Below are 144,179 nucleotides of genomic sequence, written 5' to 3'. Positions count from 1 at the left end.
CAGGTACTCCCCAACCCTAGGGGTGGGGATTGGGATAAAATCCTATTGCAAAAAGAAAACAAGTGGATCTATACCTTGAAGGCCACTACCTTTCCCAGGTTACATGATTTTTTTTTTTTTATGAAGACGTCTTCTCTGTTTTATCAGTCTCTTTTCTAGGAATATAGAACATTTTTACATTACATTTCTAAGTGGTAGAAACTATAAGAACAGTACAAACAACCAAGAGTTTCCCGAATGAGTTTCCCCCTTTACTTAAAAAAATGTTATCTTGCGCTTTCCAAACACAAGATATAATACACACAAATCATTAGATTAATTTGTCCTGTTTATTGTACAATGCTGTAAAATATGCCAGTACTATAGGAATAATTCAGAAACTTTTGTTCATAATGCTGAATGCACACAGTTAAATAAAACAAGAAAATAGATGTCAGGCTCCATTTAGCATTCTATTAAAGATGTTAAATTCATTTTGTGCAGTCCGTTCTTTGATATTAATGATAAGTTACATTGCTCTGATTTTACTAGCAGCCAAATTTATAACAGAAAGAATTTTTCCTGGTGACAGCTAATTAACATCTAATTAAGTGTGACAGGGTGGAGATGTTTTTCTTAAGAAAATTACCATTTTACATTTCTAAATTACAAGATAACATCCTGCGTTCTCTGACAGCAAGAAAAGCGACATACAAACATCAGATAGTGGGTGTTTGACCCACCTGGCTGTCAAATCATTTTTCTAATGGAAGATTATTCTATAGATATGTGCTACAGGTGTGTTTAGGGCAAACTTGTGTTCCAATATTATAGGGTGAGCAAAGGACACCGGATGTCTCTCGAGCGGAGCAACAGCAATAAGCTGAATTTCCCTAAGGCATTGGCATTGAAATAAGGATTGCAGAGGTCACAATTGCCATTGAGCCTCCTGCTGTAGAAGGTTGTGGTTCCTTGTGACCATTGTCTGCCACCGCTCTAAGATAGTACTGGGAAATTGGGTGTCTGTTGAGACCCCTGACAGTTCATCCACAAGTGTAAAGAGAGTTGGTATTCTACTACGTCTGCTCTCTTTTTGGGCCTGATTTATTAAAGCTCTCCAAGGCTGGAGTATATAGACTTTTATCTGTGAACCTTGGTGATCACCAAACCTGGAGTGGATTTCTTAAAAACTCATTTGCTGTTTGTTAGCAAATGTTTTCAATCGTTGACTAGATACAGTTTTGGAGGCTTTAAAAAAAGGCTCATTGATTCTGATAGAAGACATCTGATGTATAGTCAGAAAGAGGAATTGTGCAAAAGAAGATCTCTTCTTTAACATCAGCTTTGCTTACCACAATGAACAACTGTGGGTCCACCTGACTCCTGATATAAAAGCAGACTCTGATGCAGGGGTGGGCAAACTTTTTCACTCAGGGGCCACAATCTGAAATAAAATTTGACAGAGGGGCCGGGCCGATGGGAGAGTGGGCAGGGTTATGCCATCATGATGCCACTGAAAGCGATGTCATGATGGCATAACACCACCCACTCTCCCATCACAGATCTGAGCCTGCGATGGGAGAGTGGGCGGGTTGTGTGCAGTGACACAGCTTGCCCACTTCTCTCCCATGGCAATCTCAGAGCTTGCAATGGGAGAGTGGGAGGGCTGTGTCACTGCACAAAACCCGCCCACTCTCCCATCGCAGGCTCAGATCTGTGGCTCTGGCCAGTGCGCCCCCCCCCCCCAGCGGGGTCCTTCTTCTGACCCTGCTCGGGGTGGCACTGGCCAGAGCCGCGATTCACCCAAAGGGCCGGAGAAACATCCCTATTGGGCCGTATACGGCCCGCAGGCCATAGTTTACCCATGCCTGCTCTAATGTTAAAGTACATGTCCAAAATGGTTGGTCTTGCCACAAGTGTGCACTTGAGTCTATATTTCTGTAGCTAGAAACAGCGATTGCAGAAGGCTGGCCCAGGTCAAAGTTTCACATCTTGGTCCAAAGGTTCATGCCATGCAATCTAGAAGTAAATCAACAACTGCTGAGGGTTTAATTTCAAGAATCTCATGGGTGCAATATACCACTGAGATATGACTTTAAACTTAGCATTGACTAAGAAGTTGTTAATTAAGTATTTTTATTTTCTGCACCCAGTCTTTAGCTGTTTCCCCAATTCCAACAGCCATCCGTCGCTTGAGCTGGGAAAGTGAGCTTAGATGGAGATGTGAGATGCAGTGAGAAAATGTACAAGTCAATGAAGATAGAAGATATGAGAGAAGGAAACCTCATTACTGTAGTCTTAGGCAGACCGTCTCAACTAGATGAGGTCTTCAAAACTTTCACTGAATGTCTGTATGGTTCAGTCAGTTTAGTTGCTACCAATAAGGGTGATCGTTATATGTAGCAAAACAGGGTTTTTCACCTAACTAGTAGGCATTGATGCTTATTCCCTTTACCGACCCCACTGATCTCGCTGTGTACCACCAAACAGCCTTCACAACATATCAGAGGAATGGACAATGGCTGGTGCACTTAACCTTCAGCCAATTCACGGCACATCCATAGTTTATATTGGTGTGAAGCAACACTCACTTAAGGTAATCCAACCCTTTGAGGGGCATTACTTTTGTGGCCTTAAAACAGACTGGGCACTAAATAAAAAAACACATCACTAGCCTCTTAGGTTGATCTATTAATTGTTGACACTACCAATTCTTGCTCTACATTGAATATGTGGACATTCATCATATTATTATTACTTTTATTATTCAAAATAATATAATAATAATAATAATAATAATAATAATAATAAAAAAATAGAATTTTTATATGACCAACATAATATGCAGGGCTGTACAATAAATAGGGGTTGCAAATGACAGACAAATACAGACAGTGAGGAGAAGGCCCTGCCCTGAAGAGCTTACAATCTAGGAGGTGGGGGAATTTACACACAATAGGAGGAGAGATATGCAGTGGTGGGAAGTAGTGATGGTTTCAAAAGACAGAAGAAGATGGGTAGGCAAGTTTGAAATAATGGATTTTGAGTGTTTTTTAAAATGAGCAGAAAGTAGGAGCAAGCTGAATAGGACAAGGAAGACCATTCCAGAGAGTTGAAGCAGCTCTAGAGAAGTCTTGTATCCATGCGTGTGATGAGGTTATGAGAGGGGAAGTCAATAGACTCCTTCATGTATCAATTCAAAAAATATATATAGAATTTTAGTGGGACTTTTAAGGCCAGGATGAATTTACATTATCACACAGTTCTTAGTATAAAACAATTTTTAGACTTTATTGCTTAAACCTAAAAACACAATATTAAAACTTGTTACATTTAAAATACATGCAAACAAAGGATATTCCTGTAGGGGTTCCCCCTGAAAGGATGGGGTACACCCACAATACTTTTACGCGTTTCACAGACTAATGCCGCTTCTTCAGGAAACAATACAGGTATATCTGTTACTTGCAGCATGTAAGCCCCACTCAATTAGGAGGGTAGCACACGGATACAGCAATATTTTCCCATAAACATTTATTTGTTGCCATAGATCCTGTCTTTATTCATTCAGAATGGGTACATATTTGGATAGAACAAGTAGTGCTTTTATCCAGCATTCATTGTCAGAAAAGGGCTTCTTTAAATAATCCTAGTTCATTATGATGACGTACTGCTGACCCGCAAATTCAATAAAGGGGAAGTCAGTAGTCTCCGTCATGTAAATTAATCCAAGTTATGATCAAACAGAGCTTTTTGCAGCTTAAAAAAGCAAAGGAGCTGGATTTTGTATCTTTCTATTGACTTGGAGGGAGGGTGGCCTGGGACCATAATTCTTTTAATGATTACATAAACCTTTAAATTCCCTGCTGCAGGATAACCTAAATAAAAATAAAAAGTGGCATAAATTCATAAGTGAAATGTAAAATATTAAAGTAATTTATTATGATTACATATTATTATTACTTTTATTTGTTAAAAATTAATAAAGCTCCTCAGTTTTACTGTGCAAGCATCCTCTGAAGTTGTTGATGAAATGCTTTAATTTGCTTATTTCTTCAGTTGAGTTTATGTTATATCTCTGTTTATCATTTCTTTTGCATAGCTAATATTTTTCACCCAGCAGCAGGCTCCCCAGCAGAGTGAATTGTGTCCAACGTATATATAGGTCTGTGTACAGCTGAGACTAATACAGAGGTCTGACTACAAATAAGTTGTTGGTCTAGAAATGGGGGCTTTAACCCTTCCAAAGCCCTAGAAAGGCCGGACGTAGCCAACAGTGGTGCTGTTTGAAGAACTGACTAAGAGCCCCACCGCCAAACTGGCTTGAGGCCCTTGTATAGGCTTCTGTTGGCTGAGGACGGTCAGGGGCCCTCATACAGCAAGCTTTGTACCTTTCTGATTGGAATATTGTGTTATATGGACCATTGTTGTGTAAAGTCCTAAACAGATACCTTTAAATCAGCAGAAAAGTTGTTGTGAAAAGGATTTAAATAAAATAAAACAAGTAGGCCCTGAAAGCCAAATCAAAGCCTGATTCATAACTTCGGGTATGTGGGCTGCATCAGCCTGGCAACAAAAAGGCTAAATAGAGAGATAAACATCTAAAACTTCTTTATGTGACATTGGCCTAATTGTAAACTATAAGTGGTATTGCACTTTATTGCACTTTAAAAAATTGGTATCATAATTGCATCATAAAGCACAACTCCTTGGAAAATGGATGATTCCATTTGGTGTGGAATAACATGCAGTTAAATTGCCAGATAAGTCATTTAGTAATGCCACATTTCCCAACAGAATGAGCACAGGCTGGCGGGATTGTGGATGGTGTATTTGTATTATGTGTGTAACCTACACAGGATGAGAGGTTCTGAAGGGTCTCAGACTCTTTCTAGAGCTTCAAAAGGGATAAAGCATCCATTCCTATATGATACCATCACTGATACCATTGGTTGCCACTTTATGTATAGGGAGCCCTGGCTGTGGCCCCTGAAAGCACCGAAGGACCACATATAATATTCAGAATATGCAGTGGTAGAGAAGACTGTAGGAACTTATAGACACGGTAAGAGATTCAAAACATCTTACAAGTGTTGTTTGGTCTTGGACACATTTTATATGAAACAGAGATCATGGTCACTTCAAATCAGTGCTACAACTACTAGGGCCAAGGACTGCTTTTGGCGATGAGACCACAGAAGTGCTATAAATGAACAATTGAATAATATTCATACAGTGTTCTTTATCTCGGCTTTACATTGATAGATGCATAAATTATAAACTTGTTTTATTTACTGTAAGTACATTTATTGCCCCAGATATTCTGATGTAATTATCACCATAAAAAGAAAGCTATCAAAAAATTGAAAGCATGGGCAAAATAATAATCTTCTTTCTGCTGCCAATAGACACAGAAGTTGACCTTTTACTATGTAAATATAAAATTTTGGTGTCAAGCTGGTCTTTTATTTTGCCTATAAAGTTTATTATGTTGCATGCTGAGAGCGGAATAATAGACGTGAATGAGATAGCAGATTTGCTGACCCGGAGACAGGCTCTGGAAAAAGGAGTTTTGTGAATGTTGATTGTGTCTTGAAAGGCAACATATGTTACTGTCAGTGTGCTAAAGGAAAAGTGACAAGGATAGCGGGAACTTGTACAGCAATATTGTACTGTCTGACATTGCATTAGTTTGTTCTATAGTCTACCTTTGTGGATCAACATCCAATCATTAAAATCTCCTATAAGCTTTAACAAAGGTCATTTTAAAGTTCAGTCTTCTGCAGATTTTCAACAAAAGGATAGCCAGTAATCTTGCCATGAACGTGCTTGTTCAGACATTTCCTAATAATATTAAGGAGACAATTGTCTATCAAATTTGTTCTGGAGTTGTCGCCCTATCACATGTTGCCCTGGCAAAGGCTACAAATGGCTGTGCCAATACACCATCGTAAGCTGGTCCGGAGCAATGAGGTGCCACTGATGATGGAAGGAGTGCATGTTTATGATTCTCAGTGCCAGCGACAGAAATCATGACAGCTGATAATTATACACAGTGCTTTAGTGAACACTTTGTTATCTACCAAGGGTTTAGCCCTTTCTGCAATAAAATAAATGTACTCCACATACCTCCTATGAAGTCACATTTATCCCCCTGTCCCATGTACAGTTTAGCCAATCACAGACTATTAAGGTCTCCACCTTACCAGGTAAGATAAGTGATTTCTAAATATAGATTCATGCTATTGAATTTGTACAGGTAGTCCCCGGGTTACATACAAGATAGGGACTGTAGGTTTGTTCTTTGTATGTAAGTCAGAACAGGTACATTATTTTAATAAATGTAATTAGGACAGATGTTTGTCTCAACATATTATTAAGCAGCGTAGTGTCAGTTACTGTATAAAATCACAAAGCAAAAAAAAAAAGCTTTATGGAGCCTAGACATTTATTAACTTCTGGAGCAAGCTGTGCTTTGATATGCAAAAAGAAACAACTGCACAGTTTGTCTTGGTAAGAATTAAAGAGTTACAAGAACTTGCAGAACAGTAAAATATTTATTCTGCAAGTCATGCAAGCCGCCCCCTCCCCCTATCAAGCCTCTGTCCTGCACACGAAGGAGCAGGGAAGAGCAGAGAAAGCCATGTTCCTATCTGGGAGTCGTCCATATGTGGGATGTCCCTAACTCAGGGTCTTCCTGTATCTATTTGTTCACAGCATTTAAGTTCCCATACCTTCCTCATTCCGATGTGGGCACCATTATCTTCACCTAGTCTTCTTTCCAGTTCAGAATCTTTCACCATGTTGATTGACCAGACTGGAATGACATAACTTCTATGTATGCACACTGAACTTTAACTATTCCTAATACCCCGCCAAATGTGCAGCTCAGTGTACATCACAGTAAAGGTTGCATGCAGGTAAGTATTTTTTATTGCAGAGGGACAGCTAATGGACCTTCTGCAATACAGATCCTGCCTACTTGCAATTTTTGAATTTTAAAGTTTAGTTTCCTTTTAACTCAATATTGCAGACAAACAGCTAAATACACAGAAGAAACACATGGAGACAGTTCAGATTCCCATGTCATCTCTGTGCCAACTCAGTGGTTGATAAGCCAACATCATCACCGGTGAACATGGAGCTGACCAAAGAACCAACAGGCGCTTAATGATCGTAATGACTTCCAGAGGTGTGAGCATTGAATGGCTGGCCACATGTCTAAATCTTTTGGCAGTAAAAATTGTGAACATTTATGTTTTTAATGTGTATTTGGCCTGGTGCTCCACTTCAATCAGCATTCAAAAAGCATATAAAATACATACAGGCTTGTGGGCATATCTTGAATGTGTGGACTTCACATAGCCAGGGCAAGATGAGACACCAGGACTGTGGTTTGAAGATAACACTTTTTATTAAAGACTTCACAGTAACATTTTAAGGTTCATGCACACAAAAAACCTTATCACCTGCCAGATAAAGCTCAGTTTCTACTTTAAACTACATTAGAACCAATGCCGAGACAAGATTTAGAGTAAAGCTTTCCCAGAGCTTCCCAATCCTCCAAGAAGAATGTGGTCCAGCTCCAGACTCCATGTGTACAAAGAGAATATTTACTAATGTATTAGTCAATTTGCAGCCAGTGAAAAGTGTCGCTAAAGTCAGAAACCAAACAATTATAATTATTTTATGTCTTTATAATTCATCCCTTATCCTGTTCTAAAAATATGTGGTTATAAAAATCTTATATCTTTTGCAGGGAATTGTATATCCCTAACGCCTGTGGGTACAATTCATGCTCCATTTATTTGTAGCCACCCCATTGTGGTGTAGAGAGCTGAGACTACAGATGTAACCACCCCTATCCATGATACACAATGCAAAGAATCTTAGTTACATAGTATATTTACATAAGTAATATCTTACATCAGCCTTACTTAAAGCTACGTACACACGGCAGATTTTTATCGCCCGATAATCGGCATCGGCCAATTATCGGGCGAAAATCTTATGTGTGTACAGTCGGTGTCGTCCATCGTCTGGACGACCGACCTGCCGGATCCACGGACGATGGACGACAGCCAATCGTAACGAAAGGGAAGGGGAGAGCGCGCAGCAGGGTGCCGCTCCGTCGCTCTCCCCCTCCCCTCTCCATAGAGCATGAACGGTGCTGTATGTACAGCATCGTTCATGCATCTTGCAGCCCCTTGTCGTTGGAAAGGATCGTGAAAGATCCTTTCCAACGACAAAAATTGCAAGTGTGTACGCAGCTTAACTCTTGTAAGTGGTGGACCCTATATAATTTTAAGTCTTCAGGGGATCCCTTCTATAATTACTATATCCACAGCTCAGTATATTAGTGTGGTGGTTGGTGAGAAGAATGACTGTTATGTTGCTCTCCAATGGGAAGAACGTCATCCTTACAAAAATCATTGGTGTTAGTTGAACTGATTTGACAAGTGCAATTTGTGTCAATAAACCCCTAACAACTTCTGGAGGAACCCTGGATGAGAAACACTATCTTATATCCTTTGCAGAGATTTGCATTTCTTTAATGCCTGTGGCTACAATTCATGCTCCATTTATTTGTAGCCACCCCATTGTGGTGTAGAGAGCTGAGACTACAAGTGTAACCAGCCCCATCTGTAATACACAATGCAAGGAATCATAGGACATGTAGCTTTCTTATAGGCTGACTTTATATTTGTTTATTAGCCCAGTAATGCCTATTATTATTTTTAATAATAATAATAAACAGGATTTATATAGCGCCAACATATTATGCAGCGCTGTACATTAAAAAGCCAGAAATAATGAAAACTAGCAGCAACTTCAACACATATTGACTCCAATAATGAACATAAGTAAGAGCAATTCAAAATAAAATATAATTTATATGTAATTGTGTGCTTGTTGCTCTTTTTTTTTTTTTGATGCGAGGGCTTTGGATGTGCTTTAATCTTCTGTATCTGATGTCTTTTCTTGCAGCCATAGGGTCCTTATATTGATCGGTGATAAGTGATTTCCAGGCCTTCAGCTCTTATAACCTAGATGGGGTCAGAGCGCTACTTGCTTGTGTCCAGGGAACAATGGCAAAGCAGTGTTGTTGATCTTCTCTGGCCACTGCCATTTACTTCTTGTCTACATTCACTCAGGGCTTTGTTTTTTCTATGTATAGCACCCTCCAATCAGCCACAATCTGCCTGCATTGCACAGGGAAGCACAGAGTCCTAATGACTGGGTATAAAATATGTTTTTATGTAATAATTCTATTATCATTTTGATGGGGGGAGGAGAGGAACTAAAAAAATGTAAAACATAAGCAGAATAAACTTAAATAAATAAATACAGTATCAATAAATACATAATCATAATATATCTAATAAATACAGAATCAAAAAAGTTTCAAATTTTACAAATGCTGCACTGCATGCAAATATGCATGAGCTGTATGTACAGCAATGTATAAAAGAACTTATCTCTGCAAGCACAATTTACAGCCCTGCATGCACATAAATTTCATTTCAGGACTTTGACTTTTAAAACCGTGCCATTTAATATTGCTCAGGCTCATTTCCATGCAGACGGTACCATAAGCAGATATAGAACAGGTTTTTCTGTGGCACATTTCACACGCGGTAGTGAAGTAATGGGGTGTGGACAGTCTTCCTTGATTCAAAACGTTTAATGACCCTGCATGTAGTTGAGTCAATGGGCCAGACACGTTTACCCTGAGACTGCCTCTTTTAACCCTTAATGGGCCGGACGCTCCTCTGCCTGCTTAGACCCCACTAATAATTGCAAAATATTTCCTCCACAGCCCACTGGATCTGAGCTGCAACAACATGTGCTTCCCTCTGAGGGACATTCGGCCCTTTCCTCCCAGCTGTTGTTTTTGTCTTGGTGTTTATTATGTTTCTCATAATAAGTCAGAAATATCTGCTGAGTATTTAAACCTCTGTTCGGACTTGGTAATCATCTGCAGTCAGACATGCATGAAAAAAACGTGCGGACAGAAACATTCCGTGATCTCACAGCTATCAATGACATGGGCCAAAATGTGTTTTCACAGCTGATGGCCAAATATCAATACCACTGTGCAGTAATAGCATTTAGTGGAAGTATATAAGATTAAAAACTGAATATAAGATTGCATTGATGTAAATCAGGTATGCAAAGTTTTTAAAAGATGGTACTTATGACCAATGTATGATTTGTTCTCATATAAGATAAGATAAGATATATTTGTATATTAAATATGCAGGTTCTTCTACCTTCTTCATAGTGCTACACAATGGTTTACTGCTCCTCACAATGCACAAAGATTATAAACCAACCATTGTATTGAAAAAAATGCACACTGTGGGCCTGATTTATTAAAGCTCTCCAAGGCTGGATGGGATACACTTTCATCAGTGAAGCTGGGCGATCCAGCAAACCTGGAATGGATATGGTTCTGGATTGGAAACATTTGCTAACAAATAGCAAATGACAGTCAAGAAACCCATTCCACATTTGCTGAATCACTCAGCTTCACTGATGAAAGTGTATCGTCTCCACCCTTGGAGGGTGAATGGACAAGAAGCACAGCTTTTTTCAAAACTTTCTCAATCTTTGTACTCTTAAAATGACTTTTAGGTCCTGGGGCACTTTTGCTAAAACCCATTATTTGTGCAGGATTCAAAACATTTGCCAGCAAATAAAAAATGACCATTCCAGGTTTGCTGGATAACCCAGCTTCACCGATGAAAGTGTTTTCTCTCCAGCCTTGGAGAGCTTTAATAAATCAGGCCCAATGTGACTGTGTTCATAGCAGTTGTTAAAGTGGACCTGATTTCTAATATACATTTAATGCTATGTAGGTTGCTAAACAATTAGAGAGATGACTGCTTTATTTTCCCATGGAGAGACGCAGCGGGGTGCCTCCTGCTCATCCTCTCCTTTCCATCAAACTAAACAAAGTTGTCAATATCACAAAATATTGTTTCCAGCAACAGAAATCTATTGTGTGTATGCAGCTTTATTGACAAAAGTAGATTTGAGGCTTCTAAAATAATAAAGGGAGAAGAGGGGTTCCTTTAAAGTGGAGAAAGGCTTTAATACTGCATGTCTACAGATATCTGGAAAATAAGTCCATATGTGTATTGTCCTTTTAAACTCTGCTTTTCTCATCTATGAATTTCTACTAAGTCACTTTATCAGAGCAGTTCAGACATAAGATTAAGGCAATGAATTATTAGATTTATCCAACGTAGATCTATCATCCGTATCATGCATTAGAAGTGCATTTGATTCCTAAACCCTGAACCCACCTGACTGCTTCATTCTGTATTCAGCCCCCGGCTTATTAAGACTTACCGTCTATCCAGTCCACCTCTGCTCTGCTCCGATAAATAAATCTATGAGACAACTTCCCTGCTGATCCATTACAAATCTTGTTATGTGCGAGTATATTAGCTGCGGGAGAAAGTAAATAGCTATTCTTCACAAAGATCTCTGGAGTTTGCATGTTCTTCAGGGCGGACGTGAAGGTAGATCCATCTCACGACGAATTAGATTGTCTTGTGCACATCTATAAAAAAAAATGGAACTGGAGAGACAATTAGAAACATTCACCAATGAGCTGAGACAAATAAAAAGGAATTACAGTGTTTTTATGGCAAACAGAGTTTCGCTGACCTCTACCCACAAAACCGACAAAACCCCCCACACCTTTACCCACCTTCAACCAAATCCCACCCAATAAACACACCAAAATTTTTGTTGGTTAAATTGCCCGTAGGCCTTTTGTTATAACAATTTTCAAAATACTTTTCTTTATATATATATATATATATATATATATATAAAAAAATACAAAACATACATATAATATAATACAAATAAAAAAAAAATAATTTAACCATAAATTCCCCATAGATAACAATCAAACGTCAACCAACTGCCCCAACGTAGACTTTATTGGTTGCTGGTCCTCGAAATCACCTCATTACACTTTTAGTGTACACTTTTTGCACCCACATAATAATATTTGCTCCAAGCTGCCAATTCTCCCAGCTGGGGAATGATACATCCTTTCCATTTTGTGCGGACCACCAACATATTTCTCCAAACACAATTTTCTAAACCACGGAGACTCCACACCATAGATGGGTCCATAGACATTTTTGAACCAATCAACACACCCCCCTCAAGAATCTCAACCGCTCAACCCAGCCTTTCTATCGCCACATTCCTTATTACTAACTAATAAATGGCTCAACAACCAAAAAAGGGACGGGAGAGCAGGAAACATTCTCCTGCACCTTGTCTGCTCAAAATTACCCCTCCACTTCTTGACCTTTTAACTCCTTAACCCCTCACCTCCACCTCCTTAAACCCTACGTCGCTTACTTGCGAACTAGTTTCTTAACTTATCCTATCTGCCCAGTCTTGTCGGCCTTCCTTGCCTTGCACGCTCCAGACCTAACTGGGCTAGCAGTTTTTAAAAAATTGGTGACTTTTTTGTATTTTGGTTTTAGTACCACTTCCAAAGTTTTTCATCAAATATTATATTTTATTCAATTCCATTGTTGTTGATTTTTATTATTTTAAGCAGATTTTAGTAGCAGGAGCTCAAACTATACACACACTTTAAAACCACCAAACCAAAGATTTGAATCCTAAATCACTCTGAAACAATTTAACATTAAAAGGAACTAAAGCCAAAAATGTAAAATTGTGACCAGGCAGGTCCTTTATTGCAGAAGATAAAGGCTATGTCCCTCCTGCAATAAAATAACTTCCTGCCTGATCAATTGATTAATTGTACTCACTTGATGGGTACCAAAATCTTTTACCTGATTCTGGAGTCGGGTCTTTGACCATCTTGATTTGCCAGGCCAGGATGACATCCTGTCTTCATGCTCACCTGTCCTTTTCTGTAATACTGACCCCTACTTGATCTTTCACCTTCAATGCAGTACTTTAGTTCCACTTTAGGCAGGCGGTGCTGATTGCCAGTGTGAAGACATGATTTTTATTTTTTTGTAAGATTTATATTCATCTAATACTGAAACAATATAAACAATACTGATACCTTCAATCTGGGGCAGGTGGAAAGGACAAATATCAGCTAAAATCATTCTGTAGGTTGGAAGTGAGCTATATCCATAGTAGGCTGATCATCGCTTACATCAACAATCCACCACCTAAAAACAGCAAAAATTAAAAAAGATCAGGGTCAGTGGCTGTAACTTTCACTTTATTATAAATAGGGTCTGGTGGAGAATCTTCCAGGTTTATGTGCTTCAATGGCAATAAGTGATTCTTCATCAGAGAATGTCACAGTAAATGTCAGATTTATATCTTCATGAATAGACACCAAAAAATTAAACTTTGCATAAATGATAGGATTTTCAGATGTCTGATAAGCTCACCAGGAAGAACACATGGGCTAGTATGGCCAATAAACACTCTTTATAAGTAATGTGGCAGATTACCTGGGGTCCTGGGGGCAAAGATGCAGAAAATGATCCACATGCTGGTTCTCTCTTTTTTTTAATTTATATTGTTCAGAATATAGCATGGGATGTTTTATATTTGTCTGCTGTTTTATATGTATTTCATACTTTTCATGTATGTCCTGATGAAGGTTGACCCTTTAAACTCTTGATACATGTTGGGCTATTATTGTACAAAACTTCTAATGAAGGTTACTTTTTTGTGTTGCTTCCCATGTCACATTATAAATATGCCAGGAGTTCCAATACTTCCCCCCCCCCCCCAAAAAAAAAAAAACATAATAATTTTGTCACAATTTTATTCTAACAGAAAAGTTAAAAAAATATGTAATTCTTTTGCACTATTCAGATATTTCTATGCTCTGTTCTCCATCCAAATATCTTACTGTTCATTTAAATTCATTCTGCTATTTCATCTTGTCCTAGTTACAAAATCTTCATTAAATGTAAAGTCAGTGACCGCTGTTGCTGGAGGAGAAAAAATATTTGCATGCTTGAAATGGTTTATAGTCATCTATTACTTCCAATCTCATTTCTCACATCAATGTCTCATTTTTCTATACAGTCTCCAGCACAGTGGAAAATCTCTGCCGTGTATCGTCTTTAGTGCATGATTCATAATTTAAAACCAGTCCCAGAGGTTTTAGGATTGTTTCAGACTGCTGAAAAAAGGCAATAAAACACTGCTAGTTTATTGGTTTGACAGTGTTTATGGGTAAGACAAGAGGTACATGTTGTTGTCTTGGGTTTATTTTTCTGATGAAGAATAAGAAAAGAAAAAAAAATGTTTTTTGTATTATTATTACTTTGCTGTTTTTATTTTAGTGGCAATGTTGTATTATGTTGTGTTCTGTTCCCTCTATATGTGTTTGGGTTTCTCTCGTGCTGCTAATTCCTCCAACATAGCAAAAACATACAGGTAGAGGATTTGTTTTCCTTAAAGTTTTACTGTTCTTAGTAGTGTATTTGCATATAATGTTTACATGGTGACATTGAATGTTTTTGTGTTAAATTTAAGTGTTTATGCTAGGTATATATAACAAATGTTCACATTTTGCATTACCTAAAATGTGCAGATGGGCACATGAAGAGTTCGGCAGATGGCCTATGAAGGATTCGGCTAACATTCTGTAATGTAAGTGCTGTACACCAGTGCAGTATTTCTCACCCTGCTTATCCCGTCTAACGGCATTGACTGCTGCAGCAAGGGAGATCAAAAAGTTTGTTGTTTACCCTCTGATCAGCAGCATCCCCAGCTTCCCTTTAGCCATGCACTTTCCATCTGAGCCATGTACTTTCCATCCCACGCCCAGCTGAAGGAAATTTTAGAGCAGCTGTGTCATCGAACATTTTGGTGGTCTGCAGCTTTGGCCAGTGTGTGCCCCCCCCCAATGGGGTCAGGAGAAGGACCCCACTGGGAGAGCGCACTGGCAGACCCGATTACCATGTCTCCTGTATGGATCACAGGCTCAGGGTGGTAGTCTGAGCCTGCAATGGGAGAATGGACTGGTTGTGGCATCATAATGTCGCTATGGGGAAGTTTCTTCCCCCTTGAGTGACATCCAGCTCCCCGCACATGCGCAGTCCAGAGTCAGTAAATTTAGTGGTCCGTGGGTTTGAAAAGGTTGGTGACCATGGTATGTGCTGCAACCAGTGATTAGTTCCTGGTCTCACTCATTCCCTGCCAACAATTATTTAGCCTCTCTGCTTCCAGTTACCTATTGTAGCGCTTAGTTTGGCTAGCCTGCTGTTGGTGTGTTTATCTGTTGGATTTCCTGTTGCGGACTGTTTCCTGACCCTGTGACTGTTTACTGCCTGCACCAACCTTAGCCTGCGATCCTGACTCTGCTTTATCATCTACCTTTGGATACCTTGTGTGATGGACTGACTACCTGTGTATGACCTCTGGCTCTGTTCCGTATACTGCTTCATCTGTGAATCACCTGATTACTGACCCTGGATTGTCTGGCCTTCCATTGTGTCCACCTGTCCTGTTCTTGTGATCTTCTGATCCTCTGTTAGTCTTTCTCAGACACCATTTTATGCACACAGAGGTACTAGGTGCAACCCTGTGCTGGGGCGGCACATCTAGCCTCCCAAGGCCGTTTGCTATAGGTGAGAAACATGAAGTTAGATTGGGGATTTGGCATCTATTGAACACTGGTGCTGGACCAGGGTCTTACAGTGAATTAAATCTTCTTAGGAAACTGTTTCTTAAATTGAATACTCCATGAACATTTACCTAACTTCATTGAATGTTTGCTAAACTTTAAATTTTAAACCATTTTTAAAGAAATTCAACCCAATTTCAAAGAATATTTAATTGAATTTCAAAGAATGTTAACCCAGCTACAAAGAAGGTTTGTTGAATGTCAAAGAAGGTTCATAAAACTTCAAGAAACATTTACCCAACCTGTAAAATTGGTAAAACCTGTGAAGTACATTCAGTCTGACATTTAGGAATGTTATATTCAGTGGTAAAAGAATGTTACACTTACCAGGGAATGAGGAACAAAGGAAAAGATGTTATTTGAGGCTTAGGTAATGCTGCAACATTCACAAAGTGAACTGCTTATAAATATATCTCTGTGTTTGATAAGTAGTAGTAAAGAATAACAGTAGATATCACCATGCACCCAGCAAGTAGTAAGTTTCTTTATTTTGCCCTGACATACACATGGGGTGCACTGTGTACGCTGGCAATAAGAGACATGGGGAGAGATAGATGGCTGCCTGCAGGTGGAATCATTAGGGCTCTAGAAAACCTCTTTTACAGTTCACAAAGCACAGATTGCTTTGTCTGGGTGAGATATGGATCTGAGGAGCAATACTGGGTTGCCATAAAACATTTTAATATAATATTTTTCATTTTATCAAACAATGAGCAAAGATGAAAAATTCACTTTTCAGCAATCTGTCATTGAATCTAACAAATGCTGTGTTCAGCTTCATCCTTATACCTTTTATTTTTGTTTTTTACTGTTCAGAAGGTCTGGGTATTGGAATTCCTGCAGCAGGAAGTCTTTCAGCTATGCCCCCTCCTCAATACTGATACCAGCCTGTATACCTTCCAGTATATTGCTTATCCTTCTTAAAAAAAAGAGCTTTAAGGTCAACTAAATTCTAGGTATAGATATTAAAAGTCCTACTACCAGCGTGCTGCAGAAAGGACCTGTGCTTTCTGCAGGGAAACAGTGGTCTCATTGCAGAGGTCTGACATGTTTCCAGATATGTTAAACCTTTAGCTCTCTAACCAGCAACCAGGCTCTCTGCTGATTGGGCAGTGGACATCAGGGGGTGTGTGGACTTCTAAAAAGAACCTCCATGCCCAACCTCCATTGACCTTAGAACAGATAAATGACATATTATCATGATAGGGACATTGTGAGCACCTTTGAGGGACAGTTATCACACAACTTTGTACAGCGCTGCATAATACGATGGCACTATACGAAATACTGTGTAATAATAATAACCTTTTTTGACCCATAGTTTTCAAAACAATTGTACAACTGTGTCCAGAATCAAAGCATGGATGTGTTCAAGACAAGAACTACTTATATAGTAATCTCCATACTGTTGTCCCCAGTTAGAACATGAACCGAAGCTCTTTATTCATGGGCCCCTGCAGGGATGGTGAGTTTAAATTTGACAGTATATCTTTTTTTTCTATTCAGAAATGGCTTCATTTGGGAAAGAGCAGCAAGAAATGTTTTTTTTCCACTGTTAGGTCAAGCAGCAGATAAAAGCTCTTAAATTTAATAGAGCTGTATATTCTTTCCCTGCAGAATAAACAGGGAATCGGGAGCTGATTAAACCCTGAAGCTTCCTGAGATATTTTTGTTCCAGAGTTTAAACATGTCGTCATCTGTGGCTACGAGTCTATAAAAGAGAATGAAGACTTAAAATAGCAATTACAAGTGATCTCACTGTGTATGTGTTTTCTTTGTTTAAGTTTAGTGTATTATATACAAGTGTTTTATATATTTGACTACTGTTGTTTATTAACCCCCCTGGCATTCTAATTCTGTCCGTTTTTTTACGCAAAAAGTGTTACATTGTTTTGCATGGAAATGTATTTTACATTGTAGGGCATAACTCACTGAAATATGTCCAATATTTAATAAATTTAATAATAAACTTTAAGTACTCTAAAGTACTATAAAATAATAAACTTTTAAGTTTTAAACACAAAAATCTGTTAAAACAAGGGTGCATAAAAATAGTGAAACCTGTAATATAACTGTACAGTAGCGTATATAATATGTATATAATATAATTATATATACTAATGAATCCAATACAAAATTATTAAAATTTTCTTGCACGCCTCCCGCACACTCTGGGGCATACACCAACGTAATGGGAAACATCACTGCACTCGCCGGCTGAAGATCGGAGGAAGAGGACACGGCACGAGGAGTAGATCTGACGGGCAGGACACCGGGGGACGCCGATGGGACAAGGTAAGTGGAGTTTTTTTTAATGTTTTTTGCTACCACGAGTGTGGCTCGGGGTTACCACTTTCTGCATGTTTTTTTTATCCCAAGCGACACTTGGGAATAGCACCAGGGGGGTTAATCAAATTCTAGCATAGGATGTTGTCGCTTTGGCCAGTCCACTAGAACACTACTAAGACTCAATATGATAAACAGGCCAACAAACCAACACAAGATTGGGAGACAAAGGGGAAAGACTTTTTGCACATCTTTTGATTAGATGCATCTAAAACCAGGCATGGGCAAACTACGGCGCGCGGGCCGTATACCGCCCAATGGGAATGTTTCCCCGGCCCTTTGGGTGTTCCGCGGCTCTGGCTGGTGCCACCCCGAGCAGGGTCAGGAGAAGGACCCCGCCAGGGGGGCGCACCAGAGAGCTGCAGAACACATCCCCAGGTCTGAGCTTGCGATGGGAGAGTGGGCTGGGTTATGCCATCATGACATCCCGTTCAGGGGCGTCATGATGGCATAACCCTGCACACTCTACCATCAACCTGGCCCCTCTGGCAAATTTTTTTTCAGATTGTGGCCCCTGACTAAAAAAGTTTGCCCACCCCTGATCAAGCTGACCAATGTTTCTGAACCAGAATTCCTCCAGAGGTTGCTAGAGGTTTTTTGAGCAGGGTTCCACCAATGATGTTTTTAGCTACATGTAAGGGTGACATTTCCCCCAACGACCAGCAATGTAAGATTCATTCTTTCCACTAGTCAGCTGTGAATATAGTAATTCTACAGGGGTTCCCTGAAGGCCTGAATGTTATTTCAAGGGTTCCCCCAATAATGTTGAGAAACACTGATCTGAAATATATTTAGCCAAAAGTTTTGTTGATCTTTAAATGAATAAACACCAAAACTTTTTTACTGAAGAACCCCACTATAAATTGGCAGTTTTTTTAATCCCACCATACAGCATGTGTACGGCTCTCTCACTTTTAGATTTAGCTTAGGGCAGTGTACATATAATCACAGACATTTGCACTGCTACAATTCCTAATACACACTGGGAACCATCAATCAATGCCGTAGTTGTTTCCTGGTGGATTAAGGAAGAATAAAGCTGCGTACACACGGCAAATTTTTCTCGCCCGATAATCGGTATCGGCCAATTATCGGGCGAAAATCTGCCGTGTGTACAGTCGGTACAGCATCGTTCATGCATCGTGCAGTCTTTTCTCGTTGGAAAGGATCGTGAAAGATCCTTTCCAACGAGAAAAATTGCAGGTGTGTACACAGCTTAAGTCCCCAGGCAAGGTTGCAGCTCTACCCCTCAGTCTTTAAAATGACATTGATAAGGATTGCAGTAGACAGAAAAGAAGCCTCCCTCTTTGAAATGTTTATACTGGTGGGGTCCATCCATTCCTATAAAGAGCCTGGGAGGTACACAAATGTAATCACTTGAGCTATTCCTCTGATTTACTGCAGGAGTATGAAAGCTGTAGCTCAGGGGTGTCAAACTCAAATACACAGTGGGCCAAAATGATTAATGATTAATTGAAAAAATATCTACAATTGAGGAAGGTTGCTAATGAATGTCAACAGAGGAGGGGGCGCTTGTGGCTCCTGATTGACGCGGATCTGTAGTATTAGCGGTGCATGCACTGTCTACTGGCAGGCCAGCTCTAGTAGACATGTGGTATTTTATTGTGGGACAAATATAATTAGTCCAATATTTCATATAGGTAAAATGTCTTGCGTTTCGCCTATTTTGGTATCCCCGGGAGAATATGGAGACTTGGATGGAGAAATGAATTGTTAAGTGTTGTGAGTGTTGGCTGTGTGAAATAGTAGATGATATATTCACATTACGGGAATCCAATAGCCAAAGATAGGCTATTTCAATGATTTTTGAAGGGCTTATTGAGTGTTTTTGCTTGGTTTGGAATGTCCATGTAATATATGGGGGATAGGGATAATTGTTGGTCACCAATTAGGTGAATAGGAAAGATATATTGAGGGGGTGGTTAGGATGTTAAAATGTATCAAAAGAACAAAGCGTCCGCAACCAGCCAGCAAAGCTTTGTCACATATATTACATGGACATTCCATATATTTTACATATATGAAATATTAGACACCTCTATATCTAGCAGAACTATATGACGGATTCCCTGTCTTGCAGAATGAAATAGTTTGTAATTATATACATGATGAGTAAATTTGAATATGCCAAAAAGCCTCTTAGGAGATCTAAGATCACCTAAAACCTTGAATTTTTAATAAGTCAGCCAATAAAAGGCATCACTTAATCTTTAAACTCTTTGCATTAATCAGTAACTAACATTCTACTATTGTATTGTTGTCTGTGCAATGTTGTTACACCTTCAAAGGCACAGATAAAAAATAGCAGAGAAAGGAGAAAGATTGATATATGGAAAATGTAATCACTGTGAACCTAAAAAAACATTCTATAAATAACTTTAGTTGTGGAATTTTTTTTAACCATTAGGAAAGATTTAGGTTATTTTCATCCTGCAACATGGTTTGATCCAAGGCAGACAATACTCAGACTATGCACTGACAATTATTTCTTCCATTCTCATGATGGGGTTCAGTTTTTTAAAAAAAAATCTCTAAAGGCGTTTTTCCTTTTACAGCATATTTCAACGCTGGAGATACTTTGTACCCAAGCAGTTCCTCCAAGTGGCAATATAAAGTAAAATGAAACCCACCAGCTGATTTAAAATCTCATCATAACATGTGGCTTATGAAGAAAGATGATGTGTATGAAGAGGAAATGTATTTATTATTTTGTATGGCATACCAAGTGTAAACCTGGATCTAGCAAAAAAAAAAAAAGTTTTTCTTACCAGGTCTATCACAGAATAAAGTTCCCTTGTATTGAATTTGTATGTATTTTTGTTGTGAGAATATTGTGATTTATTATTTGTAATTTCTTTTACTACATTAACTATTTTTGCTTGTTTGCCGGCCATATTTTTGCTATTTTATTAAACATATAGATGTATAGAATAGCAACTAGAAGTGAATATATGATATCAGCCATACACAGAGTGCATTGTTTTCAGTGCAAAAAGCACAACCTTCGTGTGTCAGCAAGCAGAAAGTCAATGCAATAAGGAAATATGACTGCCCTTAATTTTAAACTATACATAGAAACACTCAAACTTTCAATAAGACATGACAATAGAATTATTTTTACATTTCCTTAAAATTGAATTTTCTGATTTTGCTACCATTGAAATGAAAACAGGTCGTATAGAAAATGGCCAGATCCAGATCCAGGTACATTCACCATGCAGTTTTATGAGGTTTTGTATTATTTAACTAGAAGAAGCTTGTAGAAGATTGTTTGCTTTGTCATAAAAAAGTCATAAAGGATCGGATGATGGCAACCCCCATCCAGCAGTGGGCCAGTTAGTATTGGTATCCCCCATATGAAGTAACCTTCATATTTCACTTGGTAACTGACTTCCTTCTATGATTCATATTTGTCCTCCAATATTTTTTGCTTTTCAGTTAATTGATTTTATTCTTCTAGATCACAGCCAAGGGATTTCAGTGTTGGAACAAAGTACATGTTATTCCATCCTTTCAGCTCGCATTATCTAAAAATGTGAAAAATAAACTGATTTGAAAAAGCCCCGGAGTTCCATTGTAATGAACTCTATATCTGGATGCTGTTACTGCTGTGGCCAAGAAATACAAATTATGCTGCTTGGTCAGAGGGTTTTTTTTTTCAAACAAGAGTTAGCTTGTATTTGTCTAAATGTATTTATGCAAGCAGAAATTTTCATTTGACATTTCCATCTCATTTCATGTAAGGCAGAAGATGGTTCACTTATTTAGTGATAACCCTAGGACCAAAGTAGATGATGATTTCAGTACCAGTGGGATTTGGCTGTGTTTGTCAGTGTTGCGGTCCTGTTCTGATGCCTTGCTAAGCGCTTCACAAAAACACATGTGCACATAGCAGATTTGATACTCATGGGCTTGTGGAACCCAATAGCTGGTGGTCAGGTTGTCTGGAGATAAGTCCAATGCCTGCACAGTGGATACAGCCTACTAATAAGACCTTTCCCATGGAGGTCACCCCAACCTCCTAATACTCAGCTTACTTGTGTCCATCAATGGGATAGGAAAGCACTTCTGGTTATGTGACCTGCTGTGTGTGATGGTACCTGGGCATAGCAAGCATTTTCTAGGGTCCAAGCACTGTCACTTGACCAGGGGACCAACATCACTTCTCTTGCAAGTCAATCTCCATACTGTAACAAGGAGTTGTAAGGAAGCATAGTTCTTTCTTTTCCTTTTATATAGTATTATTACACATTATACCCTATCTGTGAAGGTTCTCTTTAATCCAGATCATGGAGGGACTTGTTGTAGTCGGTCACACTTATCTGGACTTTTTCAATGAAGACGTTTCTGTGCCCTTCCAGGCATCTTCTTCATTTCTTCTTCATCCAGCTGATTGGATTAGAGAATATGTAAACCCAACAACAAACACTTTATATTGTAGTTTACTAGCCCTTAGATGTGGGGGCTGCATTACCTTTCATTTTTTATGCTAGTAAAATCTTCAGGAAGTACATAAATCAAGCTGTAACAATCAAGTAAAAGGCCTAGAACCACCACATTCAAGGTATATTTCACTCATGGACCAGTGTGCTGTGTTTCATGAACTTTTTAACATGGGGGAACCCCTTGAAATAACTTTCAGGTCTTCAGGGAATCCCTCCTATGATTGCTATATCCACAGCTCACAGTAAATCCTTGTAATGGCCAGTAGAAGAATACCCTCTACCTCGCTGGGCAGTGGGCAGAATGTCCCTTACAGGTAGATATCAATGATTTTTTGGTGGTTAAACTGACCTGGGAGTGACAAACTTCTTATAGCTCAAAAAAAACCCCTTGAAACCTCTGGAAGAACCCTGGGGTCACACAGGACCCTGGTAACACTGGTCTAGGTTGTGGCAGGGTGTGTGCCCTGTTGTGCAAGTACCGACTTTGGATCATTGGATATAATTCTGGTGGCAAGCAGGCAATAAAAAGGTTTGATATGACAAAATATGTGAAAAAATCTTTCTCAACAGACGTAGTGCCTGGTATTGTTTTAAAGCAGATTTCATAATAATTATTAAGTTCTGGATGGGAATAGGCAGTATTTGACCCTCCACCCTACACTGCTACCTCCAAAATGATGGCTGATGTTTGTCCGTGTCAGGGTCACAAAATTAAATTTCTGCTCAAACATTACCCATTTACAAAGTACCTCTCTGGGCTGTCTGCAGCTGTGGCCTTCTCTCCCTTAGGTTGAAATTTTCTGTTACAAAATCACATAAGTAAATAAATGGGCCCATAATTGGACTTCATTTTCATATTCTAGATTTTAGGAGTTCAAAAGAGTTGGGACAATAGAAGATTAGTCTGAAGTTATTGCCTTTTGCACATTGTTGTGTATTTTACACCAACAGTCCCCACCCTTTTGCAGCTCACGGACCACTGAATCTACAGACTCCGGACCATGTGTGCGCGGTGCAGGGTCCTGTGTCACTGAAAGGGGAAGAAACTTCCCCCTGAGTAACGTCATAATGCCAGGACCCGTACACTCTCCCATTGCAGGTCTGAGACTACGATGGGAGATTGGGTGGGTTTTGTCCAGAGAGACAACCCGGCCACCACCCTGAGCCTGCGATCTGTACGGAAGACATGGTCCACGGCTCTGCCCGGTGCACCCCCCAAAACGGGATCCTTCTCCTGACCCCGCTGGGGGTGCACCGGCCAGAGCCGTGGATCAGGGGGTTGGGGACTTTATTATACACCAACAGATGGTAGATAGATAGATAGATAGATAGATAGATAGATAGATAGATAGATAGATACAACATGTGACAAAATACAAAGGATGGTTTAAATCAAACTTTATTACATCACAATAAATACAGAATATTCACACATTTGGACCAGATACATTTTTTATATTTCCATTATTAGCTAGTAATATTCAATACTTTCTTTGTAGGGCACTAAATCATATTATGTTTATGTCAATGCTAATAAAAACAATAGGATACCTTTACATACTGTCCATTTCATTGAAATCCCTGTGCTTTTCTCCGAAAACCAATTGGTTGTGGTTTACTTTACTTTACAGATTTCAGCATACAATAAAAAACAGCTGGTGAATAAAACATTTCAAAAGTAGCAGGTCACCTGTAGGGAATTTTGTTGAAAATGCCCATTGTAGGTATGAAAAAATAAATACCATATATACATGAATATACATCAATCTACATAAATCAATGTACTTGTTTTTACTTGAAAATACAGGAAAATGTGTCCGTCATGGCTAATATTCGAAACAGTAGTCAAAAGAAGTGGCAATAAAATTACCAATACATCCATCGTGCATTATTTGTTAAAACATTTATTTGAAAAGGGTTTTTTTTTAGCTTACATGGGCTTAGTTGGTAAATCTTTCCCCCCTTTTGTACTTTTGAGTTGGTTTTGATGGATCACTTGCTCTTAAATGATCATTTGTGCATTATTGTTGTCTACCAGTAAATGGAGCTGTGTAAAATAATGTGTCTGACAGCAAAAGTTTGTTACACGCTGTATATGAGGACACAGTACCATCTAGTGGTGTGACCTGAGTATTAATCAAGATTTTTTTCTAATTGCATTGTAATTGAGAAAAAAAAATTGGTTTATACCAAAGTATATACAGTATTTATTTTTTTATATTAACTATTGATTTATTTCATTTAAGGAACTATTCAGCAGCATTGCCACTTAAAGCTGAATTATGTGCCACAATTGTTGCTCTATTCTTGGATTGTGCTTGTGGGATATAAAACCAATCTGTTGTGCCATGAGAGCAATATTTACTCAGTATCATAAAAAATTTTAAGGTAGATAATATTTTTTACATCAGGTATTAATACCTTAAGGATCTGTATGTCAGATCTGATTTTAGTTTAAAAATGTAATGTAGTACTATTGTGCTTAAAATAAAAAAAAGGGGACTATGCCAACAGCAAATGTTTAAAGGTCCATTTCATTGCATTTAACTTCAATTTGACATGCATCTGAATTTACTGTCAGGGGCATTTGATCTGCAACTGCATTAAAGAGGAACTAAAGCTTGCGCAGGAGTAATGTCATCCCTGCACAGGCAATCAAGATCGTCTTTAGGAGAAAGAGGAGAAAGAAGATGGCAGTACCCTGCCATGGAATACAGATAGGTGAATTACACAGGTTTTGTTCTTCTTTAACTTACTCCTAGATGCTTTTGCATTTCCATTGACTTTTATAGGGAGAGAAGCAGTTCTATGCTATGGATGTAAAACCACATAAAGTATTTATTTTTATAAATATTATGCAAGAAACATGCTTAATGTTCCAGCAGTTAAATTGTTTACACATGACAACATGTTTTCTATAAGCAAACTAGATAAACTGGTAAACATGTTTTACTATATATGTATATATAGTGCAGTACATAAATATGTTAGGCAGTGTTTGGGTTAGAAACAAATTCCAATGTTACAATTCACTAAGTTGATCAAATTTAGTCCATCACGTAGGAAGCTGTTGGTCTGAAATAATGAGGCACAGAAAACAGCAGTAATGGATGGTCATAAATGGCTTCCTACAGATTTAAAGTGTCCACACAAAACATATATTCCAAAGAATTCTTCGGTTCCAAAGAATTTAACCATCAGACAATTTCTTATAATGGGCCTTATTTATTAAAACTCTCCAAAGCTGGAAAGGATACAATTTCATCAGTGAATCTGGGTGATCCAGCAAACCTGGAATGGATTTCTTCAAATGTTTTGAATCCTGGAGCAGATCCATTCCAGGTTTTCTGGATCACCCAGCTTCACTGATGAAAGTGTATATTCTCCAGCCTTGGAGAGCTTTAATAAATCAGGCCCATTATATATGCTAAGGACACTTTTGATCTATTGGTGAGTTCCCAACTCATACATACTTTCTTTGGCCATTTTAAGGGGTGCACAACTTTGTTGAAATTTTTTTTATTTTATGTAATAGAAAACAAAGACTGAATCTAGATCTCTAGAAAAATAGGGTCTGATTTAGGTTGTGTACTGATGCTGTGATGATCACAAATGCTTGCCTTGGTGATAAAAATAAAGTGCCTGTAGTGAAGTCACAAATGTGTCCCTGGACTAATATACAAAGCATATTACCAATGAGATCTCCTCCTTTACTAATTTTGGTCCATGTACATAAACGCCGATTCATGTTTTCAGATGTTAGAGTACTTGTTTTATTTATTTTGTTGTTTTAGGCCTTATATATATGGTAATTACAAAATCCATCAAGTTGCATAAATTATATGCCATTATAAGCAAATCTGAATGACTCCAAGGCCCTCCCCTGCTGATAAGCCCCACCCACCTCACTAAATGAACCTGTACATTGTGTACACCAACAAGCTTTGCTTATCCTTTTATTTTACTATATACAGGACACGGGTAGAAAGAATTGTGGAGCAAGAATGTGGAACTGTACTACAACTGCTACCTTTGGTATGCCCACTGGGAACTGCACACAAAAATAAATGTAATTTTCCATAGTAATGCCAAAATAAATTCTATATAAGAAATATTCTTACCAGTCTTTTAGAGGAAACTCATCAAGCAGAAGTATTTTTCTAATAGTAATGGAGCACTTCATTCACCCTTTTTATCTATTAATGTATGAAAGATATCTTTCAATTGTGCAGTGAATATAAATTCATTGGCTACTTTATTTCATTCATAATCTAAGATTTGCATTCATACTTGTGAATGGTATTATTATCTCTTTAGAAGGTCATTTATATTATAGTTTTATTGTAAGTACTGCATTTGAATTTAATCATTACAAATCCACTGTGGAAAAAGAAGGATAGCCAGGCATATCCAAGCCAACATTAAATGCCTTCAATTTTTTATGTGACTTTGGAGTGCACTATATTGCTTTGTGCTAGTAGTCATTTTAGAGTCAGTGAGGCATATACATGACATTTGGCAGCCTTACTGGGCAGGGAGTCAGATCTATAATGAAAAATATCTCCGTCCAGCAACATCATAATAATTATTGAAGGTCTACATTCATGATGAAATCTGTCAATGTTACAGTCCTTCCACTATTGTGAAAAGCTGCTTTATGTGAACCTAATAGAAAGTTTTGTTTAAAGGTCCTTTGAAGCAAGCTTGTGGTTTAAAGGACTGGTGAATGCCAACTTTACAGTCAAACTGAGCTCTGCACAACTACATAAAGTCAAATATAACGAGAATGGATCTGAATAGGACCAGTTCTATCCCAATAAACACACAAAGGGTTTAACGCAGCTACAGAACTGTCATCTACAGTAAATAGAAATCTGCAGACTTGCATTGAATGCGCATTAGGTAAATGAGTCCCTAAGAATGATAACTAAGCCTTCCTGGACTGTGGGAACTTTAAATTCCATGTTCCTATATTGATATTAATGCCACGTGCTGCTGGAAATCTAAGATTGAAAGCACAACTGAACTTTAGGGTAATATATGCTAAAATATATCAGTTGCATCAAATTGAAAAGTGTAAATTTTTTAGGTTTGATTATACAAGGCTTGTCCCTACCTCTACAAATGTCTGCCATCAGCAAAGCATATGCTCATGTAACAGAGGACTACAGATGACAAACTCCAGCTCTCCCAAGATAAAAGGTTTTTGTCAAGGTTAGAGTAGGTTTTAGGTAAAAGTTTTCATGCTGGTCATATACTGGTTGATCGATGTACTATCATTCACTTGGTTTCCACCGTTTACTCATTGACCACCTCTGAGAAATTCTGCTCTATCGACCAATAGTGGGGGGAGTTCCTCCAGTTGAGTTACATTACGGGTTTGAGTTACATTAAGGATGAAAGGGGCAGGGTCCTCCCCCAAAAAAACAAACATTTGTACATCATATAGTTAGCCAGCCATTTATATAAAAGAATAATGTGGTACTAGCAGGGGTGTAGTGCCCTCGCTGTGCCCTCACTTTTTTCTGGAATGGGCACGCGTCTTTGGTGGTCTGCAACTCTGGCCGGTCCGCCGCCCCCCCTGCGAGGTAAGGAAAAGGACCTTGCTGGAGGGGCACACTGGGCAGAGCCGCGGGCCACGTCTCCCGTAGGAAATTGCAGGAGTGGTGGGCGGGTTGTGTCTCTGAAAACTGAAAGAGTGGGCAGGTTCTGGTATCATGACATCACTTTAAGGGAAGATTCTTCCCCTTTGAGTAATACTTTGGTAGGGGTGTAGTGGAGCGGGCCATGGATAGTACTATGCCCCCTCTTCTTCTTTTTTTTTTAGGACTACACCCCTGGGTACTAGGTCCTCTTTAAGATCAATGGGGTGACCTACATTGGACAAAGAGTGGGAATTTTAATTTGCAATCAATGTTTAATCACTATATCATCCAAACATCTATCAGGAATGCTCTACTTTCCTATAGATTTGCATTAGATTCAATGTTTATATTAAATCTAATTCACGCAACATATGGCCAACATTATGCTGATTCTTAAATATCAGACAGTTAGTAGAAAATACATTTTCCAAATTCCACTCTTTTCTGATTGCCAAGGGGCTCTAGCTCAGAATTTCTGCTTATCAGCAACAAGGCTGCGCAGCACCACTAAAATATCTGATCAATATAGGTTTCTGAGCTGGATTATCTCCTCTGTCAGGAGGATAAAACTGTCCCACTAAAATGTTTCAATGCTCAAAAGCTTTTTTAAGTGCTAAAAGTTAATGATCAGCAACTAGAGCAGAAATCTGTGAACTGCCAGGATTGACAACTTGCCATTTTAGTCTATTTTTGTGCTCTGATTTGTCCTTGACGAAATGCGAGGTGAATGGAAAAAAGGAATTACTACTTCACTGTAGCAAGGACCTGCTATTTCCAGGTTCAGAGTATTGTAGTAGTACGTTTGTATCTTCAGTTTTATTACGAACACATTTTATAGTTGTGAATAGTTGTGTGACCTAGGATCATCAATGCATTTCCATTTCTATTGTTAGGTTTTTAATGGTTATTACTGAAGAGAGAAACCTCAGCTAGGAGAATGAGATCTAAATAGCAACAGTGAAAGATAATAGATCCACCTTTATAGAAAAAATAATGGTTTTAATATATACTCTTATTATTCTTTAGTGAATTCTGCACAAGGTCTTTTGAACAGGCACTTAACTATCACCCCTATGACCCCCATAGTTGCAGAGGAGTTTGAGGAGGAGGGAAATGGGTCCCACGGGCTACAACGGCTCTGGTGTTTTGATATTTGGAGCTGCTCATCCATATGGGCTACTGGTGCTCACTGTGCATGCAAACACATCTCATGTATGTACAGGTCAATCTGGAATGATGTGAGATGAGGAAGGTAGCCAATTTCAATGACATGGGGCTTCCTAGGGCCAGCAGTGCAGTAAGTAGTCTAATAGCACTTGAAGAAAGTAGGATTCATGATCATTCAACAGACACAATGGTCTTTACTTTTTGCCTCCGGTACGGGGATCATCAAAACTTTTGCTGGAGGACCCAATAATTTTTAGTAAAGTCTCTGTTTTTGAAATTCCAATTCATCATTTTTACAATTAAAGTATTACATTACAAGAAATTGAAACCTTGCATAAGATTGAAGATGCTCTACTAAGTGCTTTTAAAGTGCAAAGGATTTTCCTTCGACTCCCATTTATGGTGCTAGTCCAAGCACAAACATGCCACCTGTTACCCCATACCCAGGGTTGAGAACACAAGTGGTGTTTATATGCTGCTAGATAGGGAGGCATCGGTTGTAATTTTTAACTTACTGTTGTAAAAAATGAGAGAGGGTTTCAAAGGATCAGACAATGGGATCAAACCATTGAGCAATACCATGCTATTTTCCATATCAATTGATTTTTTCAGGCACGGGCATGTGATTTTCCATATTCATTGACTCTCTTTGCTAGGAATAATAGTTATTATGACAAATAATAGTCATTAAAGGTTAGTGAATTGAGCCTAATGTCTTCTGGTTCCATGTACTTTCACAGTTATAACGTCACTAATTCACTATGGTATAGAAATCATTGTTTTTTTGTAGCCTAGCTGAAGATAATTTTTTTCAGCAAATAACACATAGATTATCATTTAAAGTGAACATTTCAAAGGAAGGTCCAAGTCAATTGCAGGCAAATCCAACAAAAAGGTAGATTAATATGCCTTTATGTATATATACATAAGCAAATCTAAAAATGATCCCCCATATCTCCCTTCTTCAAACGATCTAAACAGATTATTGGTAGTATTTTAGTGCCAGTTTATTCTTGCTGAGAGTCACTACAAAACTATGACAAGACACCAACTTTTAGTAAAAATGTAATCACTAGATTAATGTTAAATTTAGATTTTTGATTTGTATAATAAATCAATGGACATGCAAAATCTGCTTGAAGCTGCTCAAATGCAGGTCAAAACAAGGTCAACTGCAGGTCAAATGCCCCTGCCATACATGAATAATCTGAGACCATTAACATAGGCCAAAATCTGCTAATAGATATGAAGTCCAAACACCTTGAAGTGTGTATACCGAAGCAACTTCTCAAATACCAGGCTTTCCTGAACCTGCAAAGCTCCAAAATATCATAGTAGTTATGGAGCTTGATTTCCCTATGTCCCTCACATCCATATTGGGCACTGAAACAACTCATCAAAGTAAAGGACCAAAAAGGAATTTGAAGGGAGTTGTAGGAGGGAGAACTTCTTTCAAAGCTTTCAGGAACAGTCTGACATTCAGGAGCATGGAAAACAAAGTCAGAACCATTTGTTTTATGCTTGTTTCGGCTCATTTGCTTGGAAAACAAAATCACCAGTATTAATATTTACTAATGGCAGCTAATGTATTTTCCTTAGTACGGCTTTAAGATGTCTGATGCCACCTTTTGGTCCCTACCATCTGAATGGTCCCCATTTCTGTTCTAGCAATTCGAATATGTTACAACAAGTCGTTACAAGAAATCATGGTACACATTAAATAAGGCGGAATCACCAGCCGGAGAAAGCAAATGTCTTTAGGATATATGAACTGGGATGCCAGCGGGCTCAGGTTCATATGATGCTGTTTAATTAGGGATGCAGCTTACTATGGCACTTCTGCATGGCCGCCAAAATAGAAGCTCCTAGGAACAGTCCCTGGATCTGGCTATACCCAAGCCTTCACATGATTATTCCATTCCTTGACACAACTACATATACCTCCTTCGTCATACCACCTCCATCGTACACCCTTGTAGAGAGCTCGTGTATAGGGTTGGAAGAGCATGAAGAGACGTAACCGACGTGCCAGACCGCAGTACAATGCCATTGCCAGGACAATGAGAGGGGACATCATGACGAAACCCAGGATTATGAGAGCAGAAGAGCTGTTGTCATCTAGGAGGGTCTTGCAGTACGAGGCATCCGAGTGAAGAACCTGCGAAACAAGCACAAATAATATTTTATTGGGACTGCTGGGAATAAAGAGTTTGCAATGACCTTCATTAAAAGTACAACTCATTTTTCTATAACACGTATGTGGTATTAGAACTGCAAGAGCTGCACTTTGCCAGCAGCACACTTGGAGAGCCGAATGTGCAATGTTGACTGAAGATCAATGCTGAGGGCGGAGGTCAAGCTCTCCATTGGGCTCTTACAATTCCTGTTATGCAGCCCGACTATATAGAGAGTAAAAAACCCAAGACAAAGGTTGTACTGATTATATATTGCCAATTACCAGTCCTTACATTTGGTGACTGCATATTTTTTTCAGAATTGTACCCCTTTACTTTCCCCTGTAAATTACCCACTTATTCAGTAAATAACCCTAAGGTGGCAATACTCACTCATTTCACTGTGGGTATAAAAGTTCCAGTATTATTACTGTAGGTTACTCTTATGATTTGGCCTTTAAGCACATCCTCCTCTATTAATGCCCTTGGATGGGGGGGGGGGGGGGGTTAACAAAAGATCATAAAAGGGCAATGTACATATTCTAGATCAGCGGTCGCCAACTTTTCTGACCTCACGGACCACTAAATTCATAATTTTAAATCCTGCGGACCAATAATCTGAAATTCTTTTAAAAATATAATTACATTTGTAAAATATTGATCTTCCTAATGGTGCTGACAAGGACTGTGGAGGCTCAGATTCATTGATCAGCTCACGGTTAAGTGAAGTATTACTATTGTTACTATTATCATTAGCTGCATTATCTTTGCTACTATTGAAATGCAAAATATTTGTTTACTTTTCCTCCCTCAATATGGGTTTATTTCATTCGACTCTAAGACCAAACAAGTAATGATAGTTATAAAAGTCAAAGTATTTGATGCCATTAAATATAACAGTTAAAGAAAAAACACAGTTAAAGTCATACTTACCTAAAAGAGGATCTGAGAAATAAAAAAACAAATAAAATAAAACAATCGGATGAGAATCAGTATTTGCGGAGCTAGGAATGACTACTTTATTTTTTTATGGGAAGGATGCTATTGTTGCTGTAAATAGACAAAAGATCATTTCCAGCCACATAAAATTAATGCATGGATGTAGTCTAAGATTCCATTTCAATTCACAGAGTAACCAGGGCACCACATTTCTGCCATGGTTAACAGTTAGTTTCTGTGCTTTTGAATGAAGTCTTCTGTACAAAAAATGAAGCCACCAAATCTGAGCACTATTTGGGTAGAATATATTATATTCTTCTTAGGTTTAAATATTTTTTTAGGTAAATTAAGTAGACTTTATTATAGCACAGGTGCGGTTCGTAGCTTACCCATTCTTTGAGATCAAATAGCAAAGTCCAAAGTAATGTGACAACACCTTTGTTTGCTTTACCCTTTAGTTAAACTAAAGACCAATATTATTTCTAGTAGTAATAAAAATAAAGAATTCTAAGGGGGTGGAGGGGCATCACTAGGACCAGCAATAAAGTTAATATTAGGAGCCAAGCAAGCGGAGTGTCTGTCATCTTGTTTTACACTTTATTAGGCTTCTCCCCTGTGCCGTCCTCTATAGCTACCTTATAAACAATGGTTTGGCACGCTGCTGGATTTTACTATCGGGAAATCAAACAACAGATATTTCTTTTTGTTGTTTGCGAACAATACTAAAATTTCCAGTAATTAAATGGGTAATAATCTGTCACTGAGGAATAGGCAGTCTGAGAGTAGCTTGTTTGTGATGGTTCAAAAGAGATGACCTTTGAAAAGCACTTAGTGGCTTAGATATTAAACCTTTGCTGGATGTGTAATTTCTCGCTTGGCTGCCTGCAAAACTTGTTTAGCTATTGCCTCCTCCATGCTGGAAGACCTATCATACAACACTCCCATCTGCTGACCTTGGGAGATTACCTGAAAATGTGCTACTATTGTACCAAGATCCATCCTTCCAGCACCACGATACAGAAATCATTAAAACATCATCAGATTGCAAATTAATGTGTGGTTTGAAAACCACACAAGGAGAACAGAAGAGAACTATTCAGCATTTCTGCATTAACTTAGATCTGGAAATTTAGGCAATCAGCAGTCTAACTTTGGGAAGAGTATTGCAGAGAAGCCCTCAAGTTTACAAGATATTCTTCTTCACTTAACTCCACGTAACATGATCAGTATAGTTCTAATTATTGGTGACAATAAAATCAGAACTCCAGATACACTGCTAAATATACAATTCAAATACACCTAGGTTTAACCTAAACGTGCACCTATATTAGCCCACACTGAGCCGGGTAGGGGATAGCTTTAGAGGATATCTACACCCAAGTCCATGAAAAGTGTCATATAGTGCAGCATACCGATCCTTCAGTGTAATGTCTGCATTGGTTTTCTCAGTTTGTTTCCTTTATTTTAACCTGGTGATCCTACCAGTAACACACATAATGTCATAAGTTGGCAACACTTACTCAGCTTTCTGCTACCATCAATTTAGCAATAGTTGTCACAAAATGAAAACTGTTATTTCAGTGCAATTCATAGGAAGTGACAAGTGCATTGCATTTCCAAAAGACTCATAATGTATTTCGGTACTTAATGAATTATTGTTGCCACCACATCTAATGACTGGTACGCTGCAATATATTACATTTTTGTTCTTGGGTTTAGATTTCTTTTAAAGTTTTTCCCCACTCAGCTTAGTGTAAGTCACTTCCCTAAAAACATATTTCAGCCTTACTCTAGATTTCTTGACTTTGCCTGGTGCCACTTGGCCCAGCCCTGGCGTAAAAAGTTTCAGCTGCATTGTGCGCCTACTGCACATTGCTCACATTTTTAATTCATATGGCTCTGGACATAATAATACCATGCACACTGCTTTTATCCTTAATCACCATGCTTCTCTGTATAGACATTTATCCTAACCAAAGGAATCCATGGAGTAGTGGGCTGCAGCTAGGATTTTCTTGTACAAAGTGGTAGAGAGGCCAGGCAGAGATACAGTAAAGATACCTGGAGAGGGTCTGTAAGTAATGTAAGTAGGGTAAGATTTTTTTTAAGTATGGCTTAAAATTAAGGGAGAAGGGGAAGTTATAAATGACAACTTAACTAACTGTCTTGAGAACTAGTGGTTTGTGTATGCATGGCAATAGATTAACTTTATTGTGTACTTTCCCTTCCCTACTTTCCCTATGTCCACCAACTGTTTTATTGAACTGCCTTACAGGAACAAACATACCAAGTGTTTGTGAGCATAGAAAGCAGCCAATCTGGGCATTAGGGGAATGAAATATAATATATAAAGCATTTCTACAACCATTCAATTTACAGTGACAGCCATCACTAAACACGAATTGGTTGATATACCCCTCGGGGGTGGGCCAATAATGGTCAGGAAGTGAGTCAAACATTATCCAACCCAAGAGAGGATTGGTGCTTTGGGGGACAACACTAGTGGGGTATTTTATTTTTATTACATATATAAATTTTAACCTTACTGAAACAATTTATTTATTTTTTTATCTAAAAGTGGAATTGGGGTTTTATAGTTTGTATTGCATTAATAAGTCTTTTTTCAAATAATCTTTTAATTTGTTTCCTTGAATAATGGGAAACAAAATGAACCAGCATTCTCTGAAGAGAAGCCAGACAGGTTTTTTAACAGCAGAACATTTACATCAGCTATAGCTCGCGGCAAGCGGAAGCTTCTCTCCTAAATATACTTGCTTTTCCCCTGAAGCTACAAATTTGTAACGTCTCTAGATGCTGATATCCACTTTCATTTTTCTCAGTCGGGGTGGGAATCATCTATCATTGAAAACATGCATATAAAAGTTAATTATTCCTCTAATGTGAAAAATGTCAAAGCTGTCATTAATACATACTGTCAGTGACACAACTAATGTTTCCTTCTCTAATATTATTTGAACAGCAGTGAGCACTTAATGGCAAAGAACCCAGGAGTAATTGAATTATAACAAAAGGACAAAAAAGAAAAAAAAAGTTTGGATGAGTGAACCTTCTTTTGATTAAAAAGCCTATTCCATATTTTTATTGCCTCTTGACAACAGGTCACTATAAAATCAGTGACCTAAAAATATCCTCCTCCAGCTTCTGGTTGGCATGCATGTATATGAAGCCAGTCCTGCCCGATGCCATTGTGCTCTGAGTTCAGTTCTTGCAGCTTCTGTAGATTAAAGGAAATTGAGTGTTTTCATATTTTTTGTTTAAAATCTTTCTGAGCATTTTTGCAACTAATTTTATAGCAAATATGGCCAATATATTTTATATTATTATTATTATTATTTTATATTATTATATTATTTTCTAGCAGTAGGTATTTAATGCTCAGACAACAGTTATGCTGTAAAATAACTTAAATGGCAAATATAATCAGGACTGACATAGATATGCTCCATATTTTGTAATAAAAAAACAAAAGAAAAAAACTCAATATCTGGGAATTTAGAGGCCAACCATAATCAATTTAAACATGTAGCTTAACAAAACAAATCTTTATTAGAACAACATTAAAAACATAAATGTTAAAACCATATAAAATGTGCGATAGATATAACTAAACACTCCTGTCTAGGTTGCCCACATATATGGGGGAAAACCTTGCTGATTTCAACGCGTTTCATGGAATAAATCCGCTTCTTCAGGAAAAGGAGGAGACAGAATTATCTGGTTCCTTTGGCACATATAGCCCCATCTATACAGATGAGATCAGGAGGGGCAGCAGTGCAGAACCTAAATTTCAAGCCGTTTTCTGTTTTACTTATCCTTTCTCTTATTATCTTTATTAATGTGATACTGTGATTCACCTCACTATCCATGATTCTCAATCAATTTTATCTTACTTGAATCCCCTCTTGTAGTGTTCATACCAATCAGCTTGTGTTGTACTCTGATTCTGAATGGATCCTGTTACTGCTCTGGTGTGCCTGCATGTAGCGTCCCCACAAACATTTTTTTATTGAGAGATTTTCAATTATAGGGGTATGCAAAGGTAAGTTTATCTATATGAGTAACCTACCCAGTACATGTACAATCATGACATAGATATCTCTCATTACTTATTGTGACAGTGTGTCCCTAAAAAATGCAGGGAAAGTGTTAAAAGCTCCAGGGAAAGAGAGTATTAATAGGTTTGGATAGGTTTCCTAGAAAAGAAACCAGGTTCTATAGGGCCCTGGAGCTGGCCAAGGGAGTGAAAGGGTTGGTTCTTTGGCCCAACCCAAGCCTGATTTGGCTTATATTCACCTGCACTCAGGTGAAAGGGGGGATGATCAGCTAGTGTGTCAGAGGCTGGAGTGTGATGAGAAGGCAGCCACAGGGTTCCAGGCTGAGAAGGCAGCCAGAGGGTCCCAGGCTGGGAAGGCAGCCACAGGGTTCCAGGTTGAGAGGAAGTGTGTTCCAGGCTGGGAAAGGAGCCAGAGTATGTTCCAGGCTGCAGTTTTTCCCTGTGACTTTGGTGACCCCCGAGTCACTGGTGTCTATTTTCTGCATTTTTGGCTCTTGATTCCTGGCTTTGTCCCTGACCTCTCCTGTTTGCTGCCTGCCTTGAACCCGGCCTTCTTTGACTATTCTCCTGCCTGGTGATTCAGTACCACACACTGTTATGCCACCCTAGCATGCCCAAGGACTGCAACCTGGTAGCAGCCTGGAGTACAACATCCTCACCTCTACAGGCTCTGGAGAAAAACAGGCTGCTGCTTAGATTCTGCACCTTGGCCCTTCTCAGGGCTCACAGCGCTATTGAGCAAGCCATAGCGCCCCCTAAAGGCTCCATCAGACTCTGTTCTGAAGAAATAGTAGTTTGTTTTACCATGTTTTTTCCAGACTGATCTCTAAACAGAAGGGTCATCCTTCATTATTACTAACCAATCAAAGGTCAGTGTTCTAATAAGGAAAGCTGCAGTGTTTGCATTCTTTTTGAAGAGGAGAAAACATAACTTTCATTCAGAAAATTGCAATCTAAAACAATTGTTAGTGATAGTTTCATGTGCCTGTTTTATGAATGATCAGTGTACAGACAGGCTGTTTTATAGAGAGCTTTAAGTAGAATCTTAACAAAAATGAAAACCTTTTTTAGCAAAAGCCTGAATTGTGACTTTTATCAAAGACCAGATATCTGAGACATTCAATATGACAATCACACAAGCTGGAAATGACAATTCTAGAAAAATTACATACACAAACGGTTTACAGATCACATCCAGGCTGCCATATTGGAAGTTATGAAATAATAAAGAAAATGACAACAGCAGCAGATTAAATAGAAGGGTAATTTATATAAAAATATACATTAAAAGTGACTGTAGCAAATATATATTATACTATAATATATATATATATAATACTTTATTATTAGTTTCATGAAAGTGCAGTATACCATAAAGGAAATAGTACAGCCATTCTCCTCTCTATGACGATAAAAGAACAAAATTGCAGCAACAAATATCTATAGAATTTTGCTGGAAGTTTCCAGCGAGTGTCCAGCTTCCAAGTGTCCAGCTGCCAGGGTCATTTTTTCTAAATCTTACATCTTATTTTAATTAAAGTACATTTCTTAGATAAATGGGGTGATGATATAATAATGCCTGATAATCTAAAATTTGTCAACAGAAATAATACGTTTTTTCATCTCAGTGGGAATAAGTCTCCACAAACAACAATGTCCTTTCTTCTAGGCTGACTCCATCACAAATAGTCTATAATGGCTCCACGGCTTCCAAATGACTGGGCTCCGTATGATCCAGGTGACACAAATGCAGCAGCACCGTCTGATCATAGAATCAGGTTTGATGATGCTGTATTTTTGTCATTACATCTAAAAGCACCGGAGATAAAAGCATCTGGGAAGCAGAAAGCAGGTTGTGTCTGGAAAGTGTGCAACGACTGCCTAATCTGATCAGTATCAACAAGCTGAGGTCAACGGCTTTTCCCTGTTAACAGGTTGTAAGTGTTCTGTTTTAGCTTCCGCTTTGGATATTCTGCAGAAATTCTGCAATAAAACCTTAAAATTTAGGAATAAAGATCCCACTTCTACGATCAATTACTATGGGCAACCTCATGAGATGAAAAAAGGAGACACCCGTAAAAAAGACGCTGCTTCTTTGTTCTTAATTGGCAAATTTACAGTGCCCATTTAAAGGTGCCCCCAAACCAAATGATACCCTTTCAGTTATGCTCCTACTCTCCTTCTTCCATCGTAGTCACCACTAAAATAACTTGTATTGTCTAAGTCTTGTAATTGTGCTACACACCATTGGTATTCCTATACCATACATAGATCAACTAGCTAATGATATACAAACAATCAAAGTCTGTGATTACATACACTTATTTTCACATTTCAAGTAAAAATATCAACTTCCGTTTTTGAAAAGGTCTCAAGTTCCCGACGCGTTTCGCCCTTAGGCTTCTTCAGGGGAGGATTGAGATTGAAGTTTAACTTGAATATTAAATAATTATATAGTCACAGTGATACGGAGTTGATAAAAACATTTGCGAGACTTCCACACCAAATGATCTCAATGAGGGAAAAAGGGGAGATTGCATATGGTAATGTAATGTGGAATCCTACTAACTACCCATCCCCCTATTTAGGTTTTTAATGATTACAGAGTTGCATTTTTGTACCTATCATATCTCTATAGAGATTTGCTCAAAAAAAAACTATCTAGTGTGTGGGCTTTCTGGGTTTTTTAGGGTATTTGAGTTAATTTCTTTAATCATATTTGATCATTTGTGTTTTGTTGCTTTAATTGCTACAGTATTCAATGTTTTTTTTTTTTTTTGAACACAAGAAGGCTAATAGGGGGGTCTTTTTTGGAGAGCCAGTCCAAGATAGTTTAACAGGGCACTCATAACCCCTGTTTGCAGCCTTCCACTATTTCTCCTTAAAGCGTACCTAAACTCATAATTTTCACTTTACACAAAAGGGTAGAGAACCCTTTTATGTAACGTAAAAATTCAGTTTTTGGGGTTTTTTTAGGTCCAATACCCTTTTTTAAAAAAAAAAAAAAAAAAAAGAGGGTGCAGCACCTCCCTCTATTCTCACCACCTAAGTGGTCAAGAATGAATGGGAGCGTAAAGGTTCTTAAGCGCTCCTCCTGCGCATGCCCAAACATTTCAGGCATGTGCAGAAGGAGCCTTTTTGCTCAAAGAGAGACAATTGCTGATGCACATGCGTGAGATCGGCAAACTTTTTTCAGGCACGAGATCGGGTGACGTAAGATGAAGAACTCGCCGGCTCCGGGACTGATGCCGAGATGACGCAGGACCCGATGCCGGACAGCCCCGGAGTGATCGGACTCTCCTGCAGGATTAAGGTAGGTGTGTTTTTGTTTTTTTGAGTATAGTCCCTCTTTAAAGACTTTAAACTTTAAATGGTTGGCTGCTTTGTTTTGTGCAGTAATAAAGTATGAAACTTATGAAAGCTCACCAGGACTGGAGTTGATAGTCTATCATGGGTGATTCTGGGTGATCCAGCAAACCTTAAATGGATCTAGTCCAAGACTGAAAATATTTTACAAAAAATAGCAAATGATTTTAGATAATCAATTCCAGGTTTGCTGGATCACCCAAGTTATCCATGAAAGTCGATCTTCTTCAGTTTTGGAGAACTTGAGTAAATCAGACCCAATGCCTCTGTGCTAGGGTGTAATAAAGACCATTAGCTGCTGGTCTCTGACCTTATGCATCATAGCTGGTCTTGTATCCGCTCCCTCCTGTAGTTTTCTACAGGTAGCCCTTAATACATGGGCCTGAGGGGTCCCTTATATAGCTCTATAGGTTATGTACAGCAGATTAATATTGTCACCACTTATTTACAAGGTAATAACCAAGCTTGCAAAGGCATTTGCTGCTCAAAAGTGGATTTATAGCCTGTGAGGCTACTGAGGAATATAATAAAAATAATGTTTTTGTGTTTAGCCTGTAAGATTTCAGTAGTGTTACAGCTGACTTCTCAAACATTTATTCAGACTATCAACAGTTGAAGGTCTCCCGGGGATAGGATAAATAAAGCGCTGTTTTACTGAGAGAAATGTGTCTGCATGTGTGGCTCCAGCTGACTTCTTTGCATTTAGCAGATGTTAATGTGTTTGTCTGTTTAGTCAGTGATGGGGCACCATGATGCAAATCTACCTTCCCAGCTTTTTCTGCAGATCATAAACATCTTTCTTCTGATTAGAAAAGGTCAAGGTCGTAGCTCTTCATGCTCAAAGAACTTTCCTTTTCAAAGCCAACTAGGAGATGTTTGCTTGAAGATTTATTAGCTAAAAGTCACCCGCTGAGTTTCAGCCTCACTAATGATAATCACAGCTCTATCTGCTAAATGGCATTTAATTCTCCTGAAAACTTTAAAAAATCCCCATTTCTCCTACTTTCCAATACATTTTTTAAGCCCTTTGCTGGGCTTTTTACTTACCTGAATCTTCTATCATATGACCTTGCTTGACACTTTTTGAAGGAATGAAGACCAAAGATTTGGTGTTGTCCAAGCTCGATGTTGGCTGCTCTTCACTTCTCCACTTCTCATTACCACACCACTACAACAAGGGTTTTTTGAACCATGTGAGGGCCTTTATAATGGATCCAATGGGAGAATCCATGTCATCAACCAGTGACACAGCCATCCAAAGGGGATCATTTCCTTTTGCCATGGAAGCAAGAAGATTTGGTACCTGGTGTGTCCCACAAGCAGTAATTAGGGTAAGCATTTGAGCAAAGCTGGTAGATTGAATTATCTTTTTGACAGCAAGGTAATTACTGCCCTTGCTGTGTTTAGGCAGTGAAAAAACAGGAGCAGTTCACACCTTCCACCACCACTTTGCTTACGCTTTACCCCCAATTTCTCTCATTCCCCTTTTTTAGTCTTAGATTTTAGTGAAGAGTTGCAAAGTTATACTGTACCTGACCCTTGTAATAAGGAGAGTGCTTTAAATGACCACAAAGATCCGATTATAAAGTACAAAGACAACAGCTCTCCAATGTCTTCAGTTCAGTAATATATTATCAAATCAATATGCCACATTGGTCAGAAAGCCAAAATTTCAGGGCATTGTGGGGTCTCTTCATAAAGATGACAATTGATCAGCAGTGTGTAAAACATTGGATATGGCCAACACAAAATGTTATCATTCTAACCTCAAATAGAAAGAATAAATGTGTTTATTATACATCTCAAACCCTTGGTCTGTCCCTTACAATTTTATAGCTGTCAAAGAAGGGAATGCAAAGGTCTTGGTCTTGGTTAACAATGGAAGCCAAGGCCAATTCATCTAGGAAAACCACAAGGCTCCACCAATCAATGCTCAGAACCAATGCATCCTCAATGGCATAGGCATAGGCCACAGTTGGCGAGCATCCATAAACACATTCCTGACAGGATATTACAGAAAGAAATAATGCCACTGGATGAATCAGAGAGTAAGGATTAAATAAGAACATTTTATGTGAAGAAAAAATAAGGGAACAAGGGAGGAAACTGGTAGAAAAACAAAAGCAGAGGACAATAAATGAGAGTTTATCCATCAAACATGAATAAATCAATGCCTGATTAACAATATCTGAAACATCAATAAAAGAATAACATAATCAATTAAACTATTGGCATATGGTATTGGTTATCTGTCATCATAAAAACAATTTTAGGTAAATGCTGTTTTGAGGGCCCTAGGGCCAACCATGTCATGAGTGTAAACTAAAAATGTTGAATGTCTTAGTAGCAGGTTGACCCAGTTTCACCCCTGGCTGGTTTTATCACCTTTTCAATGGCTAGGGCACATAGTCCATAAACTTGATGGTGATGAACTGCAAAGTGCACAGCCAATGGGTATTGTAAACTTAACGGATATTTTTTTTCTAACTTAGACCTGCGAGCAAGGGCATTTCAAAACATAAACACCATGATATCTGTTGCATTTAAAATCCTCATTTATTTTATCCCTTTCTGGTATGAGGATCAGTATTGGGGTTGTGAAATCATTTTTTTGTGATTAATGATAATACAATTGTTACAATTAGGACATTTATACCATCCTTTCATTTCTGAAAGTTGGTCGCTTTGAATGTCATTTTTGATTGTCGCATCTGCTTGTACCTAGAAATCAGATAGTGACTTGTTTATGGAATAAACCACCCATGGGAGCAGTTTCACAAACTGTGACAAGATCTTGTCAGCTTGTTTGCTTAGGATGCTCCTATTGTGGTGCATGACTTTCCTGATAACGGAGTATATCTTTCTATGAAATGGACGTTGTCTGCATAGTAGGTATCCATGTCTTTTTCTGGCTTGTGTGTGAACCAAAAATGCTTCCAAGTGTAAAATGTATTGTACATAAGTAGTAGGTGGTGTTCACAGTCACCAGGACCAGAAAAAATGTGTATAACCCCAGAGATGGGTAAGCTATCCTTCAAGTTGTGGGGATGTGCAAAAGTATAATGGTCAGTAGTTTTACACCATAACATCCCAACACCTAAGATAGGGTTCTGGTTTGTAATAGTTCAGGGTTAAGGACAATACTCTAAACAACAGGGTTGAGAAAATCAACAAGGTATTTAGGGTCCACTATGTGTTCTACCCAAATGGTAAAGATATCATTTATTTATCTAGACCAAATCTGGTTTTGAAGGATGGGGAGAAAATGTAGTTTTCTTCCAGGTAGCCAAAATGGGTTGGCAAGTTATGGTGCCACTAAACTATCCATACATTCCCCTTGGTCTAATAAACTGATATCACCCCTTCTCTCAAAAAAGACCTAAGGTGCGTACACACTTCCAATTTTTATCGTTCCAATCGAACGACGAACGATCGATTGGGCAAAAAATAGTTCGTAAAAAAGTAACCAACGACGCCGACGAACGAGGAAAGTCGCTGGAAACGAACGACCGGACCGACGGATCGGATTGGGCGACGATCGTTGAACATCGTTCGTGTGTACGGTCGTTCATTGATCGTTCATGCTCTGAGCATGCGTAATGAACGAACGTCCGTTCACTTTCCTGTCGTGCACATAGTTCCTCTATCGCTCAAACGATCGTATCTATTGTGTGTACAATATCTACGAACGATCGTGTCGTTAACTCTATGTGCAGGATCGGTGCTATACGATCGTTCATATATATCGTGCATGAACGTTCGTCGTTCGTTTTCCAACGATAATAATTGGAAGTGTGTATGTAGCTCTAGACCTTTGGTGGTTGGAGTAAACATGTATAGGACAATGGCCCTGATTTATCAAAGTTCTCCAAGGCTGGAGAGAATATACTTTCATCAGCATTTGCTAACAAAAAGCTAATGACTTTTAGGAAATCCATTCCAAGTTTGGTGGATTACCCAGTCTCACTGATGAAAGTGTATTCTCTCCAGCCTTGGAGAACTTTAGTAATTCAGGATCAATATGTCTATTGTCAGTAGAGTTCAATATATCTCAAATGTTGTCATTTCTGAGAGTTTCTGTAAGACATCAATATCGCCTAGCATAAGGGCATCAAATTTAACAAGACTTGGTCCCAGATTAGTTGGGGAAATGATAGACCTAATGAAGTTTTTGAAGTCAGTGCTCAAGTTTAAACACCTTCACTTCAAATTGATTTTTATCAAATTGGGGCAAAAATGATAGGCCATCTGTCAAAACATTCAATTCACTATCCCCCAATGGTCTTGATTAAAAATTCTTTAATAGACCCCCCTCATCCCCCTACATCAAGAATAGAAAAATATTTTAACCATACCTTGACCTTGACTTGAGGTATGATACCTTAGTAGGCAGATGGTTAACAGTGGGATATTCCCATGCTATACACATAAAAAAAAGTTATTTATATTTGATTGAGCCATTACTTTCCATAATAAAACAATTGTTTAGTCTTTCTACTCCATGCAGCTGCAGCTGCCCACAATGCATCACATTTCTTGGAAAGCACCGATGACAGGAAGTGGACTTTGGAATTTGTGACGCACTATGGATCAGTTATTATGGATGTGACCTGCTGAGACTTTTTTTGTATTGTTCATGATAAAACTATAGGCTTTGGAAATGATAATAGTCTTTGCTTTGTTCTGTATAATTACCGGTTATGAATTTTCTCTTTGATGTATTTTTGAATATACCAATATTCATAACCTTCAGGACAAACGGTAACAGCCTCAATATCGGGGTATTCAAAATGAACAAACAAAATTAAATACCCTTAGACAGTGTCTTTTTATAAAACAATTAAATGTGTATTCTTTCTAAAATGTAAAAAACGTATTATTTATCATCCTAGCCTCCACTAGTTCCATTGTTCATTTTGTTTGATTTCCTTCCAGTTCTTTCAGTCTGGGGGTTTTGTCTTTAACAGACTTTTCCCGGCTTCCTGTCCTAGGGTGACCAAGTGTCCTAAAAAGCTCCTCAACCCCCCTGGTGTTCTAATTCTGTCCGCATTTTCATGCAAAATGTGTTATATTTTTCTGCATGGAAAAATGTTTTACATTGTAGGCCTATAATTCTTAGGCATAACTCACCAAAATATGTCCAATATTTATTAAATTTAAAACATTTAATAATAAACTTTAAACAAAAAAAATCTGTTAAAACAAAGGTGCTTAAAAATACTAAAACCTGTAATATTACTATACAGTAGAATGTGTAATAAATCACTGGCTGAAGATTGGAGGAAGAAGACCTACAGAGACAGACAGGACACCGGGGGTCGCCAAAGGAACAAGTGTGACTGGGGATTACCGCTTTTTGCTAGTAAGATCCACCCCGAGTCACACTCGGGAATACCACTGGAGAAGCTGGAGAAGTGTTTTCATTCTCAGTGTACATCCTGCTGAAGACCTCACTTGAACTTTCAGTTTAAATCAGCTCAATACAATCCAGGTGCAAAATCAGAAAGTTTGCAAAAACAAAATTACAGGGTAGAAAACCCTGTCCCTTGTCATTGTTAAGTAGAGCTAGACCTTTGCTTTCTGTGTTAAAGGTGGTCTTGATGTAAAGTTCTGACTTGCTGTTAGAAGACAATTATCTGGACGGCGATCCTATGCGGTAAGCCACCACAGGTCAATGCTTATATATATGTTTATTCGCTTACAGTGACAGGGGAGATTAGGCAAATAATCCTTTGCTCTGCAGTTTGTAGCATCCCTAGTATCCCTTTGGCTGTGAATGGTCTTTTGGCATCCTTTGGTGAAAAGATTTTGAGTTATACTGCAGCTAATGAGCAGATAGGTTCCTGATCTCAGTCCTGCACTGCCATTGGCTGCTGGGACTTTATAGCCTTTCTGCTTGCAGTCTCCAGTTGCCTTTTATAGCATTAAGCTGGGCTGACCTGCTGGTGGAGTGTTCTTCCATTAAACTTACTGCTGCTGATGTTGCCTGTTCCTAACCCTTGAATTGTATGGTGCCTGGGTTGACTTCTTGCCTGTGACCCTCAACGCTTTATCCCTTGAATACCCCATCTGGTGGACTGATTACCTGTGTACTGACCTCTGGTTTCGAATTTTGGACTTGTCTCTGCTGCAATCCTGGTACTGCATTATCTGTAGCCCCTTCCTTGAGCACAGAAGTCCTGGGGGCAACACCTTTGTTTCACTCTGGCTGAAATGTATTACGCTGATTTGGGGTCCATTAACACCATTGTGCTGCACTGCTAATAATACTGATTGGCATCCCAACACACCTTGGCAAGTGAATAAAGTGCATTATGGTGCACTACCAAAAACTCTATACATACCTTTATTGTCATGTTTTTGGTGTATTAGGCAGACCATTTAAATAATGGGGTTGCTAAATGCTACGGACATTGCTGCACTCCATAACTTGCACATGCTCACGTCGGTGTGAACCGGCCCTTAAGCTGAAAGAGGCTATAAATTAAATGAAGTGTTTCTGACTTCTAACTCTTCAGACCAAGCATGTCCATAAAAGAAATTCACTAACAGCCTAAAAATAGTCATTCTGCTCATACTTTGTCAAATGTGTGAATGTTTGGTGCTAAAAGCTAATACAATTTTCTCAGCATATCATAAGTGAGATCGTTGAATAAACACAAAGGTGGCAATGTTCATAATGAAGAATTAAAGTGATCTTTAAGCTGACTGCCAACATTGCATGCTGAATCGATTGCCTTAGTATATTTTCATCCCCTGTTGTCTTTTTTAACCTAAACTAGGGGTCAGCAACCTTTTGAGTCGGAAGAGTCAAAAATTACAATTTACAAAATTTCAAAGTTTTTAAAGAGCCACAAAATTTTTTTCTTGCCAACAATAAATAGTACTCGCATAAATAAAGTTTTTTGATAAAAAAAACTAATCTATTTATTCATATATAAGTAGTGTTTTTCACAACAAATTAGATAATATATATATGGCATTATTAGATAATTACTTATTATTTAAGTAAAAAATTAAAACAATTAAACATTTACTTACAACACTAACTTGTCGTCAAAAGCGAATTAAAACCTACATAGAAACATCTGACGACGGCGTCATTCGAGAGCTTCCGACGGACTGACAACAGTGACGACGCGTGTCACGGGGGAGGGGTGCGGTGAAAAGCGAGTACAAGTGGCTGAGAGATAGAATCGGTGCCTAATCCTCGTTAATCGATTCAGAACGATTTTGAAACTAAAGAGGGAACTAAAGAGCTGCAGCTTCACATCCAAAGAGCCGCATGTGGCTCGCGAGCCGCAGGTTGCCGACCCCTGGCCTAAACTGTATTGAAGATCTGGATTTTTAATGTAATGTATTTCTTCCACCAATTCAAATATAAATGTGTTTGCAAGTACATCCAGGACAAGCGGTGAGTGTGAGCTGATTATCTGCCAAACATACGAAGAGCGTGCATGGTTCATGTAAATATTAGCCTGCTAGGTATTCAATCCATGTTACTAATGATACAAACTCACCCTAACCCACTAGGCCTCTCACTTAGTCCTTTTACTATTTTGTAACCAGAGATCATTGATTCTTAGGACAATATTAGCAGCATCAATATGCGTCAGTTACCTTCAATATGTTCCTTTAACTTATTTTTCTACCTAACCAATATTTGATTTTTAAGGACATATGCAGCTTTTTTTTTCAAACACCAATATAACATATTCCCTGCCTATATTTTGCTAATATAGCTGCAATATTGGACAAGTGTAATATATATGACTTTATACAATTCAACTTTTTAAATTATCCGTGATTACTTTTATAACTACAATTGCAATACAAACTGTCTAGCAACTACAATAAAAAAAAACATCTTTAGGCTATAGTGGCATCTGCAAGATGAAGGATTATTTTTTTGGGGAAAAGATTAGAACCAGACAGGTAATAATATTTAAAACAAATTTGTGATCAAGCAGGTAAGGAAGTTTTATTGCAGAAGAAACATTAAGTCCCCCTTTTGCAACAAAGAACTTGCCTGGCTGCATTTTTTAGGGGTCAGGGTTTAGTTCCATTTTAGATTCGGGCCTGCTATATCAGATTTTTTGCAAAATGAAGAATTTGATGGATTGTTATTGGACACCGGAACTATCAATACCAGCCATTACTTGCATCCAAAAGCAGGAACAGTGTTGGCCACTAGCTGTTCATATTTTTTTATCTACTGATTAGAAGAAATGAAAAGATTTGGGTGTCCACATACATGACAGGTTTACTTTATGACTTTCACAGGTATTCAAGTATTTTTTTAGATAACCAAGTGGACCGTTAAAAAGAAAATAAAAGTTGATGTTGCCTATTTTCTTTTTATCAAACTGGCTGTCATGCCATCCACTTTATTAGTCCAGCCATGGAAAAACCTGTGCAGATAAGGACACCTGTCTTTCCTTTAATCTTCCTTGTTTTATATTTCTTTTGAATTAGCTTCCTAGAATTTTTAGAAGGTCAGAGGTTTCAGAATCAGCACTGGCAGCCCCTGTAATTCTGTTATGAAAGAATAATTTAAGAAGTAATAACAGCGTCTATATAAACACTCTATAATGATCTTTTTGGTTTGTCCGCTAGAACGGCATTATGTCATGCTCTTAAGCCAAACAATGCTTCGGCTGTAGATGGATGAGGCCTCTGGGTAATTTCCGAGTAACAGGCTAAAATTGTTTTTGTTAAACATGCTCATACAATGGATTGGTTCCATTACCCACAGCCTGAGGCGAGCCTTATGGCAAATACACTTGCAGTGTGAATATGGAACACTCACTAACTTCTCTCTCATTTCTGCTTGATGTAGCCCAAATGTTGGTTTGTGATTATGGCTTAGTGTATAACGAACATAAGAATGCATGATGTGTATTTTAAGGTATTTCTGAGTCATTTTTACAGATTTAGTTATCATATTAAATAAACTAAATGTCAGAAGAGATTCACTGGAATGGGAGGAATCCTTCACTGAGCAATAAATTAAATGAATTTACATTACCAAGCATTAAGTCATGTTTTACTCAAGCCATACTCCCTTGGCATGTCATAATACTCAATAACCTTCAAATGTTGCTCTTTCAAAAATATCATTTTGTTGACTGCCACTTAAAGTTTTTGGCATTCATAATTTAGTTTCAAAAACAAGTAAAAACTGCTTTCCACCAATTACCTATTTTTTTGGCTAACTCCAACACTTTATTCCCCCCTTTGATGGGTTACCTTGGAGACAAATACATCCAACTAGCTCAGGCATGGGCAAACTATGAATATATGGCCCATTAGGCTTTTTTATCCAGCCTGTTGAACTCTCTCTCTACTTCAGCGACTCCGTTGAATTAGATCCATGGTCCGTGGCTCTGGCCGGGGCCCCCTGAGCGGGGTCAGGAGATAGACACTGCACCCACCAGAACTGAGGACCATGTCCCCTGTATAAATCCTCGGCTCGGGAAGTGGGAGGAACAACCCGCCCACTCTCTCATTGCAGGCTCAGATCTGCGATGGGAGAGTGGACAATATAATGTCATCATTATGTCACGTTCAGTGACACCAGTCTCGTGTCTCCTTGGAGTCTCCTTTCATCTGATCCTGTCCCGGCCCCTCTGTCAAATTTTAGAACCCATTGTGGCCCGAGTCAAAAAGTTTGCCCACCCCTGCACTAGCCCATTCAAGGTAAACCCAGGCTTTTGTAGGCTAAAGAAAGTGTTCCACACAAAGTGACTGGTGGGCATGGTAAAAGGTAGGTGGTCCTACAGTACATGGTTTATTGTAATGTATCTTCATCTGTTATAGCATCAACTTCCTTTCCAGCTTTCAATATTTGAAGATGTCAAAGAGATGGTACTGGAAGATATCTAATGTGATCAAAAGTCGGAGCTTGAAGCAGCTAGCTGTATTATGTTCAGTATGTGCCAGTGATTGTTCAGCTCTGTTTATTGTCCTAATTAGTCTTTCTCAACATTTTACCCTGAGGAAACCTTAGAATGATTTTGAGGTTTTGTTAACAAATCTTTTTAGGAGTCAGTGGGGAAAAAATTTGTGGCTATAGGGAAGAATGCCTCCTTACAGAGGTGGCTACAATATCCTCTTTTAGACAACTAAATTCTCATTAGGAGTTATGCAGATTGTTCCACCTAGTGGTGTTGGCCACAAAACTATGTGGGCATCATCAACTGGGAGGTCAGTCAGCCAAGGTTCGAGCAACCCCTGGCATCCTCTAAAGGAACCCTGGAGGTGCACTGAACCCTGGTACCAAGCTCAGACCTCTCCAGGAAATTTAGTACAAATAATTTTAAAGTAACTATTCAAAAACACATTACATGGCAACATAATTATAACTGGCTCTACCACTGGCATGATTTGTTACTGATTACCTACAACTAGACTTTCTAACTGGCAGCTATGTGGACTTTTATCGATGTAAAATGCCAGATCACTATACTAATTTTGAATACCTCAAACAAGTCTAATATATTCTGATTTTCCAGAGACCTGATGCTAAAAATGTTATATTTTAACAAAATATACTAAATTTAGCCAAAATTTTTCAGAAGAGTTTTAACTCTCTATGTATCCTTTATATGTGAATATTTGTTAAAGGGATCAGGAACAAAAAAATATATATTTTTTTATTTTTCTAAAAGAATTATTATAACTATCAATGCCAATGCCCTGCTGTCTCTATAAGGGCAGAGCACCACCAAGAGGTACCTCTGTCTGGACGATGACACGTCTATAGTGTAGCATCCGACCAGATGGTACCTACTAGTTGCTTACTGGATTAATTCCTCATATACCTTTTCTTTTCCTATCCCATGTTTATGCTTACAACTTCACATGCTTGTGGTCCACAAGTTCCCTGAAGAAGCCAATACAGGCGAAACGGGTCAGGACTCGACATTGCATCACTTTTACTCATTTTATTTAGTTTTCTGCATAATGACAGGAAGGAGCTATGTAAAGATATATAGTCCCCCCCCCCCCCAAACAATTTGGAGAGGGTGGGACTTTGTTTCTAATCTGAATTTTGTATTAACTGTGTGTTGTATGAAACTAATATAACTCACTATACAATACAGAATATACAATTGCATACAAACCCCAGTCTTCCCATCTCTTTCTTTACTCAATACTTTAACAATGCCAATGGCCTTCTGATAATGTTAGTTGCTTGCCTGTCATGCTTTCTAGCTCATGTCTTGAGGAAACTCATTCATTTGGAGGGGTTGCTTAAAGAAGTGGTCGCCAACCATTTCGGACCCATGGACCGCTAAAATTACCTTCTCCAGACCGTGCATGTGCCGGGAGCCAGGTGTCACTCAAAGGGGAAGAAACTTCCCCCATAGTGACATCATGATGCCAGAACCTGCCCACCCTCCCACGGTTCTGGCTCTGGCCAGTGCGACCCCAGCAGGGTCCTTCACCTGACTTCGCTGGGGGCTCATCAGCCAGTGGCGTGGACCACCAAAATTTTTCACGGACCACTAGTGGACCACCGGTTGGCGACCGCTGGCCTAAAGCATGGTAGTGCAGAAAAAAACATGTATGCCCTTTTTTTAATAACTCATCACACCAGAACGCATGATGGTGCACTGCAACTCAGGTCTGTTAACAAGGTGCATTGGAGAGCCATTCAGAATGGCACTGCAGCGCACCAACATTTGCGCATTTATTACTATGCACCCTGCAGAAATGTAAAACAAGCTTTAGGTATATTATTAACATTTTTTTGACATCCTTTTTACACATACATACAATATACTACTTAAACATCTTAAAAAAAAAAAAACTGTACATTCCCTTTAACACTCCAAAATCTAGCCACGACCCTCTGTTATATGCAGAAAGGGATTTTATGCACACTGCAGCATACTTTGGTAATAATGCCCCATTTTCCTGTAATAACATTCAGCTGAAAGTACTTATCTTCTCTCTGCTATTGCTGTAAAATAGGATTCCATGCACTTAAAGATGATATAACATTATTTCATTACAGCAGAGCTGGTCTGTAGTCGCTGCTCAGCACAAGACAATATACAGAATTCTATAATATCAGAGGCTTCAGAAAATGGATAGGCAGCAGTCCCGATCATACCTGCATATTGTGCCGTTTACATCGTAATTATAATTTTTATAAGGCAGATGATAACAGTCTGCAAACCTAAGTCTGTGAAGCCTGTTTTTGTGAAATTATAGAAAAAATATCCCCTTTTATAGTTTTCTGGGTATGTAAAACTCTTTTCTGAGTTTGATATAAATCCATGAACATCTGAAGCTTCCAAAGCTGTCGGATAAGCGCGGCTCCGTGCGCGAGCTTTTCCGGTTGTTGAATAGCGCGATCGCGCGCGCGATTCCGGATCGCTAATACGAATGCGCGACCGATAATCCGATTTTGTTTGATGAATCAGGGGCACAGTCTCTGCATTCTGTATATGACTGTCAGAATTTTTAAACTCCATAGATATTCTGGGTCAGCTGAAAGCCCAAAGCCAAATCACTGAAATGACAGCCAGGGAACTAGCAAGTGGGAATTCAGCAAATACAGACTTCAAAAAGTTTCGGTTAATTGATCAGTCTTGGACACTTTAGGTGTTTCAGAAAGTAAAACTGAAAATGGGTGAACAGGCACAGAAAGTTGCCAGTAGATTTGGCCTAGTATTTCATGTACTGAGCACATTGTACATTCTTCTTCTATGACAACGACCCAAGTGCTTCCTGTGATGCAATTGTGAACTTCAGTCTGCTAGGTTTTACAAGGATGAATTTGGCCCAGAGTCTCGGGGACAAAGAGATCCTCAAAGACCATTTCCATAGCAAGTGGGAGACCATCTCTATTTAATAGGCCTCTTAAAAAATGTCCAATTACAGCGAATGGAACACAAATGCATCGAGTGCCACACAAATGTTTCTCCAAGGCAACATAACAATGATGCAGTGACAGCACATGGAGATTACTATGGATACTTCATTTTTTTTCTGCCATCCAAACTATTCTTTAGCTAAATCAGTGTCCAAATGCTGAGGCATATTCAGCAAATATAGACTGCCTTTTTTGTCTACCCATTGTACATACATTGACTAATGTCCACTTCACCTTTAAAAAACAAAGATGATTAAGTAGCTTGAAGGGTTTGTGATGGACATTTTAGTAATTGATTTTAGTATTATTTTGTATTCAGATGGTGTAACCTTGACTTCACCTGCTTCTAGTAAAAACACAACTGGAGAAAGCACAGCATGGCTGAACCAGCATGCAATCCACTTTGTCACACTTACCTCTTCCTCACTAAAGGGCAGGCATCTCTCTCCTGCGCATGCTTGAAGTTCTGTTGCTGAGCATGCCTCTGTTTCCAAGCTTTAGCATTTCCATCTAATCCACTGGCCAATCAGAAAATAGCCTCTTGACTAGCCCTATCTATTTAGCTAGCTCACAGACTGCACTCTGTGTTCGTGCAACAAGTCTCCATTGTGCTGAGTCCATAGTTCTGTGTGCTAGTTTCTGTACACCTGTTAGCTAAGACACCTGTTTCTGTGTTTCCTCTGTTCAGCTCCTGCGTTAACCCCTCATTGTCCAGTCTGTTGGTTCCCAGCCAAGTTCCCTGTGCTGTTCCAGTGTTCCTCTCTGTCTGTGGATATTCTGGTGTCACCTGTGCCTCCTGTTGCTTCCATTGTCTCCTGTGCTCCCTGTGCCCGCAGTGGCCCCTGTGTCACTGGTGTTTGTCTCCTGGATCCCTGGCTGTTGAACCCTGGCGTGTGACCTGACCTCTCTTGTTTGCTGCCTGCCTCGGCCCCGGCTTTCCTCGACTATCCTTCTGCTTTCTGATTTGGTACCGTGTTTTGCCCACCTTGGTGTGCCCAAGGACTGCAACCTGGTAGTAACCAGCAGCACAACATCCTCACCATCAGAGGCTCTGGAGAAAACCTATTTACTGCTCTTAGACTCTGTGCCTTGGCCCTTCTCAGGGCTCACACCACCTTCGTGAAAGCCGTAGGGCCCCCTAGTGGTCCTGTCTCTCCTTGCATGACACACTTCAATCATTGGGAAGATTCCCAACCCCACCTGGGATCTCCTCTCTCTGAAGTGTTAAACCCACTAAGGGCTTAATTATAAAAGTAAAATCCTTAGTGGGTAATTACATCAAACAGAGTGTACTGATAAGTATAGACCATCCAATTGAATAAATTGGACTTTATGTTTAAAAATCAAAGGGTCACAGGGTAGGCACCAGGGTTCCAAGGCAATTTAGGGAACTGCTTTATTTTCCCCTGAAGGCACAGCGGTGGTTATATCTCCAAAAATCCCTCTGCTTATATATGAACATATTCCTGAAAATGTAGCTTATCTCATAATAGGGTTCATCCCATTTAGCAGGGTGTGGTTTCTTTACCAGACATTAGGAAGGAAGTGGAAGGCCTGCATGAGTGCGGGAGACAGGACGCAGGCAGTAAAAAGGTTATTTGTAAAAGGTGGGGGTTAGCTCAAGTATAGAAGAGGTAGAAGTAGGGTGGAGAAAAAGGGTTAAAAGGGCATAAAATTGAAAGGGAGAGATCAAGTGGTCAAAGTGACAGAGTGAGGGAAGAAGTTTTTCCCACCCCTTTGGGTTTAGAGTACAGTGAGTGTGCTGCGGTGAGGTCCTCGAGGGAAGTTGGTTTGAGTATTGGTTTCAGTGGGGGGTGGGAGATCCGTCTTTGGTGTGGATTCTCCAAAATGTTGTGTTTGAATGATCATGGTTGTAGTGGTTATGGGATGGGACTGCGATTTGTGGTTCAATATCGTTCCCAAGCTTGGTCTGATGCAATTCGGAGCATATATCTCATGGTGGCGCAGATCCCAAAAGAGGTTTATGGGAAGGGGAGAACTTTGAGGACAGGTAACCATAGGAGAATGTTTGGAAATGGGTTATTTAACTGTGGTTGGGTTATTGTTATTAATTTGTCCTATTTTGTTTATTTTTGGGGTTTTTGTTATTGTAATAATAGGCCTATTTAAACACTTATTTATTAGTGTAATAAAAGGCCTACAGGCCATTTAACCTAAATTGGTGTGGTGTCTTTATGTTGGGGGGACTGACTGTGGTACTATGTCTGTCCTCAAGTCATGTGAAGGGCCTTTTATTCTATTCTAAGCCAATGAGCGCTCTTCTAGATTTAAGTTCATGCTGGATTAGGGGAACGCAGGAGTACAGTAATTATTAACACTTCAGATAAATATTTTCCTAACTCCAAAACCTTCAGGGAAATATCATATTCAGCTTTGGTACATTTCAAACGCTACAATGCTATATGGTGTAATTAGCAAAATAGGCATATTGTTTCAGATCTGCGGTTTCGCTAATTGTCATTCTCTCTGCCCCACTTCTATGGCCAGATAATAAAATCCATAAAGTAATATTGTGCTATGAAAATGTATTACAAAGGGTGAGACTTATCCTGTAGTCAGGAACACATGCTATTTATGACCTAGATAAAGGGCTGTCCAACTCCAGTGCTTGAGGGCCACACACACAGGAGGATTTTCATTAAACAGAGCCAATGGGCTTGATTTGCCAAATGGGTTTGACCTGTTCACTAAGGAAATAGAATTATTCCTTTACAAGTCGTATTTCTTTTACCTTAAGTGAATGTGGTAAAAACTGGTGTTATTGATGTGAATTGTAGTAAAGAATGCCCAATAACGCTAAACATTCTGATATTGGCATCTACATGATTGGAGTGAAGTCAGCAACTTCTTAATCACATTCACAAAGCTAAGTGAACAATCCCTTGGAAAGTATCTGTATTAATTGGGTAAATCCTTCCTATAGGTATTATACCCTAATTCCATTGTGTCATGCCAGTCCAATGATATTCCAGGTTCCTGCCCGTAGCAGTGGTGGGAAATCCTAAAGCACTGATTGGCGCACACATGGACTGTGAACCCATTTTGGCAATATAAGCCCCCCCAGGAGGTCTGCCCATGACAGCATGAACTTACAGAAAGCAGATGAATGACCCTGAATATTATTTAACCCTCAAGTATGCATCAATAAGCAGCAGAAGACAGAGCTGCTGGGTGGTACTAAGGCAGTAATAGGGAGTCCTGCTATATATTATCCTAATGCTATATTGTCAACAGTTAAATGTAATTAATTTTCCTGCAAAATCTTGCATAGATGATGGAAGAGATGGACAGCTACGTAAAGTCTACTCCAAAGATGCTCGATGGGCTTAAGGTCCGGACTCTGTGATGGCCAGTCCATCTGTAAAATGTCTTGTGCTCCTTGATGCAGGCTTAAAAAATTTAAACTGATGAATCCTGAAATTGTCGTTACGAAATATGCTCATGGCATCTGCAAAGAAAAGAATCTATTGAAAGAAAAACCTGGTCATTCAGTATATTCAGGTAGGCAGCTGACCTAATTTGTTGGGCACATAATGTTGCTGAACCTAGACCTTACCAACTGAAGCCACCCCAGCATTTTGCTTAGTTCTTATTATTATTATTATTATTATTATTAAACAGGATTTATATAGCGCCAACATATTACGCAGAGCTGTACATTAAATAGGGATTGCAAATGACAGACTAATACAGACAGTGATACAGGAGGAGAGGACCCTGCCCCGAAGAGCTTACAATCTTGAAAGAAACTTGAAAGGAGCGGTCAGACAGATAGGAAGCAAACCAAGAGAGTGCAGTGTCATTGATACCAATGGAGTGCATGATTTGTATTAGAAGGGGGTGATCAACAGTGTCGAAACCAGAGGAAAGATTGAGGAGAAGGAGCAGGGAAAAGTTGCCTTGAGACTTAGCTCTGATGAGGTCATTGGCCACTTTAGTAAGGGCTGTTTCAGTGAAGTGGGCAGCTCTAAAACCAACCCAAGTGGGAAATTTATTTTGGCCAGACTGTATTTCCTTTAAGGAATAAATTACAGAAATCACCAATCAGAACACCATAATGGTATTCGGAGTTACTAGCAGTGGAGGACCCAATCAACTGTGATCAGCAATGGATGATGGCAATACGGACACCGCATGCTCCAGTCCATGTGTGTAGGAGGCGTTTCATGTGACAGTTAGCGACATGCTGTGTGTACCAAACCACCTTTTCAGCAAGCAAACAAGACACCGCGGCCTCCAAATCCTGGCATCAAGAGCACAAAAATACCAATCAATACCTAAACTATTTGTGGAAACCCCATACAGAGTTAAATGAAAAGGCATGGCGGAGATACAAGAATGTCACACCACATGAAATCCACAGGGACCAATTCTGAATTATTACAACTATTAATTCCAAAAAATATGGCCAATTTGTGTATAGCATTTATAATGTGCAATCTATGATTTCTGCTATTAGGCTCCTGGATATCTGCACTTTTCACCTCCATTTCTATTGTTTGCTTGCGTGGAATAACCAATGCTCTCATCAAGTGGACACTATAGTACATCTATCCAATAAAACATGGCTCCCTGCAGCCCTTCAATAGCAGAACGAAGCAAGGAAACTGGAAAACAAACTGGACCAACAAACAATTTCAAAGGAATCACTGAGCTGGGTGTTCAGTCCGTACATTTAGCTTTATGTTTTATTATACAGGTATATAGGTAATAATGTTACTTTTATACGTACACTTGCTTGCTGACCCAATTTTTATTAAAATTCATAGAAAATTACGATGTTCTTCTGTAAATTACACAATGTAATAGCAATCCTGCTTAAGGTCAACATGAACATATGCCTCACGTCACAATATATCATTAAAAATTTTGTCTTGTCATCAGTCTGCTGCGGGCTGAAGGAAGCTTTTCCTTATTCTCTTCTCAGCCACTGATTAGATTGTGCGGTTTATCTATTTAGGAAAGAAATAGTTACGATTTAACAGATCACCACACTTTTGTAAATTTGCTTGCTACATTTATGTAGCTGTCTTTAGAAAAAGTTAATCAGGTTTATGCAGTGGCTTTCAGGCTATCAAGTGCCAAATATAAGTGTAATGGGAATTTATCTAGGGAATAACATCATCATCATCATCATCAACAAATATCACTGATGGACCTCCTCCATCACCTTCCACCTCCTTCATATGCCTGCATCTAATCTGCATTTTTCTTCTTTCCAACAGGTATGTCACTCATTCTGACTGCCTTCATGAACTGTTTTCATTTCTGTTGCAATACAATTTCGAATCTGAAATTGATATTTATTTTACTGCTAACCCCTCCCCAGGTTCAACTGATATTCCAAATTCCTTGTTACTTCCATCAGTCCATCCATATTCAGGGCCCAAAGCAATTCTTTTTGAACATCAGGCAGGGTTACGTGGGACTCTGGTCACGTGCTCAAAATTTCAAGTGCCAAAGTATAAGTGCAATGGGAATTAAATGTGGGGATTGGACACATCATTACACTCTGCAATACTTATCTCATGCCTTTGGACAGATTCATCATTAAATTACCCCCCATATTCAGAGTATTTCCCGGTCTCGTCACTTTCACCTGAGCAACATCTCCAAAATCCGCCCCAACCTGTCCCCAGGGACCACCAAACTCCTTGTACACACCCTTATCATTTCTCGTCTGGACTACTGTAACCTCCTCCTCTCTGGTATTCCACTAACCCGACTCTCTCCTCTTCCGCTGCATCTCTTTGTAGTTCTCTCCATTGGCTTCCATTTCACCTTAGAATCAAATTCAAGCTCCTGTGCTTTGCCTTCAAATCCCTCCACAGTTTTTGTCCTTCTTACCTTTCTGACCAGATAGAAAAATACCCCCCTAGCTGCTTTCTTTGCTCCTCTAATGACCCACTTATGACTTCCTCACTCATAACCTCATCACATGTACGGCTCCAAGACTTTTCTAGAGCTGCCCCCACTCTCTGGAATGGTCTTCCTCGTCCTATTTGGCTTGCTCCTACTTTCTGCTCATTTCAAAGAGCACTAAAAACCCATCTCTTTAAACTTGCCTACCCTTCTGTCTCCTAAAACCCTCACTACTTCCCACCACTACATACTGTATCTCTCTTCCTATTGTGTAATAAGATAATTGTGAGATTTTCATAAAATATATGTTATAGACTTACTTCCTCAGTTAGGGGTAATGGTTTCTTGGAACTGACATTTGTATGAATTTAGCAGTTATGTACTTTGTATTAATTTTATATTATTTTGTATTGGATTGGATACGGGAGTTTGTATTCAATCCAATACAAAATGAGCGTTTGAATTTAGCAGTTATGTACAGAATAGTGTATTATAGTCTCTGGGACTATATGAGGATAAAGTGAAGTGAAGATAAATACCCCTAGTGGTACATAAACAGTAAAGGAAACATTGACAGGGCTTTTAACTTTTCCCTACTTTATCCACAACTCTATTTAAAAACTTGGGCTGGCGTTACACTTTTTGTCCTAAATCTCTTAAAAGTCTTATCTTCGAGAAGCTAGTAATAATCCGGACATGATTTATTTGTGATGGCTGGATAATTTTAGTAGCATAAATCTGACTTCCTTCCATAGAACATTGTCCGTAGGTGTTTCCTGCTTTTGTGTCTGGTAAGGGATAAACACGTTTATCTGTACACCTTTAATCAGAGCATTACCAAATCTCACATAAACACATGGTGCGGGGGAAGAGACGTCAACGTATTATTTTAATATAAAGAAAAACTCTAAACAATTATTTTGTAATGGAAGCTCGTTATAACTGTCTATGTTTGGGTGATCGTCTCATTTATTCATATTAGGGGGACCGAAGGTGCTGGTTTATACTGGAGACAAGGGCTGGCACCACCTGCAGCTTTATACATGAGATTGATGTGAGGTTGACACACTATACAGCCACAGTTGACACATTTGAGCAGGTTTGTTGCATATATTGAACTTGGGATATGTAAAATATTCTTTTTTTTCATGCACATTTATCAGTCAAATTTTAACAATAACAGAAGTCTGTGTATGAAATAAATGACCCAAACCTAAACTTAGAAGCATTAAAAGAAAATAAAAAAGGTTTACAGGTCAGGCTGGTTCACATCTACACGGCCGTGCTTGTGATATGTGTTATGTGGTGGATAAGGGGAACCTATTTATTTGAATGGACAGCTTACCACACTTCTTTTTTCGAACATTGCACTGCAATGCTTTGTACATGTGGTTCAGTGGATTGTGCTGATTCGCTGGCAAGGTGCACCATTCACCAATACGTATTACATGCCATGTACCATAGCATGTGCAGACCATATCGCCCGGCCTATAATGAGAACAAAACCCCTTTCATATTAATATAATTTAAATAATATAGAATTAGGCTATGCTCAGACTGTCAGTGAGGTTGTGGTGCAGTTGCCGCTTACTTGTACTAGTGAACCACAGCCTTGGTGGAAGCACTACATGTTTTATTATTATTATTATTATTATTATTATTATTATTATTAATATTAAAAAACAGAATTTATATAGCGCCAACATATTAGGCAGCGATGTACATTAAATAGGGGTTGCAAATGACTGACGAATACAGACAGTGACACAGGAGAAGAGAACCCAGCCCCAAAGAGCTTACAATCTAGGAGGTGGGGGAAGTATCAAACAATAGGAGGGGAGATATGCAGTGGTGGATAAGTAGTGAAGCTTTTAAGAGACAGAAAAAGATGGATAGGCAAGTTTGAAAAGATGGGTTTTTAATGCACTTGTGAATGTGAAATAGGAGCAAGCCAAATAGGACGAGGAAGACCATTCCAGAGAGTCGGGGCAGCTCTAGAAAAGTCTTGGAGCCATGCATGTGATGAGGTTATGAGTGGGGAAGTCAGTAGTAGGTCATTGGAGGAGCAAAGAGAGGTATTTTTCAGGTCAGAAAGTGGGCCAAGAACTGTGGAGGGACTTAAAGGCAAAGCATAGGAGCTTAAATTTCATTCTAAGGTGAAATGGAAGCCAGTGAAGAGAACATGTAGCATCTACTCATGGCAGTCCAATAGAAAATGAATAGAGATGGCAGTAAGTAATTCAGTACTGCGCACTGTTGACTGTTTCCCATTGTGCGGGTAAATGTGCAAGGTGCCAGGAACAGGATCACTTCAACCTGTTGCAGATCTGAACCTGAAAAAGGTAGCATAATGTCCTACACTCAGTGCTTCGTGTATTCCCCAGTAAACCCCAATAGTAAATCTTTGAAATAGAAGAACATTTATCAAAAAATAATTGATCAGAAGATTCTTCTAAAAACCTGAATTCGCCACCAAATAAAAATGTTTTGTCCAGAAGGTACGTTCCTTTTCAAATGCAGATGAGTTATTTATAGGCACTATTCCTGCATTTAATTCTGTTGATAATGATTAACGATCAGCAACATTCTTAACTGCTGTCAACACAGAAATCAAATGAGTTCTTGAAACCACTTAGTGTGCCATTATCATGATGTTATTTGACCTTCAAATCTCCTTTTGTTTTCTCTTCTATATAGTATTACCAGTGTCATCAGAAGGGTTTGATTTACTAAATAAGTTTAGGCTGTTCACTTAGCACAATGTATTATTACTCTGCAAGGGATATTTCACTTGAGTTACTGAATCAGATGAAAATTTTTTGGTCAGTTGTAATTGCTTTAGGTTGATATGTGTTTGTATGTTTAAATAATACCTTATCATTTTACAAGTCTCTTTTTTTTTACATAAAGAATATTTATCCTACTTAAAAAAGGTTTACCGTCCCCTACCGGTGAGTTCTAGTTTTCTCCAACAGGTGGTGCTAGAATTGAGTTTTGGAGTTCCATCTACAGATGTGCACCCTTACACCTGTCCCTGTTCCAAAGGGTTTAGATGCAGGTGGAGGGTTTTAAAATTGAAATACTAGGCAATGTCTGCAAAAAAAAAAAAGCACATCAAACTCATCTACATATTCTTGAGAGTTAAGCTTTATGCTTACAGAAGCTTCCCATCTGTCTACAATGATGTTTTATTGTCTCTCTGAGACTTTTCCATTTTTTCGCCAGCAATTGTGATGCTAATTTACACATGCAGGCTGCTGTTCGATCACAGGGGGCCACGATTTTACATAGATGAAGAAAGAGAATTAGAAAAAAATTGAAAAGCGCTCCTGCTGTTAGTATTTAGTCTATAAGAGCTGCTGACAAGCTCAGAAGAGATGCACAAAAGCCAGCCGTCATCTTAGCGCTCAGACGTGCACATCAGACTTGCCTGAGTGTAGCTGCTGTGGTGAGAAATGCTGTCATTGTGTAATTGTTAGGTAGAGATTGCTGTCATCCAAAAGTAGGGGAGTTATTCCTATAATTAAAGATAACAACTGACAAGACCTCTTCAAAAATGCCTATTCGTGATGTTATCTTTTCATTCCTCTTCCTCCTCCTTGTTTCTCCCTGGAATTGGGTCTACCAGGGGAGGAAGAATTAGTTAACCACACAAAAAGATAGAAAAGATAGAAAGGAAAAAGGAAAACAATTATTTGTTGGCTGAAGAAAGTTCTTGAGGACAGAACTATGGGGGATCAAGTCCAGGGGCATTGCTTTCTTGCTCCTAAGAAGCCTATGGAACGCAAATCAAGAAAAATCAGATATTCTAAGGAGCTGGTTTGCATTTGGGAACACAACCTGCTCTATATGAATCAGTTCACTAGGATCAGTCCACTCCACAAGGCCAAGTAGTGGACCCAATGTGGGTGGAGACATGCACAGGGTGCAGGGTCTAAGCAGTAGCTTGGTCTACTCCAGAACCTCCAGAGGTGAGGATGTTGTGCGGCAAGCAACCGCCAGGTTGCGGCCCCCGTGCCTGCCAAGGCAGGTGACTGCTCACAAGCTGGAACCAGAACGTAGAGCAAAAGGGAAATCCAAGAGAGTAGTCAGATGAGCCAAAAGGTCAGGGCAGGCAGCGAACAACAGTGGTCAGGAAACAAGCCAGGGTCGGTACATGGAGAATTTGGAACAGGAGAAACAAACAACAGGAACCTGGAAGCAGAGCCAAAGGAACTCCTTGTTCAGGCAACTTCCTGTTGCTAGGTCAATTTTCATAAGAAGAGAATGTCAGGTGATGGCCGTGGATCAAGTGAGCCGCAGACATCAATCCCACCAGCAGAGGGAGTGCTGTTGCTGAGATAATCTCAGGTGTTATTCAGAACAGAGGGAGTGCATCTGTGGAATACTCTGGTTCTCTGAGGCAAGGGAGCAGCTGACAGATAATCACCTGACCTGGACCTGGACCAGGAAGTGTGCAAAGAGTTGGATCCAGAGGCAGAGATGGTGCTGGCAGCAGGGGACTGCAAGGAGGGTGAGCAAGAAGGAGGCACAGATCCCCTGGACCTGCAGGGATCTGTGACAGAGAGGTGGGGTTAAGGGGGGGCGGATGTGAAGAAGGGGTCAAGTTGTTAAAAGGTCAGGATCAGGAAATGGGAGGCCATTAGCTTTTAGAGGGGCAGGAAGAAAATGTTTCCTCCCTCCCACTCACCTTCTTTTGTGATTGTTGGATTGGGTTTAAAGTTAGCTTGGAGCTAAGGGAATTAGCGGTTGAGGTCCTCAGGGTTATCGGTTATTTGGGTAAATGTTGCAGTGTTTTGGGGACCCATCTTTGGTGTAAAGTCCCCACTGGTTTGGTGAAATTGGTGGTTCAGTAACATTTGGTGGAGGTCTGTGGTTAAAGAAAGGTTATGTAGTTCCCGAGTTGGGAGGTCTGGCGGCTGGGAGCAATAATATATACCTTTAATTTGGTGAAGCAGACCACCTATGTTATTGGGTACCTACGAGGACCAGCAACCTGTAAGGCTAAATTTGGTAATTGTTTGTAATAATGGTAATCAATGTTTATTAAGGTAAAATGTACATTTTTGGTTTGGTATTTATGCTATATATATTAAGTTATGGTTTATATTGAAGACTTGTTAAAATGTTATACAGTGATACCTCTACTAAATTGCCCTGCTAACAAATTTTTCGGCTAACAATTTTTTTTTCACTGTTTAAGAGACTCGGCTAGAGAATATGGACTCAGCTAAGTGTAAAAAAAAAAAAAAAGCAGGAAGTAAGACGCCTGATAACATACTGCATGACGAATCTACAGTACTTCCTGTATACTGTATAAGAAGTGAGGGAGAGACATTGCTTTACATAGGACTTGGGCTTCCCTGCTGCTCGTGTGCAGGATGGAGGCTTGATGGGGGGAGGGGTGCAGTTTACATAACTTGCAGAAGAAACCTTTTGCTAAACACAGCTGAGGTCGGCTGACAAATGTGATTCTGGATCAAATTATCTTTGCTAGCCAAGTTATCACTGTATTTATTTGAATACTATTTAATATTTTTTTTTATTTTTTATAAAAATAATATTTAAATTGTTGTAATAAAAGGTCTTTGGGCCATAAATTTTATGGTATGATTATTTATAAAAGTATAGGGTTGGTATTGGTTTGGTGGATTATGGGATTTGTTGTTTGGATAGGCTGCTAGATCTGTTTTGGTACAGTCAAGGAAAGAACCCTTTCCACGTGCAAAGAACAAAATTTCCTCTGGTCCAAAAAAATGCCCTTCTGTCTTTCTGACATAGCGCAGTCAGAGATCTTGATTGGTAAAAGATTCACACTGCAGGATTAAAAGCAGAAGTAAATTCATTTAGTAAAGGCCGTCTGACAGGTGGGCCGTGGCTCTGACTGGTGCACCCTCAAGTGGGGTCAGGAGATGGACCCTGCTTGGGGGGGCGCACCAGCCAGAGCTGCGGACCATGTGTCTTGTCGGATTGCAGGCTCAGGACGGTGGGCCCACTCCCCCATCGCACGTCTGAGATTGGGCGAGTTCTAGCATCATGATGTCACTCCGGGAGGAAGTGTCTTCCCCTTTGAGTGACACACGGCTCCTCGTGCATGCTTGGTCCATAGTATGTGCGTTTAGTGGTCCGTGGGCTCCAAAATGTTGAGGACCACTGCTGTAAAGGATTTTTTGTTTAACTATAATGTGTAACACTGCTCCACACTTAATTGCCACAAACATGCACAAGAGCTACAGTACATCATCCCCGCCTGGCCAGTGCAGATGGTGGAAGACTTCAACCCCAAAAGAAGGTTAGGTCAAAATGATGGAGGCCATGCCAGAGCAATTGGAAAATTTACAGCCCTTGCAGTGAGTAGGAGGCTACTTTGGCCATGTGCAAAAAATAAACAAAACCCTAAGTGGATTTATTTCCTCTTTAAGCCTACTCTGTATTTATTGTTCAACCACACTTTGGTTACTTTGAAGGTCACACCACCCACCAAAAGAGCTTTACAAGAATTATCCATTAACATTTTTTGTTCTGATAAAAAATTACTTTTAGATTCTGGATGTTCTCATTATAGACACACAAAAATGCTTAATAGAGCATTTTCATTATTACTAGCTATATATCAGGAACTTTCAAAGGAGTTGCTCATGTCCACCTCTGCCTTCGTTGAGAAAACACATGGTCTGCTTGAATTAGTGTTTCCTAATTTAGATTAATGTTCATTTTCATCCAAAGGGAAAGCAAGTCAAAGCTCATCCATACATGCTATCAATAGAAGCCAATCAGGGCCTATTAACGGAATCCATAACTAACCTCCACTCTGGGTTTTCACCTTGAAATTGCTATGTGAATCCCTCCACCACAACCTCCCACATGGCTGCCTTCATAATACAGTGTTTATCAAGGTCACAGGGAGAGAAAGCAGAATAGAATAATCCTATTTTCAAAAGTAATCATAATTATTACTTTTCTAATTATTATACATTCAAGCTACCTATAGAGAAAATATTCTGGATGCATTATAGTCAAAGTTGAAATAGGCAACCAAGTTCATACCAAGCATCAGAATGGGAAAGAAAGGTGACAGAAATGATTTTAAACAAAGCTACTGTGAATATTTCAGAAACTGCTGAACTTCTGGGATTTTGACAAACAACCACGATAAATGATTTAATACAAAGTGAAAATATCCAGTGAGGTCTGGTTGAAATTTCCTTGTAGATGCCTAAGGTCAGAGGAGAATGGGCAGACTGGTTTGTGCTGATAGGAAACAATAACTTTAATAACCACAACCAAGGTGTGTTCTGTAAAAGAGCATTTCTGACCACATAACACGAACCTTGAAGCAGATGGGCTACAGCAGCAGGATTTCACATCATCATTCCTTTCAGCTAAGAACAGGCATCTGAAGCTACAATTTTGCACAGATTCTGCAAAACTAGACATAGGAAAAATAGAAAAGTGTTGCCTGGTCTAATGGGTTTCAAATAGTACCAACTGAGCATCGTTGAAATGCCACAGCCTACCTAAGTTTTAATGCTGACCACGTCCACCTCTTTATGACTGCAATGTACTCATCTTCCGATGACTATTTATAGCAGTATAATGTGCTATGTTACAAAGCTTAAATCATCCCAAACAGGTTTTGTGAACATGACAAAGAGTCCCCTGTACTAAAATAGCCTCCATACTCACCAGACCTAAATCCAATAGAGCAGTGGTCGCCAGCCTTTTTGGACCCACGGACCACTAAATTTACTGGCTCCGGACCACATATGCGTGGGGGAGCCAGGTGTCACTCAAATAGGAAGAAACTTCCCCCAGAGTGATATCATGATGCCAGAACCTGCCCACTCCAAAGACTCAACCTGCCCACTTTCCTGAGCCTGCAATCTGTACAGGAGACATGGTCCGCGGCTCTGGTGCGCCTTCCCAACGGGGTCCTTCTCCTGACCCCACTCAGGGACGCACCGGCCAGAGCTGCAGACCACCAAAATTTTGACTGCGACCTGCATTAGAGCACCTTGGGGATGTGGTAGAACAGGAGAAACTTACATCATGGAGTATCTCCTGTTTCTCCTGCAGCCAACAAATCTGCAACAACGGTGTGATGGTTCCATGTCAATATAGACCAAAATCCTTGAGGAATTTTTCCAGCACTTTGTTGAATCTTTGCCACAAAGAATTGTGAAGGCAAATTGGGTCCCAACCATATACTAGCAAGGTATACCTGTTGAATCAAGTCACTAAAATCTATCAATAGGAATGCAATATGGCTTTGTCAATTGCCATTATACCCGATGGTTACTAAAATTTAAACAATACCATTGTTTCATTTATTGGACAATTTTGGGCATCCCTGAACTTTCTTGAATTGTCAATACCTAGTTTGATATAGGGACGGGACAGCCAATCTTTGTTACTAATGAATTTATAATAAACTAGTATTTATAGTAAAGACAAAGTGATGCTGCATCTCAATTGTTGAATGATCAGATAACAGTCAGAACGAGGAGAAGGAAGAGAAAGAGTCATTACCACTACCATATTTAACACCGTTACCCTCTGTGTAAATGTGGTGCCAATAGGGTCACCATGAAATCTGTGTACATATATTCACCCTAATACTCATGTGTGCTGTAACATCAGCACGTTGGTTATTAGCTTATTGTTTTGGGTGTTGAGTTTTCCTTATCTTTAAATAAATACTTCACATTCTATTACATTTTCATTTACCTGCAGACTTTCACGGCTTGGATATTGAATACAGGAATAAATTTCACCCATTGAAGGGCTGTATAATGACACACATTGCCAAGTGCTTTTGGCGGTAAGAAGGGGAAACACCAATTCATAAAATGTTGAAATTCAGATAATTCATTTTTTATTTTGCCTCCCCCTTTTGGCCACATCTAAACATAAATACATAAATTTTGCCAATGAACTACAGGTAGGTGTGAATGCAGAGTGAGTTGAGAAGTCCGAAGAACCATAGAACTATCTATACTCTTATTGGCTGTTGGTCTGTGTAGATGATGGCTATGGATTTGGCTGTGAAAATTAGAAGATAACATGCTTCCTCCAATTGTATGCTGTATTATAAGACTTTAAAATTATTCACATGACATATGGGGCGGAATTTGTACAAAAGAGTGCCATCATTCCAATGAGCCTTGTGCAGCCTTCATGTGACTAAAGACCCTTGTGGACTTTACTGTACTGTGCAACTCCAAAAATCATCATCCTTAACAAAGTTCCAAGACCACTGGAATGTTTACATCAGCACAATTATCGCCATGTAATGTTCCCCCATGTAACATAACTGAGTTGACAACATGTCCTCAATGACACATTTTGATTGATTGGATCTTAAACAGACCTTACAGCGCCAATAAGCTTCTCTGCCACCCCCTGCTCCACCAACATGAATGATGTAAAAAGCAATGTGTAAGTAAAACAATCCAACCTCAGTATCCAATGATTCTAGATGATGCTTTTGATCATACAGTTTATTTTAGAAGACTCGGCGATATAACCCATGTCATAAAAAGAAATAAATGTTTATTATATGGGGCAAAATTTTTGTTGTTTTGTGTTGGGGTGCTCCAAGATATCCATGAGAAAGGCAGACTTTACATTTTTCATGATGGATGTGATTTAACACATAAGGTAATAACAGAAGACGAAGGATTAGTTACCAGAAGAGGTGCTCATTACAGTAAAACCCTGACTTGGATCAAAACCAGTTGTACCGGTCAATAAACTCAACTGGATTTGGAAATTCTGAACCAGAATTGAATTTTGAATTTAGCGGTACTATACATGTCAAGGATGAGGAAGCAATGCCCTGCCAGCAGTCACTGACAGGTATAATTGGGCTCCAATCTAGTAATCAGACAGCTGTCATCTTCAGGTGGACAGATTGGCAGAGCTATCTGGCTGCCTCACAATCACAGCTGGCAATTGGGCCCAATTGTACCAATTTGGCCATCAGATTCTGACAGCTGTCGTCATCTGGTGGCCAGACTAGCTGGGCCCTACTGTGCCTGTCAATGACAGATATAGTATGGTCATGGACAGATACAGTAGGGATCAGGCAATCTGGTCACCAGATGATGACAGCTATCATGGTTTGGTGGCCAGATTTGTTGAGCCCTATTGCACTTGCCAGTAACTGTTAGAAGCACGGCTTTGCTCCCTCCCATTAAAGCTCCCCTATTGCTGACTGGTAACCTAAATACTGGTGGAGGGGTAAATGAAGCACAGATCCATAGAATAAATAAAGCAGAATCAAGGAAATTGTTCTGCACTGTAGGTTCTCAGGTATAGTTTTCTTTCCAGTAAGGTGAACAAGAGAGGTACACAGCAGCAACATAAATGATACTATAATGTATTTTATTATTAATACCATATTCATTGGAATTACAGTTTACCTCTGTTATGCTTGGATTAGAAAAGTCTGCTATGTTTGAACAGTAAAGGAAAAGTTAATCTGCCAGTCTGTGTACTCCCTAAAATCCTGAAGCCATAAACCCCTTTTTCCTTGCCTTTACATAAAACTGAGCCCAGACGAAAATAATTTTATTATAAATATATTGCAATGGGAAATTTTTATTAAAGGGTTTTTGTACAGCACAGGTATTACTGTATTTAATATAGTTTATATCCTGAGCGATCAATCTACAGTAGGATCCAGTGCTTTCTATCGAGGCAATTTAACGGGCTGCACAATTTTCAAGTAAACTAGCCCTCTAGTGCCTCATATTTCTATTTATCTCCATTAGCAAATGCAGATTTGAAAAAAAAAAAAAACATAAATAAGCCAAGAGATAATTGCAGTAGCATAAAATATTAAAAGATATAAAATATTAAATGTAAATGCTTACTCTTCCAAATATCTTCTGCAGAGGGATGTCAATAAGCAGTGGCGTTCTTCTGTGTTATCAGGGAATAAAAGACAACGCCATGGCCTTACAGTTAACTCATATCTTTAAATATTGATATGCTGGCGGTCCATCCACTAATTAGGTATTTGCCATGGACCTTGATGTAGCTCCATGACAGACAAACAGTGAAAGAATTGCATTCTTTATAATTAGATGTGGGGCTACTTTCTCCCCTGACTAATAAATATTATCATGAATTTGCTGAGAAAGGTCCGTAAGGCAATCTTGGTCAGATTAGTGCATTCCTTAAAGGATCACCTTCAATTTGATATACAGTCATGGCGGCTTTGGTGCAGCACGCAAGAGTTTTACAGTATTGGGAAATCGGTTGTTTTTCTACGGATTTCTAGGTAACAAAGTATCTGTTAAAACATATTAACATAAGCTATGTTTCTGGGTTTTGCTAGTGTATTAAAAAATCCCCTTGGACAATCACTGCCAAGCTTGGAATCAGTGATGCATATTGCCTGACAGTATTGGATTATAATAGGGATGTATTAGACTAGAACTTCCCAGATATGTTAGTATTAAATCACGTTTATAAAACTCCAGCACATGAAACCATAGAAATTCACATTCAGTTTCTGTTCTTAAAAGCTCTCCAAAGCAAGCAATGGAAGAATGATTTTCAGTTTTACCCAATGATTTTCTGCTTATTTTAAGGGCTTTCTATATTTAACCCAAATAGCTGTGCAACTTTTTATCTCCATACACAGAACTTTCTGCTTTAGAAAGGAACCATAAAAAAGGTTTGTTTTCTTTTGGCTCTTTCTGTTTTTGGTTTATGTTAAGGGTGTTGTAGAAGCTCCCAACATGAATTGAAAAAATACCGCTATAATCCATTTCCAACAGGTTTTATTGCTTCTTGTATCGGAGAGCGGAACAGATTTTTATAAGCTCAATTCCAGTTCTTGGCATTTCTAGTAAAGATGTTAAAGTGTCCATTCCATGGTTTACATTATATGAGCTGCAGGGCACAAAGGTAATATTGTCTGGATTTTCTATACCCAGGACTGTGCCGTACATTCTGAAAATGGCTTAGTGATCACAGTCACTATGTACATGTATATATGTCCTCATTTCTGCCAAATGGACCTCAAACTCAACTGTAACAAGTTTTAGTAACATTAGTGACCACCTCCTACCTTTGATGGCATTTTTATATATGTATAGCAAAAATAAGAATAATCTAATCATACATAAAACATCATAAAATAATAAAAAATATATTGCTATTGGTAGAACAGATTACAGTGACCTACTATGTCCATGCTACACACAACATGGTGATAAAAATACCAGCTAATTATAACATAAAGGATGTATATGACTCTTACAGACCTGGTAATAATTCTCCAGCACTTCCTAACCATTAATTGTTTCATTAACCAAATTAGCAGTAATTTATTCTAGAGCATTGCCTACTACATCAGGGCAATGTATAATTAGCCACACTAATCCAGCCAGAGCCTTGTTTTTCCAAGCTACCAATTATATTAATAAGAGATGATCTTTTGTGCAGAATCTAATTTAGCCATATCCATTCCTCGATTCCAAAAACAGAATCAAACAAACTTCTGCCACTTGACTATTTTTACCTCCGGAAATGGGAGCAAACAAATATGAATGCTAATTATGTTGTGATTATTGGTGTTCTTTATGATTCATCTAACTACTCTAAGACACAGATGGAAAGTTTGATTAGTAGAAATGACAAATAAGGACAGCTGAGGTCATGGTAGGTCTGATATAGTACTATAGAAACCATCATTTCTTCTACTGATCTCAGGGGAGTGTTACTTACTGTAGGTTCTTGCGTGAACAGAAAGTTTTGAAGACAGTTTATTGGATGCCGGGTCTAATATTGAATGTGGATGGGGAAGAAAAATCTGGTCTTTTAATTTAAATAGCATGATAGGAAAGGGATGGATAAAAAAAGGACAATGGAACGGGAGGAAAGAGAATAAAAGGAAAGGCCAAGGTAGGGTTGGTGGAAATTGAAAGGACAAATGAAAGGATAAGGAAGGAAATAATGTGATAAGGAAAGGAATAGAAAAAGGAAATAGAAAGGCAAAGGATAAAAAGATGTGAAAAGAAATAGAGGACAATGGAGGGAAAACAAAGAAAGTAAAATAAAAGAAGAAACAAAAAAGAAAAGGACATATAAGTAATAAAGATAAAAATTAGGAAGTGAAAAGGAATATAATGGAAAAGTAAGGAAAAAGACTGAAACAAAGAAAAGGAAAAGGCAAGGTACGGAAAGGAAATTTAAAAAAAAAAGGAAAATAAAAATAAATAAGGAGAGAGGAGGAAAAAATTGCAAGGACATTAGTAGACAATGAGGTAAGGGAAAGTTAAGGAAATAAATAGAGCTTTTAAAAAATAAAGAAAGAAAAGGAAAAGAAAAATCTAAAAACGTAAATAAAAAAAATAAGATGGAAATTTTTATATATTTTTTTTCAGTTAAGTATGTTTAGTTTTTTTTACAAAGTAAAGAAGTAGAGAAGTAGAGAAGGAAAGGTGGAACAAAACAGAGATTTGATAAAATATTAATACGACAATGAAACACTTGTGAAAAGCATTTTATCACATTTTCTAAAAGGACATGTTTAAGATGAACAGTCAAAAGTAATTGACAATTTTTGCCTCTGACTGGTAAAAATAAGCTTTAAACACTCAAAGGGATAGGAGAAATTAACAAACAAAATGGGGTTGATATACCAAAGCAATATAGGACATTCACTTAGTAAAGTTTTTTACCACTCTGCCAACTTAGTGAATGTTAAAATTTACTTTGCAAAGAATACCCAGTTAGTTTGCTTTTGCATTTTGTAGAGTGGACTCTCCGTTCTTTATGTTGCATGTAACCAGGTGTGTGATATAGATACTTTGTACTAATTTTTTCTCATTTTGGAAAGTTGGAATGTGTAGACCAAAATAAAAAGTATCTTCACATTTTTTCAACCTTTATACATTCAAATATTTTACATGTTGAGTATTTGACCTGTAGTAGTGCTACGTTAGTCTTACTGTCCTAATTAAATGCAGTAATATGCTTGGTAGAAGATGTTCCCTCACATCAGAATAAAGAGCATTATTTATCAATGGGTTTAATAGGACAGGCTGAAAAGGTATGACTGTTGCTGATATTCCCCAATGCATCAGTAGCTTAAGGAGCTTGGAATAATCAAAGGTGAGCAGAGCAGATCTGATTAGGGGTAAGGAAGGTCATTAAAAGCATGAATGATGATGAAAGGAAGAATGAAGAATGCTACAAGGATACATGTAGACTTTATTGGAGTTTTTCTATATATGCATAAACATAGGAACACAGTAACATCCATTTCTAAGCATTATTCCCAAAAACAGAAATGTCATTTGTTAGTATTATAATAAAGGCATATTTTATTATTAACCCATTAAGGTGGGGTTAGGCTTTTAAAAATTACATAATTGCATTGATTGAGAGTTTTTTTAAATGCTTAGAACAGTCATTCTCAATCAGGGTTCTGTGGAACTCTAGGGTTCATCCAAAGGTTCCCAGGGGTTCTTTGATCTGTGGATGATTGACCTAACATTTTTAGGTGAATGCATAATTCTTGTTCCAACACTCTAGAAGAGTCAGCAGCATGACACCATGAATTATTTCAGCTTTTTTTAAGGGTGGTATTCAAAACAGTATTGGAAAGGGGACATTTTCCCAACTGACCACTGATGTAAGGAGCATTTTTCCTACTGACAACTAAATAATGGGTTTTAGCAAAGTTGCCCCAGGACCTAAATATCATTTTAAGGGTTCCCTGGGTACAAAGATTGGGAAAGTTTTGAAAAAAGAATGTTTATAGAAATTAGACATGTGCTCATCACTGTACTACTTGTCCATTCACCCTCCAAGGGTGGAGAAGATACACTTTCATCACTGAATCTGGGTGATCCCACAAGCGTGGAATGGGTTTCTTGAAAGTCATTTGCTATTTGTTAGCAAATGTTTCCAATCCTGGACCAGACCAACTCCAGGTTTGCTGGATCACCGAGCTTCATTAATGAAAGTGTATCCTTTCCAGCCCTGGAGAGCTTATAAATCAGGGCCATAGTCTGGAGGTTAGAATGACCTGGGCTCACAGGACGTGGGTTAAATGACACAGGCCATCAGAGTAAGGATATCCAGTAAAGAAAAAAAAGTACTGCAGGTAAAATTGATATACTGAAGGTGAATTTGCATCATAAACTGCTATTTATTTTATTGTACTGCTTTGGTTGGCATTTTATGTTTGAAGTCTGTCTCTAAAACACTTACATTGTTGTATTCCATTAGATTTCTCTCTGAACCACCATAACCTGGCTTTTCTTTTGTAAAAGTATTTTTGTGTGGTTTCCTGATGGCAGAGTGTTCACCTCCAGTACATTAACACATTTTTAGCACATTAGCATTCAGTATATCGATACAGTGTGGTATATATCATTGGCAAATCTATTGAAGGAATCATAAGTGGAATAATCACTGACATCATTAATCTTTGTTTCACCGCAAAATTTTCTGTCTCTGGAGCACACCATACCAGATATTGGTTTCACTTCCATCTCTCCTTCACATTTCAGGGTCAAAATGTTGAGTTTATGGAGCATTTAACAGCCATGCCAAGCCTGGTACAACATAAGCTTTATGAGAAGAGAAAGGGGGGTGAGCACAGGATCCTTTATGATCCCATATTACCCTTTTACTATGATTAAATGGCAAGTCTTTTACTGGGAAATATTAGCACAATATCTGCCTTGTGAGACTACAGAATCAAATGAAGCGAACCTATATAAATCATACAGAAAGACACTTAAAGCCTCATATCCATATGCCGTATTGGGTATAAGAGAACCACAACTCACACTTCATAGCACTTTTACAGCTGATTTTAGTAATAGTATAAATAAGTATTTTCCCTTTTTTAGGGAATAAAGAGGAATCTCTCAAAATCAAAAAAAACAAACACATTTCCAGCAGTTAGAATGGCCACATACATCCAATAAAATAATTATCTATTTCATACTTTCAACTAGGAAGTTGTGCATCCTCAAGTGTTGTTCTCCTTTTTATAATAAAATATGGAGCACTGGACCTTAAAGCTTGGCAGAGATTCCAAATAAATCAAATGATTGCTATATTATAGCAACTCTTTATTTCCCAGTGGAGGCAATAAGGGCATAGAGTTAAAGGATAAGAGTGCCAAGCCATTAAAATTGGCCCAGATATTTTTTATTATCACAATTAAAATCAACAGCCAGCATGTAATGAGGGTTATGCATAAATTTCTCTACTACTACAACATACAACATAATAGAAATACATTTTATATAGCAGTTGTTTTAGTTACACAATATATATATCAATATGTAATTTTATAAAAATCAATAAAACATTTACCACACAAGGACATGGTTTCAGTTGGATGAATTTATTAAAGCACATTGGGTATACGAAGATCTGAAAGATTGTATATGGTAATTGTAATTGATTTATACATTTCATATATCTGTAGGGTTTCTTTTTTATTGTGCACCCCATCTAGCGGTTTGTTCAGTACATTAGGTAGTTCTCAAAAATCAAGATCACAACAAATACTCTAATGTTGAGTCAGTTATTTTCTAACAGCTTAGAACCCCCTGCTCTATATTTAATAAATTTATATTACTATTTGTACTTTGAAGATAAATTTCTCCATATTACATAAAGCTACAGAGGAGAAAGTTACAAGTGTTAAGTGTTTTAAAACTTTGCATTGTCTGGGAAAAAATGTACTTTGAATATAAAAACCAGGGATCATTGGAGGTATTAGGGTCACAAATTAAAGAAGCAGGGGGTTTGGAACTAGATGGGTGCCCTGAATGGTTTCCACACCAACATTGTGGATGAAAGCCAGACTTTCCAGCAACTGTGCATTGGGGCAGTGACTTGGCCCTGGATTGGAGGTATAATGTAAAAGAAACTATATATAAGCTCATTATCCTTCGCTTTCAAAACCACTCCCCACCCCTGAAGAATGAAATGAGGGATTTATTCCTGTTCACCTCCTCTTTCATCATTTTATCAGCCATAACAGTGCTGGTGTTTGGTGACTGTACAATAAAACCCCCAAACTGTTACATGGAGTGGAAAGTCTTTAGTCCTATGTAAGCTCCAAGAGCTTCATCTCATTATTCACACCAGCCAAAAGCAACAGTTGCATAACAAAGAAAAAATAAATATACACTTCAGATTAGACTTCTGGGCCCATTCTTGTACTCTCGGTTTTTATGATGCAGTAATACTATGCCATCATTCATTACCAGTTCACTAATCGCTCAGCTCTACCCTTCCTACATCCTAATTCTCTACACTGTCTTTATGAAAATAGAGCAGCCATTTTTAACCAAGGTTTTTTTACCATAAGTTATCAGGGGTTGTTAGAGGTTCCTTGACAACCTATTTGATGGTATTTGATGGAGTATTTTGGGTGTAATGCCATGTGGCAGACCCAATATCATGACACCAAAGATCTTTTTTACTATCTGTAAGGGTGGCATTCTGGGTTGTAATGTAAGGGTGACAGTCTTTTCATTGGTCAACAAAAACTGTAAGCTGCATGCTTCTTACTGACCTCCAATTAACTAATTACAAACTAGGTTCCCTAAAACTGGTACATTTTGTCAAGGTTCCACTGGGCTAAGAAGTTGAGAAAAGCTAGACTAGAGCAGTGGTTGCCAACCTTTTCAGACCCACGGACCACTATATTTACCGGCTGTGGACTGTAATGCACGGGGAGCCGAGTGTCACTCAAAGGGGAAGAAACTTCCCCCACAGTGACGTCATGATGCCAGAACCCACCAGAGACAGAAACCAGAGACATCCCGTCCACATTCCTGAGCCTGCGATCCATACGGGGGACATGGTCTGACCGGTGCGCCCTCTCAGCGGGGTCGGTCTCCTGACCCTACTTGGGGGCGCACTGACCACCAAAATTTTCTCTCAGTCCGTGGACTACCTGTTGGCGACTGCTGGACTAGAGGGTAGAGAGGGAGTTTAGGGTGTCTATACTTGTAGTTGTGGGAGTATGCACCACCTGATGTGAATGTGTAAAGGGAAGGAATCATTAATTAGATCAACTCATGCAATCTCAGAAACCTTCTCACTGGGTTATTTCTAATATAAATCACCAGTCCTCAATTATATGTTTTTATACTGTATCTTCCTAATTATTTTTCATTGAAATAACCTTTTATCTTTTATAAACTGTGTTCAAAATTTCAACTATGTAGTCCAAAGTGCCATTCTCTTGTATCATCTTCTAGTATGACCTCTAGTTAACAAGAAACTCCAGGAAGGAAAGATGAGTCCTTATATAATCCTGATGATACATTATTTCTTCCACTCTACAGTGATTACTTAGCAGACAGACCTTAGCTACCGTGTAAACAACCCAATTAATTCTCCAAACTTGAAAGCCACAAACATTTCCCACATAAACACAATTTCAAGGGTAGTTAAAAAATGAAAGATCACCGAGTTACATTTAAGGTTGTACAACCACAAAATTTTTTTTTTTTCTGTAATATAGTTAAAACGCATTGGAAAATAAAGGTATTTATTAAAATCAATTGCAGGTAAACATGTCAAAAGACAGCAGAATATTTACCTATAAGCATTAAATTCTTGGTAGCACAGCCAGAGTGTCAGATACTGAAGATCCCAGTGGTGTCACTAGCTTTGCAAATGACAGAAGACTGGAGTCCACTTTTAAGTTAATTGTAGGTATTTTATATATATTTAATACAGGTAGCTAAGGACATCCGACATACGGACGATTCCTAGATACGAACATGGGCTTCCCTGCTCGATCGTGTGCAGAACGGAGGTTTGATAGGAGGACGGGGCGGTTTGCATGACTTGCAGAAGAAATCTTTTTCTAAACACAGTTGAGGTTGTGGGTGATCTTACTGACCTATTTCTGCAGCCTCTTGTAACTCTTTAATGAACAAGATAAATCCTGCAGTTGTTTCTTTTTGCATATCAAAGCACAGCTTGCTCCAGAAGTTAATAAATGTCTGGGCTCCATAAAAAATTTTTTTTGCTTTGTTTGTCATTAACTAACAGTGAGGATTTTATACAGTAACTGACACCACACTGCCTAATAATATGTTGAGACAAACATCTGTCCTAATTGCATTTATTAAAGTACCTGTTCTGACTTACATACAAATTCAACTTAAGAACAAACCTACAGTCCCTATCTTGTATGTAACCTGGGGAACACCTGTACTTGTACTAGTTGTTTTTCTTAAATCTTTTGATCTCTTCACAAAAAAAGCATTCTACAAGAGAACTAAGTTGGGAATAGGAAACCTGCCCATAAAGGTTACTTCCAGCAACAGGCAGTTCTCAGATCATACATCATGTTCAATATCATCAACTTTTCACAGCGAGAGCCAGAAGCGCTCTTGCCTAAAAGGGCCATTGACTCTAAAAGAAGACAACGTAAGGCGATATTATTGGCACATCCTCGTCCTTCTGGTCAGCTTTTCTTTTGACATGATATTGTAAGATATTTCCCAATGACAATTTTGTCCTAAAACAAAATTATAAATTGAAACCAAATTTGAAAGCAATCAGTATTCAATTTTTCTCATTCTGATTTCTAGTAATGCTATAATTGTGTAACAAGTTTTACCCCGTGGCATTAAAAATGACATAATGACTTATTGATTTATTGATTTAGTAGCTGGAAAATCTATTTTACGTCACACAACATTGATCCCATGGCATAAATATGTCGACAGAATTTATTTATGTAATCCCCAGAATATACTGTGCGTCAATTAAATGTACTGAAATATAAAGACAATAGGGGTTGATTAACTGAAGAAATATAGTAGGGTTGATTCACTAAAGATTTTTAGGCAGTTCACTTAGCAAAGGAAAAGCTGAATCTGCAAATAATGATGTGCAAGAAAAAAATAGTTTTTTGTTCAGATATCATTGTAAGTGATTAGATATTGTTTGCAACATGATATTTCACCGCATTCACTAAGCTAACTTACATTTCCCTTGCAAGGGATAATTTACTTTGCTATGTGAACTGCATACATTACTTATTCAAACATTCAAACATTATTCAAAGCATTTACTATAGGAAAACAAAATACTTCAATAAATATTAAGGCATATTTGTGCTAAACCATTAGCGAATGAGATACACAAATTCTGCAAGCGCAGCAAAGGTTTTTTTCTGATAACCGAGTATATCATTTTTTTGGAGTACCGTTATACAGTTTGCATATTAACTCCTACTTGTTATCAACAGATGTTTTATATCCTTTTTTGTTATTTGTGTAATATTTTTACAAATAAACTAAACAGAATACTTGTGCTGTATTACGTTCACAGCAGTTCTGCCATGCTGATTTCTCCTCAGATGGGATCGGTCCATTTGAATTTTGGTCAATCCCAATTAGTGTTTCATCAATCCGTCAGTGTAGACTACCCACAGCACAATTGATAGCTGGCGGCAGTGAGCGGTACTAGCGGTACCCTAATAAATCTCTATGGAGCTGATATATGTAGATTGCATGAAAAACAGTCGACTGCTTTTTCATGCATGCTAGATTCTCACCTGAGACAAGCTATAGCTATAAACCATTGTAGTACTGTAAAGCAATATTTAAATATGTGATAATCAAATATGATTGTTGCCATGACTTATTATTATTATGGAGTATTTATATAGCAATTGTAGGTAACTGTTTTTTGTAACATTGTGTGAAAATTGATCAAATCCTGTAGGGATCATAGGAGAATATTATGACTTATGGGTAAAAAGGATATAATTCTTTCATAATTTTGTATTTAAACTTGTACTACAAATTATATTTTCTATATTTATGCTGAAAACTCTATCTTTCTCTGTCTTTTATTTAATTACCTGTATTTATATAGCACCAACATATTATGTAGTGATTTCCAAAGTCCATAGTCATGTTATTAACTGTCCCTTAAATGAGCTCACAATCTAATGTCCCTACCTCAGTCATATGTCATTAATACAGTCTAAGGTCAATTTTGGGGGGGGAGCCATTTAAACTAACTGCATGTTTTTTGGAATGTGGGAGGAAACTGGAGTACCAAGATGAACCCACTCAAACATGGTGAGAACCTGCAATCTCCATGCAGATAGTGTCCTGGCTGAGATTCGCATCTGGGACTTAGCACTGCAAAGGCCAGAGTGCTAACCTCCGAGCCACCGTGTTGCCCGCTACAGTATATACATATTGTATAAAGCTGATACGCAGGGAAGTTTTTTAAAACTTAAATGGTAACTGTACATGTATTTTATGTTCCTCTTTTCTTAGATGAGACTCCTTATCCGTTATGTTCCTTTGGATAAAAACATTTAGGGCAGATCTAGTGATACCCTGCAGCTCCCCGCGGCTGGTACTTTGCCAGCAACTTGAACACTCACAATTGATAGCTGCCAGTAGTGAGCGGTACTAGCAGTACCCTAAAAAATCTCTATGGAGCTGATACATGTAGCCTCTCTCAAAAGACAGCAGTTACCTGGTTTGGGGAAGCAGTAAATGGACCACAACCTCACCATCAGCGTGAACATAGCCTTCCTGCAGCCTGCTCTGTCCATGCCCTTGATTCTCTGAGCAGCGCAATACTTGATGCATCAGGACCACCTTCTAATGAAAAGAGAACTCAACCTCCATTATTGTGTATGGGACTTTTTAGTGGGAAGTAGACACCGCCAAGTAACACGTTGCTCAGAGGACCCTGAGTGTCACAGTATCCTTCAAACACATAATAATTAGATGGTTTACATCGAGTCGAGGTCTTTTACATTCACATCAAGAAACATTTAAAATACTATATTATTCTTTTGAAAAGAAACTCAAATGTCTTCCTAAAGCAGATCTACAGGGAAAATACTAAAAAAAAAAACACCAACAGGCAATGTCTCCTATCTCTTTTGCTTTTTGTTTTTGCTCTAAACTGTACGGTACATGCCCTATGTAGTTTATGGCTCGGGTCTGTGCGGTGTCGCTGCACACTGAGCCAGCTACTCCCGGGATAATGTAACTCCTGCACATATATAGGAAAAAAATTATCCAATGAATGAAAAGGATTACGTCTACCGTGTAGCCAGGGGTGAAGATGGCGCCTTCCAGTTTGTGCAGCAATGACAGGTTCTGCAAATGTCATCACTGCAGGGCAACTGCACAGGGTAAGTATGTGCCATAATATTATGGGAGAAGTTCATCACCCACCAACAAGTTTAGTTACACTTTAAGTTTATAAGGAAGAGACACTCAATAGCCAGTGGGATGTGGCAAAGTGGGAATGCATGGCTCCATAGGTCCTAATGAATATATCCACTTGTTGTAGGGGGCCAATCCAACATCACTGCTTAACAGAAGCCAATCCTCTAATTTAGTCCCAGCTTTGGGAGGTTGGGCTGGCTCAGGATTTAAATACATAATAAATGGCATGCAGAGGGACATGAATTTATCGAAGAGCAGGAGACAACAGGTAAGAAAGGGGAAGCCAGGAAGCCAAGGGGAAGTCAGAAACATCAAGTCAAAATACATAGGCCGAGAAGGCTGATGAACAAAACCAAAGAGTTACTGAGTCAAACATACAGACAAGGCACCCAGAAGTATTAAGATTCCAAGGATGAAGGTTGGAGACAAAAGTCGTACAAAAAGGAGCAACTAGACAGGCAAGGTAACTGGGGCAGTAAAAGTTAAAGGTCAGACAAGGCAGCAAGTGAGGTTAGTTAGATTGGAAGAAATTGGAAATGAAGAATCAAGCTATTAAAAGTACCCACAGCAGGTAGAGAACTAATCCCAGGTGAAGGATCCAGGGTCTATGGGTGCGCAATATTTGCTTACTTGCCACAGGGCGAAGGTGAGGAAAAACCCGTCACCAGCACGTGCACCCGCTACAATCAGCAAGCAGGACAGCCCTGCCAGAACTCTTGGAATGGGGGTCACCTGTACACCTTGACATACAGTAATGGAGAAAGGAGCAGCTACTGAATGGGGAGGAACCATCTGGGCTTGCAGCTGTATGATGCAGAATCAATCAGATAAGTTAGTATTCACATATGGAAACCTGCAGGACCTATGGAGAAATATCATGGATTAAGTTGTGGACTGCTAACCCTGTAGGAAAAAATGAGTCAGCCAAGCCTGTTGCCAGTGGAAGAGTTCGTTGGTTGATCTGAAGTATGCACTGAGCTATATGTATAGAATTTGGAAGGTAAATAGATGGGCCGGGGCAGTTGACCGCAAATATTAATAAAGTATCATTTTCCCTTCCCTAATAGAAACATAACAAAAAATAGACCATTTTCGCTGCTGATGCTGTTACCGGATTAAAGTCATCCATTGATCAGCAGTCCTAATAAAAAGAACTCAGTAATAGGATTTTCAGCCTTCAACCCCCCGGGAGATGAGGCCATATTGACATCACACAGCTTGACCCCTAGGATTCTGCATGACATAACTTAATTGGTGCAACTTTAATTCTTAATGAATTCCTGCGGGGATATTCATGAAGTTCTCACTACAGGAAAAAAATGACCAATTTTTTAGTGAGAATTTTAGCTACTTAATACATCTATCTTATTGGATTGCATTATTTTTATATTTAGGACAGTTAGATGAGGTAAAAAGAATGCAAATATTCTTTTAAAAAGAAAAATCTGTTACAATGATGAAATATAGCAATTTAACTATTTTATTCCTATTTCAGAACAGCTAATGATGACTCTGGTATTGAACAAATGTTGGGTCTGAATCTATCAATGCACTTTGATAGCTACCTGCAGTCTGGTCAAGTTTGCTGCAATTAAAGGCCCAAATGTTTAGGCGCAGATATTCTGGTACATCTCATTCTGCTGCAAACAAGTGATGTTTGTGTAAAAATAGAAACATTTTTTTTGTCACTGTGGATGATCTGTGTTACTGGAGGGTCATAGTTGGCTAAGTGGTCATGGAAGGAATGTAGCGGGCAGGAGACAAGCATGGTCAGAAAATAAGCTGAGACCTGGACAGGCAGTTAGCGTCAGCAGAATCCATTACAAAGACAAGCATGAAGTTGTCAGCTGAAGTACAGATAACTAGACAGACTCCAGGACTCCACATCATATATGAAGTGACCTCTTTACAGGCCTTTGTCCCATCTGTATCAATTAAAGGTCTACCTTTAAAATCTCCTAAACCTAAGTACTCCACTCCCTGCAATTGAATGTTCTCTGCATAAGTACCCCTGAAGTAGCCAATAGGTGAAACGCGTCGGGAAGAAGACGCTCCTCTTTGATATGTTAATTAGGAGATTTTATATATAGTCACAACCCTGCTACTGTATGGGGTGGACCTTCCATTTTGTTTCCCTTTGAGAATGAATACAAGAAGAGCATTTTCACCAAGAAAAAATTGATATGCAAGTGCATTTTTTTCCAAAATCAGTTAAATATTATATTATATGGTGGTAGAAAAAGCGTAAGGCTTCCAGTGGGCTATAAAGTCTATGCCTAGGGTTACAGCCTGCAAATCTAAGCCTGGCATTGGGTTTAAGTTTTGGCACAAGCACCAAGAGCGTTTTTGATTTTGATGGCCAAACTTGGCATGTGCACAGGATTCCGAAAGGCTGTGTCTGATCTCTGTGCTTGTACTGGAATTTTGCAAGGACGGTGAATCAGATTGAACATGTGCCACCTTGCCTAAGTACCCCTCTCAGGAGCCCTCAGCACTAATACAAGCTGCAGGATGGCTTTTGAAAAGAGTTTTGAAAAGATGTTGGCGTTTCTAAGTAGATTGTTTGTATGCAGGCCCCCCTTGGTAATGCCTATGAATGATGCTAGGCCTCCTATAGGAAATTAACTTACAACTCTACAATTTCTTTGGGGGCATGCATGCAGGTATGGTATCAGACCCACACGTAAAGGCATTTTATAGATGGAAAGGACCACAGCTATATAGGGAATTACATTGTGTGTTATAACTAACAACTGGCAAACCAATAACTAGGACATTACCAGTTCTCCAAGTAACTAGAAAGCATTTGCTGGAAGAAAAAGGTGTAGTGGCTCTGGTTTTACTGCAGTAAGAGGATGCACTTTGTTTGTAAATCTTCAAACAGAAATAATAAACATAAATTTGTCACAGTGAGTGATGATAATTCTTTTGAAGTTGATACTTAAGTCTACATTAGGTAAATGCGTGTGATCTTGCATAAAGATCCTCGGTGCTGTCATTTGATGTAATAGAATGAGAGTTTTTTTTCCAGATCTGATGTTTGCTGAATGTTGTGATGCATTCTGAATTCTTACTGTGATAATTGCACTTTTGTTGTCTGTAAGGTGCAACAAAGAGCTAAACATCAACATTTCATCGGATTGCTATATAAAGTTACCAAAACTGTATGGTTGCATTAAAAGACTGGTGATAAAATGTTGATTTAGTGCTCTAGGCACTGAAATAGCTTTATTTGATGATGTATGAATGTATGATACACCGATCTAAAAAATACTTGTCATTATATGGAAATGTAAAAGCTTTATTTCTTTTTTTTGTTTGTACAAAATTGTTATAGTCAAAATTGACGATAACTGCTACACAATTATACTATTAGTGCTACAATTTAGGGTTGAAGCTGTTCACTCTGCAAGGGATAATTCACTTAGATATTGAATGAGGGAAGGCGTTGCTGACTTCAGGCAAACAATCACATGCAAACAAATCTTTTTTTATTTCTTTTGAACATGTTTAGGTACTCTTTGTAAAGTTACTTTTAAACTACATTCACAAAGTTAACTCACTTTGCTAAATAAAGAGCCTAAACTTCTTTGTTAACTCCGTCCCAGTGTATTCTCCATGTGGTTGATATCCTACAAGCCTAATTCTTTGTAGACACAACTTCCACCACTATCTAGTTCTCCTTACCCATTAATTCTTTCTCAGCATTTATTTGATATTTATACATACAGTTATGTTCTATATATGCTAGTTATGTGACATTTTCACTTCTATGCCTCCTCTTCTTTTTTCTAGCAGTGGATGGGATCTGAATGCTGCAGAGAACAGCACCATAAACAGGTAGTCCCTGGGTTTAGGACATACGGAGGACTCCTAGATACGAACAGGGCTTCCCTGCTTCTTTATGTGCAGGACAGAGGCTTGATGGGGGGAAGGGGGCGGTTTGTATGACTTGCAGAAGAAATCTAAACACAGCTGAGGTTGTGGGTGATCTTAGGAGTTGAGCTGATCTGACCAAGACAAACTCTGCAGTTATTTCTTATGGCATTTCAAAGCACAGTTTGCTCCAGAAGTTAAGGAAGGAATGTCTAGGCTCCATAAAGTTTGTTTTTTTTTGTTTTGTTTGTGATTAGCTCACAGTGAGGATTTTATACAGTAACCGACACCATGCTACCTAATAATATGTTAAGACAAACATCTTATAATTGCATTTATTAAAATAACGTACCTGTCCTGACTTACATACAAATTCAACTTAAGAACAAACCTACAGTCCCTATCTCGTATTTAACCTGGGGACCACCTGCCTTGTCCTCCATAAAACTTTCCTGTGTACCCTGAGAAGCTTCATATCGCACCCCAGGAAAGTTTTTTTTGCATTCTGGGCTTATAAGAAGTATTTTCAATGACCCTATTCTTCATCCAAATTGGATTGTCTCTGGATGATGGAGAAGGATTTGGAGGGAGCTGCTACATTACATGTATAGATAAGAATGATGGTAAATGTATTTATTTTGAAATAATGGTAGTAGGGCTATAAAAATGTAATTTCTCCTAAGCCAGCCTGCGTGGTTACATAAATAACAGATCTCCTGCCATAAACTGTTTCTCCCAAACTCCTCTGTCTGTCCCCTAGGACATCATATTGTCATGCAGGTAATGTCATCACATGAGTGCCGCTCTGGCCCAGAAGATGCCACTCCTTCTAAGACGTTGGAAGTGCACGAGAACAGGTAAAAGACTCCCGGCAAAAAGTATTTAATATTTTACCTAAAATTTAAATCATAGAGGGATTGAGAGGTTAGATTAAAGCAGGCTGATGTTCTCATTGAAACAGTTTAGTTTTAATAACCAATATGCCTTTGATTAATTGGTTCGCAGAGTATATGGTTTGGGCATTCTACCACTGATCCCAGTCTACAAAGTAAACATGACAGCTGAATCACAGTAGGCATGCATAGAGGTTGGGATAATTTAATTTATTTCTGCTTGAGAATGCTTGTTGTGATGACAAATGCCAGTACTTACGCTTCCTTCTTTGCAGGAACAACCCAGTGTATAGGTTTATCCTGCTTCTTTGTTTGCAATTTGAATGTTTATTACTTTGGTGGTATTGTTGTACCTGGAACCTTCATACCAGGCCCATTGACTGAGAATAAGATCCAACTGGACATGACCATTTCAGCTGGTCATGTAGATAAAACAGATCAGGTAAATAGCAATGCATTCCCAGTTTCTTACCATTACTGTATGTCTTTAAACTCAGAATTTTCTTAAATCCATTATCTGTCTTGGTTGCATTACGTGTCTGCTAGTTATATCTTTAAATGTTATAATTCTGCTTGTCACCGTGTTCCCATGCATTGATTTACTGTCATTGGCATCACACAGAGATCGGGGAGCTCGCAATAAGATCATCAGCCATGTACAAAGCAGACAAAGGAAAGCAATTTTAGACGAATACCTTGTCATTATTGCCTTTTTCACTACATCACATTAGCGGAGGGAAGAATGTTGTCTGAGAATAGCTTCACCCCAAGGCTGAACTGAGATAGATAATTACAAAGTTTAGTATACTGAATTATTCCAATACTGTGATGTTCTAAAGATGAACTCTGGATAAACAGCTGCAAACACTGAATATATATATATATATATATATATATTTATTTATTTTACAGAGAAAGAGATTAACTTTTAATGTAAATTTATTTCCTGCCTTTCCAAATATCTATAGCAGCCATTCCCAACCATGGTTCCAAAAACCCCATGGTTTCTCCAGAGTTTGATAGAGTTTTCTCAAACTGTGGCTGATTGACTTCCATTTTCATGACACTTGCACAATTCTGGGACTAACACTACTTGCAGCGCTAGGTCCCAGGTTCGATTCCCAGCCAGGACATTATCTGCATGGAGTTTGCAGGTTCTCCCCGTGTCTGCGCGGGTTTCCTCCCACATCCCAAAAACATGCAGTGAGGTTAATTGGCTTCCCGCTAAAAAGTGACCTTCGACTACTTTAATGACATATGACTATGGTAGGGACATTAGATTGTGAGCTCCTTTGAGGGACAGTTAGTGGGTAATATGACGGCGGTATATAAATACTGTGTAATAATAATAATACTTAGTTACATAGTAAGATTGAAAAAAGACATAAATCCATAAAGTCCAACCCCTGGGGAAGTCAACATTTTCCAGGTACAAATTCCTATGGACATGGTTAGTCAAGAGGAAGGCAAAAAAACCCTGGTACAATTTGATTCAACAGAATTTCTTCCTGATTTCATGAGGCAATCGGATGTTCCCTGGAATAACAGTCTCTGTTATCTTTACTTTAGAGCGTTAATACCCAGTTATATTCTTTGCTTCCAATAGGTCCAGCTATATGACTCCAAGGATGTTTAGGCTGGCTATAGGGGTGTTATTTTAGTTACCACTATAAAGGGGCATTCTATTCACCGGGCACCATTTTAACAGGCTTTATTTCCAGTGACACAATAAATTGGATTTACAGTTATTCCCCAAGACCTGGAAATTCTTTTCCGAGTTTCTCATGGGTAAATGAGGTGAAAATGATTGAGATAGAAGGTAACACCACTAACTGAAACGTTTAGTTCTATAACTTCCCGTGTCACATTTCTACCTCCAAACTGCTCATTGAATTTCATATAAGCTTCATCATAGTAAGATACTCCCAGTGTACGTACATTCTGACTGTATGACTCTTTAAAGAAATTGTGTAAGAGTACAGACATGGGAGCTGACAATATCAATATTAATACAACACTTTAGAAAAATCTGAAAATGTGTGGGGAACTCATCAAACCTTCCCTCTCGGTTGGTTCCGGATTTTAGTCCTCACCCAACTGTGATGTAACATCAAAATGAATGAATGAACAGTGACCTCTGCATCCAGAAACCAGGAGCTTTTCTCTAAAAGCCTTATTAGTACTCACTGATGTGCAACATGCATCAAGGCTTTCTTTAATGTATTGCTTGCTGGTATGTGGTCTTAGTTGTCACAGATGATTTCTGCTTTTAAAAGTTATTTGTAATGATGTAGGCTACAAGGATTTTCCATCTTTTGTGTTGACTAACTGATAAGTCAATCATCTGGAACTTGTTTGCAGCCAATGAAGTCTGGAAAGTCTCAGTTTCTGCTCAGCAGGTTAACACCTCTAGTTGTCACAGCCAATGCTGGAAATGTGTTAGGAATTCATGTCAAGTTAACTTATCAAACATTTGGGTAATTACCTGCAAAACCTGTGATGTAAAAGTTCACATGTTCATCTCCCAGTTCTGTGGGAGAGTCACCAAGAGGCACCTTTGCATAACCATTTTTGGGTCCCCTATTCAACTGCTGACAATATAAAGAGATGTATTCACTGTGTAAAGAATTAAATAGAAGCGAGCAGAGCCCAAGCCTTTGTGATAGTTGGCAGTGTCCCAGCACTCATATGCCCACGTCTAGTAAGAATAGGCTGTTATGTCCCTTAGGGCCCTTGTGAAGCTACACCCTGGGTGTGATTTATCAAAGCTCTCCAAGAGTGGAGAAGCTAGACCATCATGGGTGAAACTAAGTGATCCAGCAAACCTGGAATGGATCTGCTGCATGAATATAGACACTTGCCAAAAAATAGCAAATGGTTTTATGAAACCCATTCCAGGTTTGAGGGATCACCCAAGTTCACTTATGATAATCTATCTTCTCCAGTCTTTGATAAATCAGACCCAGTGTGTGCAAATAGCAATGGCTGCCTCTGTCTCAATTGGTCCTTTAGTGTGATGGGTGGCCCTATTGATGTATTCTTGCAGAAAAGGTAATAAATTACGGGTAAAGTCTGTATCCTCTGTCTCTAAGTCTACTGATCATCTTGACACATGTTGATGAAGACATTGAAGACATCGTCATCTTCGAAGACATCCATTTGTTTCCTAAATAGTCAGTTTGTCATAGACTTGCTTTTTGAGACGTAGCTTGACTGCCCTGCAGTACTGAAGGTTGTAAGTGACCACTCCAATATACTTTATTGGAGAAAGCCAGCAATTGCAGTACCATTGCTCAGCTAATACACTGGTGAACAGTAATGGGTGAGCCATTTGAAAAAGGCTGATATGTTGTTATATTTACCTTCAAACCAGAGATTTCCTTCTCAGTAATTCTTTGCAGCGACTTTCTTATTCTTTTTCTGAATGGCAGCTTTATTGTAATGACTTTCCCTAAGCCTAGATCATTCCACCCCAGACCCACACCATCCTGTGACTAAACTGTTATGGGTGAAGCAGATCATTGTTAGGCTCTATTCTTTCTCATCCGACTCCCTGCTACTACCATCTTGCTTTTTGTCACCAAAAAAACTGATTGGTTCTTTGTTCTTTATCTTCAGGGTTTTGGGGATCCAGATTCCAGACCATTCTTTGTTGGCATAAGAATGGATACTATTACAATGACAAGAAACCTTTACAGCCCTGATGAAGGGTGGTAGGTTTTCTTTACTTCTGAAATGTGTTGGGCTTTTGTATCAAATTTAAAAAGGAGTATTCTATTACATTTCATCACATGTTCTTATAATTCTGTTAAAGGGAACATCTGCTTGTGTCCATGTTTAATAGAACTGCCTTAGCATACTCCCCGTTCCATACCTTGATATATGCGGTGCTCTTCAATACTTTTACAAAGCAAAAAAGAACTGAAAGGAGATCATTAATTAGTTACCATTCTTGCTGTCTGGTTCCCAAATATTTTAGGATAATAGACAGAAATCCTGAAAGAATTTTGATGATGATAGAAAAATATTCATCGAGAAAGATTGCAAGAAGAGCAGAAAGGATAGAAAGAAGATTTCTAAATGCTTTAAGATGGGCTTGCCTAGAATAGTAGCCTCTTACCAACCATGGCATACGGCATAGGCAAACATCCAACAAGCCATGTGCTTTTATGCTTTCCATTCATACTATAGGAGCATTCATCACCTCCAGCTTGGTGTATTAGCAGTTATTTTCAGTTCCTGTACCAGACACATCACTGGTTTGAATGATCCAAGCTGACTCCTTACATCCAGCATGCTACAACACCAGACATGATGATCATTCTGTATACATTAACTCTATCATTTCCATGTATTTGCCCATCATGAAACCTAAAGCAAAAAGCAAATTAAATACACCATACCATAACAATACTGTGATCTTTATTTAATAGGACGAGGACATATGGGAAAAAAAACATTAAAATTAGTAATCAATAAGTCTTATTTTGATCAGGGGATTTTAAATAGTTAAAATCTAAATGGTTAATCAGGGCTAAAGCACTCTGTTATCCTTTTCACCTTTGTTTAATTGTTATATGATGTTGTCAAATAAGATTGAGCGGATTGCTACAGGCTAATGGTTTAAAAATGTTTTGTATTATTACCTGTAATTATCTCACTTGTAGGTGTACCGCAAAAGAATGGGACATATTTCAAAAGCCTTTTAAACTTGGACAATCTGTGAGCATATCTAAATCTTTCTGCTTGTCTATCTCTCTATCAATTCATCTTATTCTATCTATCTATGTAGCTATGTTATTATATATCTTATTACAGTATTCTATATCTATTGCATTCTATATCAATCTATCTATCCCTCTATCTATCTATCTATCTATCTATCTATCTATCTATCTATCTATCTATCTGTCCATCCATCTATGTTATTATATATCTTATTACAGTATTCTATGTCTATCTATCTATCTATCTATCTATCTATCTATCTATCTATCTATCTATCTATCTTCCCATCTTCCCATATCTATCTATCTATCTATCTATCTATCTATCTATCTATCTATAAAAAAAGTCAGATTATCAGAAACCTCACCCAATTTGCACTTTTAATGCCGGTCAGACAAACACTCATCACCTATAAACCATGGATCAATTTTATCCCTACAGAACCAACCTCGAACAGTGGGTATTAGCTGAATGTTCCAATGCAATTCTTTATTCTTCAGCAATGCTCTCCCATACTTCTCTTGCAATCATTCATATTCACACAGAAACTGTCACAGAGCTGCACCAAATGTATTTGCATTATGAATCAAACTCTCTTTTTTCATATTCAGTACACCCCTGGGAATTCTAGAGTATGGAGGTAAAAGGTTCACAGCTTGGAAAATTATACTTTACAGAGATGGAATGAACAGTGCACTCATAAGACAACCTTTTGAAGTGGTATTTATATCAGGTTTTGTTAACTCTTATGGTTACAGATTGCTCCATTAGGTTAACACTTTTCAGTCTTGCCTCATTACTATGTACACCAGTGTTCCAGAGGTTGCTAGAGGTTCACTGATAAATGGGCAATTTCTAACTTTAAGGTCAGTTTACCTGACACCAAGGCTTGTAAAGGCTTTCTTCTTACTGATCACCATGCTAAAATATTGTGAGCTGTGAATATTGTTATTGTCAAGTGTTGGACCTAAAAGTTATTTCAAGGATTCCCTCATGTTAAAAATGTTGATCTACATTGTGCAGATATACTTCTATGGGTGTCACAGGGACAAATATTCATATGTACTTACCCTTGAGTGGCATTTAAATCCAAAATAGACCACCACGATAGTCGGAGTCAAGACAATAGTGAATATGGCCCCCAAGACTACGGAGTTGACTAAAAACGCCAAAAAGTTAGCTCCAGAGACGAATACTGTCCAAATCCAGCAACCCCACCTGCTCCGGGTCTCCATGGGCAGGAGCTGGTCATCCATGTTATATGGAGGGAGGCTTGGGATCATTCGAGAGGTGTCCGATATATTGTCCACATCAAAGTCTTCAATCTCTTGGTCAGACATTTTCAGATGTACAATTTTTTTAAAACCGTCCAACAAGGGCTTTAACGCTTTTTAGGCAAAACGTCGGTCTATTAGTCGCTTGCTTATCGCACTGTAAACGCAAAGTGGTCTGGTCTTTGAAGTGGTCTGGTTCCTTTATAAAGTAGAGATTCCCCTAAAAAATGACTGCGGATGGCTACAAGGTAACTATTTGAAAGATGTTTTTGTTTTCACATCTCTGGGGGTGATTGTAGGTATAGCAGATGTGAAAAGTTGTCCAGGTAAGGCGTTCATAATTCTAGGAGAGGCTGTATATAGAATTGATACTTGATAAGCTCCTCTATTAGCAGCTGGCTGATTCTGAGCTTGATGTTTCTCTGTTCACAGCTTAGGCTTTGTGAGCCTGCTTGGAAGAACTGTCTTCTGCCACTAGCCAATCGGCTGCTACCGGAGCCACAGCATCTGCCTCTCTGCTTAACATGCATGCAGCTCGCTGATCTACACCTGGGTCCTGCTCCGTCACTTTGGGTTATTCCAGGTTGTAGCTAATGTCATTATCGCTTGCACCAATTCTGAGTTGTGTCGCACTTCCCCGCCGGGGGGTAATGAAGTCTCGTGCTGATCGATCCAAGAGTGCACCGGATAGGTGTTGAAGTGTGTTACTGACAGAGGCAAATCGAACGTGACATGACCTGTCTGGAAGGGAAAAGCTTGCATGAGAACGGTTTAGCGAGAGATTGTAAGCTCTTTCAAGCAGAAAGCTTTTCAGCTGTTGGAAACGCTCAAAGCTGATTCTTTTTTTGAAACTGAAATTTGGGTATTTACCTAGTATGGATTGTTTTTTGGCAAAGTGTCCTGTAATAGAAGACGGGTAATAAAGGGCTAACGTTTATTCATTTAATGATCCAGACGGCAAAACATAGATTCTGGCCAGGCAGTAGCCATATTATCTTTACAAGTAACTTTCTTGGTTTCGAGTAGCAGTCACATTACCTCCCTGGATTCTTCACTTTCAGTGTAAAGTTTGCAAGGATGGGCAAACTTTGGCCTTTACAGCACTGGGTCACAGGTTGGAATCTCAGCCAGGACACTATCTGCATGGAGTTTGCAGGTTCTCTCTGCGTGGGTTTCCTCCCACATCCCAAAAAAACATGCAGTTAGGTTAGTTGTCTTCCCCCTAAATTGACCTTAGATGTGTTAATGATATATGACTATGGTAGGGACATTAGATTGTGAGCTCCTTTGAGGGACAGCTATAGCTATATGACATGACTATAGACTTTGTACAGCGCTGTGTAATATGTTGGCGCTAAATTAATACTGTGTAATAATAATTTCATATTTTCCATTGTACTCCTGCTGGAGGCCATAAAGCTTCACTCTTCATAAATCCCCGTACCATCCTAATACGTTACAAGGTGCACAGCTAGGCTGGGGGGGTCATTGCACCTCTATTCTAGGCAGATGTGTACTGTGCACTCCAGGTCTGTCTCCTTTTGTCTTCACACAGACATAACATATTTGTTGGATGACTGTTGCTGGAAATGATCATTTGTGATTGTTTCCAGTGAGAGATGAAAGAACAAGCACTGTACACACAAAGCTGTTCTGTTTAATGGAAAATGGAGAAGAAGGACAAGGGATCAGAACCTCATTGTGCTTTTCTTCTAGAAGTGCACAGCCAATTGGTCATTGCCGATCTGCAGTGGTGGGTCGATGAAAGATTTCGGGAGAACACAGGGGCAAACAGGGAGGTGTAAAGTGTGTCACTGCAGAGGGTCCTGCACCTTCCTTAACTAACAGGGACCCCAACAGGGGCCCAAGTACTTTCTGCACAGCAGCACACTGTTGGCTACATCCACCACCGGCTGTACACATCATGCACGACCATTCATCTTAGGTGAGAATCATTTGACGTGTACTTAGCCTAACACAGCTGTCAATCATAGTAAATTGATAGGGCCCTAAATAAATCTGGCTCACCCCCTGCCCCTAACACTTAAAAAAAATATTATATGGTATGTAATATACCATAATATAACACAGGATGATGTTATTTGTCATTCACCATTTGATTCATCGGCATTAAAAAATCCTCTTGGAGCTGTAATTCTGGAATTATGACAAACTTAAAAATCAAATGTATTAATAAAGAACACAGAGCGGCTAACATGCTGCTGGAAATCTCTGGTGGAGAATCTTCCAGGTCCATGTGGTTTTTAATGGCAGTGGTTGAATCATTCCCAGAGAATGTTTGGTGAATGTTCAGATTCACTGCTTCATATAAAAAACAGATCTCATATTTATACACATATTGCAATAAAAGCTGTGGAACGCAATTTTGTTCCAAAAGCATAATGAGCATATATTTTTATTATTATTAAATTAGAACAATGATACATAAAAATATGAGTTGCACCCCTTTATTATAAGGACATCTGCACTTACAGTTTTCTTTTAGTCTCTCTGCAAAGTCCCACAAAAACCTGTTGATTCTTCCAGTGAAGTCCATGCAGCTTCCTGTGATAATGTGGCAATGATTCTGCATTGCAGGGGGCAAGGCTACCATTGATAGTTATTATTATCAAAGCTGATTCACAAGTCTGTAGTTAGCAATTAGCACCTGGCCACCCCTTGTTCTGCCCAACACTTTCTGAATTGACAAAACTGTCTCTGTTACTGAACCCCCCACTGTGAGCTGCAGTGTCTGGGAGGGGGGTGTGTGAATGAAGGTAAAGAAATATGTTGCTCATTTTATTTAGCGTATGCGCCAATAGTAACTGGATGTGGTACAAGCAAAATCTGTCATACAGATGTATGATACTTATGTATCATTTAATCACCAGATATTTGTTTAGTAAAAACTAATTTTTATTGTAAAGTAAAGGTAAGAAACAAGTGAAAAACAGTTACTAGTGGAGAAAAGAATGAATGGGAAAAATAAATACATTTCTCCAAAGCAGCGATTCCCAAAGTGGGGCACATGTCAGGCAGTACACAGACAGATTTGCTAGCATTGCAGGGCGGTGGGCTGTTTGATTTGGACCCTCTACATTTATCACATAAAGGCAGACTACTTACTGGACTTTACAGGAGAAAAGGTAATCAGCGGGGCTGGAGAAGTGCTGGGGTACCCAGAAAATCAGTGGTGGTGGAGGAATGCAAAAGGAGCATTGATAAGCAGCAAGTCAGTGGTGCAAGAGGAGAGCTATGGTGTATCTGTGAGACTTAGGTTGTGACATATCATTATAATTTTTATATATGCAAGGACTGTGGTACTTGCAGGCTGTGTAGACTGTGTGGGTTACAGGTAGTTTTGCCCCTTCCATTCAATGATAGCATAAAATGACCACTCACAGCATGCACCACATCATTCTATTGCAAGGTGCCAGCTGCTGGGAACTGCACACGATCTCTCAATCCCATGGTAGGTCTAACTCTACCCTTATGATGCCCTTGGCACCTGGATTGTGCCAGAATTGATAAATTACTGCAATTTCACACTAGAGGACAACTTATTCCACTGTTGTAGTGCACCGGTGTCTATGCAAAACGTCAGGCCATACCATACATACACCACCTGCAATATGTAAAAGAAGGAAAGAGGGTTTTTTTGACTAGTTATATTTAAAGATAAGTTCAGTAATAACAGCAGCAAATTATTGCAAAATATACCTACAATAAAGATAATTTGTTCAGTGACATCCCGCCTTGCATTTAAAACATGCAAGGTTGGAGGGTTCATTTCCATACTATACAAGCACTTCTAATGTAACAGATATAGATCTGAATGCAGAAGCCTAAATTGAATTTAAATGAGTAAAAACCTTATTAACCTCCTTGGTGGTACAAATAATGAGGATTTTTAAATGTAAATGTTTAAAAGCAGTACATTTAAAATTCATTATTTTAAATTTCCCGCTCAGTCCCGCCACCTGCGTAACGGTTCCGCCCCCTAGAGCCTAAAACTGCCCGGTTGGCATCTGCTTTCCCCTGGCCTCGCATCCCCAACATTCACACGCCGGGGACGCAGATCGGGCAACAAAGATCGGGCTATGAATGCCCGGCTGGCATCGCCAGGAGAAGAGGATCGCTGGAGGACACTGCGGACATCGCTGGAGGATGCTGTGGACATCACTGGAGGATGCTGCTGAAATGTGGGAACAAGGTAGGACTTTTATTCTCCCTGGAAATTCCACCCCGAGACTCAAAGACTTCATTAACCTCCCTGGCGGTATTCCAGAGTGTGGCTCGGGGTGGATTTTCCATACCAAAAGCAGTAACCCCATGCCACACTAGGGAATACTGCCAGGGAGGTTAATGAAGTCTTTGAGTCTCTTTATCCTGTCGCGTTTGGCCTTAACCGCTTCCTCAGGGGAGCTTGATACGTATGTTCTTATAAACAGCAGGTTTTTTTCCCTTTAAACTTTGTTGTATTCCCAAGCAGTACATAATTATTTGTAACATTCCAGAGGGCTAAAAACCATAAAGCTCCATCATCACATATAGCAACCCAGGAGGATGTAGCCATTGGGAATAGATGTTTAAAACAACAATATATCATACAATGGAGATATGAGTATACTGTAAATTCAAAGAGTTTGAGCAAATCTAGAGATTATCACATATATGGATGAAGTATTGATTTCAGATATTAATTGTAAGGTCTAAAACCCTACAGTATAATGAAACTACATTTAGTGATGAATGTTATTGAATATGTTGAACCATACACTCAATTTTAACCTTGTTGCCCCACCAGCAATGAACAATCGTTCTGCTTGGGACTTCAGATCTGTATTCTGGGGGTATTTATGCCCTACTTTTCATACATGCCCAGTATAAAAATTATACATTTTCAGATACACTCAAGACATTTTAGTCTGCACTTGAAAATCCTTGGTCTCCATGAATAAAAAGGAAATTATATTTAGGAAAATATGTGTTCTATTTCATTTTAATTATCTGCTTTTGAAAACATTTTATTCTGCTCTTCAGGTTCAGTCAAATAAGATTTTTCTCTGAACAATGGTCATAAATAAGATTCTGACTTGAAGGAGATTGGAATCAACATGATATTAGTGGGTGTTAGCTTGGGTTGGGGATGCTTTCCAGACTGCAAGATTTTGTACATATTTATATAAAGTTATTTTCAGAACTTTGAGGTCTTAGGGTCTCTATAGTTTTTAAAATATTCAGAAGTTTTTATTGAGGAAGAATTAATTTAATATAGCAAGTTTTTTTAACGTAATACCTCTCCAAACACAACTACACCACAGCAAGTACTACTTTCATATAATATGGTCAAATACAGAACCCTAGAGTTATTACCGTATGTTAAAGGTGCATGCACTGGCCCGATGCTAAACTCTGGGTGCTAGTGCCATGGAAATAAAATGATGACATCGCTATCCTAAGAGCAGGGCAGAAAAATAGACCCAGGACCCTGGGTACCATCAGAGGTTCCTTCTTTGAAGTATAGCTGATTGTTCTCCCATTTGAATATTGTTGCATAGTTCAGGGATAAACACCACTTGGAATAGCCAGCTGTATGACTCTAATTATGTTTTTAGGTATCTATAAAGGGGGTATTCTAGCCACCACTATAGGGGGTAATTCTTTCCACTGGCTACCGATTCTACACGCTTTCTCCATTGCTCCACCCAATGAGGGAGCCCAGGTTTCCTGAGACCAAAGAGGTTAAAGAAAAGCTACATTACAGGATGCATGCAGAAAACTAAAGGAGGGGTGCATACCAGACCAGTCACCCTGCACAAGGAGAGAAATAAGGACTTGCCATTTACAGAGGACTAGATGTCTATTACAGAAAGCTTCCATGCCAAAGAAGGTATTATTTGTTTCATGTGGAATTACTGCACAGATATAAAAGAAATATACAAAAGGCATCAACATTCAAAAATATTATATATGCCTCTTGTATTTAGATAATTTTTAAATATGAGTAATTTTAAATTGTCTCTAGGGCTCTATTTTTAAATCAGAGCATCTGATATTTCTTCAAACATTCCCTAGTGGCAATCAAATATTGCCATTGAAACACATGAACCTGGAAGATTCCCATGAGGGAGTGTTTGAGGGAATGTCTGATTCTCTGCTTTATAAATAGAGCCCCAAGAAAACAAATGAAAGAATATATCAGTTTTATCATTTTTGATGTGGCTGTAACTTGTATAGGTTGTGTAAATGTGATTTGGTTTCAATTTAATTATTTAGTAAAAATCTAGTAAATAAAATTGTTAAGAAAACCAACACAATAAATAATATTCAATAAAAATAGTTTAAATGCAAATTTAAAGCAGAACTAAACTAATAGTAAAAAAGTTACACCTAACTTAATCCTGTAGATCCCTCTATGTCGCTGGTCCTTCCTACGATCTGGTGTCATCCTGGAATTCCTCTTTGTCCCGGCACAGAGGAAGCACTTGGTGCTGCCATCTTCTAACTTCTTCTGTCTTTTTTCTCCATCAACCGGTGAGGTAGCCGCTGTGTAGGGGGAAAAAAAAAGAGCCGATCTCCCTGCGCATGTGTGAGATCGACATCTCTTTCCCCTTGGTGGAAAAGATGCCTCTTCTGCACATGTCTGAGATCAGGGCATGCACAGAAGGAGCACCCAGAGCCTTCTGGGATGCGTGACGTAGGTATCATGGGAGGCTCCGCGCTCCGATTAAGTCTTGATCGCCGCAACGTTCAAGACCTAAAGGGGCGGTGCTGCACCCTTTTTTTATTTTGAAAAGGGCGTTGCTCTTAAAAAAAAAACAACATTTTCCTTTGTATAGTAGGGTTGTCTACCTATGTTATGTAAAGTAAAAATGTTTAGGTACGCTTAAAATCAAATGTAAAAATTTCATTTAAAATAGCTTTCAAATTAAATGTAAAACTGAAGCATGGCTAGACTGTCTGCAGAAAATCTTGCAGCTTTTATTGTCTTCCTCTATTCGCTGCTGGTGTTTTGCAGGGTGCAAATTTTACCCACATCCATCTTCCTGATGATATGCATTCATTGGGCTGCCTGTCTCATTCATCACGGAAGAATTAAGGGTTCTTTATGGATATGCTTTTCTATGAGTGTCTGATAACATGCAGAGGAGCCTAAGCACCATTTTTTCCACCACTGCTCTTCATAAAGGATTATAAGCTCAATTTCTTGTAAAGAGTTTATGTCGCTGTTCCCGGACCACGCTAACACCAGTCCCCAACCATATTATACAAGGAACATTCCGGAGCACACACATATCTGGTATGACAGCTATTCAAACACAAGGAGCAGTCAGCCAGGGGAATTACAGGGAAATTACTGCCACAAAGCAAAATTCTGTCTTTTATAGGAAATGTTTTTAAATGTAATTTTTCTGTGCAGAAACCAAACAATATTTAAAAAGGTACGTTTAGGCAGATATTAAAGGCCCCCACATACTCCAATGGTAATCATTAGACAATAGGTGTTTTGCAAGAATTCCGTAATCTTTTTTGCATCAATATTGAGAATGAAAGAGGTAGATGATGTATGTTTTTTCTGTTTTCAAACACTTTATAAAGCATTGCAGTACATTTTGACCTTTTTTATGTTTTTACAATGGGAGGGGACTCCCCTGTGCTGCCCTATAAATTAGAATAGAATGACTGCACCTGCAAAATAAGAACATTTGCCTTTTTCTCTGCCTGTGCAGCCGAACATCAGTGCAAAGAATAGAAATCTCTGAATGAAGATTTCTCTGAAGCCAGCAAGAATGTTAATATCTTATGTCCCCTGCCACGTGTGTTGGTTCTTCCTGTTGTCCTTCAAATCAGGCCAAGATGTAGCAGGAGGAACCACTGAGTGCAGCGGGGGGAAAAGAAAATCAAAACTTGTTGTTTGGTTCAGAGGAAACTTTAGCAGAGGATTGCATCTTCCATGTTCTGTAGAAGTGATCACACATCCATTTTGCTGCCATTTTTTCATTTTGCATATTCTTAAGTTTATATTTTATTTATACTTTATTCCCCTACACCCCAAAGATATAGAAATATCCTTTACATTATACATGATCTTAAAGCAGATCATCCATAAACCAGTAATAGGTATTTTCATTTGTTATGCCACTTGATATTAGTGTAGTAGTTTATCAAACCTATACATTTAGTAACAAATACACACAAATTGATTTTTGCATACAAACACAATAGAACCTCCACATTTTTTATAAAATTTCAAAGATGACACTGTAAGTAAATACCAAATATGTAAGGATGAAAAACTGGATGTGCTCGAAAATTGGAAACAGAATATAAGCCTTAAAATTGACATAGGTGACGTTCATCATTTTTAAGTTCCCTGTAAGTTCTGGTCCTGGAATGCTCTTTCTCATTGGGCCTGATTTAATAAAGCTCTCCAAGACTCGAGAAGATAGACTATCATCGGAGAACCTGTGATCCAGCAAACTAGGAATTCAATTTTTAAAATCATTTATATTTATTTGGCAAATGTTTTTATTTCTAGACCAGATCCATTCTAGGTTTGCTGGATCATCCAGGTTCTCCAATGTTAGTCTATCTTTTCCACTGAGAGCGTTGATAAATCAGACTGAACATATGTATGTGGAAGAGACACCTAGTATACATTGTGCAGGTTTTGTATACATAAATATGTGACATCTATTTATTTCCTAATACCACAGCAGAGTAATTCATACGTCAGCAGCAGTAAAAGGGTTTAAATGGGTTTAAGGGTATTATTTCACCAATGAGCTTGTTTTTGCCTTTTGATTGCCAGGACACATAAAAGATGGATACTTTCCTCTACAAATGAGCAAAAGGACTGGTCGTCACAAATGGAATCAGAAGAGTGTAAAGACTCACAAATTATATTAATATTATTATTATTATTATTATTATTATTATTAATAATAATATTAAACAGTATTTTTATAGCGCCAACATATTACGAACTGCTGTACGTGAAAAAGGGGTTGCAAATGACCGACAGAAACCAACAGTGACACAGAAGGAGGAGAGAACTCTGCCCAGAAGAGCTTACAATCTAAGAGGTGGGGGAAGTAGCACACAATAGAGGGGTGAGGATATGTAGTGGTGGGAAGTTTAAGAGACAGAAGAAGATGGGTAGGCAAGTTTGAAAAAATAGGTTTTGAGTGCTCTTTTAAATGAGCAGAAAGTAGGAGGAAGCCGAATAGGATGAGGAAGACCATTCCAGAAAGTCGGGGCAGCTCTAGAAAAGTCTTGTAGCCGTGCGTGTGATGGGGTTATGAGTGAGGAAGTCATTAGTAGGTCATTGAAGAAGCAAAGAGAGCAGCTAGTCATGTATTTTTCTATTAGGTCAGAAAGGTAAGAATGTTTAATACATTAAATATTACTGTACACTATCACACTCGCTTGAAACACAAGCAATAGATTCTCCATGAGCAAGGTGGATAAAGCAATTCTGATTTTCTCCTAAATGGACTGAAAATAAAAGTGTGTAATTTACATAAAATCGAATTTATAGTAATCTCAAGTCAAAACACAGTCTGCACTAGAAATGCATTATACTCTCCCTTTAATAAAAATAAATCTTACAATCCTGCTGAATCATTTTAATTTATTTTTCTGCAGCTGTTCTGTCATAGTTATAGTTTTAATTTACTCTTTCACTGGAAGTTAGGCATGAAATAATTTTCTCAATAATATTATATCACCTACATGTCCCATATAATTTAAATTAATTTGGGAAAAACACAAGAACAGTCAGACAACATCATAAATGTTTCTATTTGGAAAAAAATGCTGCATTTGCCTGAATAGATGAAAAGAACAATTCTGTTTTCCTTTTAGGGATAACTGCTCTTTTAAAATGCATTAGATCTGCAAATACATCCAGTGATATCCAGCTTTTAGCAATTATAATCTTTTAGTTTTGTCCTCTACCTTCTGCCATTGTTGCAGGTTCAGTGATCTTCAGTAGTGTGTGCAAGGAAGCTTCATGTTGGATTAAATTCGCCAGGAGCAAAGGAACTGATTTCTACAGTCCACTGCACTCTTATAACCACTGGAGATAAAGATCAACAATGGAAGCAGTGCTGTATAAGCTATGGTCTACAATCCTTTCTATCCCATCTGACTCAATCCAGCCAACGTTGGAATGCATAATGCACATGTAAAGGGATCCCAGATGCTTTGTTTTTTTCTTAGGACTGGTGTGATGCATGTTCTTCTGCACACTGTACAGTGTATACTAAACAATGTTAAAGCTACTTAGTTATAAGTCATCTGGGATGAACAGTTGTTTTTCTTGGATGAAATTCTGACGTGTACAGCGGTCCTTCAAAACACTTTATCAATCCAGCACAGCAGTTTTATGATTGACTGATCAGAAACAACTACTGTGCATTGATATGGAGGAGGAGAGGTTACAGCTCACTTGTCTTCTCCCCTTCCCTCTCCATTGAATAGAACGGTGTTGTGTGTACGGAGCTTATTCATTCTTCTGTAACTGTAAACAATCACAAAATATTTTTCCAATTTTCTGATTTCTATTGGACAACTGTACGAGGCTTTTAGATGTTCTACTAACCACTGTTCCATCGGCCATCATAATAGCTAAACTCCTCTGTTGACTTTTCTGTAATCTAAGCTCTTGACTCCCCCTATTATCTCCCAGAATTTTAACTAGATTTAAACCAAATCACTAACATTTCATATAGGGTTTACCATACTAATGTAATTTCAGAAGTTCTTTCCAATGTTTTTAAAGATGAGGCATTCATTAAACTAAACCCTGTGGCACTTAGCTATCCATGGTCCCTGGCTTGGCGGCGCCATCTTTCTTTCTTCTTTTGCACAGCATCTATCTTTGGCTTATTTGATTGGCCATGTCATGGGGGTGGTGCAGGAGTCTATTCATCCCTGTTTTTTTTGAAGGGGAAGCCAGGAATTCCGGGTTTCCCCAACACTATGCAGCTCAGCTTTTTCACATATTCCCAGCGCGATCAGGCAGCTAAGACATGTTATTGCAGAAGGGATATTGCTTTTCTCTTTTTGCAATACCCACTTGTATGAATCCCTAAATTTGAAAGTAGGACTTTAGTTCCACTTAGGGAGCCCTTTCACACATGTGCATCATGGCAATGTGCAGTAAAATGCATGCTGTACTCAGCAGTAAAATGTGCGTTTTCCCACTTGCTACAGTGACGCATTTTTAATGGTGCTTTACAGTGTTATTCATTTTAAATGTCACCTGAATACACAACTACAGTAGTAGCAATGCACACACTGCATACAATTTAAACATTGCATTGGTATCAATATAGTCTCAAAAGAAAACCTAACGTTCTTGCCACGGATGCCAATGTTACATGGTTCACCAGCCAATCAAGAAAGTTGATGTGTTGTTGTGGTGGTAAATCCAATAAATGATGGAAAGGGGTAAAAAAAAACTTCAGCAAAAAACATGGAAGTTGGTTATCATTCACAGTATTTTAGCACAAAAAATGGTATTTAGTCCACACACCCCCTTCCCCCCAAAGATTGAAAACATGTCCCCAAATTGCAATACCTAGAGGAATATTTAATTTAAATGCAAATTCAGGCTATTTCATATTTTCTTACCAATCTTTCCTTTAGCTTTGATTTTTCTGCCGGCATCAAAACAACACAATTTTTGATAGTGGGTTAATAACCACTTTCACCTTTCAGAAGGAAGTAAAACAGCCATTTCTCATGCTCAATCTCTTTCTTAATATATTACCCCAGCCAGAAAACCATACCAAGTACAACTATTAAAATTCTGTAGGTCATTCAGAACTCACAGCAAGGTGTTTTAACCTTCAATATTCATGATCATGCTAGTATTCTCTGTTATAATGGGATTTCATATATGTAAGGTTTGAACCAGCGTGTAAGCCCTAATAAAGTATCGTACCCTCTATGATTAAGTAGAAGCAGGAGCTTCAATATGTGGTTCTTGAGGGCAATTTTTATGAATCTTAGACTATAAACAAGCCTTTCTCAGCCTTTCCACCCCAGAGGAACCCTTGAACAAAAATGTAGGATTCAGGGTGATAAGTGATTATCAGGAAACAATGCCCTTAAGTTTTTTGTTGAGATATTTCCAGGTACAAAAACAAATAAAACAGTCAAACATAAAAACATACTGATCAGTATAGTAAAACATAACACAGCAATGGTATGTATGAGCACATCTTCATCAGACAGTGATCCCAGAACATCTCAGTAACATTTTAAATATAACTTGGAATATAACAACAAATGGGGGTAACTGCAAGAGAGAGGGAGGGGAAAACAAGGGGAAGAGAAGGGGGGGAAAAAAGAAGAGGGGTTGGTGGAGGGGCCGGGGGGGAGATAGCACAGGTACATTAATATAATCAAAACTGATCACACAATGATAGGACTTATAACAATGGAATCTGGCCCTGAAAAACATGGTCAAGCTCATTTTCAACATTTGTGAAGATAAGGTTGTGAAAGCGGGGGTAGTAGTTAACTGGATCCAGGGGGACCAAGTGCGGTTAAATTTGTCAGACTTCCCTGAATCTGTGGACATCATATCTTCCATGCGGTATTTAACTGTAACTCTACCTATCCAGTGGCCGATTGATAGTGGTATTTCGCTTTTCCAGCAGGAGGGAACACATGCCTTGGCAGCATTAAGTAAGTGCCTCAGTAGTGAGGCTTTGTAGTGTTTCATAGTCATGTCAGATACATGTAACAGAGCCAATTCAGGTTTACCTCGTATATTTATGGAAGTAAGATCATGGATAAGTTTTTCAACTGCTTCCCAAAAGGATTCTAAACTCTGGGACAGTCCAGAGAAGGAAGGAGTGTACCGGGGGCCGACTTACACCTCCAACAAGTTCTGTCGACCTGAGGATAGATTTTTCCCAGTTTGACTGGTGTTCTGTACCACCGGGTGACCAATTTATAGTTAATTTCTTGGTATATATTAAAGACTGAAGCTTTGTGGCCATAATACAACAGCATCTCTCGTTCCTGAGCCGGGAATGTTAGACCCAGTTCCTCCTCCCACTTTGTCATGAAAGGTAGTGTGTCCTCCGACACCACTGAAATAAGATTGTGGTACACATAAGATATGGTACCCCTAACACCAGATTGGGAAGAACACTGTATTTCAAATGGTAATAGCGAGCATATGAACTGAGAGGGAGGAGGGAGGGATGTCAAAAAATATGTCAATTGGATAGTACGCTACACATTCAACTCCAGTAAATCTCTTTATAGAGCGCCAAGTTCGGAATACTGGGTCAGCACTGCCAGATGGAAAATCAATGTGTCCCAGTATCGGGGATACAGAGATGGAAAGGCTGAAACTCCATGTGAATGAAAATATTTTGTGATTTCTGCTAAGGTAGAGCCTATAAGCGGGTGTTTTGATAGTTTAGCTTTAACCTTATTGGGTGCCCAAGCCACTGTATCTATACGTATTTCCGAAAGTGCATTTTCCAATTGCACCCAAAGCTTCATTTCTTTGTTAGTGCACCAGTCTATGACCCTGGCTAAGTGTACTGCTCCATAATATAGAACAGGGTCGGGGAATTCCATTCCACTTTGTACTTTAGGTAATCAGGGTATTCTCAAACGTATTCTAGGGGTATTTGGGAACCGGATAAACTTGGTAAATTCAGACCTGTATTTGTAGAGGGACTCCTACAGGTAATGCTAGAAGAAGGTACAATAGACGAGACATTATGTTCATCTTTAGAAAATTACATCTTCCAAACCACGTAAAAGTCCGCTGCCTCCACTTATGAAGGTGTAAACGGATTTTTTTAAGTAATGGGAGGAAGTTCATCTTGACTATTTTTGTAAGTTTGGCTGGGATCTGGGTACCTAGGTACTTAATGGAAGAGGCGACCCATTTAAATGGGAAATTTGTGGATATTAACCTATGCTCTCTCTGTGGGATGGACACATTTAAGGCTTCTGACTTCTACATGTTAATTTTATAGTTGGACACTTCTGCATACCTTTCAAGTTTTGTGAGTAAATTTGGGATGGACGTGTGTGGTGAGGAAAGATAAAAAGGCAGATCAGCATAAGCTGTGACTTTATTCTCAACTGAACCTATGGTGACTCCTTTTATATTCACATTGGAACGAATATGGCGTAGGAAGGGTTCTATAGTAAGGATGAAAAGTAGGGGAGAGAGAGGGCAGCCCAGCCTCGTTCCATTTGTAATTTTGAAAACTTCTGACAATTCTCCATTGATCCTGATTCTAGCAGCTGGTGCTGTATATAGCGCTTTGATCCACTGCTGGAGACGTTCGGGGAGGCCCAGATGTTGCAAGGTAGCCTGGAGAAAAGGCCAGCTAACCCTATCGAATGCTTTTTCCGCGTCCGTGGACAGGAGCATAAGGGGTATTCCCCTAGAATGAGCAAAATCAATAATGTTCAGAGTTCTAATCATGTTATCTCCGGCTGCACGTTGTGGAAGAAACCCACTCTGGTCTGGACCGATTATAGCATTTAAAACAGGAGATAGTCTGTGGGCCAAAATGGCCGTGAGCCGTTTCAAGTCACAGTTTAATAATGATATTGGGCGATAACTGGAACATGATTGTGGGTCTTTGTCCGGTTTCAAAATCACTGAAATGTGGTCTGAGAGAGTATCAGGCGTCGGCATATGACCCTGTGATATGGCATTGTAAGTGTCAATCAAATGGGGGCTGAGTATATCTACATACGTAAATATAATAGTAAACCCATCCGGTCCTGGCACCTTACCCGAAGCTGCTTGAGAGATGGCCACCTTGAGCTCCTCTAGAGTGATTGGGTTGTCTAAGAAGGCACTGGAATTATCTGATAATTGTGGAAGCCCCTATTGTTCCAAGTAATTTATTACCCGGGCTAAGTTGGAATCGCCTTGGCTCCCACCTACTTCTGGAGAGAGATTATATAGGCGGTGGTAAAAAGTATGAAAAGATTTAGCAATGTCAGAGTTAGCATATACTAAATTGTCTGCTGTATCTTTGATGTTAGGGATATACATCACGGCCTGTTTTTCCTTAAGTGCTCTTGCTACCGCTTTCCCACAATGACTAGAGTCTTCATAATAGTACTGGCGGCAATGAAGGAGTTGGGATTTGGCTTTGCTACCAAACAGATCATTGATTTGCTTACGAACATTCAGCAGCTTAGTTTCTAAGGTGTCGCTATGGTGGTTTTTGTGCTGATTTTCTAACTGGTGCAAATCTGCCAGAAGGTAATTCAACTTTTCCAATCTCTGTTTTTTCAATTTGCTGCCCTGTTGGACAAGCAGGCCTCTGATATAACATTTATTGGCTTCCAACACATGAAATGGGTTATCTGTTGAGTCCCTATTAACCGAGAAGAAGGAATGAATCTCCACACCAAGCTTGTCGGAAAACTCTGGCTTCTCCAGCAGTAGGTCATTAAGTCTCCAGGTGGTAGACCTAGGTACAATATAGGTGGCATTGACCATGATTGTTATAGGAACATGATCTGAGAAAGAGATTACGCCTATGTCTGAGGACATTATTTGAGGGAGTGAGTTATGGAATACGAGAAAAAAATCTATTCTCGATTAGGATTTTTGGACCGGGGAGTAAAAAGTATATTCTTTAGTGCTAGGGTGTTGTATCCTCTAAACATCTACCAGTTGATGATCATGGAGAACAGTTTTAAGTCTTTTAGGGAACAAGAAGGGTAGGTGCGAGTGTGCTTTGGACGTGTCCAGTTGCGGATTTAACGCAGTGTTGAAGTCACCACCTATTATAATTCTGCCTGCTTTGAATTCCTTAACTATGGTCATTGCTTTGTCTAAGAATGTAAATTGATTGAAGTTAGGCAAATATATATTTACTAGGGTAAAATCTTGAGAAGCTATTTTTCCTTGCACTAGTAGGAATCTACCTTCCGGGTAAGTTTTGACTAATTGTAATACCCAGAGAATAGACCTCGCTACTTAAATACTGACCCCCTCTGGACTTAGAGTTTGGTGAGGGGCTATGGTAGGTAAGTTGGAGTTGTCTGTTGTGTAGATTCGGAATTTTATCCTGACCGAAATGTGTTTCCTGTATGAGCGCAATATGACATTTAGCCTTGAGGAGGTTGTTTAATAGAATTGATCACTTGGTCGGGGAGTTAAGTCCTTTCGCATTAAGGGATAAAACTTTAATTGTCATGGTGAAAACAGTACGCTTTCATAGCCAAAGGAGGTATCTGTGCTAGAAGGGTATGAAAAGAAAAAAGAAGGAAAGAGGGGGAGCGCGTTCTGCACCTGAAAGTTCCTCAAAGTAGATCGGGTTTTAGGAAAACACTAGAAAAGTGTCCATGTAGAGCCTAGAGTAAAACTAGGACCTGCATCAAGTACAAAAAAATTCTGACCTCTATAAAAGGCAGCTAGGCCTAATTGGGGGTGTATCAGGCAACGGGTAGCCGAGCAGCGGGCTCTGCTGAGGCCGCCAGGGGGGGCTATACGAAAACATGTAATGGTTAACCAGAGCACACAGCACTAATCATCAATTAGAAAAAGAAAGAAAACCCTTGACACAAATCGCTTAGATATTAAGCAGTAAACCACATGTGTATTTAACCAATAATTAGGCATGTTAAGCCCTATCACATAATAGGCAAGCAATAAACCTTGTAAAACCTCAAGTAAATGCAGCAAGACAGCAACATATGGTCAAGATTCGCCAAAACATTGGAACAAACTAGTAGTATGAAATAGCCTGTGGAAACACAGGAGTATCCCATTTTATAACATTAATAAATCATCTCAGACCATACTCATCCTCATCTTGACCATCAAATACTGACTGAGTCCCTTGCGACTTGGGCCTTGCATATAAAGTGGGTGTCCCGGTTACGAAAGATTCTTGGAAACAGGAATAATCTCCAGCCCTTCTGCATTAGGGGACAGGTAGTAACCTTATAGTAAGCAAGCCTGTGTTACAGTTCGGAGGAGGCTGGAGAAATGCATGATTTCCTAGCTGGAGGCGTTCTTGATCTAGGTCTCTGTCTAGTGGTGCCTGTTGGGAGTGGTCTGGACAGGTGTCCTTTGGATGTAGGGACTACGATGGGGTCAGCACTAAGAAACACAATTCACAATTCACAATCAAATGAAAGGAGGCATTGTGAGCAGTAATGACATATACTAAAGGTCTCAGGTCTAAAGGTCTCAGCATGCAGAGTGTGCGACTGAAAACATCTGAGTGAACATGTATCTGTGCACCACCAAAATCAATGGAGCCCCTGAAACAATGTCCTTTAAAGTGTAAGTCAAAAAGCCACCCATCCAGACAGGTATAAAAGGACTGGTTGATCATGAGAATTTAGTCAGCCAAAGCTCAATGAACCCCTAACAACAACCAAAGGAACCCAAGGTTCTACAGGACTTTAGATGGTTGCTCTTAAACACATTAATAAAATCTTCTGTTAAGACGTTTTACACACCTTACCCTACTAGGGTCCACTAAATGAATAGGGGCCTGCCCATGGTGTGCTTTGGAAGATACTCAGAAATGGGCAGCGTCCTTTATTAGTTGTCCTTTAAAGTGATTTCTGCTTTTGAGACTAAGTTTCCCATATTTAACAGTTTTAAAAAGAATTGTTTGATGACAAACCCCAGCAAATGGTTTCCATCTCAAAGGTAGGTCCAAAACGTAGCACAGGCTAGCCAAGCTCATGTAGAACCTACATGAAGAACATCCATCCTATTATATTAGGCAGCTATTTAAAAAGGCAACACAATTGTGATAACAGAAACAATTCAGTCAGTGCAGATGGATTCCAAACCCAGGTTCTTAAAATTGTGGCAAACTTGGTATTTGAAGTATTGGTCTGGGTGTCATACCTTTAACGTTCTCATAATATATTTATAAGAAGATATCAAAGCTACTTGAAAGGTTTCAGGTTCACCATTAAAAGTATATGAAGTAACTAAAAAAAGAAAACTTTTTTTTTTTTTATTGAGAAGGAAGCAGTTGCTGTCTTTGTACTTTCCAGGGAGATTTACGAGACCTTCTCTATTTGCATGCTGAATATATGCCCCAAACCAGTAAGTGATGGCAAATACTACATTTTACAAATGTCACCAGAACAGATGATAAGGGAGAAATTCCAAAAGAGACACCCTTTCAATGGCAAATAATTAACAGGAATAATTATTAAAGACGATCTGGTGGTATTCCACCAAAAAGTGTCCAATTTTATTTTTATGATATGCACCAAAAGTGCCACATTCATAACTGGATTATTTATAAATTTTCTCCATATTTATAGTTGATTGGTACTTACTGTGTTTACTACTTTTTTTAGTGCCATTCGCCCTATTCATAAATTGTCAATCAACCCTGATGATGGAGATCCTATGAAGCTTGCTGTTCTGATGATGATCCCCAAAGAAAATAGTAGAGATCAGTGGTGTTTTTCCATAATCACTACGCTACAAAGGTAAATATATGGCCACAACATAAGTGAAAGAGCACCATATTCTACTTGAAATTAATTGAGAACTATTTTGATAATTTTGTTCTCCATTTTTAGAAGCCTGACTGCCAGGAACAAAATCTGTTAATTAATTAAAAAAAAATGTTTTCTATTTTTTTAAAGGCCCCTAAAATGTGATTTCCTCTTACATGGGGGAAGATTTTCACTCTACTATATGTAGCCATTTATAGTGATTGCTAGCACTAGCTATTGTGTTATATTTGTGTTCCACTTTCCTAATAAAATCTTTAGAAATAAAAAAAAACTGAATTAAGGCTGCTTTTTTTTTAGCTTGTGTTGATTTTGATTTATTGTATACTGTAGGTGAGTAATAGCACACTGACCGTCCACAGAAATGAGGTATTAGAAAATGTTGATGCCTGTGTAAAGATCAACACTCGTCTCCAATTATCAGGAATAGTCTTTGCCATCCTCTCGTTGCTGCTCAGGAAAATGTCATCAACATAAAAAGCATCATCTGTATTCAATTAGTATGCTGTTAGTGTAAGCAGACTGCGGAGCCCTGCAATTTATCCATAAGACAAAATAAAATATGATTGATAAATGCAGCTGGCAATGCACCAGACAAAATGAGAAAAATGACATAAATTTGAAGCTGAAGCTGGAAAATGTGCACTGAGACCTGCAATAGATCACAGTTTCAGCTACGACAACGGAGATTGTTTGTAGGAGTAAGCGAACTTCTGAAAATCCACTCTGACTGGGGACCAGACAAATTGGCTTTGGTATTCATTTCACCAACGATTAGGACAAAAGTGTTTGAGTTTTTTTCATTTTGAAAAATATAGTTTAGGTGCCAAAGTGTTGCCTATAGACATTGATACAAACACACATTTGGAGAAGGCTTGTTGAGCCAGGTGGCTGTCAATGGTCCACATCAAAGTAGACCATCTGGAGATCATCATTTCAGGTCGGGTTCTGATGGCTCATCTTTTATGTGGTTTTTGTTCTATATGTATTATTTTATTTTTTTTCTCTGTTATGATTCCTTGTTATTTGCTTGGATGGTGCTGCTCTTCACCTTTTCAAGCTTAGCCCTCCTGCACTGTAGATTCACCCCCTGTGTCTGTATGTATGAGCTAGTATTTTCTTTATGTTCCTAGACAGGCTGTTTATAGCCAACTCCATCATCTTGTCAATAGCCAGCAGCCTACATCTTGATGTTTGCGCTTCTTTTAAATTCACAGCATGTTCCACCTTCAAAGTTGCCTATCATAGCTGACAGGTACAACCTTTGTTTTGCTGTTTTGCTGACTTACCTTTGTTCTTGACCTTGCTTGAGTTCTGCCTGTTCGGACTACTGTGATTTCTAATTCCTTTTAAAATATGCATCCACTATTGACCGCTAGCTACACTCTGATCTCACTTATTGGCATCATCTATTCCTTGCTGGTTTTGATTACTGTTAGTTTAGCCTGCTCCCGAATGTTGCTCCATCCAATTGCCATTGCTTGTCTCTGTAGAGCTATGACTACCCTTGGGCTCTATAGCACTGGTCCCCAACCTTTTCGAACCTTTGGACCACTAAATTTACAAACTCTGGACCGGACATGCACGGGGAGCCGTGTGTCACTCAAAGGGGAAGAAACTTCCTGCAGAGTGACGTCATGATGCCAGAACCGATCCGAGCCTGCGATGGGAGAGTGGGTGGGTTGTGTCCGGAGACACAACCCGCCCACTGCCTTGAGCCTGCAATCTATATGGGTCACATGATTCGTGACTCTGGCCGGTGCACCCCCGGTTTCGGACCGCTGGTCTCCGTGCTCTTGAGGCCCAGCTGTCAGACGAACCGGGGGTTGAGGACCCCTGCTCTATAGTACACCAAGTAAATGCCTGGAAGTAGTCTTTATTTGAAGTTCCTCCTGTGACTGAGCCCAATACGGCTTTATTTGTGTCATGCTATCACTAGACACAGCAACTCAAACAAGAGTGAAATTCAGTGGAACTGTATAAAAATGTAGTCACTAAAGCCAAGTATTTCTACCCGTATATTTTTTTAGAGGAAACCCAAATGCACTGAAGAAACATACAAACTTTATGCAGATCCTAACCAACCTTTGTACCTTCAACCCTAGTGCTGCAAAGCAAGAGTGCTTGCCGCTAAGTTGCCACTTTAAATAAAAGGGCCCTAAACCCGGCACAATACTGTAATAAGGTTCTGGCTAACTCTCTCGTAGGCATTGGTCTTTAAATAAAAGGGCCCTAAACCCGGCACAATACTGTAATAAGGTTCTGGCTAACTCTCTCGTAGGCATTGGTCTGCCATTTCAAGTCATTGCAGAGTATTCCTTTATAACAAAGCTAGCTCTGAATATGTAATAAGTGATATTGCCTCTCTTTGGCAAAGTGGAAGTAATTGCAGCCTGTGGAATGCATATCACAGCTGGAGAAATGTCTTTTACTGTAGCAAATTATAAGTAGGCATAATAACAAAGAAAACAAGATTTTTTATGTAAACAGGCAACATATAGCTAGGCTTTCATTGCCCTAAAATATCTTTACTGAAATAAAAGATTTAATATACTTTGTAAAACAGTGGTAATCTCCAAGGGGAGTAGATTAATCAAAGGTATATTTTATTATAACTAGTATTAACAAGATTAAAAAACATTTTTCTAAGCTTTAACACAACAGCTATTATACATAAATACATTTGCAGAGCTTTTTAATGAAAGCAGACATTCACTGTACATAAGAGGGCCGGGGACAGTTCAACATGTCTCAGTTTATCAATCCACTTCAACTTTATATATTTATTAAAAGAATATTTATCAAAAATTTCAAACTTGGGCATAACATATGTATGGGTACTTTTATTCCCATTAACATGTTCTATATATTAAAAGATATAAATCAACTTTGTGCGCACCACAAGCCTTTGCAAACCCAAATATTAACATATCATCACTGCACTGCATAAAACTTTGCAGAGAGCATAGATGTAGGAGGGGCTAATGTCTGTAGATACTTATAGAAGGGGGTGGATACTAGACCAGTCACTCTGCACAACAAGAGACAGCAGCAGTGACTGGTCTTTATTATAGGAAGCTCCTGCACAATGGCAAAGTTTTTGGCAAGATTAATGCAGTTCTGGAAGAAATACACTAAGACTAGAATTAGAATCAACCTCTTATATATAGATTATATTGGCTTTTTCAGGATTTCTACTTAAATGTCACTTTACCTGGAGGATCCTGCAGCTGCTCTCCACAGCTTATTTGTCTAGATCTCATGCTGGTCTCCGCCGCACTGGGCGCTGTGCACATTTCTTGCTGTGCCCTGACAGGCATAGGGCTCTGTCCTTTGCCTGTACCCTGCCCTCTCTTAGATTGTCTTCTCCTTCTCCTGTGTCACTGTCTGTATTTTCTGCCATTTTCAACCCCTATTTAATGTACAGCTCTGTGTTCTATGTTGGCGCTATATAAATACTATTAATATAATAATAACAACCTTCCCACCTGAATACCGATGCTGCCTTGCCTATTTCTCGCCCTGACCTTGCATCTGGATACTGATGATGCCTTGTCTGTGGTGTATTCTGTGACTACACCTGACTCCCAGGGCCTGATTTATTAAGCTATCCAAGGCTGGAGAGGATACATTTTCATCAGTGTAGCTTGGTGATCCAGCAAATCTGGAATGAATCTGGTCCAGGAATCAAAACATTTGCTAGCAAATAGCAAATGACTTAAAGTAATCCATTCCAGGTTTGTTGGATCACCCAGTTTCACTGATGAAAATGTATCCTCTCCAGCCTTGGAGAGCTTTAATAAATCAGCCCCTCTGAGTCCATACACAGAAGTCTACCTCCAGCAGCCCTCCTTCTAATGGGGTGACCCATTGGGTGGTATCTTACAGCAAAGTGCCCAGTATTCACTAGGGTAACTGGTCCATCACACCTCTGATGAAGACCAGGTGTCATTTAGATTCCATGACCTGGGTGATCCCTAAAAAGAATTTTATTATCACTTACCAAAATGTTAAAACCAAATGTAGGCCTATAGAAAGCAATCATCTGGGAAGATTAAATGGAAATCCGTTATTGCAGATTGAAAAGTATGACTAATAATGTTCTAATATTATTTTCTCCATACGCTGCACACAACAATAGGACGGGAGCCCAGCTGTTGTCTACACAGGCACCCTGCACTTATCTATATACTAATGGGTCATCTAAACCAAAATAGAGTTGGCAAGAGAAGAATTTGAGTCTTAAAATTATGGAAGAACAGCTGTGGGAATATTTTGTTCTTCCAGTGTATGGCAAGCTTTAATGCATGAATAAGAATTTGTGGTCCTTCTATTAGCAGTCCATTCTTGATGGAGCTGATTCATCTCGGTGAAAAAAAACAAGACTTTCCGACAATTGTCCAGACATCTGATTGTGTCCCAGTGATCGGCATTCATTTGCTGAGTGGAATTAATGTCCATGAAATGAAAGCTCTACATACAGATGTGTCAGACCTTTTCTGATCACGCAACAATAAGACTACCTGGATGTCATTAGTCAGAACAGATTCTATTGTAACGCTATGAAATATTTCAGTATCACGTCATATCATATTTCCAGCCATGGAGTGAAATACAAATTCAATCCCAACATTTAGTCACAGGTATGTACACTGTATTTATTGCTGATCCACAAGAAATTGGGCGAAAGTTGATTTAAACGGCATTTTTTGTTTCGCGTTAAGGCTTTCAAGGTGCCCTTTAAATGACATTTATCTGTTGCTACAAATTTATTGTATTTTAGCCATTTGTGTACAAAAGCTTAGTTTGTTTGAATTGCTGACAATTTCCCTTAAAAGTAGATGTAAACTGTGACTGGATGACATTCACTGAAATATTCCCTGGTGGAGAATCTTTCAGGTCCATATGTTTCAATGGCAATAAATTGTTAAAATAAAAAAAAAAAATCTTCTCCATCAGGGAATGTTGCAGTGAATGTCAAGTTCACTGCTTTTTAAATAGATCCCCTTAGTTTTGAAAATAATTTTTATAAGCAAGTCACTTTTTTGTGCATAAAATCTGCTTTTACTCTTTTTTTGCATTTCAGAGATCCTGATCACCACAAGCGGTATATAGAAGTGTTCATTTTTAACCAACATGCTCAATCCCTCAATATAAAATTGAGAACTAAAAACTGCTTGCAAAAGGTCCGCTGGTAAATTCACTCCAGAGATGATCACTTTAGCAAATTGAAAGTCAGATCAGAAGTAAAAATCTGCCTGAATATGATTGTGCAAATCTAATAGACACCACAGCACTAAGTAACAGATCTGATTTGATACCTCTTTCATCCTCTGCAATACAAGACACAGGACACATCAATAGGGGGTGTGGCTGTTACTCAGCACTGCAGTTGCAGAGCTCTGCAGCTGGGAAAGCCGGTAAAAGCATTTACATTGGGACAAATGTGTTTTCAAGCATTTCTAAGCTAATACCTGTATACAATGATACAACTCTGAAACTTTATTTCAGCTTTAAGAAAAGGAAAAGGAAACTATACAAAGCTTGAAATAGTTGGGACTTTCATTAGGCTTCAATAAAAGGAAGAGGAAACTATTCAAAGCATGCAAGTGAGGTGAGTTTGGTCCGGATATAATGGAGTTTTGTTATATACTATGTTTTAATTTTTTAAAGTCAGTTGGTATGTTATACAAAACACTGGTAAAACCACATACTTTACATGGTATAGATTACAACTGTCTGCACCTAAACAGTCAGTGGAAGACATATGGAGGAGCAAAGTGTGCCACTACATGGGGGCCCAACACCCTCCTCAGCCACAAGGGGCCCCAAGCCAGTTCTGCACAAGGGCTCACTCTGTAGCCACTATATAACACATTTAAGGGGTGGGCTTAAATGACAGGGTTGGGACTCATGTCATGCAGCAAGTTTGGCATATTTTGTGGAAAGCCATTTGTATTGAGGTTGTAAGATTTAAGTGGAAGTAAACCCAAAACAATAAAATCACACCTACCTTCAATCCTGCAGATCAGTCTGTCTGTCGGGAGGTTGCCTCCATTGGGTCCCGTGTCGTCCTGGTATCCACCTATAACCCGGCACAGAGGGAGCACGAGGCACCGTTATCTTTTCCTCTCTTTTCGAGTTTTTTTTCCTACTCGCACTGCGCAGGCATGAGATCGGGTGACGTAGATTGGAAAAAAACTTGCCGATCTCACTGCGCATGCATGAGATCAGCAATCTTTTTCCCTATTGATGAAAAGGCTCCTTCTCCGCATGCCCGAGCAGCCAAGAGCCTCCCGGGATGTGTGATGTAGGTATCCCGGGAGGCTCTGCACTCCCATTCATTCTTGATTGCCTAAGGCCATCAAAAAAAAGATCAAACACAATTTTTACTTTAATTAAAAGGGTTATCTACCCTTTTATGTAAAGTAAAAATTTAAAGTTTAGGTACGCTTTAACTTGTTTCAACCACATATGAAGCAGCAAATGTTTATATATTTTATATGCTGTTGTCTCTGCAGCAATTGAAATATCTATGACCGTGACACATATTAATGTGCAGATGTTTGCTGTGTTATTATCCTTATTCTTTAGCCGCTGACAAGAATTGATATTGCTTTGCTTGGCTCTTATGGCACAACTAAACACTGAGTGGCTGGGATCCAATTTCAGCTCTTTATGTGGACAGTTAATTCTGATTATTATCTGGGCGCATTAGCTGGGGTTATACGCAGCATGCTGCAGAATTTGTTGAAAAGGTATCATTAACCTATGGGAAATGATGGTAATAAAAAGCTGCTGAAATTAAGGCCTGCTGTCTCACTGCAGGGATTTTGGTTTTTAAGAATAGGAGCAGGAAATTTAGAATTGGGTATAAAAGCTCCATCAGCAAAGGTTGTATCAAGAACAAAAGGCGCAAGAGGCAGAAGGAGGCTTAGGTCATGTGTGCCAGCAATCATGCTAATAAAGGGAGCCTGTCGCCATATATTTAACAACATCCTAACCATAACATTAAATGTGAATTTATTCTTTAGGGGGGTCTGTATTCTTGGGGCAAATGTATCAATTGGGGGAAAATACGACAGACGGGGCCAGGCCAGTATCACATGGATGGAGAGTGTTTGTATGAACATGTATGTTATTGTATGTTTCATTGCATGAAATAAAAATTACAGGTAAAGGTGGGCTGGAATAAAAAGCCCAAAGGGCCGTATATGGCTGCAGGCCATAGTTTGCCATTGTCTGTACCAGAGGGTATTTTATTTGTACCGTTATACTCTGTACACTGGTCTGTGTTAGACACTCCTGAGCTCTGAACTCTGTTTGATGATTACTCCTGTTTGTTATTTTTCCCCTGACCTCAACATGCAATATGCATTCTAGAACTCTGCATTTTGTGTGCCAGGCACCCATGACTCCTGCACTCTATGTGTTAGAAACTCTTGAGCCCTCCAACTTGTGTCTTATGAACTTTTGTTCCCTGTATTCTGTTCTTTGGGTAGTCTTAATCACTGTACCCTTTGCACACCATTGATGCACTTCTGCACTATGTTACACTTATGCTGTCCTGACCCCTGCACTCTGTGCATTAGGTAATCCTAAATCTTGCATTTTGTGCATTAGGCACTCTTGTTCCCTTTACTTTGACTTGTGGACATTCCTACCACTGTGCTCTGTGTACTCCTGAGCCTTGCAGTCCGTACGCTGTTTGCTTAGTGACTGTATTTCTCCAGATATCCCCAGTAGACCTCCTTGGGACTTATGTCCTCTTTAAGTGCATTATTCATAAGGGAATAATCTGACATTAAAAGCTCAAAAGTCATTCAGCAGCATTTAGTATAAATCCATGTTAATTACTGGCTGAATATATTACTCAGCCCAACTAAGATAATAAAACAAAGCAGGCTTAATTATTCTTCTGTTCTTTACCAAGTCAATTGCAGGACATCAATTTATTTTACTTTAAAATACTTTACAGCAACAAACAAAAATCAATGCATTGAGCACAGCAGATGGATTATGGGGGGGAAACAGTTTAGGTATGTATTACTTAATAAAAAACCTAATTAAAAGAACATAAAGATGCGTTACCAACCTGTCACTGGATGTGTCTATAATACCAAGCTGTAACAGTCTAGCCATGTTCCTTTTTTCTTGTCTTACACAAATGCTTTTTATACAGTGACTCTTTTTGTTTAAAAGTGCAAGTTAAAAAAGAAAAAAGATTTGTGGACACATCATGCATCAAGCAGAAGGACTCCTGAAAGTATAAGAACGTGGGACCATTGAGATCTATTACACTTTCTGTTATGGTTGTACCAATGAGCATGCTGGTTCCTATAGTGCTACTGTGCGCACCCACAAGATGTGAGCAGTGTCTGCTTTCAATTGATTCTAATTCAGTTGTACATTTTTACACTGCTGGCGTTTTCCTATTTTCTGTACCTATTGGAGCTTCATCGAGAAGGCCACTTATATCTGAAGTGTGTTGGCCTTTTTTATAATAGAAGAATAAACATAACAATGAACATAATGGAAGGATCATGAAAACACTGAAATGGAAATAAACACAAATTTGTTTTATTTCTGGAAGTGTGCCAAATAAAATGTAAACTTATATCAAAGAGTGATATTTTATGTTGTACACAAAAGCAGAGTTTTAATTTTAGATATTGATTTGGATCTACTGTTATGTATAGGTAAAGGTTATGTACATATATCAGATGATTTTTGCTCGAGACAAACAGTTGTGCTCATCTTGTGCAAAATCTGATATGTGTATAGCAGTCCCCTGATGTCATTTATCAATCAGCTGTGAAAGAATTAATGAAGGATCCATCTGGAATCAGAAGGAGAACACAGCAAGATGCCACTTGCTCATCCTTCCCCTTTCCATACAGCAGAACTGAACTTTGGGTAGAGCACCCATTCATTCATCTCTCACTGAAAGCGATTATCAAACATCAGTTCCAGCAGAAATCATTTGATGTTCATTGGGACTCTAGACACATGTGGGTGCATTGATAGACTCTCTGATTTATTATTTCATTGGGCCTAATTTATTAAAGCTCCCCAAGGCTGGAGAGGATACACTTTCTTTGGTGATGCTGGGTGATCCAGCAAACCTGGAATGGTTTTCTTAAAAGTCATTTGCTATTTGTTAGCAAATGTTTTCAGTCCTGCAGAAGATCCATTCCAGGTTTGCTAGATCACTCAGCTTCACTGATGAAAGTGAGTACTGTCCAGCCTTGAATAGCTTTAATAAATCAGGCCCATCGTCTTTTATAATTTCTTTATTATCACTGGAGAATGAACCATAAAGAGATTAGGTGATGGTGTTGATGAGCTTTTGTTCAGTTTAACTATGTTCTAATTCAAATCAATTGGAATGCAAAACCCACTTAAGACAGGTGAAATGTAAAGCTACGTACACACGTCAGATTTTTATCGCCTGATAATCGGCATCGGCCAATTATCGGGCGAAAATCTGGCGTGTGTACAGTCGGTGTCGTCCATCGTCCGGACGACCGACCTGCCGGATCCACAGACGATGGACGACAGCCGATCCTAATGAAAGGGAAGGGGAGAGCGCGCAGCAGGGTGCCGCTCCGTCGCTCTCCCTCTCCCCTCTCCATAGAGCATGAACGGTGCTGTATGTACAGCACCGTTCATGCATTGTGCACTCCCTTGTCGTTGGAAAGGATCGTGAAAGATCCTTTCCAACGACAAAAATTGGAAGTGTGTACGCAGCTTAAGTCAGAAAGAGATCTATAGGTCAAATACACCTGTTAGTGATGTCTGAATGATTTTAGAAGTATCTCAAAGTGATGTCAAAGCTATGCAAGTTCAAAGCTCATTGGCACAGGTCCTAAACTCGATCATTAAATCTCAAAGAAATCTTAACATTTTAACCTCCCTAGTGGTTCATTTCTTTCTGGTTTTATATGTCTAAAAGCTGCACATTGTTTTTCATGAAAATTTATTTTACAGTATATTAAAATAGTATGAGTATAATAAAGTTTGAAACACAAAATCATGTAAAAAATAATAAATTGAATAAATTAAAAAATATATTTTTTTTAACAATTTTTTTTTTTTAATATTTAAAAAAATAATTAAATAATATACTCATACTACTTTATTATCCTGTAAAATAAATGTTCTTGAAAAAAATGTACTGCTTTTACACATATAAATCCAATGTATTGCATTCAATACAGTTATTGTGTATTGAATGCAATACAAATAGATTTTGAATTCCCTGCCCCGCCCCACCGGCAACGTACACACACACCGACGTCACCGGGAACTCCCCCGGTGACTCATCATGTGCAGAAGACGCCGGACGAACAAGGAAGAAGACAGAGATTGCGGTGATGGACAGCGCGGGATACCGGCGGATCAGGTTTACCTACCCTGAGTGTGACTCGGAGTTACCGCTTTCAGCAACTTTTTTCTACCCGGAGTCACACTCGGGGTTATCACTAGGAAGGTTAATGTCAGAAACCTTCCAATCCTCCTATAACTATTTAAAAAAACCTCAGGCCTTTTTTCCTTAACAGTCTTTGTTTAGGTTTTTTGGGGTGACAAATGTCCCGCACTTCTGTATTGTCACATGCACTTCCTATGGAGACAACAAGTGGATGTGCAAACAGATATGGCACGGGCATGGTGGTCACTTTTAATAACCGACATAGAACAAGGATATGCAGCTGACCCTGGTACAAGTGTATGTAGTTGAGAAGACCAGTGAGGGTTCAGATCTACAAATCATATTGCTTCACATATCCTCAAATCAATAGCTTTGTGCCTGATATACAGCTCCCGTTAACTCTCAATCTGCTTCAAATATAAAATTTGAGGGTCTCGTTCATTGTTGCACCAATGTCCTTTTTACAGCCCTTCTACCTTTCACAGAAGTCACAGAACGCCATGTATTCTGAGAATAGCCAAGAGGAGAGGGGGCATGAATACAACACTAGTAAAGCAATGAATAAGACCCCCGGATCTCATCTCCACAGCAGGCCAGAAATTATTGATTTTGAAGACCTGTTAAGTGATCAGAATTCAAATGAAACCTCAGGAGGGCTAATGTTTGTTTATCCAGCGATATAGAAAAAAACTTGTGCAGTTTTAAGACAGCCTCTAAACACAGGTACAGTTACATGGAATCAAAAGAGAAATGGCATGGGGCACTTTAAAAAGCAAACACAATTGCTGTAGTTGACTGTGATTTCTCTATATTATCCAGATCGTTCTTTATCTTTTGTTTATTTACTCATCAACAATGCGTGGGTTATGACTCTCAGGCAGTAATTGTTTGAAAAGAATAAAAAGCCAAGGTGAGTTTACAGAAACTGCAGTGACAACAAAACGCTCTCAGCAAGATACAAAAAAACAGCAAATAATGAAAAGATAGAACAAGCTTGGGCAAAAGGGACTGGAAAAGTTCAGTAAAGCTGACCCAGCCACTTTTACGTGAAGACACATGGGTCCAAATTTATTAAAGCTCTCCAAGACTGGAGAGGATACACTTTCATCAGTGAAACTGGGTGATCCTGCAAACCTGGAATGGATCCAGTCCAGAAATCGAAAACATGCTGGTCTCCGTTGCACTTGGCGCTGTGCGCACTGTGGGGCTTCCTAGCCTGTGCTTTGCTTGTGAGTTATGTTGGTGCTATATAAACCCTGTTAATAATAATATTAACAAACTTCCCAACTGATAACTAATGCTGCCTTGTCTGTGGTATGTTCTGTGACTACGCCTGACTTACTGGGCCTGATTTATTGAGCTCTCCAAGGCTGGAGGGGATACACTTTCATCAGTGAAGCTGGGTGATCCAGCAAACCTGGAACGGATCTGGAACTTTTGCTAGCAAATAGCAAACGACTGTGTTCCTATGGATCTCCTTGAATACCTTGACTTCTACCCAAGCCACTATTACAGCTTAGGACCTTCATGTCCCCCATCATAAATTGAATTCATTTTTTCCCTACATTTAAATGTCTGTGACACTGTAGGGTATTCTTTACTTCTACTTTGGACAGGATAATCCTGGTACAAAGATTGGCACTGATATGAAGATGTCAGCAGTGCTCTTTGACCCGGACACTATGATGACCCCTAAGGGTAAATTTCCAAGCCTTTCTGGTTGGGTGGTGCTAGGTAGTGTTGGTGTTCGAATTCGGGTTGTCCTTATATTCAACGAGAATATGGCTGTTCGAATTCAGATAGACCCGACCCAAAAACACGGGATTCGACGGCGCAATATTGTGTGTAAAAAAATGTGTTGGGAAAAAAAGAGGCTTTAATGTTAAAGTAATTTATTGAATGTGTGTGAATTGTGTAACTAACTTTTATTTTTTTACACGTTATCCCACAATGACAGGATGATTCCCATGGCTGCACAGCCGTGGGAATCCTCCTGTCAGTGTGGGATCCCTGGGCACTAGAGGTTAAATAAGGACAAGAGCTCTAGAGGTGAATGAATCCCCATTTAACCTCTAGTGCCAGGGATCTTCTCAATGAACGCGGCCGTGGTAGCATTCATTGAGAACAGTGTGTGATCTCCGGCACTAGAGGTTAATTGGGGACAATCCAATACTGTTGCCCCGGGGATCACAAACAGGAGGATTCCCAGGGAATCCCGTGAATCCCCTGTGAATCCTCCTGTTATAATTTCCTCGATATTCCCATGGTTTCGCGAAATCGGTTCGCCGAAATTTCGCAGAACCATCGGAAGTTCGAGGACATTTGAATGCCAGAATGCCAGAGGATATCAAATCGAAAAGTGAGATATTTGACCAACACTAGTGCTAGGCATTATTTAACCTTGTGGCCAAAAAGAGGTATTGCAGTGAAATATTACAAATTGATTGAAGGTTTTCCATACTAAGATGCTTTTTAATTTTTAACATTATTAATCTGTGGAAACAATTTTCCTACATGAAATAAGTTATGGGGGACTGGGCCGCAGCTGTCCTTTTAGGCTGCATGCAGCGTGTGTGATTGGCTGAACAAAATGATAGGAGAGAGGACAGAGATCCTTCCTATCATAGTAAAAATCACTGAATCAAAAAGGATCAGTGTGGTCTATACTAAAAGGTTAGAGGGGAGACGAGAGAATGAGGAGTTGGGCCAGCAAAGATAGTAATTAGACAGTTTCAGAAAAAGAGAGGATGACACATATGAGCAAGTGAATTCTGTAAAAAAAATTCTGGCAAGGTCAAAGGTATATTGTAGTAATAATATTATTATTTATAATAATAATATTAATGATTTCAAAGGTAAAAACTGCAATCATACATTTAAAATAATTGATTTTCTGTGCTTTCCCTATAGGTTGGTGACAGGTTCTCTTAAGCTTCGAAAAGTTTCATGCCAGATCAACATCATGAAATACATACAAGGAACGCCATATACCTGCTATTGCTTCAGTTTATCACCCAAACAAAACCATCATACACCAATTATACTTCTCTCCCCTTCATTGGAATTTGGGGGGACCCCTTTTCTTTTACATTTTGTGGGGCACCAAAGGATATTTCACATACCCACTAAATTCTGCTTGTTGTGTCTAATATACAGGAGAAATAATGTCAGTATTTAGAAGTTTCTCAATGTCACCACTCAGATTAAAGCGTAACATTGACTTTTTATTTGATCAATTATTTCCAGGAGAGAGATTGAGTTTGTGAGGATTCTGCACGGCCATTATGTACTTTGAACATTTACTAATGATTTTATCCTAACTATGGTTCTTCTTTAAATGTCAAGTGCTTGTCAGGTAAATGGCTTCATCCCCGTGTTCATCCTCAGAGGACCCTGTTATATCTTCTGCAACCACACGAAAGACAATTTCCTAAATACGAAGAGTGCAATGTGTGGCGATGAGATAGTGAGGAGCTGGATATTATCATGGACAATTAATTGCTTGATAACAACATTATATTGGATTTAATCAGGAAATAAAAGGCAATGTGGTGAAGCACATATGCTCATATTATGCATGGAGATAATAAGTCCGATCTGGGGTCATTAGTGCGAGATTTGTAACTCCTTTCTTTATGGTGCATTGCGCATAATGTTTCCAATGGACCATACTAATCTTTGCATACAGCTACACAGTTTTTGTAAGTTGGCCCCATCCTTTAAATTGACATAAAGAAGAGTCAATGACCAAAAGTACTTTGCATGGGGCATTGGGTTCAGCAAGTATTAGAGCCTATTTAGCACTGGGACATCACACTCTCTGCGCTAAACTTTCCAGCTCCCTGTAACTTCAGTTACAAATTATTATTATTATTATTATTACAAATTAGAATGCACAGTAGACATGAGACTTGCTGATGGTAAATTCTGGAAACGCTGCACCAAGCGACCTTGTCATGGATTAACCTTGACATGTAACATTACTTGTACATGTGACCCTGCCACTTGTAGATGTAACCACTTATAGATGTAGCATTGTCACTTGCAGATGTAACTCTTCCATTCTTCCACTGGTGCAACCTGATTATAAACCAGAATGCTTTTTTATCATTGTAGACATTGTAACATTGCCACTTGTAGGCATAACACTTCCACTTGTAGATGTAACACTTCCAAGTGTAGATATAACTCTGCCACTTATAGAAGTAACTCTGCCACTTATAAATGTAACTTGTACATGTACATGTAGATTTAACATATCCAGGTGTAGATGTAACTTCCACTTGAGGATGTAACAATGTATTGATTTTAATATGACGATTTAACCAATCAACAAAGAGGCCCAATTTATACCCAATTTAGATTTTGCCAAAAAAATAGACAGTAAACATGATCGATTTTTGATCGATTCAACTTCTTGTCTAGTTGCTTGAAATTATAGTATAATATATGAATAGCTTGAGATGTCGGCCCAGTGAAGAGACAGTTATGTAAACCTGGGTGCTTGGTGACCCCTAACTTTCTGCTACTTGTTGCAAAGTTACAAATGTTGCAATCTGGCCACTGGGGGAGTAAAGAAGGAAATGCTTTTTCCTGTCTGCAGAAGACTTACATCATCTCAGCCTAGGCAAAGTTACTGGAATGGGGTGCAAGCACAATGTTTCAATAATAAAAGGTAGACTTTAAAAAAAAAAAATTGTACTGTATACACTTGAGTATCAAGTAAGATTTATTTTTCCTTTATATTGCTATTATAAAACGCATCTCGGTTTATAATCAGGTTGCACCAGTAGATGTAAATGTTTCCACATGTAAAGGCTGTAACAAACTCTTGCCATTGGATACATTGTTAGTTTGTTACATACTATCCAGTCATACTGTCATTTAAAATTTTCCTCTTTTCAAATGATGTAAAAAGGGTTTTAAAATAACTCACTGTGCACGTACTTATTCACATTTATTGGCATTTTTATTACTGTTTTAAATGTTAGCTGTGATGGCTACATTTTTTTAGGTTTATATTCAAGTCAAACCACTTTCTTTTTATTTTCAGGTAAAAATAAGTACATTACATTTCGATTAGTTTATATTATATATTTACATTATATTTGGTGTATACAGGTAGTCCCCGGGTTTTGGACATCTGGCTCCTAGATACAAAAGAACTTCCCTGCTCACTCGTGTGCAGGATGGAGGCTTGATGGGGGGGCAGTTTGCATGACTTACAGAAAAAATCTTTTGCTAAACACAGCTGAGGTTGTGGGTGATCTTAGGGGGTGAGCTCTTTCTGCAGGCTCTTGTAACTCTTAAATGACCAATACAAACTCTGCAGTTGTTTCTTTTTGGCATATCAAAGCACAGCTTGCTCCAGAAGGTAATGAATGTCTACAGTCCCTATCTCGTATGTAACCCGGGGACTACCTGTATTTGGATTAGTTTATATTCTATTAAAAAAGGTATATTTTTGCAGTATATTGTGACACATCAAAAATGAATTTGTGCAACCAGTGTTTGGCAGCCAAAGTACTAATATTTATGTTCTGTATGTATATTACCACCGGTAATATTGTAAGGCCATTTATTGTTAGCCTGTCATATATAAAAAGATGGAATCCATCACGTTCTATTTTTCAATCGACATCCGGTGACCCTGGTGATAGTGGAAAATGCTTGCAAAACAATATGCACAATGTGATTTGCATAATAGCATGCAAACCAAAGAGCCCCTTTCTCCCTGGGCTCACACAGAACCCCCCACCCTCTCAGCTGGGAATTAACATTGCACAAATACATTATTAAAAGGCAAGCTAGCAGATCTCACACCGGATATATACGCTGTGTTAGATTAATAAACACATATTTACAATTTCACCCCGCACACTAATATGATCCTGCCTAGTAACTCATTATGCTTATTATGTGTTTGAAATTCAGTTCAGGTTTTAGAAACGTTTCGTGTTTTCAATCTAAGTCTCTGAGCATAAAAAAATAGAGAGATTAAAATGTTGAGAGGAGCAACACCATTTTTTAATGTCATAAATGTGTAAAATGAGGTTTAATGAAAAGCTACAGATCTGCGGAGCAAAATATAGGCAGACTCCCTTATATCTCACATAAAAAAAAATTCTAACAGCCTCATACAGCTAACACTTTTAAAGAAAAGTTCACTTACAGACATTACATACTGAGGATGGTATTGTAACAGTATAAAAAACAAAGCCTTATCGCTATTTATATTTCTGTAGACTATGAAGCTCTGTTATTTGAGTTATGGACACTTGGGAGCTGGGATGCAATGGTCCTTATTTATTGAGCACTTAAACTGTCATTGTGCCTCTATTAATATTCTTTGCTATTACAGCCTAAACCATTAAAAAAAAATTACTGTCCCTCGCTCCTGATTGTGTATAAGAGTATCTAATAACAGAGCCCTATAGGTAAATAGCCACTGAGATTTGTGAATACAGGTATTCCCCAGGTTACATACAAGATAGGGACTGTACATTTGTTCTTAAGTTGAATTTGTATGTAAGTTGAAATAGGTACATTATTTTAATAAATGCAATAAGAACAGATGGTTGTCTCCACATATTATTAGGCAGTGTGGTGTCAGTTACTGTATAAAATCCTCACTGTGAGTTAATCACAAACAAAGAAAAAAAAACACTTTATGGGGCCTAGAAATTCAATAATTCAATTAAGTTCAATAACTTCTGGAGCAAGCTGTGCTTTGATATGCAAAAAGAAACAACTGCAGAGTTTAGTCTTAGTAATTAAAGTGTTACAAAAAGCTGCACAAACAGCTAAGTCCTTAAGATCACCTACAACCTCGGCTGTTTTTAGCAAAAGATTTCTTCTGCAAGTCATACAAACCGCCCCTCCGCCCATCAAGCCTCCGTCCTGCACAGAAGCGAGCAGGGAAGTCCCGTTTGTATCTAGGAGTCGTCCGTATGTCGGATGTCCTTAACTCAGTGACTACCTGTACAGGATTGCTGCTCATGATCTGGGAAATGGCATATGGTGCCTGCATGAAGTAAGACAAATAAATAACCCAAATAAGGTGATATATAAAAATCTATTTATAAACCTGCACATTTATAAAAATGTGATTGGCTATGATGAGATACAGCCAGTCGTAACGTATTTATTTTGGCATATGGAGAAATTGTTCCATATTATTCTGCTGCAGTTTAACAAAAATACAGCTTGGTCACCTCCCAACTTCTATGTGTGACTGGACAGGGAAGGAGCAGCAGTAGACTGATGAGCTAATCCATCAATTCTTCCTCCTATCAGTATGTTTCTTATGTTATCAGATGACTACCACAGCAAACCTGATTGGCTTCTAGTGCTGCCGCTCCCTCTCCTGGTCTATGTACAGCATTCACACATATATTTTATTATTTTAGTGCATACATAGCTCCATTGTTTTGTGTTCTTTAAAACTGGTTGATATATTGAGGCAAATTTGCAAATTTAATCCATTATTTTTTATTTCTCCCACTGCCCCCCAACAGCTGTGCTATAATCCCCTTTTGTTTGCCAATTCTAATTTCATGCATGAAAATCCATTTACAAATATCCTCAGAGCCACATCAAAAACAGAGCTTACAGCTGGCATGCAGGAACAGTATGGAGCATTTAGGCCTGCAGAGAAGGTGGGGATCCTGCTTTTATATACCAATGGACCATGTGCAGCTTGTTTATCCATCGTAATAATTCATCGGAGTACCATTGGCCTCTGTATGAGAACATGGAGCTATTTTATTATTTAAAAGATTCCAATATGGTCTCAAAACAAATCAGGATACCATTAGACTGCAAAAGAAGAAGACATGACCCCTCCAATGACCTGTTTGTCCTACTTTTCTAGCTCTGGAGCCTCCATTGAAGTGTTCAGCACTTAGCAATCCAGGGAGTGTTGGATGCCCGCCACCTTGCAACACATGCCGTGGTACCAACTTCCATTACCCCCCCCCCAAAAAATAAAGTAACTACTAAATTCCACCCCACCCTCTCAGGTCATCACCAAGTGCAAGGGACACAGGCATTCAACATACCTATAATTGTCATATGACTAAAATACTGATTATGGCTGCAATTCAGGAATGGGAGGGAGGTAGGACATGAGGTATTAGAGCTTTTTATTTAAGTAGCTAAATATGTTGGTGCATGGCGAGCTTCTGCACAACATACTTGCCAGTTATGGCACAGGCTTTCCTGTCTCTAGGTGCCCTGCAGTTCTGTGTCCCAGGAAGCCACCAGCCCTACCGCCTGCTCCATGGAAGACTTCCAGGTCCTCAGCAATCCTTTTAGTCCCCTGTACAGCCACTAGTCATATAACTCCTGCACCAAACTTACAATATACCCAGAAGCTGGCTCTGTATGCAACAAAAAGCCACCAGCAGCCAGGGCATTTTGGGGGACAAATGGGACTTTGTACGTCCTTTTTCTCAAAACGGTCTACCTCAGTTTTATTACATATTAATGTGATTTATAAATACAGGCTCAGACAGATTCTTTGTATTAACACATGCATACAATCTTTAGAGGGTTACGCAGAGCACGCTCCATCAATTGCTCTATTATAATGATATACACAAAATCTGTTCAGAATTTAAAATATGAGATTCATATGTCATGTTTTTTCATAAAGTGGACCTGAGCTTAAAAAATAAAGATTTGGTATGTTCTCTTGAATATTTATAAATGATAATTCTGCATAAATTCCTCAAAAAACTTTTGTCTGTTATTCCTTTCAAAATAGCAACGTATGTCTTGGTGGGTGAGGGTGCCTAGGCTCTCCTGCCGCTTTGCAGATGTGGTGGTATCATTGCTGTGCTGCACATTGTTCCCCTTGGAGATGAAGAAGCAAAGTTCTGCCTTCATGTAGATAGCCACCTATGCACAGAAACACAGTGCTGAACAAGGCATGGTAAGTCATTAATAGAGGAAAGATCAAGTGTGAGGAGACCACAGACAATACTGGAGAGTAGTCCTCTGCCAGTTTTGGGCACAGGTTCCAGGGTACAGCTCTTCTTCAATCTAATGGAGAATGGTGTGCCAAAATGCTCAATATGACAAATTAAACTTTTTGAACTTTTTTTTTTTTTTTTTGCAGTATTAAAATGGAGTTTATAGTTTGACACTTTCTGTCTCCCTGCACAGGGGTACAATTAAAGAATATTTGGAAGCTGTTTTACCCCTCAAAACTGTTTTAATTGTTGCCATTCTTTCCCTGAGATTTATCTATTTCTGCCAGACCGTAGAACAAGGCTGAAGACCTGACGTTTCTCTGCAGTAGTTATACAATAATGCCTGGTCACCCGCCTGTCCCCAGCCTGCAATGGAGGAAACAATGGAAGACAGATGAATTAAATGATCTGATTTCCTCTTTTGTCAGATTGTTCCCTGTCATTACAAGTGTAGTGACGCACCTGGAAGTTGAATTCTGATACACCAGCTGCATTTATAAATTACTTTTTAATGACTACACATTTGTATTACTTGGTGTCTTTCTTATATATGCTTGAAGGTTATCCGTTAATGATTTTAATGTGTTTATTCCTCAAGCTGGGAAATTCTTATAATTATTAGAAACGTTTAAGACGTGTGCTTTGATGTAACCAACAATCTATTGTACTTGGGCTTTGTTCTGAAGCACTAATCAGTAAATGTACTTTTAATCACATTTCCTTTTACATTTGATATATAACCCTGATCATCCACACACAAGAGAATAACGGGAGCAATTACATAGCACAATATAATGTACTCTCAGAACATTATATTATCACAGTATGTTATCTCTTAGCACATTAAAGTAAATTTTATATGTGGATCTAATTGTGTGCAATTATAAGAAGAGAAATTACCCTGCTAGCCTTTGGTAGTATATGTGAGTGTCCTGGAAAAAGGAGCAATTTAACATTTGTTTTTGTGACTGTACCTGCATCTTAGTAACTCCCAACCTAGTGCATTGCTAGGACTGTGAAAGACATGGGCCACCCTGAGGGTTCTAAGATGAATAGCAATTGGGCCAACATAGTGCGCTGCAGCGACTGTCAGGTAGCCAAACAGTGCCAGCAGTGGGATGAATTTTAAGGAGTACTGGTACAAAGAACCTAAGCATACTTGGTATATACACATAATGGTCCAGTCCCTACCCCTCATTGTTGCACACATTGTCCATGGCTCACATCTGGGTCCATTGTCCACTGCTTATAACTGCACCCCACTCCAACCCCAACATCTTTTTTAGTCATCTCTTAACCCTCTCTATCCATTAGTTACCCCTGATCCCTCAATGTGTGGCCACCTAGTGGAAGAGTTATGTGAAACACAGCCAGCTATCCCATTGGTGTTGTTCTGTGACCCAGGGACAGGAAGCCTAAAGAGTAGACTTTAGGGAAGACCACCAAGGTAATAGGTACACTCCTGTGGACAATATTCAACCTAATTTTCTAATTATTTAAGAAAAAACAAACTAAAAAAAGTCACCAGGAAATTGAGGTTTTTGACAGAGGAGACGTGCAAAGTCTTGTTTGTAAAAAAAAAAAAAAAAAAGTTACCCCTGCATCTGGTCATTTTTTTTCCTTGTTTAGAATACCCAGCACAAGCGCCACGCACTGTAGAGCCTGGCACCAATTCCTAATTCTGCCAAGAATAGATCTAGAAGCTGGAGACAATGAAACCCCTGCACATGCACAGGTGTTACGTCTTCAGTGTCCACCCAATGGCTGCAGAGGTTTAAAAATGGACCCAGTAGAGTTGGCAGGGAACACGGTGACTACAGGAAAGCAACAGTACCAGGATCCTGGACCTGTCATTAGCTGCAGGAAGCTAGGGAAAAGGTAGATGTGCGCCATGATTGGTAAGTATTAAGGCAAAAAGCTCAACCACACAAATAATTTAGTTCCTCTGTAGGGGGATCAATAGGTAATTGGATACATTTACAGGTAAACCTTACGTCTGCCATTACTTTACATATAAAAATGTTTCTGTGTTGAATAATACATGGCGACAAGAGTAACTCAAAAAGGGAACTAAAGCATAACAACTCAGCTATTCTCCTAGGGGCAGCACAAAACCCTCTGGTGTAATAACAGCTCTTCTGGAGATGAAATGGCTAGATACTAGAAATGGCTGTACCAGCTGTGTTAATAAATGTGTTTGAACTAGACATGGGATGGAAGCTTATGAAGGGTTATGGAGTACTACCCTTTCCCTCTGCTGTTTGTGCTCTCCGGTGTATCAATTTCCAGCTATTATTGCCTGAGTTTGTTAGGTCCAGCAATCTGTGACAGCAGAATAATACACGAGAAACCTCTCTGCAGTGCTCTCATTTTCTTTAGGGTTCCTGAGACTTGTTATGTCTATTAAAAGAACAGAAATGTCAAATAAACATAAGTACAAAAAAGAACATTAAGCATAATGTGAACAATACACAGAACTACACCAAATAGAAAATGTAAAAAAAATACAACTGAAGTCTCACACCATTAATTGACTGACTTATATTTCTTGGAAATGCCTTAAAGTAAGTTATATGAAAATATACAGTATATGACGAATATAAAACACAAATGTAGGCATGGGGTGGAGGAAATTTAAAGTTCAACTTTTTTCAAAGAGGGACGTAAAAGAAAAAGTACCACTACTGTATATACTCAAATATAAACCAATATAGAAGATTTTTTTAACCTAAAAAAATGCCATTAGAAATCAAATCAAGGTCTATGCTCAGCTCGAACTACTAGATGGTGCTGTGTTTTCATGTAAAATGTATAACAAACTCTTGCAACCTGAGACAATACAGGTTGAAAAAAAAAAATACGGCAACCTCCGGACCTGAGGCGTGCAGGATTTTTGAAAATTCCAGATTTTTTTTATACTTACCTCCACACACAGGCCAGCCTTCCTCTCGCAGCACCACGGACATCTGGCACAGTTCCAGAGAGCAGGGACGTCTCAACAGCTGTTTCTGCAGAACAGCGCCAAGAAAACATTAGCAGCCAAACAGTGTACTGCAGTCCCAGTATTAAAAATGCGATCCAAAATACATGCCGGGAAACTAAAGGATCCGGATTATCGATTGCCGGATTTTCAATTGTCAACCTGTATTATAATTTATTACAAACATTAAATAAGGAGTGCCCGAACAGTGCCATCTACTGGTGCCCAACAATAATGCACAAAAGATCAGTTGGGAGCCAGTGACCCATCAAAACCAACTCAATAATACAAAATACTTTAAACTATGAAAAGGGGAAAAAATAAAAAAATGAGCCAATTTGATTTTATTTTTGGTATTTTCCTATAATTTGTTTTTAAAAAACATACCATGGATGTATGTATTCACTTTAATTTTATTGCCACTTGTGCTGATTAGTGTATTGAATATTAGCAATGACAGCTGTATTATGTGCCCTAAGTTTTTTTACCTAGATTAATTTAGTTTTCAGATAAAAGTAGGTTTATATTCAGATTGGTTTATATTTGAGTATATACTATAACTAGAAGATTAATTTGCAATGCAGTGATGAACAGATACAAAGTTTTTAAGATGTTGGCGCTAAAAGAAATATTAGTAGCTCCTTCAATGAATGTAGAAAAAGTAAAATGATGACTGGTTTGTTTATAGATTGTGAACTCTCCTCATTTAATAACAATATCCATATTTTACTAAGTACATACAGAGGTCAGACCAACCCGCAAGATTTTTACTACCCCATGCCTTACTTGCACAAAGCCAATCAAATCTGATTTTAATCTTTTTCTGTATGCTCCTGGCAATGATGCCGTTTGTACTCCAGTATCATGACCCCTGCTATGGTCACCATGGTACTGATATAGTATGTTTAAACTGTCCCCCTTGGCACTGATTGTACTGGAACATTCCTTTAAGAATCTGTGTGTGCTTTTCCTGTAAAAAAGCAGTGTGAGTCATTTTAACAAGCATCTCCAAATGAAATGTTAGGAGTTATTTCACAACCTTGCAACTGAGATCAAACCCAACCGAGATGGGTACAGCTAACAGACGAAGAAAAAGAACCAAGAAAATTTTAAAAACTGCCTTAGACATAATGGATCATTGTCTGGTGCAGCTTATTTCAACTGGAAATGTTATTCTCATTCCTGGCAACAATCTGCCTCTCCCATACCAGACATCCCATTCTGCCAAAGAAATAATACATAGATACGCTGGTGCCTTTCATTTACTACTGATTCCCATCAGAGAAACAATGGAGGTGTTTGGGCACGCTACCCATTTACAGATCTAGGTATGATTATGTATGCTTGGTTAGCTTTGGAGTATAGACATATAGGCAGCAGTTTTCTACTCAAAAATCCTTGTGTGGTTTTATCATGACTAAATGATCAATCATCTACTGAAAGTTTAACGATTATCATATGCAGGGAGCAACTTGGGATTCTGCCACCAAAGATAAAGGGACGGAGGCAGACATAGCCCAGAATAGGCCCCTGTACAGAACAGACTTAGAACCCTCCTGCTGAGCTGACTTGGGGCCCCTGCGGAGGTCCCTGTGGGCTAAGGAGGGTCCAGGATGTGCAGTGGCTCCTCCCTAGGTGGGAGCCAGGAAGGAGGGTGTTTGTATAGCTGCAGTTTAAACCATTGGCCCTTTCACCAGGGGTGTAGTCAAAAAAAAAAAAGAAAAAAAAGGAGACAGGCCACGGTACTATCCATGGCGAGTACGCATGCGCATGATTGTTATGTAAACGTGCTCGCCCCACTATGCCCCTGCCTATGTGTCACTCAAAGGAGAAGAAACTTCCCCTCGAGTGACGTCGTGATACTAGAACTGGCCCACTCAGGCGTGGGCGGGTTGTGTTCAAAGAGAAAACCCGCCCACCGTCCTGAGCCTACAATTCCATACGGGAAACATGGTCCGCGGCTCTTGCCTGTGCACCCCCCCACGGGGAGGCGGACCGGCCAGAGCCGCAGACCAACAAAGAATTGTTTGCAAAAAAAAGAGTGGGCACGCATGCCCATTTCAGAAAAAAAAAGTGAGGGCATGGCGTTCCCATCCATGCGCGCCCCACTACAGCCCTGTCTTTCAGAATTGCGGTAAACCCTGGCATCTTACGCCACAGTTATCTATTCTTTTAAACCTTTTCCTTCCACTCTATGGGAGTAATTGATAAATACTTTATCGGTTTGTGCCAAGATTCCTAAGGCAACATGAAGGTCCTGGCCACCTTGATTATTGTTATGCAAGCGGGTGTGGACCCACTGTGCCACTGACTGGGTATACTCCAGAGGGGCGTGACTAAGCCGCTACCAGGTCTTCGCTAGAGCCTCTGATGGGGGGGGATAGGCTTGGGCTGCGGGGTAGCTGCCAGGTGCCACTCCAGAGCAATCCCCAGGCCAGTGGCAGCTGACCACAGGAGTCAGTAAACCCGGTGCAAGCACCGAGGGGCTTGCGTGGCCAAGAAGTCCAGAAACAAGGATCCAAGATCAGGTCAGGCGGCAATCAGGCAAAGTCCAAAAACGTAAGCAAAGTCCGGTACACAGCAAAGCAAAACAGAGAAAACACCTTAGCACTGAGAGTTACACAGGGTAAACCAGAGATTGCTCAGGCAACTTCCTGTAGTAGGAGGTGCCTTTAAATACCTGCAGGAAACCCACCATAGGCTGTAGAAAACAGAGGGCGTGTGTGTGTTACCTCATAGATTAGGAGAGACACACCCACGCCAGCTCAAACACCAGAGCAAGTCTCAGCATGAAGGAAACACAGGCATGGAACATAGGTAGTGGGTTACCTGAAAGATAGGACCCGGCGCCCGTGCCTGCGATTAGGAGCAGCGGCGCTGGCACGACCTGCAGTGCTAACAATTATCCTCCATTGGCTTTACATGATCCAAACACAATTGGAACATGATTAAACAGGGTTGCGTTGCTGTTGCAAGGACTGAGGAAGGCTGGCTTATAATACTTTAATCTATTACATCAACTTTCCCGATAGCATTGAATCACATCACAACCACAATAATCGCACAGTGTTCATCAAAACCTAAAGAACTTTAACAGGTGTGAAAGAGACCTAATACATGAGAAAGGAATCTCAGAGCACTGGGAAAAACTTTGGACTAAATAATCTTATAGAATGAATCACTAAAATGTGTTTCAGCTATTAGATATTCACCTGTGTATAAATGTCCTTGTGCTATTCAGGTCTTTTTCAACAGTCTTTAAATAAATAAAAGCAAAGAGCTCTACTTGCTTCCTATAAAAATTGAACATTTTAATATAGAACATTATGTTAACACAACCTATTCATAATAGCTCAAGCTTTCAACCTACCACAAACCTGGGCTGAACGAAGCAGATTAGAAATTGATCTACATAAAGTTCCCATTTATACATATTAATTTAGCAATGTGAAATTATACAAAAAAAGTAAGTTTGTTTCCAAAATTAAATGTGTTTATTAATGAATAAGGCTTAACTGTAAGCAGGGCATATATTCTTGTTCCTCTTTAAATCAAATGCCTGGAATGCATTAACAGATGGTTCGGCCTGAATTAAGAATCCAGAAAACGAGCCATTTTATGGTACAGATGGTCAGCACTAAAGCCAGAGATGCTAATTTTCAGGGACAACTTTTTAAAGCCAGTGATAGGAATCCTTTCCAAATTTTTAATAAGTAAAAAGGAGCAAGCTGTATTGATTAGCTATGGTTTAGTCTGCAAGAAGGTTCGAAGATCTGCCAGGGGGTGCTTCACCACAAGAAAGGCTAAATGGCAAATTTTTTGGTAAAACAGCTCCCGTGTATTTAAATTCAGTGATTTCATTACCTGACCATCATTTGAATCCCCAGATAATGGGGATTCAGCTATCAAATAATTGGGAGCAACAAACGTTGTGCTTAGCTGATATTTCTCTCTGTTGCTCATTACATAGCGCAGTGTTACAATTATATTTATTTGCCATTTTGCTACTAGCACATTTAATTGACATTCATTAAAATGATTCTTGATCAACTGTGCTGGAGAAGGCGAGGAGGAAGAAGAATGCTCTAATTTTCTCTGATGATTGCTGAAATTAACATCCTCCTAGCAGACGTTATCAAGATCCAGATTAGCTTCAGTCTTTTATATGTTAACTATTGCTAATTAAAAATAATGTACTGAACAGGGAGGGAAAGGACCCGCAGAACATATGATTCAGTCAAAGCAGAAACACAATGATTATTAAAGTGGACCTGCTGTGAAAACAACCTCCACCTCCTCCCTTACCCACCAACAGCAAGTGAAGTCGGAAGTTTTTAATTCTATATTTCAGATAGTCTGAAAAGTAAGTGTAACTCAAAATCTTTTGTTTTTTCACATAGTAAACATTGTATCAACCTGTTGCAAAGTTTCTTGTCTGGAGATCCTGCCTGCAACCACTTCCTGTATTAGGCTGACAACACTAAGCCACTGCCCCACAATAAGCAGCAGTGTTGTCAGCCTGATATGTGTATCCAGTCTGCACTTGCCTTCTACAGACCCAATGGACAACTAGCATTTGGTACCTCACCTCCTAAAATTTGTATACTAATATTTCCTAGCATGATGCCCTTCACTGGGGATATGTTAGTTCTCCTAATATTCCCAGTTTGTGCAGCTGGTACCTTCAAATTCTAGCTATCACAGTCACCTTCATATAAATAAATATAACCTAATTATGTATGCAAATTATAAATTAAAATAAATCAAATTATAAGTTGTTGTCATAATAAATGATGCATGCCAAGGCTAATAAATATGACCTGTGCGTCTAGGTATCAATGGACTCTGATCATAAAAGCGTTACGTATCAGATTTAGAAGAGCAAGGATAGGGGTTACCTTGAGGTTAGAGGACTCCAAATTTTACAGAAACAGGTTTAGGCCAATCCACTGAAAATTCTGACTGCCTGGCTGTCATGGGATCCTCATTTTGCTTCAATACTGAATTGATGATCCAAAAAAAGGTTTATAGGAAAAATACTTCTGATGTGACAACTGAGTTTTCTGATCTGGATACACCTTATGGTCATGTATTGCAGTCAGTGAGTTCATTACAGCAAACATTCGCAGAAAGGATCAGTAAGTAACTGATGCTCTTCTGTGCAGGGTCCTCTCCCCCTCCTGTATCATTGTCTGTATCTGTCTGTCAATTGCTACCCTTTTTTAATGTACAGCTCTGTGCAATATGTTGGTGCTATAATAATACAAATAATAACTGGTGACCGTTACCATTTCCTTTATGAATAATCATTTACTATAAAACATAGTCTAATGGTGACTTTTCCCCAATATCTGTACACCAATTTCTCTGGTATCAAAACCTCTGCACGGACAACCCAGGCAGGAGAAAACAAACAAACGTACAGATTAGATGAGTCATTTGCATGCCGTACAGAACCCAATTATCTGCTAATGATGTCTATAGTGTACTCTTCTGTGTAATATAAATATTGGCCCACTGAATAGCTAGCAATAGGTACAATTCTCAAGGAGGGTTAAATAACAAAATCCTTTCACATTATAAGCCTCATGCTGGACATAATTAATGCACGCTGACTCCTAAACTGCACTGCACCTACTGCAGCCTGTCAATCCTCATTTCTATCAATGTAAACACGCTTTATGTGGGATGAGATACACCATGTTTTGTCAGTGTAGCGAGGCCAAGTGAATATGTGATTTATTCTGAAAGTACAAAACATATCCACTTGTGCTGCTATAAACCCCTGCTGTGTGTTGTTTGCAATAATTAAAACAGCAGCTCTGAGTCTGTTCAATTGATTGCGGCTGTTCAGCCTTTTTTTGGCATGATGCCTTATTGGTAAAGACAGCCAATAATAGTAATCCGAACATTAAAGTGAGTAAAGTGAATAATGCCCACTGATGCCCCCGGTGAGGTATACACATCAGGGTACTCTGCAGCTTGTTAGAGCCAAAGATCTGTTCTTTTAATGAAGAACGGCTTCCATGTATGTTGGAGTATGTGACCTTCCCCATAGGAAAGTGTTTAGGCCTGAAATGGCAATGGGCAGCCCTGGGCACATGGGGTGGCATTAACATCATTTACCTAGGTAAGCCCAACACAATTCTAAATTTAAAAAAATGTGACCAGATAAGACTTGAATGCAGAAAAGGACAGGCTATGTCCCTTCTGCAATAAAACATACTTACCTACTTGATTGCTCTCTTCATCTGTCACAAACACTGAGCTGTGCATTCACATCCCAGCTTCCCCTGGAGCTGGCAGGACTGAACTCCCAAGCACCTGTGCAGGAATTATGCCATCCTTGCCTGGCAAATCAGCATGGCAGAGAAAAGAAGGTGGTGGCATTCATCATGAAATGGGGACAGAACAGTGTATAAAAGGTTTATTTCCACTTTAAACTCAAACCAACAGGACCACTGAGAGAAAATCCGGGGCCCGGTACAAAGAAGGTGTGTGGGCCCTTATACAAAATTCTACACACATGTATGTGTGTATATTATTATTTATTTATAACAATCGTAGAATATATTGATACATTTAGATAAGTTTGTATAGGTATAAATATATTAATAAAGTCAAGTTTATAGTCTCGAATCTCTTGATAACATAGACAAAAAGGCAAGCGATGTCAGTGGGTCCTTTTTGCTACAATTACAGCATTTACAGGGAACTTTACCTGTGGAATTATTTCTTCCTTTGCTGTCCTGTAAAGTCTTCAAGGCAGGAAACATGGAGGAATAATTCGAGAAATAATTTTGAAGCTAGGAATGAACACGTGAAAACACTCACTTTCACAAGTTTTTGTTCGTTGAATATTAAATGCACTGGATTTTGTCATTGTCACAGCCATCTATTGCTTCGCGCTCACTCAACGCTTCGTGAAAGCTCTTGCAATACAATAAAAATTAAATTAAATAAATAAATAAATTTTAATAAAAATTATGGGACAGGTTGGGCTTCATGGGCCCCCTTGAGCTTCATAGGCCCAGGAGCTATGTACCGGCTGTACCCCCCCTCTCCTTGGGACCAAGGAATCTGATTTGCACGGCCAGGTTATCCCTTTGCACCACAAAAGGGTCATCCAATGGTAATTTACACTTTCTTATTACTATTCTGACATCTTCATGCAAATCACATGATGCGATAGGGTCCTATCTTCTTTAGTTTTTTGTACAGAGCTCCATAGCTCAAAATGAACTTTACAAATGTCAGTGAAAAAGAATGATTTCTTCCTCTCCCTCTGTATGATATGAAACTATCTGTCTGTCAATTCAACCAATATTCAGCCATTTTTTAATTTTTGTGACTGCTGTGCTCATGATTTGGCCTCCACTTTGCAGAATGTGTCTTAGTCTTATGCAATAAAATAAGAAATGTATAGGAATCAAGCGGCTGTGAAAAATCTGACAGCTGAATTGATGGGTGAAGAATTTATAAATACAGCTCCAGGACATTATGCCAGAAAGGAGGCAACCAGTGCTGTTCACTCTCTAACTCACTGGGCCTGATTTAATAAATCTCTCCAAGGCTGGATGCACTTTCATCAGTGAAGCTGGGTGATCCAGCAAACCTGGAATGGATTTCCTAAAAGTCATTTGCTATTTGTTAGCAAATGTTTTGAATCCTGGACCAGATCCATTCCGGTTTGCTGGTTCACCCAGCTTCACTGATGAAAGTGTGTCCTCTCCACCCTTGCACAGCCTTATTAAATCAGGACCATTGTGTTCTTGGAATACTTTTTCATGTTTTTAATGTCAATTTTCTTAAACAAAGACTACAAGTGAAAGTTAAATAAAAGTTTTAAAATTATCTAAACAAAAAAAACAAAAACATTTACCGGTAATATTGCATTAAAGAACATTGTGTTCCATTGTAAAGTGTAACTTTTATCCTGTATGTTCCAACCTATAAAACATTTACCATTGTTTTGCTGGCTCAATCCTGAATTATTATTGCTGCTTACTTCACATATAAAATAATAATTGCAGTGGTTGGCTTAGCATGGAAACAAAAGGTCTTCATGTTTAATGAATAGCACTGAGCTATGAGATGCTCCACAGCAAAGTATTGTTATTTATTAATAAGGGATTTATATTTGCTGCAGTTCCGTACACTGGAATGTCACACGTACCTCGAAAAAGGATTCTTCCCTGACTTGCCACTATTTTCAGGCTACTACAACAAAAATTACCCAATATTGTCCAAGACAAATTTTCACTACCCATACAGACAAATAAGACCTTAACTTTCATCGCTTAAACTCCTACACAGAACCTGGAAATAGAAGCTCATTAATTGTCTTTTGGACTCCTCTCGTTTCCTGTTGTGTGTGTTAATAAGTGCATACAAATAATTAAATGTCACCCCAATATACGTCAGGTTTCTATGACTGTTTAGCCCCTCCTGGGGACAATTACCCCTCCCTATTAATCCTGGAGACTATCAGTGCCACAGGAAGTGATAACAAATCCAAAAAATGTACATTTGTCATCAAAACAAAGGCCAAATCTTCCATCTTTGATAGTGACAATAAGGATTGAAATTTCCTTTATTTGGAGAGATTAACTCTCATTTCCTGTTGCTTCTCCACGACAGAAGTAAAAAAGAAATCTCCACAACTGAATACAGCCTTGAAAAAAATAAACTTTATCCAAAACTTAAGGTTTGATTATCACATTCACTTTAACAAATAATCTGGGAACATGGTGTGCAGATCAAGCTTTAATTTACAACTCTTAACTTAAATATTATATTTAAAAAAAAATCTTCATTTTGCCAACAAGTACATTTTGTTCTAATTTAGTTAATCCTTTTAATGACTCAGCAGGTTGTTATAGTACGTTATTTTGAGACATTCCAAAATCAGTTAAATTTAACCCTGCATAAGGGCGATGCTTCTAACTCCTTCCATTAATGCAAAGAAAATCGCGGCAGTCATGAGCTTCAGCGCTCTCCCTTGTTTTACAGAGTGATAAATTACTGTGGCTGAGAGGAGACTGACAATTCTAATCACTATCCCTAATGTCAGCAGCAGAGACAGTGTAATCGTGAGGGGACATTCATTATCCACAGTAGGCACAATAAAAGAGATATCAATCTGCTATGAATACGTAATGGCGCTAGACAGCCACGTCCTAGAAGCCAAAGACATTATAGAAAGAGATCATCTCAAGGACCTGGCACTCCACCTTGATATATTCTACTTATAAATCTCTTCTGTCTTGCCAACTAGATGCCAGGTTGTTGGTTTAAAGTGAAGTGAAGTGCCCTGACCTCACAAAAGTCAAACATTCCTTTTGTATTTTCATATATTTTTCTGGTTTTGAAAAAGAAACACTGTGCTAATTAAGGCACAGAAGCAGCATTACTTAATATTTTCAAATATAAACCAATCTGAATAGAAACTGATGTACTTATTTGTACCTGAAAATACATGCTTTTACTCAAATTTAAACGTCACAAAATGGAAATTTCGCTAAAATTCTAAGCAGTATTCAATAGGGGTCAGAAGTACACCACTGGGGGGGGTGCACTGGCCAGAGCCTTGAACTATGTTCCCCGTCTGGATCGCAGGCTCAGGGTGGTGATGGGGGAGTGGGCAGGTTCTGGCATCATGACGTCACTATGGGGGAAGTTTCTGCCCTTTTAAATGACACGCGGCTCCCCGTGCATGCGCGGTCCGGAGTCCATGCATTTAGTGGTCTGTAGGTCCGAAAAGGTTGGCGACCACTAAACTAGATGACAATCTGCTGTTTTAAAGTGAAGCCCTGCCCTTACACCCTCCAAAAGTAAAAAGTTAAACATTCTTTGTGTATATTCATATTTTACTGGTTTCAAAAATGAACACGGTCCAACTCAATATATAAATATCAGCTCATGCCCTTCAAATAATGTTGCATCTAAGGATTTAACCCATGGAGCTGGATTCAAGGAATTGTGCTTTGTGTATCCTGCTCAATATACGAAGAAAGGAGAATATACTCTCCTATTTCTCCTATGACCATCCTCTCAAATACTAAGATCAAGTGATCCACTACCAAAAGTGAAGTATTTATTATTATTCTTTTTCAAGTATATTGCAATATTTAATTAAAACAGATACTTACAATCTACTATAGAACACACAATGAAGGCAGACACACACAAATTTGAACATATAATTGTATTTAGTCTTAATAACCTGTCTGATTCAGTTGCAAATCATTTCCACTACATATTATCCACACCGGACCAATCAAATTACATATTTACCATCCATACTTACTGGCTAATACAACAACTACTATGTATGATATATATGAATAATACATAAATATATGAACACTTGAAACCTGTTTGTATGCATATGATTTTGTTTTTCAAATACGTTTTCTTGTAATTAACCTAAATGATGTAATTGCTATCTATATTATCAGATTTTGGAATTATATGTCAAAATGTAATTTAAATATCCTTTTTCAGTCAATATTCTGTTAAAGTCTCTGAGAGTCCCCTGAGGAAGCCAATCGGCAAAACGCGTCGGGATTGGAGACAATGTCATACTGTATGATCACATGAAAGAAACTAAAAACATATGATCTTGTTTAAGATTGATTTTGTGTATCATTGTAAAGATAGCTACATTTACTGGTTATCTTTTACTACAGCTATATGTAATGCGCCTGGGGCAACTCCAAGAATCCTTTTATCAAACTTTATTGTTGGCATAAAGCAAGACAAGGGTTATTTAGAGATGATCAGTCCGATAGGCGTGGTACAGAAGGGTAAAGCAGAGGCAGGTCAGGAACAATCCGAGGTCAGGGCAGGCAGCAGGCAAGAGTGGTCACAAACAATCCAAGGTCAGGGCAGGCAGAGTTCAGGCAGAATCAGGTATCAGACTGAGTTGCTATTGGTAACAACAATAGGTTAATATGAATCAACACAGAGAACGCACCCAAGCACACTGTACACACAGAGGCTTATAGCGGGCAATGGTGTTCAGGACAGGTTCTCCTTAAATGGCCAGAGTGCCCAATGTCCTTGTGCCACCTGGTGCCATTTGATTGGAGGATAACTGAAACCTTGAATCCAAGCTTGGCCGCAGGGAATTCAAACTATGTCCCGCCCTGCGGCGAGACAGCCGAGTGCCTTGCCCTGGGGGGTATGAGAGGCATGTGTGGCAGCGCACGCACCTCTTCCCACAGCACCCCTGGGACGTGCCCTACTTTGCACATCACAGGAGTGCTGAGAACAAGACTTTCTCTGTTCACGTCCATACAGATGCTGGGGATGCCGCCTGGCTGAACAGTAGTTCGGCTAGAACGGATCCCTCTGCCTGCAGGGAGAGACACGCTGTGAGCAGGGCAGCAGCCTCGACCATGCTGCCTGTTGCAGCAGCATCTCCCTCTGCGGCTGTGATCCCCAGGGACGCTGCGGGCTCACTGGAAAGGTAAGTTCCTTACACTATAACTAACTATTGTTATTGCATTAACTTGATGTAAATACATTCCAATTACTTTGCCAAAAAAACCCTCTTTGCTTATTTCTCTTTTTCAATTTCTGATTTAACGGGGAAGAGTCCTCCTCCCCCTTTTTTTCGCTTTTAATAGTCTACTAATAGTCTACAGAGGAAGTCAGGTGCCATAACACGTTCTGGAAG

General features: G+C 38.9%; 1 protein-coding gene across 1 annotated transcript; it reads right to left on the bottom strand.

Annotated features, from left to right (window-relative positions):
• Positions 1-23,846: 23,846 nt before the first annotated feature.
• Positions 23,847-92,195, bottom strand: TMEM278 (transmembrane protein 278). The gene is made up of 2 exons (XM_072426019.1): positions 91,390-92,195; positions 23,847-31,434 (listed from the first exon to the last, which is right to left on the bottom strand). The coding sequence occupies exons 1-2, from the start codon at positions 91,657-91,659 to the stop codon at positions 31,165-31,167; spliced, it is 540 nt and encodes a 179-aa protein (XP_072282120.1). The 5' UTR covers positions 91,660-92,195; the 3' UTR covers positions 23,847-31,164.
• Between the last annotated feature and the right edge of the window lie 51,984 nt (positions 92,196-144,179).

The sequence above is a fragment of the Pyxicephalus adspersus genome, chromosome 11, assembly GCF_032062135.1.
Source record: "Pyxicephalus adspersus chromosome 11, UCB_Pads_2.0, whole genome shotgun sequence".
In the NCBI taxonomy this organism is placed as follows: domain Eukaryota; kingdom Metazoa; phylum Chordata; class Amphibia; order Anura; family Pyxicephalidae; genus Pyxicephalus; species Pyxicephalus adspersus.
This window is presented reverse-complemented; position numbering and strand designations above follow the sequence as displayed.

Bases quoted from the DNA above. Each gene is read 5' to 3' on its own strand.
- TMEM278 (XM_072426019.1), bottom strand. From the start codon at position 91,659: ATGTCTGACCAAGAGATTGAAGACTTTGATGTGGACAATATATCGGAC. The intron at 31,435-91,389 runs GTAAGTACATAT...CTTGTTTCGCAG, and splicing joins GATTTAAATGCCACTCAAGG to GTTCTTCACTCGGATGCCTC.